The sequence below is a fragment of the Clinocottus analis genome, unplaced genomic scaffold (genome assembly GCF_023055335.1).
Source record: "Clinocottus analis isolate CAN_PGR_092001 unplaced genomic scaffold, fCliAna1.0.p SCAF_20, whole genome shotgun sequence".
In the NCBI taxonomy this organism is placed as follows: Eukaryota; Metazoa; Chordata; class Actinopteri; order Perciformes; family Cottidae; genus Clinocottus; species Clinocottus analis.
The window spans coordinates 7,567,685-7,686,309 of record NW_027175932.1 but is presented as its reverse complement, the minus strand read 5'-3'; the positions used below and the strand labels follow the sequence as shown (position 1 = coordinate 7,686,309).

The 118,625-nt window shown below is 42.0% G+C and overlaps 10 protein-coding genes and 1 pseudogene across 16 annotated transcripts in view; 4 read left to right on the top strand and 7 right to left on the bottom strand.

The window, feature by feature from the left end:
* Positions 1-27,482: 27,482 nt before the first annotated feature.
* On the top strand, positions 27,483-30,713 carry tmem229a (transmembrane protein 229A). Its single transcript, XM_068586685.1, has one exon. It carries the CDS (start codon positions 27,540-27,542, stop codon positions 28,626-28,628), a length of 1,089 nt encoding a protein of 362 aa, XP_068442786.1. The 5' UTR covers positions 27,483-27,539; the 3' UTR covers positions 28,629-30,713.
* A 1,638-nt stretch (positions 30,714-32,351) lies between these two features.
* On the bottom strand, positions 32,352-38,530 carry LOC137791657 (hyaluronidase PH-20-like). 3 transcript variants are annotated; one of them, XM_068586762.1, is made up of 10 exons: positions 38,404-38,530; positions 36,845-36,933; positions 36,154-36,295; positions 35,453-35,631; positions 34,945-35,111; positions 34,687-34,855; positions 34,375-34,593; positions 34,121-34,279; positions 33,599-33,688; positions 32,352-32,870 (listed from the first exon to the last, which is right to left on the bottom strand). In XM_068586762.1, exons 3-10 carry the CDS (start codon positions 36,281-36,283, stop codon positions 32,433-32,435), a joined length of 1,551 nt encoding a protein of 516 aa, XP_068442863.1. In that variant the 5' UTR covers positions 36,284-36,295; positions 36,845-36,933; positions 38,404-38,530; the 3' UTR covers positions 32,352-32,432. The 3 variants fall into 3 exon arrangements, with proteins under 3 accessions (XP_068442863.1, XP_068442862.1, XP_068442865.1); XM_068586761.1 differs by lacking the exons at positions 36,154-36,295; positions 36,845-36,933; positions 38,404-38,530 and having other exon boundaries at positions 35,453-36,147; XM_068586764.1 differs by lacking the exons at positions 36,154-36,295; positions 36,845-36,933; positions 38,404-38,530 and having other exon boundaries at positions 32,734-32,870; positions 33,544-33,688; positions 35,453-36,147.
* Positions 38,531-41,619: 3,089 nt separating this feature from the next.
* waslb (WASP like actin nucleation promoting factor b) lies at positions 41,620-61,833 on the top strand. 2 transcript variants are annotated; one of them, XM_068586521.1, is made up of 11 exons: positions 41,620-42,018; positions 49,278-49,412; positions 49,653-49,739; positions 50,326-50,422; positions 52,204-52,227; positions 55,554-55,737; positions 56,343-56,385; positions 57,401-57,554; positions 58,324-58,859; positions 58,943-59,048; positions 59,681-61,833. In XM_068586521.1, exons 1-11 carry the CDS (start codon positions 41,914-41,916, stop codon positions 59,740-59,742), a joined length of 1,533 nt encoding a protein of 510 aa, XP_068442622.1. In that variant the 5' UTR covers positions 41,620-41,913; the 3' UTR covers positions 59,743-61,833. The 2 variants fall into 2 exon arrangements, with proteins under 2 accessions (XP_068442622.1, XP_068442623.1); XM_068586522.1 differs by lacking the exon at positions 52,204-52,227.
* Positions 61,834-64,121: 2,288 nt separating this feature from the next.
* On the bottom strand, positions 64,122-68,512 carry lmod2b (leiomodin 2 (cardiac) b). Of its 2 annotated transcripts, XM_068586620.1 has the most exons (7): positions 68,004-68,512; positions 67,249-67,719; positions 66,740-67,000; positions 66,440-66,655; positions 65,753-65,959; positions 65,507-65,593; positions 64,122-64,393 (listed from the first exon to the last, which is right to left on the bottom strand). In XM_068586620.1, the coding sequence occupies exons 1-7, from the start codon at positions 68,277-68,279 to the stop codon at positions 64,367-64,369; spliced, it is 1,545 nt and encodes a 514-aa protein (XP_068442721.1). In that variant the 5' UTR covers positions 68,280-68,512; the 3' UTR covers positions 64,122-64,366. The 2 variants fall into 2 exon arrangements, with proteins under 2 accessions (XP_068442721.1, XP_068442720.1); XM_068586619.1 differs by having other exon boundaries at positions 65,507-65,959.
* An 805-nt stretch (positions 68,513-69,317) lies between these two features.
* asb15b (ankyrin repeat and SOCS box containing 15b) lies at positions 69,318-73,748 on the bottom strand. Its single transcript, XM_068586728.1, has 14 exons — positions 73,682-73,748; positions 73,273-73,381; positions 72,993-73,045; positions 72,698-72,829; positions 72,440-72,607; positions 72,138-72,244; positions 71,860-71,998; positions 71,573-71,744; positions 70,994-71,154; positions 70,689-70,833; positions 70,454-70,609; positions 70,187-70,289; positions 69,920-70,073; positions 69,318-69,805 (listed from the first exon to the last, which is right to left on the bottom strand). The coding sequence occupies exons 2-14, from the start codon at positions 73,377-73,379 to the stop codon at positions 69,639-69,641; spliced, it is 1,764 nt and encodes a 587-aa protein (XP_068442829.1). The 5' UTR covers positions 73,380-73,381; positions 73,682-73,748; the 3' UTR covers positions 69,318-69,638.
* A 1,109-nt stretch (positions 73,749-74,857) lies between these two features.
* Positions 74,858-80,666, top strand: LOC137791729 (uncharacterized). The gene is made up of 7 exons (XM_068586863.1): positions 74,858-74,983; positions 76,202-76,309; positions 76,435-76,491; positions 76,585-76,743; positions 76,892-77,051; positions 77,440-77,540; positions 78,361-80,666. The coding sequence occupies exons 1-7, from the start codon at positions 74,972-74,974 to the stop codon at positions 78,523-78,525; spliced, it is 762 nt and encodes a 253-aa protein (XP_068442964.1). The 5' UTR covers positions 74,858-74,971; the 3' UTR covers positions 78,526-80,666.
* A 285-nt stretch (positions 80,667-80,951) lies between these two features.
* On the top strand, positions 80,952-86,750 carry si:dkey-14d8.1 (zinc finger protein 629). 3 transcript variants are annotated; one of them, XM_068585979.1, is made up of 7 exons: positions 80,952-81,133; positions 82,037-82,245; positions 82,544-82,636; positions 82,789-82,878; positions 83,232-83,342; positions 83,797-83,920; positions 84,028-86,750. In XM_068585979.1, the coding sequence occupies exons 1-7, from the start codon at positions 81,109-81,111 to the stop codon at positions 85,716-85,718; spliced, it is 2,343 nt and encodes a 780-aa protein (XP_068442080.1). In that variant the 5' UTR covers positions 80,952-81,108; the 3' UTR covers positions 85,719-86,750. The 3 variants fall into 3 exon arrangements, with proteins under 3 accessions (XP_068442080.1, XP_068442082.1, XP_068442079.1); XM_068585981.1 differs by having other exon boundaries at positions 82,786-82,878; positions 84,031-86,750; XM_068585978.1 differs by having other exon boundaries at positions 82,786-82,878.
* A 2,111-nt stretch (positions 86,751-88,861) lies between these two features.
* Positions 88,862-93,957, bottom strand: LOC137791626 (high-affinity choline transporter 1-like). Its single transcript, XM_068586713.1, has 8 exons — positions 93,774-93,957; positions 93,434-93,547; positions 93,035-93,190; positions 92,615-92,763; positions 92,297-92,440; positions 91,726-91,879; positions 89,817-90,034; positions 88,862-89,401 (listed from the first exon to the last, which is right to left on the bottom strand). The coding sequence occupies exons 1-8, from the start codon at positions 93,955-93,957 to the stop codon at positions 88,880-88,882; spliced, it is 1,641 nt and encodes a 546-aa protein (XP_068442814.1). The 3' UTR covers positions 88,862-88,879.
* A 3,901-nt stretch (positions 93,958-97,858) lies between these two features.
* Positions 97,859-103,445, bottom strand: LOC137791617 (high-affinity choline transporter 1-like). The gene is made up of 8 exons (XM_068586702.1): positions 103,262-103,445; positions 102,922-103,035; positions 102,511-102,666; positions 101,058-101,206; positions 100,737-100,880; positions 100,196-100,349; positions 98,564-98,781; positions 97,859-98,398 (listed from the first exon to the last, which is right to left on the bottom strand). Exons 1-8 carry the CDS (start codon positions 103,443-103,445, stop codon positions 97,877-97,879), a joined length of 1,641 nt encoding a protein of 546 aa, XP_068442803.1. The 3' UTR covers positions 97,859-97,876.
* Positions 103,446-107,323: 3,878 nt separating this feature from the next.
* On the bottom strand, positions 107,324-110,717 carry LOC137791827 (high-affinity choline transporter 1-like; annotated as a pseudogene).
* A 5,693-nt stretch (positions 110,718-116,410) lies between these two features.
* Positions 116,411-118,625, bottom strand: part of LOC137791648 (high-affinity choline transporter 1-like) — a 3,431-nt gene continuing 1,216 nt past the window's right edge. Inside the window, exons 4-8 of the mRNA XM_068586750.1 lie at positions 118,465-118,613; positions 118,147-118,290; positions 117,908-118,061; positions 117,439-117,656; positions 116,411-116,970 (exon numbers count right to left, since the gene is read on the bottom strand). Coding sequence (XP_068442851.1) covers positions 116,449-116,970; positions 117,439-117,656; positions 117,908-118,061; positions 118,147-118,290; positions 118,465-118,613 — 1,187 coding nt within the window. The 3' untranslated portion in view covers positions 116,411-116,448. The remainder of the gene's footprint in view (positions 116,971-117,438; positions 117,657-117,907; positions 118,062-118,146; positions 118,291-118,464; positions 118,614-118,625) is intronic.

Here is a 118,625-nt window from a genome sequence, read left to right as displayed (position 1 = left end):
ATGAACCAAAAACTAGATGCAGGGATTGGCGAAGTACAGAGAAGTTCTCTTTCAAGCTCTCTTTTTGTTCAGTATTTATTTGTCTGACCAAGTTTAAAACCATGAATGCATTCGAGGAGCGACAGAACACGATTGGAATGTATTAAAATATCCTGTCGCATGCACAACCTTGTCAAATTCATCTAAATCTCAGATCCAGCACACAATGTTGCATTGAAATTGTATGTCAGAGTACAAGGTTATTTGGTTGTTCCGCCTACTACAGTATGCACATCAAAATATTATTTACACAAGGATTGTGGCCGTGTGTGTGCGCGCGCGCGTGTGCGTGTGTGTGTGTGTGTGTGTGTGTGTGTGTGTGTGTGTCTATAAGCCACAGGAAAAATGAGTCACTGTTGTCATGGGGAAAGCAGAGCAGTGAGACTGCAGGGATTTACTGAACCATGTAAAACACACAGTCAGAGACATGTGCGCAATGAAACGCAACTTAAACTGTGTCTATCGGTCGAATAATTAAACTACATCATGAAGTGCTACCATACCGCTGCAGCGAGGTAAATGTGCAATCTGCAGACATGAACATATGCATGAAGAAGACAATTAGGCCAAAGAAGGAGAAGGTGATCTCATGCGCAGGAATGTTCACAGACCAGTGAATAACACACTCGCTCACACACACTGAGCATCTGTGCCAGGTTGTTTAGAATAGCAGCGAGCAGATCAGAGACACAGATGCTCTCACCACAAACTAAACAAACCAAAAAAAAACACACGCAAGGGCATTTTCCCTTCTGCCTGTCTCACATGCATGAACTCATACGCACAGCATCGTACACAGTGATTTAAAAACGAGAAAGACTTCACATGCCGCGATGCAAAAACTTCCATGCAGCATGGAAGATACCTCATTAGCCGGAAGTGTCAGTCACCGAAACTGCGGAAAATACCCAGTATTTCCACTTGAGTGGTGCTTTTCCAAGAACAAAAATGTCTGAAATTGTCATTTATGCATGTGCCGAGGACATTTAATAACCATGTATCTTGTGAAAGCAAACCCAAAGTTGTGATAGTTGACAGCTGCATTATTACTGCTTAATACTGTATAATTTCAGTTGCATAGTTAGTTGCGATTGGGAGATTGATGGAGACAGACAGACAGGCATCAGAGCACTTGTGTAGTCATGTGATTAGATGGGAACATTGATTCAGAGTGGTAGATAACAGGGAGAAGAATGAGAGTGAAGATGGAGGGAAAGAAAGGGTCCATTGTCCGTCATGATGATGTGAACATAGATATCTGGAAGGAGAGGTGGATGACAAAGGAGGAGGAATGACGCAAAATCTGTTGCGATGTTAACCAGCACTGTTTTCCGATGCGTATGCTTCCTTAATTCTCTCACTGTTCAGCAGAAGTAACACACACACACACACACACACACACACACACACACACACACACACACACACACACACACACACCGTCTCAGCCCTTTTTTCTGCACATTTTCAGTGTGTTTCAACATCATAACTCTTCAGATATAGGACCCTTGGGCACGACACACTCCTCGCTTGGAGCCTATAGCATCGCAGGAAGGAGAGAGCCACACAGAGCGACGGAGAGAGAGGAAGATGTGTGATGATGGTCAAAGACAAAGCACTGCAGTACAATGCCGACATAGGCTTCCCTCCATTACACTGCGCTCATTGTACAACTCTGTGTGAAGTGTTTGTGCAAAAAGACTAACTGAGGAAAGAGAAAGGGATGGAGGGGGTCATCGTTCTGGACAGAAAGGAGAGAGTGTGTTTGTGTGCGTGTGTGTGTGTGTGTGTGTGTGTGTGTGTGTGTGTGTGTGTGTGTGTGTGTCCAGACTATTTTTCTGTTCCACAAAAGCATCTCAGTTGAGCTCATAAATCTGCTGAAGAGAAACTAAAGCAGATTGTACTAATTTAACACCGCAGTGACGTTCCCTTCAGCCCTCACACACTGAAGCTCAAACTGACACTGGAGTGTTCAGGAGCTAACAGGCGTTATGTAATTAAATTATTTGTTTTGAATGGGGCGTGAAATAAAAACATTTAATGAAACAAAATCGAAATAATGAATTGAGTGGAAGGTGTGACGGAAAACTAAGAAAAAAACACAACAAAACAACAACAACAAAAAACAATTCCACAGTTGTGCGATTTCAAAACAGCCAGAAAATATTCAATGCAACATTTTTACACAATAATGTAAGGTTATGGATCAATCTGCTGGTAAAACAATGCCAAACAGAAAGCAAATGTATAAGAAAGGAAAAACTGAAAAAACCCAGACAAAAAACTTTCCCAGCAACCATTTCTAAAGGCACATTGTGCACAGAGTGTGATGCCGGCCTCTGCAGTGCCTCCGAACACACTGGCAGATGGAGCATGAAGCCTGAAGAGAAGCAGAAACATCACATATTTCCAGCCTTAATGATCTGCGTGTTCTCCAGATTCATTCCCAACCTCATGCAACCACATGTGGCGCATGTACCACCAACCCCAATTATGAACGCTTGTCATACTGTGCAGTTTAAACTTGATTTTGTGCACGCATTAAAAAGGCAAATAGCAACACAAAACAAATGGACTGCATTGCAGTGTATGGAAAGTCTGTTTACGATAAAACAGCACAGTTGTATAATTATTCTTGTTGTACGTTGCTTTAAAAGGCCTTTCATGTGAATTCACACTGTAGCTGTTTCTAAAGGTGGCCGAAAAACAGGCGTCATTTGTCACATGGGCAGGATGGAACAATAGTTGCTGTGTGTTTGTGTGTGTGTGTGTGTGTTTGTGTTGCCTCGGTGGTGTGATGGTGTGTGGGAGTGATCCCAATGGACCAGTCGGCTCTGTGTCCCAACATCCACACAGAAGTCTGTCCGGCAAGCTCACCCACCTACAGACACGAGCATGCGCACACACACACACACACACACACACACACACACACATACACACACGCAGATACTCAGATTCCATACTGTGTGAACGCACACACACACACACACATCACAGATATTATAACTAAATTATACAAATGCACAATCTTTTCATCAAAGCTTGTAGTTCACTTTCTGTGGCACTGACAGGGAGACAGAGAGAGAGAGAGAGAGAGAGAGAGAGAGAGAGAGAGAGAGAGAGAGAGAGAGAGAGAGAGAGAGAGAGAGAGAGAGAAGACAAACAAAAACAAACAGGAAGGAAGTGAGGAAAGTTGGAGCATTCACTTTAGGCTTGGCCACCTGATAAAAGTTTCTCTTTAATGGTCTTCAGTCGTGGCATGCACTGTCCTTTGTGTGTGTGTGTGTGTGTGTGTGTGTGTGTGTGTGTGTGTGTACTGCCTCTACGTCAGTGTGAATGAATGGAGGAGGTGCGGCCAAGGTCAAAGTGGGCGTCGCCCGACACGCCACAGCGTTGCTCTCTGTCCCTCCGTGTGTCACGCCTCCCCACTCTCTCTCCGCCTTTGTGTGTCGGCCTCTCGGCCTCTCAATTTCTTGTCGTGAGCTTGTGCTGTGTTCTTTCTTTTGTTCCTGCTCTCGTTTTTCAGAAAGCTCACACCGTTTCAGTCGGGATTTTTACTCCCAGCAGGACTGCAAATGGCCAAAGTCTTTTCCAGCAGACAGCAAAGACATGCCTGCAGCATTCAAGCTCCAGCAGCATGCACACAGGCTTTGCTGCGAGGCCGTGTAGGTTGTTCTGTAGCTCCTTGTTCCATACACGGATGAATAATCATCTAAACATATATTTATAAGAGCTGGACTGAGTGTCAGTGTGTGATCCTGATCTATAAAACCGTAGGTGTTGAAGAGGAAAGTGACCCCACTGATAGAATCATTCTGCTATAGTTATATTTTATATACATCCTAACCGCCTCTGTTTTTAGTCATCATACCTAAACACTTCAGAATTAGCTTTCTTTATTATTCCACTGAGGTTGGTATTATAATTATAATTAAGAAAACATGTTGATGAAAGAAATATCAAGTGATGTTTGGGATTATTAATATGCTAAATGTACACCTCATCAAAACACTAAAATGTTGTTTGTTGGAGGAAAATGACTCATAATGAACCTGAGTCCAGTTGAAAACACAATTTATTCTTTGTAAACATGCGTAATCTCATATTTGTCGCTCTGGTTAGCATCTGGCAAACATGATATGCTTATTGATATGAAATAACTGCAGAAAGTTCAGCAGATGTTACTTCATACACATGTAACCAGATAAGTGTTGTTGCATAAAACTCTTTCTCTGTGCACAGTGATACAATTATATCGGCTAAGATATTATTTTATCATGTTAGTACTCTGCTTTAAACCTTTGTCAGACTATAATTAAATATAACACAATAATAAAATGCACAGAAAATTAAGTTTGACAGTCAAATGATTTAATAAAAAGTGACATTGTGTGATTTTTTGCACACAAAAATGAAGGCAAGCAATCAAAATGTTAGGACAGCATTCAGAATGCATATTAATTTGTACAGAACTGGTTTTGTATTTGTGTTACTGTGTACTTAATGCAGACACATGCAATTGAACAATACAGAGGCAATTATTGCAGTTTTTTAGATGTTTTCAGTTCAAGTGCCACCATCAAGCTAGAGACCAAGGGACAAACTGAGGACTTGTTTATATTTTTTATATATTAATCTTGTTCATATGCAAAAGATTGAATCCATCACTTTTCTTCTATTGATCATGTCCCGGCTTCATTCCCTGAATACAGAGCCCCACATCGAGGGCACTTAACCAAAGAGATGCTGCCACAGACAAAGGGCTCTCATTCTGAAGTTAATTACAGGGACGCTTGTCAAGACGGATGAATTCCCATACAAAGCGCCCACCGATCAGTCCGGAGGCATAACTGGTATTATTTTCCACAGAGAGGCTCCTCGAGGTACACAAAAAGTTCTTAAGACATAAAGCGCTTTTAAAAATCAATGCCCGGACCTCACCTGATTTCTGACACGCAAATAATGCAAACTAAGAGCTGCTGTTGATTTCATGATCCATCTTGTGCAAATCCAGTGAGGGTAGGAAAGAAAGCAGGAAAGAATGATGACATTTTTGAACAATAATCATCAGCTGCTGCTAGATTTAAACATCTGATACGCATCCACGTATTTTCCTGATCCTGCATCACAAGATGAAAGACGAGCGTTCCTGATGTGGGTCACGTGCTTAAGGTGTCTAAAGAGAATGGCTGTAGAGGTTCCACTGTCTGCTATGTGTCCTATTTATATCATATAGCACCTGGGGGAACCAACACAAGAGCTGACCCTCGTCTTCAATATGGGAGGGAAGGGAAAAGCATCACCTCGATGATGCCTTCTCCTCCTGGACAGGGAGACAAAAGCCTCACTGATACTAAATCTATCCCTGCCATGATGTATCCGTGTGCTTTCAGAAGGAGACCACGGGTATAGTGCACAACTTGCTCCGCTATTTGATTTCGATGACACAATCCTTGACTAAAATAACAATGCGGGGAGCCTGTGGTGTATCAGGGTTTCTCCCTATTGGAACCAAAATATGAAGCTTGGTTTGCGTTGCTTGCTCTTCGTCATGAGTGAACCCTGGCTTAAGATACGAGCGTTCATCGAAGTCATGAGTGAAACAAATTCCAAAAAGGAATGTGAGGAATTTCACGAGTTCATGAATGTTGCAAACCAAAACAAGTTGACTCACTAGAGAACCTGGAAATTAGCAGTATTGGGCTTGTTTCCCGCTTGAAAATTCCAATTTAAATACATAAATAAATGAAATTGCAAACATCACACGAATTCCTGCTAACCCCCGTCTAAATTTAGATTCCCTGCCCATTTATGCAAAAAGCTAGGCGTGTCTGTGAGTGCATATGAGAAAAATATGATTTTATTCAAATATCGTCTGTGTGCGTGGGTTTGAATAAGAGTGAGGAAGTGTAAACTAACACGACGTATTCAAACTAAAGGTCACCGGCTCTCTGTGTCTCGAGCCGCCTTCATTACACTTAAAATATGAACTGAACATGGTTCTGTAAGTGTGTGTCTGTGTGTGTGTGTGTGTGTCTGTGTGTGTGTGGTGCATGGATTTGAAGTGAGCTCTCCACCCAGGTATAATTACATGGAGATGTGCTCCATCTAACTGCATTCATGAGGAACCTGTCACATTCATATCGTTGTCATTGCCATAGTAACCAAAAGGTCTCTTTCTGAATATCATTCTTTAGAAGCTTTCACGCAGCCGAGACCAACGTCATCAGATCTGCTTAAAGACCAGCGACAGAGAACTGCACGTGTGCGCGCGTGTGTGTGTGTGTGCGTGTGCGTGTGTGTGTGTGAGCGAGTGCCTGTGCCAGTATACCTGCATGTGAGCATGTAAATTAATCCCCAGTATTCTCAGTCACAGCGATGGAGGGTGGATGGGGGGGGGGGGGGGGTGGAAAGAGAGAGGGAAAGAGAGATGAGAGGTGGCAGAAAGAGAGAAAAAGGGACAGTGTGCGCCGTGGCGGTTGCGAGGTGGAGCACGGTCGAGGCTTTGAAGCCGAGGTGTTTGTGACTGAAACAAACCAGCCATTTTCTCTCCCGCAAGTGCATAAAGTGTTCACACAGTGACAGACACACGCGCATATGATAGCGTGCCTATCTACAAGCGTATCGTCACTATCAAACACAGCATCCATGCAATCCTGTGCACAAAAACACAGTGTGGCCCTGTGAGTCGAGGACGGCACGGCGAAGGAGACACAGCGCCGGAAAAGTGAGGTGAGGGTAGAATAGAGGGCGCTGATAAAATAGTGAGAGACATTAATAAAAGGAGATAGTGAGAAGACAGTGAGGTAGATAAAGTGAGAGGATGAGGAAAAGATAGCTTTTTAGAGGAGAGGACGGGATGAGATAGTGAAAAGGGAAAAAAAAAAAGTGGAAGAGGGAAGGATTGGAGAAAAGGATGAGCTTAGAATGTGTGAGTATAACAGAGAGGAAGAGTAGGGAAGGAGATATGAGAAGTGGAAAAAGGAGAAGAGGGAATTAAAATAAGGTATGAGGGGGAAAAAAAAGCAGGTGAAAAAAGAGTAGCGCTAAAAAGCAGCTGTCAGAGAGCGCATTCAGCTCCCTGAAAAAACATAGAGCCTGTGCAGAATATTAACACTGCTCCAAGTGTGCTATTAATATAGAATACAATAGTTTTTCATTCCAAATTAAATATAGGTTGTAGATCTGTCCAGCTGTTTTTTTTTTATTTAGTTTTTTTTACATTTCTTGAAATGGCTATGGGATGCTATCGTCTACAGGAAGTCAAACTTTGATGGCGAGATACACAGCTATGTCTTCACAGTGAACATAAAGGTCTTATCTGTTGCAGCACAGGATCTACTCTCAGCCCCTCTGTGTGTCCTTGTGTCATCTTCGCAAGTACCTGCACGACTTGTGAGTGTGTGTTCAGACACGTGTTCACAAGATTCAGACATGTGGCCGAAGATGTCTTCACCTGTCAGTCTTTGACTGCAGCGTTCCTGTCGGAGGCCTGCAGTCACCTCCGCTTCCTGAAGCGACCGCATCCCCATCAGCTGTTTGCTTGCCTTCATTCACAACCAGTTCCCGCTTTATGAAAGGGTGGATCAAATGATACGTTTGTCCAACATAATTGTCTATCGATTGTGTGGCGGATTAGTGAGACATCATTGAACCACTTGGTTATTCGTCCGCTTCTTTGTTGTGACTCAGCTGTGGCCCGTGACAAGGAGGTTTTGCTTTAACCGTGATCAATGAGTACTTCGTGCCAAAGTTTACGTTCCAGGAGAGTTGAAAAGAAGACGTGTGAGACAGAGAGAGGGATGACAAACATCCAAGAGGACAAGGACTTCTCCCATACCACAACCTCTGAGTCATCACACCCCTCCTCCTACATCTGCCTTAACACTCCATCACGGAGGACACATGCACACAATAAAACACAGACGCAGAGGCGCATGTACACAAAGTGTGGCCCTAGGAACACTTACCTGCATGCACACCGCTCTACATGCAGCCATGGACACACACACATATCCATGTCAAAAGCACAACATGACGTTGTACACGTGAAGTTGTACACACACACACACACACACACACACTCGCGCACACACTTATGCACTTGCTGTAGGCCAAAGGGAGTTCACCATGGCAACAGGAGAGTGGGGCAGCAGGATGCAGGCTGTGACTGACACAGGTGTGTGAACAGATAACACATGCACGCATATGCACACACAGCAGCTAACGGGAGGTTTGAAGTCAAACTGCGGCATCAGTTCACGATGTCTGAAGCGTGGACGCACGCCTCTCCTTGTCTGTCGGTGTCTGTGTGTTGTACCAAGTGTGAAGGGCGGTGCAGATTGTGTGTCTTTCAGCGCAGAACTATGTTATATAACTGCTACACAGTCATGGGCATATGCACATACCGGATTAATGTAATTTTCAGGCTCAGTTGAGCCACACTGCGATATGCAGTAGACCGGTTCTTAGCTTACTAAATACTAATAAAGTGCTTAAGTGTGTGCGGCTGTAGAGACGACAGAGCCTGGACGACATGAACGTCCTATAGCGGTCAAGAACGTGCAGCTACGCAACATGTACGGGCTTGCATCCAAAGTCGTCCTGACCAAGTGTGATCGTGTTGTCACTCAGGGATCATCAATCTAAATGACAGAGGACCATTTCCTGGATATCAGCCAGTCCTGCATGAGATGGAGAGAACAGCAAGGATTAAAGGTGAACTCATAGAGGCGTGACATGAATATCAGTAATTAAATGGAAAGTGCTAGATTTCTCTCCCGTACTATGATTTGTAGAACTGTCCTAAACATGGAGATATATCCCGTCAGCTGCAAGTACACACCCCTGGTGACATCAAATCAAGGAAATACAATCATAGTGACCAATCCCTGGGCTTAAATGTTTTAAATGTGTCGTGAAAATTGTGTTACAGTGTAAAGAAGTCTGTGAGAATTACACTGGACATGATGCTGACTTCAGCTCTACCTTTTGGCTGACTCGCTTACTTCTTGCAGGCAGATAAGGAGGCAGTCAGGAATAATAAATCTTGTGGGAGGCATGCACTTTGAAGGAAGGCGTTTTTATCTATTTCAAGAGAAATATGTACTAAAAAGAAACCCCGGATATTTTACACCAGTATTTATGTTCTCGCCATTGTTGTAAAGTCATTCTATTATGCAGTGGGCACACCAAAAGTCCAGTCGGGACAAAAAGTCTCACTTTTTATTATGTTCTCCTATGCATTCTCCTTCCATATTAAAGCAATACGCAAATTAATTGTCTTTCCCACTGGGGACAAATAATACATTGGCTTGAATTTACCAAGACTTAGATGGGAAGACTTGTCTCCAGGGTCTCTATAATAAGGCTACCACCAGCAGCCGTTTAGTTTAGCTTAGCTTAGCACAAAATCTGGAGAAAACAAGCTAATAAGCATATTTCCCAAAAGCCAAGAGCAATGCATGAATTAATAGGAAAAGATAAAGGTGACCAAAAGGAAGGAGATACAGGTACATGGTCAGGTTTCAGTGATTACTTCCATCGAGTTAAATACATTTAAATGTTCAAGGTGCTCCAAGCGGTTTTAAGAGAGAAAAATAAATTGTTAAATGATGGCACTGCTAGAAGATGCTTCACGACAATCTCATACTTGGAGAATATATATAATATATAACATATTTACAAGTTCTGGATGCATGCACCTTGAAGCCACAAAACATATCAATGGTCAATGGAAGAGTTCCCTCTTTAAAAAAAAAAGGGCTTCAGCTGCTGTGCGTGCCTGTGTGTGTGTGTGTGTGTGTGTGTGTGTGTGTGTTGACAGGGGTCAAGTCCACATATATTGATTGAACTGGCCTTGGTCAGAGGAACGCATGTGCAAGTTAAATTGAGCGGTGTTCCACTGTAACGCCGACAGGGAGATTGGATATGATGATAGAGGGAATCCATTACAACCACATAGTGACTCGGAGACAGCCAGAGAGAATTGGGTCACTGGCTAATTGGACAGAAATACATCAGCCCGCCTTATGAGTACACATACTGGCATATACACACTGTACACACTGCTGGCTCGCTGACACATTCAGACCTGCATGAATACACATGCATTTTTAAAGGCTTACATACAGATAGCGTAATGCTAGATTAGCATATAATAGCCATTTAATCAATTGCATCCCACGGCCCAGACAAGACCACGGGGGCTTTATTTTGCATGACCAAGTCTGACACATAGACATACACTATGTACCATTAATCTCATTGATTATGATCTCATGTACAGAATGCACTTGCACCAACACACATGGCTGACATCTCTCCACACACTCAGACTTACAGCAGAGTAAGTGAAGGTAGATCATGTTTAGCGAACGCTATCAAAATTCTGAGGTAATTCAGGAGAATTGTCCACCCCAGAGTTTCTCTGTTGCAGGGCAGAAAAGAGTAGTGGGGCGTGTGGGAGAGGAGAGAGAGAAATGAATGGAGAAAGTGTGGAGATATATCAAAAGAAAGGAGGGAGACGAGGGGAGCCGAACATGAAAAAAGGCTTGGAGGAGCGAGGAAGAGGGGAAAGGGAGTTCATTATTTCGCCCGACATGACGTCAGAGTGTGTCTGAGCTTCAAAGGGGGAAAGAAAGGAACGTAAATCGTCCCCAAGACATACATTAACTGCCGTTTTACCCATTCAAGGTATTTTGCATTCTGCTGTATCATGCTACTCATTACTGAGGAAGAAGTAGGAGCAGGGTGGGGTGTGAGGGAGGAGGAGAGAAAAGACAGGAAGCGCGCACACGCACGAAGACTCACACTCGAGCCTCAATGAGGAATAGCACCGAGGTTTGAAGGGGCGATACTTTGATCAATCAGATTTCTGAGGATCGTGAGACGAGGAGGACGGTTAGCTTAAGATGCTGTGAGATGGTGATCACTGAAAAGGACTGTGTTGTGTCCTCGCCTTTATTTGTGTGTCTTATTTTCTCTTCACGACGTCGGTTCTCACCAGCGTTGTAAAGTCATTCTCTTATGCAGTGGGCACACCCTGTCTCCTCTTCTTTCTCATCCTGCGCTTCTTTTTGTCATGTCCTTCTTTTCTTTCCATTCCTTTTGTTTCCTTTTTGGATAAAAGAACATTTCAATTAAAAATCACATGAAATGTATCTTAATTCTAATAGAAGCGCTGCAATTAGTGAACTGGCTCATGGGGGCAGAAGTAAATTGCTGTTGACCAATAGCAGATAGCAGAGAGTCCAAAACTGTGGAAGCCTAGCCTAGCTTGCGTGTGAGCAGCTAGTCCGCCAGCTACAGCTTTCCCCCAACAGAGTCGCCTTTACATCGCCACATTCTTCAAACTGTTTTGCAAAGATGCACAGATTTATTTCATTTCTGGTGTGACCAGGTCTGTACTCTTTGTTTCTCCCTTTCCAAACTTCTCAATTATGCAGCTTCTTAAAAGCTCAGAGGCTGAACTCTGAGAGACGTGTTTCTCATTTACTTATGCATATGAGAGAGGGAGAGAGGGAGAGAGGGAGAGAGAGAGAGAGAGAGAGAGAGAGAGAGAGAGAGAGAGAAGAAGAAGAAAGAGGGGATAAAATATTTAACAAAGAGCAGAAAAATGAGGTGAAAGAAAGAATGCTCAGAAAGATAAGGGTCAAAGAGACAGCAGGGAAAGAAGATGAGCGATCATAATGAATAAGAGAAAAGGGCAGCGAGGAGATTTAGATTCTTTTCCCTGCATGTCTCGTACAAATTAACAGCAGGGGTTGACAGCACACCGTCGGTACCACTGGGATGGCAAAGTGTGTGAGTGTGTGTGTGTGTGTGTGTGTGTGTGTGTGTGTGTGTGTGTGTGTGTGTGTGTGTGTGTGTGTGTGTGTGTGTGTGTGTGTGTGTGTGCATGAACAAAACTAAATAATTCAAAAACAAGCTGGGTCTCACCGAGTAAACATTAAGTCAACATAAAGATGCAGCCTCACACACACACACACACACACACACACACACACACACACACACTCCTGCTCCCCCGGTGTTCAGAGACTCTCGCCTCCTCTGGGTCCCACAGACAGATGGGAGAGAAAATGTGTCACTGGGTCAAACTCAGACAGCGGCAGCCATCTTGTTACCTCTGGGCCAACTGTCACCTCTGTTAGCCTCAGAGGAAGATCTTAGTTGTTTTTTTTCTTCTGTGTATAGAGACAATTAGCTTCCGGTCAACGGATCCCATTTGTCCATTTTCCTGAGTGTTAAACGTCCATGTTAAAGTTAACTAATAGTCAAAGAGATTACACAGCCTGATAAAACATATGAGTCTTCTGTGGCTCTCCGGGAGCTTTGTCAAGTCTGAGAAATTGATGACACCACTTGAGTTACCTCAGCGTGGGCTCAGAGAACACACGGTTTAAAAGTAAAATAAATCTGGCAAGGGTGAGACGAGAGGATGAATACCACTCTGATGGCTGTGCATTAAGTAGGGAATAAAGCGAGGGGGAAGCAGGGTAAACATGTTGGAGCTGAGGTCCAGCGTTATGGGAGTGCCACTGCTGGTTCCCTGAAGTATATTTAACCACAGTGATTATTATTAGCAATGTAGCTAGAACTGTTTACCATGAAGGTTGTCCGTTCTTTCTTGATTTCAAAATGTCCAGCTGTCATATTAGAGTCTGACTATGTTGTAACATGCCAACATTTTACATAATCCGTATGTTGAGGCATGATTTGTTGAAAAAATAATTCGCCCGCAGTGATTGAGAGACACGTTCAAACAAAAGCTTTAATCCATACTTTATATTCTTCCTTTATGCATAAGTGACAAATGGTTTAGCTTGCAGACTCACTTTGATAGAGAAATATCTTGAAGTTCAGACTAATTAAAAATGGGTGATTTTGCCTTTCATTGCAATGTTCTGAGTAAATGAACACTGCAGTCTTTATGCTTACCAATCCAGAAGAACAATCTCTTCTGTGTCTGTTTAACGATTTATTTTTCATCTGTATTCCATTCCATTGATCGTTTCGAATTTATATTACTTTTTTTTTTTAAATTTCAATCATATTCCTTGTAAACTATTTTCAATTTAATCTCAGACTTTGTCAACTCCTCCTTCTAGACTGTGTGTGCGACTCCAGGAATGAATCCTCAGCCATTCTTTATCCTGCGTTCGTCGCACTCTTCTTTTTCGCCATGTTTGTTGGCTCCGGCCCGTTGGAGCAGTGGAACATGGGATGGCTGTCTAACCCCCCGTCACCTGTCGAGAGACGCTGGATGGATGCACCCCCGTGGAAATTAGCGCCAGGATTATGCAAATCCAAATTGAACTGTGAAGTTAAGAGGCTCGGCCCAGTGACCTCGTCATCGAACACAGGCAGGGGACGGGTGTACAGACAGATCAACATACAGTATTCATATGCATGCACACACTCACAGTCACACATATTAATGTGTGTGTGTGTGTGTGTGTGTGTGTGTGTGTGTGTGTGTGTGTGTGTGTGTGTGTGAGCATATGCGTGTGTGTGTGTGTGTGTGTGTTTGTGCATGCACTAGTGTGAGTCCATTTGGCCCTCCTGTCTGTGTGCATGAGCTGAATTAAAATTTGGTCATTAGTGCTGTGTCCTAAATTACCGCACACATGCACTCACAGACACGGTCACATGGATGCACAGGCCACTGGGTTCTCCAGCTGTGACTGCGAGAGTTTATTTGCACTCTCCAACAAAGAATAATTAAATGAATATACAAGAAACACATCCGTGAAACCATTTATTGAGGCAGCACATACAGTGACCTAAATGTATGTTTTCAAGCTCCACATGGAAAACTACAAAATCATAAAAAGCCTTTTTTTTTTAAATCTTGCTGCATCCAAAACTGAGTTTGCTATTCAAACCCGTGCCAAAAGTCTGCGGTGCAGTTCAGGACACATGCATTTGAGCATGTTGGCAAATAGATAACAAGCAGAGGCCCATCCCAAACTAAATATGAGCATAGTCATATGACCTCAGATGTAATTGGATCATGTTTGGCAGATCCAGGCTCAGTGAGCTGTAATACATTACTAACATTGTTAACATACAGTGAATAATCAGGCTGGTTCCAAATCAGCTCCATACCATTTCACTGTCGTGGGAAAGACTGAATAGATCGCGTGTGGAATTGTTTTACATTTGTTTAGCTTTCAGAACTACTGATTGTACAAATAGGAATTATCATGATTATATTGTACAACTACTTCAACGATTCCTCAACACATACATTAGTTTTAGTCTTACGAAGCAGGATATCACCAGAACTGATACTGCATCAAGCTCAAAATGCAAAATGTCCAAAATGGAATATGAGAGGAGGAAAGCGTAACGGAATTGAACGCGAGAGAAATGGGTTGAAGAGGAAAGCGTCCTTTATTGTTTCATCTTTTCATCCAAGATACTGTCCTTCTGACTGACCTCTGCGGCACATGATAGATCAGAAATGACAGATATTGAAATGTACACACACACACTTTATCTTATTTAAGGCTGTGTTCGCAGAGTCTGCCAGATTTTCAATGCTGGTAGAATCTAATGGCTGGCATTAGCTCAGCGTTCCCCAGACATTTCACTGTAAAAGGGCTTCAGCTGCTAAGTATGTTCTCTCTGTGTGTGTGTGTGTGTGTGTGTGTGTGTGTGTGTGTGTGTGTGTGTGTGTGTGTGTGTGTGTGTGTGTGTGTGTGTGTGCTCACAAGGCCCTAACAGACACGCAGACAGCAGTGAGTGTGGGTGGTGTGAGGGAGGAAAAAAAAGATGAGAGAAAGTTGGCAGAGATGGAGATGACAGGATAAGAAAGAGAGAATTACAGACAGATAGCAACACTGAAAAAGAACTAAAAGAGCAAAGGTAAGTCACAGAAGTGGAGAAAGAAGGCGAGAGAAGGCGAGAGAAGCCGAGATATCGTGAGAGAGATAAATCTATCCACGCTCTCCAAGTGGCAGCTTTCGCCCATTAGTCGCCATCATCAACATCGCCATAAGCCAGCCTGCTAATGTCAAGATCCATGTCTCAAGTATCTAATTAGTTTCTACTGCCGCCCTGAAGTCTATCACAGGTCTCCGTTCCAATTTAAGGAATTATTGTCAGATTTTATTTTGAAAAAGGAAAACTAATCCTTAAAGAATCCTTTATAGCAAACTGTTATATTTACTTAGTTACACAGAATATTAACCATTATGTGACACTATTGTACACCTTTCAGTGAAGTTTTTTTTTTTTTAAATGTCAATTTACTCACTATTCAGTAAACTACTACTGAGTGTCTTTTATGTTGAGTTCACCATTCATCTTAAACCTGTGCGATTGTCTCTGTTTCTTGCCCCATCCGACTCATCATTAGTTATTCCCATCTCAGCAATTGATTTGCTGAGTACAAAAATATAATAATTAGGAATGTCAGCCAAGACTTCAAAAAGAAGAACCATGTTGTGAGACAGGATTTATTTATTCTTATCGTAGACTTTCAAGAGTCTATGATATGGATTAAACTCCTGGGGTTTTGACTCTCTACATGTGTGCGCATCAGTCTTCCCTTCATCCTTTTCAGGATTTACTCATTTGATGTGACACTCACTCATATTTCTCTCCCCTTACATGCAGCTCTTTTTTCCCTCTCAACGTCCCCTCTAATTTCTTTGCCATTTCTCCTCCCCCACTACTTCCGTTTACCCTTCATTTTCCAATGACCCAGGGGATCATATCCTGTCTGTAGGGAATACTATAGTAACTTAATACAGGTCAGTGATACACAGAGAAAGACCCAGCCTCACCCTTAACCCAGTCCGTCACTGACACTGCAGTGAGCGTGGAGCTTGAGGTTTGTTTGTGTGCCTTTGTATCGTAGATATACTGCATGTGTGTGTCAGTCTGTGCAGCGACGTGTGTGTGCATGTGTATGATGCCTGCCAACCGCTCGCATTAGTCATAGACGATAGACGCTACCTTCCACAGCACGCTAAAAGGGTCGTTATGACCTTAGCACACTTCCCGACCTCGGCCACGCTTCTTTAAATGCTGACAGCTTGATGCGCGATAAAGATAATGATGATAATGATGATGATAATGAAGGCCGCCCCAGTTCTCTTACATTTGCACTTGATTAGGTCAAGAAAAAGGGGAATTTTCAAATTCATTATGTCAACAAAAACACCGTGTCCTCCACAGGGTTCAAAAAGCTTTTCGTACATGCAAGGGCACTCTTGCTGAGGAGTAATAACTGAGTGTCGGCAGTTTCCATTAAGGCATATTCCACTGAAGGTCCATCATTCAATACATGCATTTTGTATTACATGGGTTTTTTCTCTGGTATAGATGTGCCATTATGTGTTAAGAGGAATGCTGTCCACTATGCAACAAGCTGCTGAGTGATCCTAGTCGATTGGGATTAGCAAGCATCATGATGACCTTGATTGGGACTGGCCAGCATCCATACTGTGTCAATCGACCAGTCACAGCATATAGCACAAGGCAGATAAGAACAAAAACAGCACCAGAGCTGAGTCTGCGTTCAAGCCGCCCCTGGTCTTATTTCAGATTGTGTGTCTCAACATTTATTCAGGTCATTAAACTTTAGTAGTTTTGGCTATATGGAAACATTTGCTTACCCACCACAGGCCAAGAAGAAGCGAGAGGCTGACTCCCACTCTGCTATACTGGGAGTTTTCTCGGGAGGCTGGACAACGGGTCAACCAACAGAAATACAATTTCTGGGTCAAAAAGTATCACGCTGTTGCTCGGCTATATCAAGGGTATGAAATGGTTCATCAAGTTCACTTTTCTCCCACAATAATCTTATTTTTGGTGTACTGTAGCTTCCACATGCCACAATCAGATACAATTCATATGGAGAAAGGTGTGAAACTGAGTCATCCAACCACCTCAACATTGAGGAATGAGGATAATTAGTTTTTTTTAATAATGAAGGCAATGTGAATAAACACAATGTTCAAGTGTCTATGGGTCAGTTGAGATGGGTCAAACATGTTTATCCGTTGTAAGGACATTTTAAATACAGATACTTAGATACTTAGCTTTGGTATTCAAAGCTGTTATGTTGGTCAACTTCACAGGTGGGAGCTGAGCACAAGCAATTTAATCTCACTTGTTTCATGTTTAATGACGCAATTGACTTGATGGGTCTATTATCGCTCAAAGAATTGCATTTAAAATGTTGTTATTCTGTGAACTGTGTGCATAAGTCTCGGTTTCATCGACCGATTCATCGCATTGATGAACAAACTTACTTTTGGCAAACCGAGCAGCACAAGACACTGACTTGCAGGAAACAGATGCGGTCTCCTCCAGCGTCGCCTGCAGACAGTCTGTGCCGGCGCTCACGGTCTCTCTGCCCCTGCACTGCAGCTAGATGGAGTTTTAATGACACTCATGAGGAAATTGTGCTTTCTATCTGTTCCTGCAACATCTTTTTCCCTTTGGAAACATATTTATGTGTCCCTTATAGTCAGAAGTAATGGTTTAGCACAAGAGCCGGTCATGGTTGAATTGTTATTCTGCTTATTTTGAAAGAAAGTCATGCAGAAAACCATAAATAGGATACAGGCAGCATGTTTAACAGAGAAAGTTCTCAACAAAAGGAGGCTTTATATTGTGTTGTTTTGTGACTGCACCTCAAATCAAAGTCACAGATCAAAAGCACATGTGTGTCATCTCAGTAAGATAACCCGCATTGGCTTTGGTTATGATTTGAAACTCAAAACTTGCCAACATTCAAACATTGTAACATATTTTCTCAATGTGTATTTGTCCATTTGCTATTGACCTCCAATGTCAACAACTAATTAACCCCCAATTAAAAAGTCAACTCAACCCACCTCCATATGAATGTAAAACAGAGATTTGCTGAGAGAACATTTATTAGAGTGACCACCTGCATACAAAATGGATGCAAATACAACCAGAGCATGCGGCCGCTGCAAAGGTTGTTTGGGTAAAGTGAAACTGAAAAGAGAAAGACTGGAGGCAAAGAAAAACAAATGAGGAAGAGAGTTGCTGTCATAAGCACATAGAAGGCATAAGCATTAGTTCCTTGGGGATAGTAACATTTGAGATGTGTCAGGCTGATTATTTATAGATTGACAGACTCCTTCAGGCGATCACCTGTAAGGGAACGCATCAGAGTGCAGCTGGTGGGATTCACATCCATACTGACGCAATCGTTCTGAATGATCGGCCTCAGTGATTCATGTAAATGCAATTTGAAAAAGGTATTTAGTCATTTGTGAATAACGCTGATTCAATGAGCCTCTGTTGGAGGTTTGCCTACGGTCACTCATTTATTTAAATCTGGCAAAAGGTCAATTTTGATTATTTGGGAAGTCAAACGGAGGAAAAAGAACAGGACTAGTCGCATTTTTAAAAGGGTGTTTGTGAAGGAATTAATTTAGTGATTCAGTGATTTAGTGATTTAGTTTATTCACGCTAACGTTGATTGAAAAGGACACGCACGAGTCCCTTGCCTGTTTTGGCACTCGACCTCTATAAAATGTGATTAATTCATAAATAAACAATAAGTAATACATACATTATATGTTATACTGTATGCAGTCATATGACCTCTCCTTAACCTCAATGGTTTTCACGCAGAACAAATAAACATGCAACTTTCACAGTGAAATATTCAAGAAAATCCACTGGAGGTTTTGTTTGTTAACCCGTGTAGGCTCGCCACCTCGGGACCTCATTAGGGTTCAGCTTTTCTTTTGTGTTGTTTTCTTTTCCTCATTGAATTTTTCTATGGAGAACTAAATCCCATCTTGACATCCATCTTTATTTAATGGAACAACTTTATTTTGGGTTGTGGGGCATTTTGACATCTTAAAGTTGAACACAGTGTCTTATTTCCATATCCAAGCTTTTATGTTTCCCAAAGACACACATTGTGCTAATAATAGGCTTTAAGCAGCACACGCAGAGGAATCTTTCGCTTGTAGTGACACTTAATAACAAAATGGCTGTATCTTTGAAAAGGGACGGAGTGATTGTGTCAGTGGGTTGTTTATTCTGAGAATAAGATCAAATCAAACATTACATATTATCAAAATAGGTAAGCCTTAATTAAAGATAAATAAAGCATGTAATTGTTAATAAAGCATCTAATAAATGTTGAAAAAACTCACTTTCCATCTCAGAGAGAAACTAAAGTTGTATGTATTTCTGTATATGGATGTTTTTATTCCTTTTGCAGTCAGTGCTGCTCTGGCTTGAAGCGGTTTTGAAAAGCAAATATGAAAGGTTACCTGACCCAGCTTTAACTTGGTTTTATTACCGTAACCGACAATATATAAAACGCAAAATATTATGTTAATCTGAATATGTTGCAGAAAATTACATAAACACTTGAATAACTTAACCATCCATCTATTTCTTCTTCAACCCTTCATCATGTTCGGTTGTAAGGACCGGAGCGCCCAGAGAGGCTGCCAGTCTGTCAAAAAGTTAACACAGGAAACATATTTAAACTTACAAACGAGTTTCCAATTCACCTAAACTGCCACTGAGCACAGACAATGACAACATAGCCGTGAGGTCACAGGTTAGAGGTCAGATACAGCTGAGGTCTAAAGAAGCCTCCTGGTACCACAGCTAGAAGACAACATCCTACGCTCTGCTTCCACTCGATGTCTCCATCCACACATCGCGCTAACCCTTTACACATCCCACTGATAACTCTCCATCTCCTGCGGTTACTTGTTTTCTCCATATCCCTTTCAACACATCTCTGTCTTTCTCTCTCTCTCAGACAGAAACAGACAGAAAGGGGTTGTACTGCAAGGACACACAACAGACAGCTGAGGGGAATACACAGATATACATCCATATCCATATGGTCTGCACGCCCTAGCTGATGGGAGGCTGAACCAATCAGAGCATGATACATATGTGTCGGTATCCCATGGCTACAATCTCCCCGTCCCCCCCGGGGGCGAACAGAGAATGGTAAACATAATGGATGGACTGCAGAAGGCCCACAAGACACAGCCCATAGTGGCGTCTGCCTGTTTCTTATTTTCTTCCATCTCTGCAAATTATCACAGTAGGCCCGACATGAAACACACACACACACACACACACAATTACATCATGCCATCCTCTGCTACTGCTTTGGCTAGAGAGAGAGAGAGAGAGAGAGAGAGAGAGAGAGAGAGAGAGAGAGAGAGAGAGAGAGAGAGAGAGAGGGCTAAGAGGAAGGTCGAGAGGTCCACACACAAAGCAGGAGGCAGACAAAGGACAGATACCGTCTGGCAACAGGTACACAGAGAGAGTCTGAGTTAACTAACTGGGTTGAAGGAGAGGCAGAAAATAAGGACAGGGTCTGCGGGGAAGTAATTGGGATGAGCAAGGTCAAAGGAGGAACAAAAGACTTGTAATTGTCAGAGTAAGTTGACAGGAGGATAAGAAAGGGGTAGAAAGGGGTCATACAAGTGTGGAGGATTAAGATGGGGGAAATTACAACCGTCTGACTGAAGAGGAAGGAATAAGTCAAAAGGTAAAATGGGCTTTAAACAGGAAGAAGGTGAGACATTTGAAGTGGACCTGCGAAGAAAAGGAGATCACACGTTCGATATCTAGCTGGGAGAAGTATAAGGATGAGCGGTTACGTGAAAAGGTGTACAACGTTCCTTTTCCATCTGAATTAGCCTTCACAATCACAGTTTCTATCTCATATATTCTGTAGGGAAAATACTTTGCTGCAAATATCTAACCAGAGAGGCAGTGATCATAAATTATGATTTCATTATAGAGATTATAACTATACGCCTTCAAATTTTGTCCGTGTGGTTTGAAAACATCTGTGTCGTTTTTAAGACACATTTCTGCAGATGGGTCACGGCCAACGTGAACTCTGGGGACAAAACGGATGTTGCTGCTTCACAGTAAAAGCCCCCCTGTGTTTTTCCACTTGGACGCTTTTATAGTGAAGCAGCAGGAGCGCTAAACGTTCATTTGTTTCACATTAGCATTAACTTAATGTAACTCCGATACGGCTATGGGAGACTGAAAGTAAACACTTATCAGAGAATTCAAAACAATGAGGGAACACTGCTGCATGCATCTCTTGTGCTTGTAAAGGAAATGCAGCGTTACAGTCTGCCACTAGCGATACAAACTACTATAACAGAATGAAACGCATGGCTGATGACATCAATTATATAATATTTGTTAGATATTGCACACACATTTAGGATTAACACAATGAGTGTACAACACACACTGTGTTATCTGTTCCACCTAAACTCTGGCCATAATGAGCCATAAATGGTCATGAAGCAAAATACTCAATGACATTTTCATATACACAAATTCAATTTGGGGACGTTTTCCATTGGTGTGCAACGTGGCTAAATTAACATGCATCATAAAGAAAAACAATGATATGAAAATAACACAGAACAAACTTAAATTGCCGACTTTAAGAAGAGGAAGGTTGAGAAATGACAGAACTGCAGTTGAGAGAACAACGACAGATTCTGATGAAAAGAGGTAAAAGACGTTTTAGAGACAATGCGAGCCGTGGTGGGCAGTACGGGGGTTAAGAGGTGAAAGAAGGAGGACATTAAGGTTAGAGAGAGGCTGAAGACATGTGATGGGGAGGAGGAGGAGGTGGCGAGAGGGTTATTTAAGATGACAAGGTTAAAAGGGGGGTCACTAAGGTTTCTGCGGAGAGGAGTGCAGCGATGAAACGAGAGGAGGAGAGCAGGAGGATGAGATGGGTGAGTGCAGGCACAGATTAATTATAGAAGTAGATCCTCCGGGACGAACACAGGAGAATATAAGAGACAAGACAAGTTAGGAAATGAAAATATAAATGAGAGGAGAGGAAAAGGGTGAGGACAGTTGAAAAGACTCCAACAATAGCATTATCAAGTATCAGATGAATATATTATATTCAAACTGTTGCCATCAAGACTGGGAGAAGATGTGGTTCAGGAAATCTGACTGGCAGAGAGGCAGTGACTGAATACAAAAATGCAAAGCTGTGAGGGAGAGTCAAATGAATTACAATATCAGAAGGACAGCGGGAGAGACAAGGAGAGGAGAGAAGAGGAAGGCGAGGTGAGACGGGGTACGTCAGGGTGTTGTGTTGCCGTGTTGCCGGGTGAGCTCGGAGAGTCTCGGGGTTGCACAGAATTCCTAATGAAGAAGAAACCGCAAACAAGAGCCTGAACGACTCACGGGAATATTGCAACCCTCCTATTGGGATGACTGATCTTTATACTTTCTTCATCGCCCCCTCTTCCTCCTCCCATCTCTGAAGGGAGCACATGTTGACACGCATGCAGACTCTCTCAAATAAGCAACAGGCCCACTAGTATTATTTTATGCATTGGAAATGTATAAACATGGTAAATGTTGGGGAAAGAACACAGACATACAAGCATAGCATGAGCTCATTGCACACACACACACATACACACACACACATACATGCACACACTCGTACGTACGCAGTCTGACCATATGAGACAATGCAAGAGCATCGGGCCAGCGGTCCATTCAATAATGGCTCCTAGTGGAGGAAATGGGTTCTGAAATTACATTTTCAGAGGTTCTCATTTTAAGTGCATGACTGCAGATTCACATTCATTTCCTGCGAGGCTCGGTCAAGCGTCACATCAATCAAACATCACATAGCTTCGTCTTACATCCATTCACAGGCTTTATTGAGTCCAACAGGATATATCTGATGAGAAAATGTTTTTGTATGCACCTGTGAAGAGGCTGTCAAGCAGCTAATATGACCAATCTGTTTTAAACCAGACAAGAGCCGGCGTAAATGTTCAGGGGCCCGATGAATACGGTGCGCAACGTTTCAGAGCCCAAATGAACATATTCAGGTTTCAGGCCTTAATGGCACTCTCATATAAATGACACCAGCAGAAGAATAAGCTTGAATCCTCCATTGTTAACCTTTTAATCAGCACGCGGTGATGAGTAGAATTTAGTGCGACGCCACAGTACAGACACAATCACGTATCATAGCTATCCAGGCCGCGCATTTGAAGTCTGTCTCATGCATTTGCCACATTGATGCACAAATATGAGCCCTTTGCATTTATATGTGCTATCTGCAGAAGAGTATTTGTATTTTGTTTCTATGAATCAACAACATCTGAGTCAGAGGGGCCCACCCAAGCCATGAGAGAGTGTGCACACTGCCATCTAGTGTTAAAACACCTTAAAGGCTACCGTCGTCTTGGGAAATTTAGTCTATAGTTCTGGCAATTTGAACAGCTTTAAGTTGATTATATGAAGTTTAAATGGGATGATGTGCATTTTTGGTCTATTATTGAATAGACCAAATTATTGTGCTGCTACATTTTCTTCACCAGTGTCGCTCCAGAACATCAATCACTTGGCTCACAAAAATCCACCAAAATATATGAAAATTCATAAAACATAGGGTGCCTGTGGAGACACAGAGAGAACAGACCGTCTGTCATGAACTCAAAGTCCACATAATGCTTTTTTTTCTGGTGAACATGGAGACTCAAACTCACAGACAAGCAGATGTTTCACTGGGACTTACTTCAGCTCAAAGAAAGTGAGCGCAACAATTGCAAGAACTATCAAGTTAATAATTATATAACTGATCAAGTCTTTTAAAAAGCCAGGTATCGGTCTTGGTGACACTGGCACACATCTCACAGAGTTTATTGGCAACAAAGGAGAGACAATGGCATCAAGCACACGGGGAAATGAGCCAGTTTCATTGTTTGACTGCGAGTCAGTGAATATTCCAGTTTGAACGTTTCATAATAAGTAAGCCATTGTGCCACAACACGTCCGCTTGTCATCCGAATAAAAGACCGAGATAAGAAATGAGGAAATGATTAGTCTGTGATGCTACTGAGGTGACATGTCATGGGATTCTTTACAGTGCTGCAAAAACATTGTTATCATCTGAAGAACAAATGTATTCCCCCATCTAGTTCTCATTTTACTCCAACTTTCTTCTCACAAAATAATGAATGTTAATTTGTCGGTGTCTTTGTGTCCTCTGATGAATCAAAATAAAACACAGTAATACAAAGGGAATGCAATCTATAAGACAGAAGAGGTCAGTAAAGGTTGATGCCGACTGGCTTCATGGCACAGATTCAAATAAGGAAACTCATTACTTTCTGTCTGATTCCTCTTCGTCGGGTCTATTGTGTGGCATACAATACCTTTCCTTTAACTAACATACAATATTGATAACTATGTTTTTTAAATATATATTTATGTTATGTTGCAAGTAGTTATGTGGAATAAATTGCCATGAATACAACTTGTGGTAAAATGATATATGTGGCTGTGCAAAATCAGCATCTTCAGAGTTTCAAAATGTCAAAGTGTTTACCTTGTGTCAACTGCAATGGCATCCATTTTATTGCGCACACTTTACTGCACACACTTTACAACATTTAATAATCTACTCTTTGTTACACCACATCGTAAAATTACAATATTGACACACACTCAAATTATAGATTGTAAACATGAAACATACTAAAGGACTCCTCCAGAAACGCTTCTATGTTTTTAACCTCTAAAAATTGTTCAGAGTGCAGTGTTTCTAGAAATGATAACCTTTTTTTTTTGTTACAGTAATTGCCTTATGTCCAACTATAAATAGTGTACTAAATTATTGCTGGTCAAAGACTCTAATGTCTACATTTTGAGCATGAGGAATTATGGCTATTATCTGCAGCAAGTAGTGGAGGTTAAGAAAATGCGCTATGCTAATATGAGGTGAAGATGTGCATGTGTGAGAGAGGGTCATGTCTTGTCATTTGCCATATAAAATGTTGTATTTGACCCAAACTATTTAAAAATGAGTATTGCTTTCTCATCTCTGAAATCGGCTGTGCAGGCTGAGTCACGACTGAGTGGGTTCAGACTCGAGTTCAATCTGTGCTGAAGCGATTCTGATGGTTTAAAACCATGCAGAGGCACACCGTTATCTCTGTGGCCCAGAAAGGCCACTGATAGCTCTATTTCCTCTAAGTGCACATGCACACACACACACACACACACACACACACACAAATACAAATATATACATAGACAGACCACAGACGGTCACAGAAGCACACATGGCTATATTCACACATGTGGTGTCTTCTAAATGTAACCATACTGCTAAACTCTGAAAGGAAAGCAGAGACAGCTCATCTTGACCTAGTCTGGTCGGCGCCATCAAAATGGGGCAATAACAGAATTTTATCTTATTATTGTTTAGGTTCTGTCGGCTATTTTGTCTTTCCTCTCAGGGGAGCAGCCAAACATGCACGAAGGCCTTGGTGCATGAGGAGAGGAAGGAGGACGGGGGGAAGGGCAAATCTTTCAAACGTAATTGAATGTGTATAAAACTCAGTCAAACTATTTTTTCTGGGTCAGACTTCCGAACCATTTGTGGTGAAAGGGCTCTGTCCATTCCATTGATTTATTCCAAGAATCCGTTTAATAAAAGCTTAAAGACATTGAAGTGTTTCACGTCACATTTGTTTTCTCTAAAGGAGGTTGAAAAGGTTAGTTTACGTATCAACACACACAGAAACAGTTTGGGCACACACACAACCGCATCCTGCAGAGACATGCTGACACTTGCATAGCACTCACAACGCGCAAACAAATGTTGTTAGTATACTCTGTGACACCATGCCAGACCGTTCCAAGTGGTAGATAACAAACTCACGCAAATCCATACTCTCTCATACTGACACACAAACACACAACAACAACCAAGCACGAATGCATGTATTCAGCACACCGTCCTCCTTGCTAAACCAATAGGACACATCTCAAGAGGTGAATGAGCACACATGGCACACATGCCGCCTGCTCTCCTTGAGCCTCTGACGAGTTATCTTTGGTGAACATAAGCTGTATCTCTCACAGACTCAGTAGTGCCCACCAGTGGCCGTGCAGTAGTACCGCAAGCCGTTCAGCAGGATAGTCCTACTGTAATGGTGGCTGATTGAGAGCCTTATCCTCATTGAAACCATGGTATATATATATATATATATATATATATATATATATATATATATATATATATATATATATATATATATATATATATAGTTCATAATAACAATGCAGCCATAGCAGGATAACGGAGGACAGTTAATGTATTCACTTTGAACATAATTTATTCACTTTGAACATAAGATGTATGTCCATTCTATCTATCCATCTATGTCTCATATTACGTCATACAGGTATATGCACCTAATAGGTGATCAATTCACTCTGATGAAAGATGATAGATTAGTTTACTACAGGACCGGTATTGATCCATCATAATTACAGAGGAATAACCTGTAATGATCATTAATGACTCAAAATTAAACAGCGACGGCAAGTCGCCTTGGGATGGGTGTTCAATTAATAACCGTCAGAGACTAAACGTCCCGTCTCCACCTCAGCTATGCAGCTACACCGCCTCCTCCATCAGTTTCAGTCACTGACGTTGCCTTCAAGTGCTATTGGAAATGTGTAGATATTGTTCTGGTGATGCAAATGACGCGGTGCACCAAGTGCGTTTATGACTGTGATGGCCACACCTGCTGCCACACAGCAGATTGTAAAGGCTGCAATCCTCCTACACACATCTTACTTTCCTACAGTTTCAACCTGTGAGTCCGTAACCGTTTGACCTCATTGACATTAGACCAACATCAGCCACCATTCATTAGATGTGTTCAAATAGCAGTATAGTTATGTTTTCACAAGGACACACATGGGCCACAGTTGGGGAAGGTAACATACCAAAAGGTTTGGCAGGGCTCCCACAAAGGAAGGGAAGCTTGTTCATAAACAACATGAAAATAAACAATGCACAGTTCAAAATAGGCTATTTTTAATGGGGAAGCAAAGTGCTAAACTTCCGGATGCTCCCAGTGGGTTTGATGAATGCCACAGAATGTATACAGAACTTTTGTTTGTTGTTCTAAAGTTGTGTTCACAAAATGTATTAATAATAACAAAGTCCTTGAAAGCTGCAGGTCAGCTGAGACCCTCAGCTCCTTAAATCCAGATTGAAGAGTTTTCTGTTTGCTGTTGCTTTTAATTCAAGGATATCAATTTCTGCATCTCGCTGCTGCATTTTATTTCTTAAACTGCACTGCAACTTTTATTCTATTTTTCGCTTTTTGACTTTTTTTTATGTTTTAAAACGAATTTTCTTCACTGTGTATCAATCTTGCATTCTTCCGCATTATGTTTGGATGCTTTAAATGGTTGTATGTGAAGCACTTTGAATCGCCTTTGTTACGGAAATAAGCTATGCAAATAAATTCGCCTCGCCTCGTCTACTAAAAGCGCGGATTTCCGTGGAACACGTGAACGCAGCATCCACTGCACAGTTGCAGGGGATGGTTGCAGACGCAGCTTGCTTCAATGTGCTGGAACAAACGCTGTGTAGGGAGAGGGGAGCTGCATCTCTCCAGAGAGAGTGACTGATCATGGCCAGCCGGTGGCAAGACAGTGCTCGCAGCCGTCCAGGAATCCCCTCCGGCGGCCTGAACACGGCGCGAATGCCCCGCCAAGCAGACCCGGTCGGAGTGGCGGGGGACGCGGTGGAGTCGCTGCGGGAGCTGCCGCGATGGATGCGGCTTTACTTCTACGGGATGCACGGCGTGACTCTAGACGTCCTGCTCTCGTCGGTGCAGGGGTTTTTACATCACCGAGACCCCAAACTGGTGGGCTTTTCCTCCCCGTACCTTTGTGTTATGCACGCACTGACCCACTTTGCGCTGGAGAAGATTTACTCACAGAAGCGGTGTTTCCGAGGTCGGCCTGTGGTGTTTCATCTCGTTTTCTACCCGTCCGTGTACATCGGGCTGCAGATCCTCATCGGGAACATTAACACGTTGACCGAGCAGGTGAGGGTGGTATCTGGCACGCAGCTGGTAGTGCACTACATGCTGGCTCTCTATTTTGCTCAGGTGTTTCACGGAGGACTGTCACGACTGCAGTACCATCACTCCCGCCCGCACGACCACACACGCGAGCTCGTCCCGGAGGACAGAGGTCATGCTCGGGGGCCTCTTCACGGGCTGCCCGGCGTTGTGCGTTTCTTGTTCTTTGGGATGCACGGCTTTCTGGACGAGGTGCTTTTCACCTCTGTTTTCAACCTGGTGGAGAAGTCTGACCGGACCCTCAGCGGTCACACGTCCCTGTGGTCGTTCCTGATGTACGGGAGCTGCAGCTTCGTGGTGGAAAAGCTCTACCTTCACCTGCACTTCAGCAGAGGCTGGGGGACGTTGCGGCGGCTCCCCATCTACATCTGCTTCATCTACACCTGGGAGTTCTGCTGCGGTCTGGTCCTGAGGCAGTTTGGCGCCTGCTCCTGGGACTACTCCCATTATCCTCACAACTTCATGGGACTCATTACTCTGCTCTACTTGCCCGGCTGGGTCTGCCTCAGTTTGTATCAGGACGTGCTGTCTAAGGTCCTGCTGAGAATCAAATGCACCAAAGATGTAAATGACTTGAGTGAGGAGAATGGAGAGGTCAATGGGTCGATGGAGTCAAAGAACAAATCACTTTAATTTTTTTTTTTTTTTAACTTCTCGGGAAAGTCTGGTTTGCAGACTAAAGAAACAAATGGGCATTGTTTTATTCTAATTAACACATTATTCAGATCGGACTGATTTAACGGGAAAAGACATGAATATTTATATTTATAAAGAAGTGCAAGAGATCCACATTTCAAAGTATGTAAGATACTTTGACTCTTTAGACAATTTGGTCAACAATGTATATGATAGTCGTATTACTTATTGCCAGTATGCAGATGAGACATTTGTTAACTCTGCAACGCCTGATATTTATGGGTCCAGTTAGTAAAGATATTAACACTGAGGACCACGATACCCCAAACCTGTTTAAATGCAGTTAACCTACTGCCATTTTATCTCTGATGTAAAATATAGTTTTAATATGAATAATGTTCAAGTCCACATGACATTGTAAGTGTGGAAATTCTGTTTTTTAAATGATTGCAGTGGCAGACTTACCATCTATTCCATGCATTGTGGCAGGTCGATTGTGTCATTTACATAACCTTTGGCATGCTTTAACTGCTGCATGCTTAAAATATAATAACATATGTCAGGTTTATGGATTATATATATATGATGAAAGTGAAAGTCAGAGAAAGATTTCAAATCACTGGGCAGTAGTTTTTTAATGTCATATTTTTAAACAAACTCCCTATTTTAACCCATCATGTTAATATGACCCTCGACTATTGCATGACAACTTTTTGCATGACGACTATTAGAGTAGAAATGAACCCGGTAATAAATGTAGCAAGAAAACCTGTAGCTGAATGGATACGAGGAGCAGAGTGTGATTTTACTGTGAATCTTTATGAACCAAGCATTACTTTGCTGGAGTGCCTTCCTTTGCAAACAGCGTCTTGCAGACTCAAGAAACAAGGCTCGGTGTCCATGGGCCTCTCCTCTTGTTAGATTAGAAGCACAGCAGTGATTTGTCAAGGACTTTTACAAAATATGTTAACCTTTAGCACTAATGGCGGTCTCAGTCAGAGAGGTTGTGTTTGTTTCATTATCAGAATAACAGGCTCCACCAAAATGATACACATTTAATACAGCTGATCAAATTGAAAGATTTTGATATCCAACACAACAAAAACACATTCAATTTAAGCTGATCGATCAACTTAATGTGAAGTGAATATAGTACAGACATATTTAAATCCAGAAGGAATGTTTTTTTTTGTAAATATTCCCTAAATAAACTCTAGCTGTGTAAAAACAGCTTATAATAACTAACATTTGCTTTACAATGGTCTTATGCCTTATTAACAGACTTGTCCAAGTACCTTGCACTGTGACACACGACACAAGTCACTTCGCTGGTGAACATCATTTGGAGTTTGTATTACCAGCAGGTGAACCTGTTTCACTCCTACATTAGCATTTTAACATTGTGTTAGAATTAATCCTGTCATTTATGAAGCCACCCTTTAATCAAAATAGTTATTTTAATTAAAAAATATATATACATTTGCATAATTTTGTTTATAGGTTATTGTTGGAATGAGTAGTACTTTCTCAATGTTTAGATAAGCTTCATGTTTGATTTGCTTAATGCAATGCTTGAATTTATTTTTCTGCTAGATTTGGGTTGGTCGGTCTTAGGGCGATTTACTTTAGGGCAAAAGTAACATTGACGTTGTTGCACTTAATTACTTTGGTTATATTAAAATCATTCACTGTGGATTCATAAAGAAAGAAACCAGATTTACTTCTTGTCTGTGGTTGATTTGTAAAGAAATCAAATTGTATTTTATATGCAAATATTTAAAACAGTAGGTGGCAAAAAGTATAGCTCATTTATTTATCAACAAAAAGATGTGACAAAATTGACTTTGAATTCAAGTCAGAACTCATACATCTTGCACTGAACAGCCTACGTAGCCTAGAAGTACTACGCATGTGACTGAGGTGGTTTTTTGTTCTTGTTGTTTTTGGTCCAATTTGGCAGCTAAAGAGGTTCTTCAACATTTTTGCGTTGTGCTGTCTTCACCAATTAAAAAAGACTAAACTGCTTTTAGAAATTTTAATTGCAATAGCATGTATTGTACGACTTTAATTAAATCAGAAATGTTCCTGTGACATGACTGGCATTCCTTCATTTTAATGTTGGTAAATACCATTTACATTATCCAGCAAAGTTCTGAGCACCAACGTCTCGCACAGCATCGCTGCAGCAGAGCAGGCATGCAATACTGATGGAGGAAACATTTGAATTCACACTTTTTTCCCTTTGAGAGTGGCATTAAAACATGCCCTGTCATAACCTGTTTTCAGGCTGACGTAAACAACATGAGGTCATGTTTCACTTGAATCATCAGTTCCTGGTTCACACAAAAGCCATCTCTGTGGCATCTCTCGTTCCTACTTCCTTGTTGAGATGTTGTGATAAAATAAACAAATGAAACAAGACACTGAGGAACGAAGACAATTCAACAAAAAAGCCCACGCTTTAAACTTTTAACTGATGTCTGCATGTGTCCTGAACGTGTCTGCACACTGTGTTGTCAAAAGTAGCCCGTAAGAGGGTAAAACTGAGCTGCATAACCAATAATGTATCAACCCTTCCTCTTTAAACCACCTTTGAGATCACTGACACAAGCAAGCACATGAATTCTGACTCACCTCACACGCCTACAGCCCACAGGACAGTCAATACACCAATGGCCTGGTATCTGTTGACAACACCACACTGGGAATATTATATACGGACTTATTAGCATTCTCTGGCAGCCGTTTACGGCTGCTGTGTACAAGCTGAAAACATGGTTTAATGCAGATGGAAACAGGGAGTGAGTTTCCATAGTATGCCTTTTTAATTAGTTAATTTACATGAACCCTAACTTCACAAATACAACACCTGACAAATGCATTTCAATAACCTTGTTGTCATGTAGTTAGCTAGATAGGTGGACCTGTCAATTAGCTTGGAAGGCTCCACTACTCAACATTTAATTAAATGGTTAATATATGCAGTTAATGTGAAAGTTGCTACACAACTTTAGTTAACATCTCTGCTGCTTTTTACGTTATATGTTTGGGTTTCATCCCATGCTCTACAGTATTTGCAGAGGTAACTGCTAGCCAAAAACCTGGCAAGCTAAATGGCCAGTTCTCTCAGGAAATAGAGACCAAAAACTGGTTGCCAGAAACGCATCCCCAAATGAAAGACAATATTGCTCCGTGTCTGCTGGATGTGTAGGTATTGTACCTAGCGGCTACCTGCTTGCTACCAAGTTAGCTAACAGATAAACCCGCCTGTTTTGAGTTGTTCTGCCTTCTTGTGGTCGACAAGTCAACGAATGCAGCTACAAGTCCCTGTAGACAGACACGGGTGTTTTCACTTATCTGATTAGACATCTGCTCAAGGTAAAGTATCTAAGCTGGGAATTACAGTATCTTAATGAGTAACACCTGTGCTTTTCTTTCCATGACAACTACAAAGTCATAAAAAAAATGCCAGAACAACACTCCTGCAAATACCAAGTGGGATTGCTAATGTCACTCGGCTAATAGTTACTTGATGTAGCACAGTATTTGTACCTTTGGTCCAAGGCACACCTCTGGTATTTGGTAAGACGGAACATGTTTTAGGATAGCAGTCAGTGGTCATATAATGTACACATTATATCCATGAGGTGATGCTTCCTGGGTGCTTATACTATTGCATGTGAACTGTCCCACACTTGATTGCAACAGGGCTCTCAGGTCTGAACGTACAGTGGTTGGTTTAATTGGTGTTTTTCCAAGAAGAAGAACTTTAGCTTGGGAAAAAAAATTATTCATTACAAGCTAAACTTTCAAGTTCTTTTTAACATTGTCCTTAGTAATACTGTCTTGTTGTGCATCATCTAGCATGGCTTTATTCAGAGTGTGAAACTTCTGGTACAGCCCTTGTTTCAAACTAAATTCCAGGGCCTTGGCTAGCTCTCCGTGTGTCCTTGGTGAGCAGTTCAGTCCTTTGTAGCACTGACAGGTGAACCTCCTGCTCAAAGCCTTCAGGTCTGTGAGGCTAGGTCTCCCCAGGACAAGGTAGCGGTTCTGAACATGCAGGATCTTGAAATTTTCAGGGTTTAAATGGAGGTAGTGATTGGAGTTGGAGTTTTTGCGAACACAGCGGCCATTCCCTCGACACAGGAAGTTGCTGCAGAGCTGGGCGGCTAAGGTGACGTTGTTGATGTAAGGGTTGAGGGTGGAGGAGAGGTAGGATGAGAGGGCCGCACAAGACGTCTGGGAAGATAAGAGTGGAAGAAGGAACAGGAAGGACAAGGTATTTAAAAAATACATATACTATGTATATTTATATACTGTATTGTATGTTTGAAATAGAAGTCAAAAGCCCTGAAATCTGTTAATGTCTACTTAAAGGAATAGTTTGATATTTAATAAAATACTCCCTTTGGATGCCAGAACTTGGAAAAGAAGATCAATAGCACTCTCACGTCTATTCATTGTGAAGCTGAAGTAAACTATTAGCTTAGTTTTACATATGTACTGGAAACAGGGGGGAATAGCTGGCTTGTGTCTGTCCAACATGTTATAACATTAGGCTACTTTATCCTGTGCAGAAACTGCACGTAAAACAGTTTTAAACAGCAGGAAGCATGAGTGCTCAAAGACTTGCAATCCACAAAATAAAAACCTAATGCACTGAATAATACACAACAGCTGTATTATTTAACTTGAATTGACAGAGGTGTATCTTTCAGAAGATTTTAAACATCCAGTGAATGTCACTATCATCAAGTTAATCCTGTCTTCCCTGCCATCTATTAAGTAATCCTGCTACATTGTACCAACCAACACAATCCATCAGTACATGAACCACTCAGGTATTGTCAGTCAGCCAAAGAGACGAGCAGACTCCTATATCATCTAACTGAACACATTGTCTCTGGTGCACCTGTACATTGTCATGTCTTTCAGCAGTGCAGTGGAGGTCTGCCGGGTGATGTTACCTGGTCATTATAGTCGGCGCTGGCCCCCCACAGCACAGCGCCAGACACTCCCACTGCTGCACTCTCCCCAATGGTGCTGATCAAGTCTCCCTGGATACAAATGTATTCAAAATTGCCTTTGTTTAGATACGCGGAATACAAAATGCATGCATGGTCCACAGACTTTTACACCGGGTGATAGGTGAAACACTCTGAGAAGAGAGGATAATGATCATGCTCAGGGGAGGGTTACCCCCCGACCAGGATGTTGTTACACCAAGAAACCAAACTCCTCTTATAACCTCCGATTGGAAACACTTCACTGCGAGGAGGAAGAAGTAACCTAAGAGGTATCTATTCTAATTGAGTGTGGTCACTAACTAATGAGTTTCTTCAAAAATGTAATGTTTTTATAGCAGATGTAATGACGAAGTTATATGACAACCTTATGGATGTTATTCATTTCTCCCAATGCAATCTCATGCTTTAGCTCATATTGCTCTAATTGTTAAACAAAGCAGCATGTAAATGAGTCTCATTTACCTGGCTGAGGAAGCGTCTGTTCTGATCGACAAAGACAGGTCGCATGTAAGCAAACACGGGCGCAGTGCCACTCGGTCTGGATAGGGCAGATACTCTCAAAGCTTCCTGCACACGGTTTCTCACCATTAGAGCAGCCTTTGGACTGTCAGCCAGAGAGACCTGAAACAGTGCAAGGATGCAGGGGGTGAATGAAGACTTTGAAGAAATAATATGAGAGATGTACAAACAGTAAATGTTGCACGGAATTAACTAACCTGCAGATAGACAGAGGGGTAGAGGGCGGTGCTGGACTCCCACAGCCAGAGCAGCTCATCATTCTGCCTCTTCACCTCCTTGGAGCAACGGCCTGTATAGTCTGGCTTCGACCAGCCATAATTGTAGCAGTTAGGAAACAAGTAGAAGCCCCAGAGATAGTTGGGTCTCATAGCTCTGCCCATTGCCAATATGCCTGACATGAAACTCTTGGCTGCCACCTAAAATAGAAGGAAGAATAGAAGAATCCATATTTGATAGTTGCTCAGAACAAAACTATTTGTTTTCTTTGTTTTAATGCAGTCCGTTTTAACCTCGAAGTGTTGTTTGGCTTTCTCTGTGGCCTGATGCACTGACATGGATCTGTTTGTCTGCATAAGGTGTGCCAAAGATAACGTCTGGTAGATTCTCTTGGTGCCCCAGTTTCTGTCCCATAGGGGGCGCCATTCCTCCCAGTCGATAACAGCCAGACCTTGGCTGGTCCTACAGGGAAGACAGGAAGATGAAGAAGTAGGTGAAAGGTCAGCACCAAATGTGTTAAACAATAAAGGGTGCATTTTAAGTATGCTCACTTGGATGGGATGTAGTAGTCAATATCTTCTCTGGCTTTGTTCATACTGGCTTTCAGGTTACCTCTCTGAGGGATGCCGCCATTATACTGTTTCCTTCTAGCGAGGTCTACATGTGGGTAAAGACCTAGTCGGTCTGTGTAGAACAGAGACAGAAACTGGCCTGGGACCTGCCGCAGAAACATGACAAAGTGAATTTACCTACCAGCTTTATATCCAGTTAAGATATCCTGATGAACCTGAATTATTCAATTAACTGAATGTCTTACTGTGTTGCACTCATCTTAAAATAAGTCCCAGGATAAATGTTGGCGTGCATTTAAGACATGTAGCAACCAATCAAATCTAGAAAACAATTTACTAGGAATGTTCTTCCTTTTTTAATTGTACGTAAAGTCATTGAGGATGCCATTTGATTATAGCATGTGCTTTGCAAACATGTATTTGAATGTCACAGAGTTTAACTCAATACTCGCAACTCATTGAAACATTCAAATACGTGTCCCCTTACCTTAGCAGGTGTAGCCACGCCTTTAAAGGGGGAGGTGTCCAGGGAGATGTTGTACCTCTTGCACACCAAATCAGGGATGTTCCAACTAACAATGAATGGCTGGTGCTCAAACAGGGGGCCTGTGGTATCGGGGAGACGGGGAGGCGGAAGTAGCTCGGACGGACGAGTGGCTGCTGCTTCTGAAGGAGAGGGCGAGGTTTTAGGAAATGGGAAGGGTGAACATTTGGCAAGAGGAGGTGGTGATGTTTTCAAGGTTAAAGGCAGGGACAATGTGGAGAGGGATGACGTTGAAAGAGAAGAAGGAAGCTTGGGGGAAGCAGTTTGAGGTAGAGGGGAAGATGGCAAACTTTGTCGAATAGGAGTAGAGTTGGTGGGAGGAAATAGAAGTCGAGCCGCATGAAGAGGAGGTTTTTCAGACTGCATAGGAGTCATTTTGGACAAATGGCATTGTTTTTTGTGCAGAGGTGGTGCTATAGTTTTGAGGGGTGACCTCAGAAATGTGCAGGGCCGAAGTGGCACGTAAGCTGAGAGTGAAGATATGAGGACGTCTCTCCGGATTGTTTTGTCAAAGAGTGACATTGTAGACGTAGCTGACATTGGTTTTGAGGGTGTTGTAGAGGCTTGTGATGAAGACGTTGGGCTGAGGGTGGAGGTGGATGGTTTGAGGATCGCAGGAGCGGTAAAAGAAAGGGTGCTGTTACCAACAGGACGGGTAAAGGTGTTCGGTGTTGTCGGGACAGATGATGAGAGAACAGGCCAGACAGCGATGGGTAGAGCAGAGAGGATAAGCAGCAGCATGCAGCTTCTGTTTTTCTGTGTCACTGAAACCATCCTTTGCCCCGGCTGAAGAAAGAAGAATAGAAAAAAAGGGGGGGTGTGATTATTAAATAATAGTGTGAACTAATTAAAAAACAGAGCTAATCAAACTATCCTGTGCATATTACAGTCTAATAGGCGTTTAGTGTGAGTATGTGTAGCCAGTGTTGCTATAATGAAAATATAACGAAGCCAGCGAGACAAAGCTAACTCATTGGGATATATTCAGATCACACTGTTGAATATATATAAAGTATGCAAAGAAGACCTATAAGCTAATGCCCAAAAACTATTTATATTTCATCGTTCACATTTAAATTAAATGCACAGCTTAACTCTCTGAAGTCCCTTTCTCTTCATGCTGCGCAGCTCTCAGCAGTCGAGCATGATTTCACTCCCCTTGTCTTCCCAAACACAAATAACAGCATGACATTCAGGATGTAAACTGTTCTCTACATCTACCCAAGCATTTTTAAATCAAGATGAGGCCACTTGGAAAATCAGACACCACAACATACCAACTCAAAACTAGTTTAAAGACAATGTAAAATAAACACACAAAAAAAGACACAATACCTGGACATGCCTTCAGTGGGCCCGTCTCACCATACGATGTCTTGACCGGAGCACAGAGGGGGAGAGTGTCCTCAGAAAAATGACCCTGTCTGATATAGGGGAGGAGAGGAACGGTGGGCAGAGCTGTGTACAAGGATGCTCTCTGCTCTCCGTTGTTTGACTCAGAAAAAAAAAAACGCCTTGTTTTGATCACACACGTCTGACTCGGAGCAGAGGAGGAAGACACACCTGGGTGTGAGGTTATGGAGCGTGCGCTGCCCTCATAGTGGAGTGCACTGAGTGGGGCATTAGTATGACAATTAGATTGTTATTGCTCTGGTGTTGATGCTTGTGGTTGATGGTATGTGGATGGTATGAATAAATAATTACAACAATGGAGGCCGTGAAAGCAAATGGGATTAGTCAATAAGCTGACGTTCATCCCTCAATATTACAAAACTGCATGCACAGTTAATGTCAGCGTCTTTGGACTAATGACGTAATTTACAGGAGACATTTAATGTGATTGTGCGAGTGCTGTGGTTTCAACCCTTATTTGGAGTCATAGTACAGTTAAAAAAAAAGGTGGCTCATCATATCCACATCCACCTGTTTGGATGCAATACTTATTTCTGGCTGCCTTTTCTCACAATGGATTCAAGCAAATGGAATTAGTTCAACATCGTGGTAAAGGGATAATGACAATTGGGTGGCATGTTAGCCTGGTTGGAAAGAATTGCATACATGCTATCAATCAGCACATTCTCCCCCTAGGAGACAGGAAGGTTTGACACCTAGGTGGCGAGAGAGGGGTGGTGGCTTTAATAGGCGTCTAACGTCTGCCACGCACAGTGAAGTTTACAGACAGAAATAGCTAAAATGAAACTCCTAATAGCATGTTTCACCTCCGTGTTACAAGTAAATGTAAGTCTGGTATTCATACATTGGACTGTTTACCCTGTATGTGTTTATTTGTCTGGTCAGGGACATGTAATACCAAATGGTAGAAGTAATTTCTCAAGTCAGTGGCACAGTGTGAACAGAAGATGTTTTTAGGAGGGTGGTGTGTGTTTTGTAGATGATACTACAAGTTCACTTTAGTAAACAAGATTACGTCTGTCTTAGTTATAAATACATGCAATTTCAGCGACTACAAGTATGACTTTATTTATCAAGTCAATTAGTTTATTTGTATTTCTTAAAGATAAGAAATAAAATCTTCTCCACATAGGATGAATGGAGCAAACAGTATCATCATGATGAAATTTCAGCACTAGTTTTGATATTCCTTACAATTTCCTAAAATATTAAACCTTTTCTTCTTGCATGTTTAATCCAGTGGACATCAGGTACAATAGCACAAAACCTGCATGAGCCCCTCCATTAAATACTAGTTTAGATTGGATTGAATTAGATTAGATTAGAACTAACAGTTTTGGCTGTTGCTGCCCACCAAGTCTAGAAGGTTAACTCGGTAACAATGACCTAAATATTTTTTTATAAACGATTAATCAAGCATGTTGGGACAAAACCATAGTCATTATTGTACTGGCCACAACATGAAATATGCATATTCTTACCTTTATTCTTCACTCTTTCATTGGTCCTCTTCTCCCACCTCTTCCTCTCCTTGAATGGTGGGTCATTGTCACACAGTTATGAAGAAGTTTGTTTGGAAGGATGTTTTCTGTCGTAACAATGGTGGTTGCTACGACAGAAAACACATTAAAAAAATTGCAACAGATTGGGCAGAAGCTCTTCACCACATTACTCTCGTCACATGGTTGTATGATGATGTATGCAGGTATTGAGCTCAATAGCCCAGGATGGTTATTGTGTTTTGGCCTCCATGTTTTGCAAATGTAAAGCAGTAACCAGGGTGCGCTGTCCAGCAGCATCAGTGACATAATATCCAGCATAATACTGCCATCTTGTGGTTATTGTGTACAGATGGCGCGAGTCTAGCTTTGGCAATATTTCCCAAACCTGTATGACTTTCTGTGAATCAGTATGTATGAATGCAGTGTGTGTATGTATGCAAACCTGCTTCCCTAAACACACAATTGGCACACCACAATACTTGCCTGTTTGAATATATTTCTGTTAAGTTGACCCCAACATTACAGTTCCAAAAAAGAAAATCCACACTGTGGAACATGATGAGGAGATGTGAAAAGGCCAACTTTATTAAATATTCACATAGAGGCCTGTAGGGGATGTCTTCCTCCAGAATTCAAAATATAATATTCATGTTGTCCTCTTACCTCCTTCTCTCACAACCTCAGTTAGCTTTTCTTGTGGAAAGTGGGTCAAATGAATGTTTCACAAGGGTATAGCCCCTGAAGGCGTGTCTGCATCACCTCAGCAACATATACAGCTCTAACAGCTACAGACAATGCAGTATCACGTCCCCTCAAATACACATTAATATATAATAGGAAGACATGCATGCACACTGAGTCATGGTGCACAGTCAAATGCACTGAAAATACATCACTGCATGATCACATATTGGCATTGTTCAGAAATGTCAGTTAGGTATCTTTCACAAACCACAGTGCTCAGTTCAGTCATCTTGGCCTTTTGAGAATAAGTATATGCAAAGATTGGCTGTCAGTTTCACTATTCTGTGAATCTCAACGCGTCATCGGATGATGAATGAATTCACCTCCTTGCTTTTGTTTTTGCTTATTTGTTGAGACAGTGTTTCAGAAAATGTTGGTTTCTTCACCTTCCCTCACTCTCATTTCCCACTTTCTGTCCATTTTCTTTCTCGCACTCTTCTCTTTCTCATTTGTTCGCCTCAAATGCCCTTTTTTCATGTTTCTACACGAAGAACTTATGGGTTCTCATAACTACTCATTCAGGATGAGTCATTTTTGAACACATCTCTACCTTGCTAAGCCAAGGTGAGGTGGAGGAGTGCAGAGTTTCACTCTGTGTTTCTTTGCCTGTCTGTCAGGTTTTTCAAGTTTTTCAAGATTTCAGTTGACAAGCATAGAATTAGGTTGAACCAGGTGGAAGTATGTGTGAAAGAGCATGGGCATAACTCTTAACGTGGAAGAGGAAGGTGTTACTTTATCTATATGTCCCTTCCCTTCAAATATTATAATGCAGTTTATTGAAAACTCTAACCTCACTGTCAGCTTTGTTTATACAAGTAATGTACATGATTAAAGACATCCTTTTTCACTCTTAATGTGTTTTCTTTTCTTTCTTTTTTTAAAAACAATATACTGTGCTCCGGTATCAGTATCACTTCGGACTGTACAGAGATGAACGATTAACAAAATACAGACTGCGTTTTCATCATGAAAAGATGAATTTGGTTAATGTGCAGTGTCATTCACGACAGGTGTTACTGGTGCCATTTGAGGCTGTCGTCTCTGTGAGCTCAACAGGAACATTCTCTACTTCAAACTGACCCGGCAAGAGAGGAGAAATATAAAATTAGTTTCTGACAGACTTTTTTAACACACGCGTGAATGTTACAAACACTCACAAACAAACACACACACCAATAAACTCATATATGATCATGCACACATGTTCATGTAAAGAAACCGATCAGAATAAGAATCCCCTTTATTGGTTAAGTATGTGACATTTTGTCTCTGTTGCGGTGGTAATGACACAAAAATGTCTTTAAGTCTGGTACAGATAACGCTGTTGTAAAGGGTCAGACCTGGCATAAGACCTGTTTTATATGTAGGACTGTGCAATAATTTATCAAAAAAAGTAATAAAAAAATTATATAGCCTGCACAAATATGGGCAATCATAAAATGACTTCTGGGGAATATTTATCACAAGAGAAAGTATTTTCTTTGAATCACCTCTCAAAGACTGCCATCGAGCAAACAACACCCATTTAGGAGCCTGACTGAGCATGTTGCATGAGTATTACAAACACCCTTCGGCACATTAGTAAAATATGTATGAGCCATCATGTATGCTGCCCTTGTTTAAGGCTACTAACAGTAGCCTTTAAGTGTGTCTGTTTGATGGTTGAGCGCTGTTTATTATGAAGATTAAAATTGTCTCATTTGAAAAGGCTTTACTGAAAGCGGTGTTTCGTTTCGTGTTCTCAGTCAATTGACAAAAACTCAGGAGAAACACACTGAAATGTACTCGTTGAAGCATATGTTACCCTAGGGGCAATGTATAGTAACTGGAGCAGTCTTAATCATACACTTTTTTAAAGCTATTTTTAGTTTATATCTATGAAAGAAAAAAAACGGTGTAACATCCCAGAAGCATTTTAGTTCAGGGGGCAAATTATTTCATGTCCCAGGGAATGCTTATGGCCTGGGAAATACTGGGGCCCAGATGACAGCTCTGGAGCTGAACCACGACCTCTCTGACATTACGATTAAAATAGCACATTATCATAATTAGAGGAAAAATACAATTTCCATGGTTCTTTTGTTAACACTTTTTCAGTATTCAACAATTCCTCTCACACTGATTCTTGTATGCCATTATCTTCACAACTTGCACCTTATTTCTTATCTCCTCCCATTCTGCACTCGCACACATTCCTGCCATAAAACCCACGAGCGGAGAGGACCAAACCATCTCCATGGGTACGCTGAGAGTTGTAATTGTATTAGACATTATTTACTCACTTTACTTATTCACAAAACATAGCTGTTTTATGATAATTCTACAACAAAAAAGGTCTCACCATCTGCCGTGCCAGAAGGGCTTCTTGTTAATTATGTGGGACACAGCTGGGAAAGGTGTGACCCCCGTTCCCAAATAGTAGACTCCTCCTAACACTGCCATGTTGGATGGAACTGGCTCAGGGCTCTCTGGCGGCCGGACTTCCCAGGAAACTTTTTGCCGTTTTCCGTCTTCGCCCAGTCTCTGCAAGTTTTACCTTATTTTAAAGAGGAGCGGGACATTGCCCTGCATCCCCAAACGGCATACATTTGTTGGCGCCCCAATATCTCTTGGACCTCCGGCATAAACTACCGGTGTGAGGGGGGTCGGAGGAAGGCCACGGATGACCGAGGAATTGTTTATGTATCTCTGGCTCTCCCATAACGAGTTACGGTCGGTGCATACCTCATACATTGATCCCTGATAATGAGCGGACATCCGCCGCAACGGCGACCAGCAAATGTCTCGTCGCTACAACTGACACCGCAGGAAAATGAATACCTTTTCAACCACCTTGGCAGGAAATGCATTGTAAGTTGTTGTTTTTTTCTTCGCCCTCCACCAAACTGTTGTACGATAGCAGGCTAAGAAACTGAGCTAATAAAAGCTTGTCCGGTGTTTCATGTCCCTACACGGGTGATGGCGTTAGCTATGAGGTGTAACTGTGTTTTGTGGCCTGTAGTTTGATATTGTGTGAGTGTATATTTCGCAGGTAACCTGTGTAAGTCTTCCCTGGGAGTCACTTGAGACTTCTCACTGAACACGGTTTGTTTTGACAGTCGTTGACTGTTTTCAACGTCCTCGTTTTTTGGGAGGGACGCTGACATTTGGGCAAACATCAAGTTTTCATTACTGCCCGGGCCTCTTTCGCTGGTGCGCCCTTAACTTAAAGCTTGACACACCTGAAATCACCCAGGAAATTCCCAAAAACCCGCTGCCAACTAGCTTGGCTGCGCTGAGCCTAGCACTGGCACAGTACAGAGTTAGCACTAGTTGTCGGGATTTTTTTTCGTGTGGGAGGGGGTCTGTTAAATCTATCAATAATACTTTTTTGCACTGGCATTACATAACGTAGTTGGCTGAATCTTGGTTGTTTTCGGGAATTGTGTCCACCGTGAGGAATGCGACCAACTAACGTTAGCTAAACTAAAAGTCCCGCTAATGCGAGACTTGCCAGTCACAAAAATGTGTGGGGGTGAAGAAGGTGTTGGTGCTGTACCAGTGTGACTGCAGTCAAGATGAGTAGTGCACTGTCACGACTCAATATTGTGTGAGAGAGAGTCTGATATTACGTAACACGTGTAGCATCAAGCTGACTCATTTGTATGTTCTCGTGCACTGTGCCATAGCTAGCTAGCCCCCATACTCAGTCAGACATCTGCAACTGCATTCAGCAGCATTTCACAGCATAAGCTATATCACGTTTCTCTTGTAGGTTTGCTTTTTCCTCTTTTTGATCTCGCAGGACAGGCCTTCCTCTTTTTGCAATTCGTAAACCTGATCCACTAGGGTAACACACCTGGATATTATTAAAGTATATACACATTTGGGGGCATATATAAGTAATATTATCAGACTGCATCAGAACCAAGAATGTTTTAATGTTTACTCTTGCTTTCTTTTAGCCAGTGGATCATAGTCTCACATCCACATCTTGGCTGTCCTATCAAATTTAAACGGAGCATTGGGCTAAAAGATATACATAACAGGCTTAATAGTAATGCGCATGCAGTTGCTCACTCTGATGGCCACCGTTGTGGCATAAACGGTTGCCTCTGCAATGTTCAGAGGAGTATCCTGCAGCCAGCAGACATGGAACGATTTTGACCCTTTTGTCTTACTTAATGAATGTTGTGTGCATCACCACAGCCTTGGAGGAAACGTTCAAGTCTTTCACTGTAAACTTAGTAAAAGACTTGAACTCTCTCTGCAATGAGTGTTCTTTATAGGTCAGCCTATTTTCCTCAACCAGGTGTGTATGTAAGGAGACCTCACATAATAAAGAAGCAGGGTGGGAAAACCTTTCAAGTTTCCTCTTAGCTGCACAGTTTCCCCGTCAGGTTTTAACCATTTTATTATTCCCCTGACCATAGTTAAATTCTGTCATCCAGTGTTATCAGCTGGAAAGAATGTCGCACTTTCAACTGCTTTTGATGGCCTTCTGATAAGACGTGTTTTAAAGTCAAGATGACAATTGATAAGTTAAAGTTGTTTAGCTATGTATCAAGCGTTGCCTAATCAAGTTTGTTTAATAGATTATGGGTCGGTCTGAGAGATGGCCCGTTTAGCACGCAGAGGAGGCGAAAGCTATCCAAATCTGCATTACTTTGGATAGTGAAGACCTTGGCAACGCCTGGTCTCAGGTCGCTTCTCCATATTGACCATACTTTTCTTTTAATGTGTACAAAGGTGGTGTCCCTGAGCGATAGAAAAATGGCTCGTCCTCTGTGTCAACAGGACTCAACTCCTCATTCTAGTAGACCAGCCATGCGCTCGATTTTTGAGGTTTCTGTGTGTTCCGTGTTTGCTTTGGAAAAGCAACATTTCCTGTCCCATGACACGGGACGTCAGGCCTGTATGCGGTCACCTGGTGGGGATGTCCCGCCTCCCACTTTACAGCAGCTTCCGTTGGCGCGTCGCCCTCCACCTCTGTAATCTGTTTGAAAAATCCAATGACGTGTTTCCTTTGGCATTCTGGTTAGTGTGTCATTCAGCGTGTGACAGAGACGTGGAATCGGGAACATTCCTCACAGTCCTACGCTCTTGTGTCTGTACACGTCCTTGCATGCAGAGAGAGTTTGGGTATGAGAGAGAGAGAGAGACGGGAAGAGGCAGACATTGTGCGTCTAATTGGAATGCCCACCAGTGATTTAGTGGCTGACTGGCCAATCATGCCTTATGTAACGCAGCAAAATGTGAGAATCCCAACCACCTTTACTTATTATTTTTTTACTTTTTTGTGGTCTTTTTTCCAAGATGCACAGCCATTAGTAGTCGGTTTATTCCAGCTGTCATTGGCTTGTTGTATCTGAGCTAATTGTTTTGAAAGTCTCTGAGTATTCCTTGCCTGATGTGATATAAAGGGTAAATATATCACACTACACTGCTTTCAGTGTTGCCTTTTGTGTTATTGTTCTAATTGCGTAGAAATAAAATTGCCCAATACACAGTATGTATGTTGTTTTGTATTTCCATGACCACATGGTGAGGCAATTGTTCATTCAAATCGTTAGGAAATGAAGTGATTAATGTTCTTCTTTATATTGTGTTTTTGATTTTCTAGTGACGCTGTTTTGTGAGATCAGAATGAATTCGGGACTTCTCCAAAGTTTAAGTGTGGCAGCCTGCTACAGCATGATTTTGTAGCAAATATATACACAGAGCACACGTGACATTCGTGGTCACCTCGTTTGCCGTGAAAGTTCAAGGTTGCAAGACTTATTCCTGTAAATGGGTAACTACTTGGATCATATTTTAAGAATTGCAAGTATTCCAAACTGCTTTTGGTTCGTCTCAATAATGCAGCCGCACGCGTGCATAAAGAAAGACAGGTACAAACACAGTGGTCTTACTCATTGGTTTTACTCATTGGTATTCCTTCTGCTGTTTTCACCATCAGCACACTGTCTGACTGGGCAAGAGGTGGAAGGGGTCCAATTCACACTGCGTATGTGTGTGCGTGTGTGTGTTTATGTGTGCACAGACTGCCTGATCAGCAGTCCCGTCCAACAGGAAGTCCCGTGGTCAGCCTCCTCTGGTGATTTGTGCTGGAGAAGTGCAACATGACTCCTCTTTTTCTTCAATTTACCCTTTCTCTCCTTCCTTTTCTCTTTTTTTAGTCTCCCCAGACTCCTTTTATGTCATCTGCCCCTGTCCCCTCCTTTTTCATTCATCTTTCTCCTTCAGCGCTTCTTTAAGCCTATTCTTCCTTAAATTGTTGATGTGTGTTGTTAAGTGCGGTCCTGCAGACACCCATTGTAGCAGAAACTACCACAGAAGCGGTTTTGAGTACTTTAGCTGGTGTTCATATGTCTGTGTGTCTGTCGGTGGACATATCTTGTCACTAGTTGAGATCAAAATGAAGGCTGTGTTTGAACATGGGTGTGGTCCAAGCAGGGACGCTGGAAGGAGGGGGTTAGGATGTGGGCTTTTCTCCGACATTTAATAATGTGTGGTGCCTGCTAATCTACTTGAAGGCAGTGATTGCACAGAGATGGAGAAACCAAAGGTGTTTAAGAAGAGAAAGAGAGAATGTATGTGTGAGAATGAGCTAGTGTTTTTTAAATTTTTTTTATGGGTTACGATGACGCTATGGACCGAGCTCCACTTCCTGCAGCCTTTGACCTTGTCAGGAACAATCAGCGCTCCATCGGCAGATGAAACCTCAGGGCCTCAGAGCCGCGACTGTTATAGTCGCTGTGTCAAAGAAACCCAGCACCAAACACCACGAAACCGTTTTCTTATTAGTCTTATTATTATTGATCTGAATCTAAGTGATGTGTGTGGGGAAAAGCATGCTTTTCAGGGGCTAAAATGCATGGTTATAAAATCAATATCTTATATTGTGGGACACAGATTGGATGATGTGTTCTAGGTTATAATCTGATTTTCACGCCATCGCGTTACTGAAAGTGCACTTTTATTAAGTCGGGTTGCCTGTGTCATGTGCCGAGGCTACAATACCGTACTTCCTGTATGAAGACTTCCCATAGGAAAGGCTGTGGTGCATCGAGTGAGTGAGAGATCAGGTCCGGAGAGACGTGACTATCTCTATGGGAGTTCCTGCTGCTGCTGTACGAACCGTTACTGTGGCTCGGTGGAAGAGCAGAGTTTTCCTGGATTGTCGTCCCTTCACTTAGAGTACTTGCTGCTTTGGTAATACCTTTGGATGATCCAGGAACTATCAGGGTGGAGTTTAATTTAAGTTTGCTGACAGGAAACACATGAGCCTTGAGCGTGCCACAAGTTTGCGGTATTCATATTTTCTACTGAATGCAAACACATTTTTTAGTTTTTTTTTGCAAGGATCAATATTAGGACAAGGACAGGAATTTCTCTTAATTCATCTTTAAGTACAACTCTACTGTTGGTGACATTTTGAACAGTCTAAAAACGAGTAAGATGAAAGACAAAAAAGTGTGGGAGCAGAAAGATCCTCGCTGCTTTAGAAATTAAATTAGTGTCTTGCTGTCATTTCCTTTCTGCCTCCGTACATCTGATTCGTTTAGACATCACACTTATGTAGGGATGGCCCCCGAAACTCGTCTTTAAACGAGAACCAGTTCTAAATTGGGAGAATACGATCAATACAGTTCAGAGTTAACGGTTCTGCTTTCAGTACGCGGAAAATAGCAGCGTCGCTATTCTCCTCTCTCCGTCTCTGTGCTTGTCTTTGCACAAGATGCTCTTCCGTGCTTTACACACACACACACACACACACACACACACACACACACACACACACACACACACACACACACACACACACACTTAGAAGTTACGGAGCAAGATCTCCACGGGAAATGCCACACAAACCTCTCTCTCTCGCTTTCCTCTGACACACACACACATACACACCGAATGCAGCTTAGACCAGCATGAGACACAAAGTGTTACTACATTTTGCGCTAGTAGTTGCTGACAATTCTCATTGTCATAAATGCTATAAAATCCTTACAAGCAAGGGAGGTATTACCAGCAGTTTATCACAACATTTGGCCAACAAGCAGAGCGTAAATCCACTGTTGAGATTGTGGAACATCTTGTATTGTTTCTTAAGAGACTATTTGTACACAAGAATAATATAACAATATCAATTGTTTTCTTTAACTCCCACAATATCATCAAAAAGAACAGATTAACCGTATCTATAAAATCCCAACAATATCATCTCTACAGACTGAATTACAATGAGCAGCACAAGGGCTCCAATGTTGTCTTGAAGTATGCAGTCATTTCTGGAACCACTAAGTAGAAAAGGCCCCAAAGATCACCAGGCATTTCCCTTTCTTCTGTGCCATTGCTTTCATCTGTGTGGTAATGACTGTGAACCGGGACCCCTCAGTGTGAGAGAACCCCTGCAGCAACCTGTAAAACCAGTGTGAGTCTGATCTGGTCATATGATCATGGATGTGTTTTTGTGTGTGCGCGCTACAGGGATGCTCTTCTGTCTGTGTATGTGTGCGTGTAGTTTAGTCTCGGGCTTTGCTTTTCACCCCACCGCTCGCCCAGCAAGGTGTGTGTGTGTGTGTGTGTGTGTGTGTGTGTGTGTGTGTGTGTGTGTGTGTGTGTGTGTGTGTGTGTGTGTGTGTGTGTGTGTGTGTGTGTGTGTGTGTGTGTGTGTGTGTGTGTGTGTGTGTGTGTGTGTGTGATGCTTAAATATTGGTATTCTCTGTATGAGAAAAGTGTTGAGATGCCTCTTACATTACATTTTGCCATGTGTAGTCATTATTGGGGGTGTGTGTGGTGAGGCTTGATAAAGTGTGGCTTTTGAAGGGATTTAAGACTTCATTTTAGACTTGGAGCTGCTTAAATGCTTGCAATGTTCTTCAAACATGAGCAGAGTAAACCCAACTTGCGTTCATAGACAAGGGTGGCGTCAACGGTGACTCATCAATGGCATAATTCTATTTGCACGCTTGCAGCTACCTGTGTCAAACAAGATAAACGGTCTGTTAAAACAAATTTGTTTCACTTCGGTGCTTCATATTATAGGATCTAAATAATTTTTGACCCGTCTCATCGCTCTAGTCTTGCTTTCTCCCACTGCTTTCCTTCAGCTGAGTGTCTGTTTGTCAGAAGGCATTGATGAAATCTTTACTGACAACTGTGAGGGCAGAGCAACTTGACCCCCCACAGAGACGCTCAGTCTTCGTTTATATCATTATACTTTAATGCTGTCCATCACTCACTTGTATTAAAGGCAGTGGTCCTAGCCTGCAGTTTGCTTCTGGGCCTAATCCAGACATTTTATCTTCTTAAAATGTGACCTTGTTTGTCAATCCAGGCCTATGTTATGACAAATACTGAGGTGGACATCTTGCTCAGGCAGTTTAGCTGGAGGACATTTGTGAACAGCTGTTTTTAGGTGCTGCCACAAACTCTCTTTGAGATTCTGGTCGAGACAACTCAAGGATGTGACCGTTCTCGTTCTGAAACTATTTCTGCGTGAATGCGATGTTAACACCCTGTTCAAACAGTGCGACAGAACTGCACCTTGTATTGATCGCGCCTCATTGTTTGGTCTTATCCTCGCTTATCTAACAGTGGCCGCAGCTAGAAAGCACACGGCATGTTGCTACAACTCAATCTGTCTTGGGAGCAATGTTGTTAAGTGATGGTGAATCCAGTTTCTGGAAGACATGGGGTTTTGTGTAATGTTTTTTACTGAACGGATTTTTCTGATCAGACAAGCTGATGATGGACCACTTGAACATGTATGTTGATGCCATTTTACTATTTTGATTATCCAAAGATGGTGGGTGAAATGGTGAAGAACTCATGGTCGCCTCTCTGACTGATAACATCCTGTGTTTTTGAGCTTTGGTTTTGAGTAAGTGTTCCTCTGTCCTGTACTGAACACAGTGCTGTATCTCCAGCATCGCAGTTCTTGAGTTTTGCAAACATCAGCTTTACCGATTTCAAAAAGTTGATTACGGTAGTTCACAGAAACCTTGACATCCCTTTGTTCTCGTTCTTTGAAAGTAGACCATTAAAGTAGTAAAATACAACAGACATTACCGAAGAAGAAAACCAACCTCTGACATCTCTCTCTCTCTTTGTTCGTCCAGTCATTGTCTGCAGCAGTGGTCCAGGTGTTCACAGCAGACAGGAACTCCAGCTGGAACAAGAGATGCTGTGGGGTGGCCTGTCTGGTCAAAGACAACCCTCTGCGATCCTACTTCATCAGGGTCTTGGACCTCAAGGTAAGTAAATGGAAAGCCGGAAGCAGTTCTGCACATCATTGTGGTTCATCCCTGTCGACTGTGGCAGATGATGATACTTGTGGTGTACCGCTATTTGATATTTATGACATTGTATTTTTATAGCCACGCAGTAAAATGTATGGGACGTCTTTTCATTTAAGACCTGTAGCATTAAACTGCTTGTTGCACTAACTGCTTTTTAAGTCTTCATTCAACTTTGTCTGTGTCTTTTCCCCACAGGATGGTAGGATAATGTTTGAACAAGAGCTGTACAACAACTTCAACATCTACGTTCCCAAACCGTACTTCATCACATTTGCTGGAGATGTGAGTTTTCCTCGATACAGCTTTCTCTTTTTATTCATCATCCACTGTAGCTGGAGAGGGAAAAGGAGGGGAACAGTATAATTTGAGATAATCTCAGTGTTTGCCATCAGAGATTTGTCATTGAGTGTTACATTTGAGTCATCAATGAAAATATAAAGTCAATTTGAACTCGTTTCACAAGGTGTTACTCCTGTCTTCCGTATGGTAAACACCTACACTGACACATTCATAATGGGTCTCGTAGAAATTCTATTGGGGAAAAAGGACAGTATGTCTATTTGCGCCACATATCCTAAAACTAAATAGTTTGTAGAAATTCCAATTTAATGTAACATCTAAAGCGCTTCTTGTAAAAAGATGTCTTTATTTGTGGGTCAAACATCTTGGCTGGTGTGAACAGTGGCTCAGACTCCAGCAGACCATGAGGTATGTGGGACAGCTGATTGTTATGATAATGCTGGGAGTGTAGGATTTGGAGATTCTGCATGGAGATTAGGTAGTTTAGGTTGGTAGTAGGCCTTTGACGAGACAAATTTACATGTTTTGTATTGCATTTTTACAAAGTTTTTTGTGTGTGTGTTTACAGAAATGCCAAGTGGGTCTGAACTTTGCCAGTGAGGAGGAGACCAAGCGTTTCCACAACCATGTGATGGAGCTAATAGGAAGAAGACAGAGGAAATCTGGTACCGACATACTGCTGCTGTCCACTTTTCTCCAAACCTACCTACTCACCTAACTCGCTGAAAAAAATGACATGTTTAGCAAATGTACATCTTGTGTTCAAAATAATCCAGCAAACAATGTTAACACAGAGATGCAGAAGATAATTAATGGAGGTGTGTGTGTGTGTGTGTGTGTGTGTGTGTGTGTGTGTGTGTGTGTGTGTAAGCCTTAAAATGATCTAATATTAGTGTGAGCACAAGATTCATTTCTAAACGTGTCATTAAAAAAATAAAAAAGCTCAAACACGCAGAACTAGGCATACAACATAATCAAATTCAATACATGATCAAAATGAATTCTGAGGCACTAGACTGATGCTTTCATGCTCCAGTGTATTCTGGCCGGCATGTGAGCTTCATTTTGGTGAGTGACTGGTTTAAATAGATGCAAATGTTGGGCCCAGAGTGTCATGTATTGCAACTGGTTAAGGATGTTGTTGCCTAGGTCTGTGAACCTTTCCACCTTGTTCTTCTGATCTACTGCAATCTCTTTTCATTCCTTTAAACCTTTGATAACACATATCACCGTTTTCACAGTGTCATTAAGGTGCTTGTATGAAATTCTCAAAGTCAAATTACAAAAGCAAACGGATTTAATAATGGTCATCTACAAATTCAGTCTATTTGTTCACTATTCATAGATATATATTTTCAAAGTTATCTCAGTGTTGGTGCTGCTAGAACACCTTTCAGACAGTTGTTAACGGCCTTTGTCACGGAAACGGCTTGAAGTCGGGGGAGGACTCGGATCCGCTTTCAAATGTTTATGATTTCTTAAACACCACCAGATTAACTTTTAGCAAATCCTCTGGGATGCATCTCAACACTTCACACACGGGATGGAACAAATGTGCTGACTGGCCCAAGGGGGGCACTACAGTGATACGTTTCAATGATCAGCAGTGAGACGGACTTCATCCCTCATGGGTGTAACATTTTCAGTTGGCATAAAGTGACTTAAACATAGGGATTTAATTTACCATTGTATCCTTAAATATGCTGTATTACTGAACATAATACATTAATAATATTCAAATGTGTTGTTGAACAATGTTTGCTGAACATTTAAATGTTTGTTTTCATCCAGCACCAACAGTTACAGGCATTACAAAACTAAACTGTAGTTTTGTATATATATGAGTGAATGTTTGCATTCACCCAAACAGACTGCGGCTTCAATTGAAAACGCACTGCAAAGCCTCTCAGACGCAGTCTTTAAGTAATTTCTGGCACTCGGTCCTTAGCTTTCATCCTCACTTGCTTCAGATCGTCGGTCTTCCCCTTTCTTCTTCTTCTGTGGGTCATTTCCTGACCCGGATCATTATTTCATCTTTTCCCCTTCAGCCCTCTGCATAGGGCGTCTAATCTTATCTACAAGGCTTCTTCTGTTGGACCTTCAGCTGTTGGAAATCTCAAGCTGTCAGTATTTTGAAGTGTGTGTCATTTGAAGTGTGTCAATGGCATTAATGTTTTAGTATTTATATTATTTATAGTACTAAATCCTGTGTGTGTGACTGACTAACGTCTCCTTAACACGCTAACCAAACACTTTGCTTGGCAATCTTTCCAAATAACTCTCCATTTTGCGCAACACAAGCACAATCCCGCCGAGCCCCGCTCTTACAAACCAATACTATCTCTTCTCCATGTATATCTGTGCTCTGACACACTCAACACACGTTCTCACTAACACAACCCACTACATACAATTGTAACATTTGCATTTGTCTGTGTGTTCACAGAGAAGAGACGTGACCCTCCAAATGGTATGTTTTCCACTGTTTCCTGTTGAAACCGTAGCTTCAGAAATACACAGATCAGAAGATGTGTAAACCAGAGTCAGACCTGTGTCTGTTGGCAACATTTGTGTCAATGGATGGAGTGGCAACAACTCAAACATAGATAGCATTTGATAATGCATAACCTTTTTATCATCTAAATCAACAGCCGACCAAAAACTACAGTCTCACATCAGCTGTCTCTCATTTCAATACAGCATAACACTACACAAAACAGGCTGCATACACACTGAAAACACAATATTTTAAAAGCATCAATGCACAAAGAAAATGGAGAAGCTGCTCATTACTGATTGTAGATGATGGGGAAACTTATTTTTTTTAAACTTTTTTATTTTAAACAAATAAAATAAAGTACAAGTGTGCAATACTATTCCACTGTGTTTAACCTACATAATATTATGGTGCAGCGAAGTGGACTCTTGATCTGTGAACTACATGCCCTTCATGGCCCGACCCTCGCGCACCAGAGTCTGAGGTCTAAACACATTTGTTTGTGGTCGAGTTAGAGCCTGGAGGAGCCAGCTTTGGGCCAACAGACGGCATGTTTTGATCCAGCCGGCGTGTGTGCATGTGCGTGTGTTTGCTCGTGTACGTGCACAGCTGAGCAGAAGTCTCATGTGGTGAGATGGCATATGACGTGTCATACATGACGTAAACCACCATGTAACTCAGAGCTATAAGGTGAACCCGATTTTTGTTTTGGCGTTGTGATGGTACACACTGCTTTTTTTTTTTTAGTGATATTTTTGAGTTCACCTACTGGAAAGGCGTAAAGGACACACGTTCTCAAACAGGGATGTGTTCCATTTACCTGCGCCGAATTATGCCATCATGCATAAACGTTTATACCAGTTTTCTATCTTGGATTTGTCATGCATGGTTTCCATTTCTGAACAAGTGCATCTTGTGTTTGAATTGGTTCCTCTCCAAAGGAAGTCTCCATCTGTTTCACCCTCACTGCCCATTACCGCATCAGAGCTCTGCTGCTGTCTGTCATCTCAGTCAGGTTCTTGCTTTCCATCTCTTCTCCCTTTTTCTCCTGCTGTCCTTTCCAGCTTTCCCCTTCTCATCATTTTCTTCTCTTCTTCTCATTTAATCTGTCTTCACTTTCCTCTTTTCTCTCTCCCTTTCTGTCTGCCTTTCAATGCTCTGCCTTCTTCGCGTTTTCTCTCACCCTGCAGATTCATCATGTTTTAAAAACCATGGAGATTAATGTGGGATTATGTATGGGTGGGTTTTAATGGTTACGTAAAATCCAGCACTAAATCCAGAATGATTCGCTGGGATTAGATCCATGTGTGTGTTTTTGCAGGAAGAGGGAGGAGATGGTAGTGAAAGTGGGTGGAGAAATGTTCACAGGGAGCCAATCCGAGCAAGATAATCTGACGGTGCTCCCCGCTGTGATGGAAAGTCAATGGACTAGAAAATGATTGCAAAACAGATACAAAATATGCAGAGCTCAGACAGACGGATAAAGCAGGGGAAAAGAAATCTGGTGAACAATTTGCATAGAAGAAAACTGTTGCTGTGATGGAAGGAATGTAAGAGGAGCAGTAAACTTTGGCTGGCTAAGTGTTGGCGGCCTCTTCTCCCTTCTGAGGGCATTGCTGGATGTCTTTCACAGCTCAGACAGTGTGCTTGTCAACTCCACCAGATGTCGGATGAGGATATTAATTCAGTAAACATCGTCACAAGTTGGCTTATCTTCCGTGTTGGTGTTGTGGCCGCGCTTTGGAAACCTTTGGGGTCATCTTTGCTTTTAGCGAAGGTGAAACCTTTTCCCTGAGAGAACTGGAATCGATTCCGAAACCAAAGAAGAGGATTGTGCTTTTTTACCTGCTAATGAAGTCATGTTGAAGTGTCTGTCCATGTTGGGGATGAGAAACTCCTGGATGTGGTGCTTCCAGCACACAACATTTCTCTGTTGACTGAGAAAGAAAACCCTCAGATCTCTCTGGCGCTGAAGAGAGGCTATTGCTGAGCCACAAATCTGCATTTGTTTGAACCAGAATCTCCCTTGGGCTCCCCATTTGAGCTTGTTCTCTCCATATTGCTCATGCCTAGTCAGCTGCTACGATGATGTTCTGCACCACCTTCCTGTCTGCTCCCTCTGAGGACCTTAATTGTGAAGGCAATGGAGGAGCAGCAGCAGCACCACCAGTAGTAGTCGGGGGTGGAGGTTTGAGCCCAGGGAGCTGCCTCTCCTCGTTACACTGCCTGGTTCTCCCTCTGGACGAACAGTACCCAGCTCTCTCTGACCCGACTGATCCGCTCCCCATATGCCGCGAAGAGCGAGCTCACAACCTGGTTGGCAAAATGCTTCTCGGTGTCAGTATGAGCACCTGCGGAGCAAGAGACGGCGGGTGCATTTGGGACCGGGTGAGAAGGCGACGCAGCCGTTCAGTCTCGCCTTCGCCCAGCAAAACACCCGAAAGTCCCTGTAGTGAGCGCGTTAAAGGTATGTGCTACCGCTGAGGCACTGGTACTTCTCGTTGAGGATTTGACGTGTGTGTTGGAGTTACTTTTGGTGTGCGCCCATTATGATCGTTTGGAGCTTTTATTACCGAACATTTTGGCATTTTGTTTCGTCCATTTTATGTTGTTGGTTACTCATTGTTTTGTCCGCCTGTCAAGGCCGGGCCTAATTGAGATTAACATATAAATAAGGGCCTGGTTAAATAAAGGTTAAATAAAAATAAAATGCAATTACATAGCTGACAGTTTGGATGATTAATTAAAACATGTACCATCTGCAAAAGGCACACCAAACTGACAGAACACGTTTTACAGTAGATTCAAACCTTTCGGCCTGAAAGACATTGTAAGTTGTGGTAATACTATTTACTTTAGTGTCTGTCTTCACCAGTTCTGTAATTTAGTTGAAATAACCTGAAGCAATGAGATGATGCTACAAGCCCACATATTCCCTTATCGCACTCATAAACCCAAATCAAAAAGCAAGACCTCTCTGTGCCAAACGAAGTCTGTAATAGCTATTAAATAATAGCTTACATAACTGGAATACAGCTGGCCCCCGAAAAAGCTCCATGCTTGCTGTTCAAATGGACCCATGGTCAATTTCTCATGAAGTTTTAAACCAATGACGTGTCAGCATTGTCACGATTGCCAGACATGTCACTTGTAGCACTTTATTGTAAAGACGGTATATGTGGTCAGTGTCTAAAAAGCACCTGTGGAAAAAACCCACAAATATGTCTATTTCTTGATTCATAATGTTTGTGCTGTATTATTATATAAACCGTAACAGCTTCGTCTCTGTCATTTTTAAGGCCCGGCGTTGCCCATGGCCACTATCGACATCAAAAACCCGGAGATCAGCAATGTTCAACGTTTCCACAACAACTCTCAGGTCAACAACATTGTGCACTCCACCTTCCAAAAGAGGGAGAAAAAGGGCAAGGCGAAGAAGAAGAGGCTGACCAAGGCAGACATCGGCACGCCGAGCAACTTCCAGTGAGTCAGCACGGGCACTTAGTAGGGTGGGGTTCAGGTCAGGAGGTGGATGAACACCGTCAGAGGTGGCGCTCCGTGATGAACCGATGTGCTCATGATTCTCCTTCATCAAAGCCCTGACACTGCCAGACAGTGACTGTAGATGCTCATGTGGTTCCATGCAGATCAAGATACAACAGCAGATTAATCATTTGTGTCTAGGAACCTACAGTACGAAGGCTGTGTGACGGGAGGTCTATGAGGTCATTGTAGATGCCCACATAAGAACTGGTGAATCAGGGCAAGGTTTTAATCCAGGCTGTCTTTAGTAAAAATCTAATATTACAGAATGTGTAGTGTGATTGGAAATGTAGAAACATCTGTGCTGTGCTTTCAGTGGCAGCGCTCATAGTCTCTGATGGGATACTGCAGGTTACAGATGGGCCATCTGGGTAAAAAGATAAAGAAAAAATGGGTTATTGTGGATGTTGCAGCAGTCTATTTAACCTCATCTTGTATGTTTATTCTCTGTTTTTGTAGAAGTGTACTTTTACACATCTGTTATCTCCTCATTTAGTTTTACTGTTATATGATCTCACATGCTTTCTCTTTTGCTTCTCTCACAGGCACATTGGGCATGTAGGATGGGATCCAAACACAGGTTTTGATGTAAGTGCAATACAAGGATAACGCTTGTTTGTATGTGTCTCTCTGCACACGTTGGAGTATGTGACCTCTAGCTATTCTTAAAACTTGGCGGCTAGTTTATCTGTTAGTCAGTCACACATCCCTCTTCCAGACAGAAATGTTATGTCGGCTCCAAAATATTAAGCAGAGCTGCCTGCCCAAGTCATCAGGAACGTTACACAAGGAGATTTTGGAGGGAAGAGAATCAACTTGCATCTGCATAATCCATGGACTCGTGCCCAAAAAAAAGCATCATCAGTAATTATGATGGGTTGTGGATGATTAGTATGAGATCATGCAGGTCAGAAGACTTACTCTGTCGGTTAATGAAAAAGATGAAATTTAGATGATTTGGCTTCATAAGTTAATGCTTTCAAGGACTTATTTGAGAGGGTGACGTCAGTTGAATGAAGCTTGCTCACCTCTCAAATCCTCAGGCTTAAAACTGGAACACAAGTACGTGGATTCATAAATGAGCAAGGGATGTATTTCATAGCTAGTATTTTTTAATCCATAGATACTGCAGATAAAGTACCCATTTTGTAAGTGCTAACTAACCAAAAAGTAGTAAACACCATACACGTCAGCTTGAGTAAAAGACTTGAAAAGGTGGGAAATGAGTAGTAGTGTAGTTCTAACAAATGATGAGAACCGCCAGATCTGTTTCAAATTTGGGTTATTTAACTATTCTTTTCCTCTTCTTTTGTCTCCCTGAAGTGTTACTCCACACCACCAGGTGGCAGAATAATCCCTGATATTGCAGTCTCATTTTGAGCCATCTTCATATGTGAACTTGTTCCCAAAGAGTGTCACAAATGATTAAAAAAACTTCTTACATACTTAATACTTCCTAAGTCAAACTCAACTCTTACCATGTCAGTCAGTTTTAATTTAAATACAGTTTGAGCATCTCTTATTCAATGAAATCACCCTTTTCTTCTAATTTTGTACAATAAACCCAAGCCTCAGATTGACGTTCTCCTTTTTCTTTCTCCAGTTGAATAACTTGGACCCCGAGCTGAAGCATCTGTTTGATATGTGTGGCATCTCTGAAGCTCAGCTGAAGGACAAGGAGACATCGAAGGTCATCTACGACTTCATTGAGAAGAAAGGAGGCGTAGAAGCTGTCAAAAACGAGCTACGGAGACAAGGTAAGGCAGATGCACTGTTAAGAATACCTAAAAAAAAAAAACAATGATTGCAGCCATAGAAGCAAAAGGGAATTGAAGGAATAACCAGAATTTTTGCTTAGGACAAACATATTTATTGTTCAGGGAAATAAAAAAGGTAACATCCCACAATTTCTCTTGGAAAGGTCCACACTGGACCTTTTACAGGACACTGACAATGTGAACAACATTTCAAAGGGTGATTTGTTAATGTAACTATAGTGTGGTGGTTTTATCCCCAGGTCCACCCAAGTGGATTGGTAGGTTTATGTGCATGATCTGTGCATGTCAAATTAGACTGTAATAAGACTTAACGATTAAATTATAGTGTGGGCTTTTTTCTGTTGCAGTGTTTGCTCTTTTAAACTTGTTTGTATTTGGAGTTGTTTTTTTTTAAATCATTTTTTTAAAACACAGATTTAAGAGTGAAATCCATAGGAGAAGGCTTCCCCTAGTGGTTTGATTGTATAACTGCATGTTGCATTGACACCAGCAAGAATTGGAAAACAGATTCTTGACAGATGTGCCGTGAAATAGATTTTTGACGGCTATGCCGAATTTTGACAGATGTGCTGTGACGTCCTTTGTGAGCATCCAGACACTGACACCGTCTGTCCTCTCATGAAATCGTTTTTCAAGTGTGAAAAATACATGAAATCTGGATGTTTGTCAAGGCTGCAGTGTGAACTGTAACGAATCTGCAGTGATGATCACAACTTTGCTCCTTTTGAACTTCTTTTTTTCTCTCCAGCTCCTCCGCCCCCTCCATCCAGAGGCGGCCCTCCTCCCCCACCGCCACACCATGGCTCTGCCCCGCCTCCCCCTCCCCCAGCCAGGGGGCGAGGTGCCCCGCCGCCTCCTCCCCCCTCAAGAGCTCCCATCTCTGCGCCCCCTCCTCCCCCTCCATCCCGACCGGGCATGTCCGCTCCGCCACCGCCTCCACCGCCCAGCCGAGTCTCTCTCCCGCCTCCCCCTCCACCAGCCCATGCCTCAATTTCTGTGGCGCCTCCCCCGCCACCTCCTCCTTCATCCTCAACTCCATTCAGTGGCGGCGCACCGCCTCCTCCCCCTCCGCCTCCGCCACCACCTGGCCCTCCGCCCCCCGCCCCTATGCTGCCCACGGAGGCCAATGGGGGAGATTCAACCGGCAAATCGCTGGCACTGCTGAGTCAGATCAGAGAAGGCGCCCAGCTGAAGAAGGTGGATCAGAAAGAGAGGCCGGTGTCCACCAGCACCGGCAGAGACGCACTTCTGGACCAAATCCGACAAGGAACTAAACTCAAAGTGGTCCGTAAACACTCATCACGCCTCTCAATCCAACTTGAATTCATCTTAATCCCGTGCTTTAACTCGTGTCGTCTTCTTTACAGAGGGAAGACAATACAGACTCCACTTCCCCCCCGGCTCTCTCGGCAGGCATCGTGGGGGCTCTGATGGAGGTGATGCAGAAACGGAGCAAGGCCATTCACTCTTCAGGTACACAGAAACATCCACAATATACTTTAAACTACCGTCTACTGTGTCTTCCTGTCATGCACAGTCGAAGTCCTCTGGACTGTTTACACACTCTTATTAGTGCATCATTTATGCCAATGTGTTATTCCAAAGCGGTTTATATTCAGATCTGTTTGTTTCTTGATCACTTTGAGTGGATCTTTGCCACTTGAGGTTTTCTCTCCAAAGTGCTTTGAGAAGTATACCCAGCCTCTTGAACTTGACAAAAAAAAAATGAGCAGCTGCGTCACACCGGTCGCAGGCACTCAGACGATGCATCATCGACTGCATGTCAGATGACACACTGTCGCCAGAATATAGATTAGACTTTCACCACTTCCTCGTCGGTCTTTAACAACCTTTATAGTTCCTTTTTTTTCTATTTTGAGTCATCAGTCTTCTCTCGATTCAAGAAAAGTGAAGGTTTACTGTTAAACAGACAGAATATATATATATATATATATATATATATATATATATATATCTATCTATCTCTCTATCCCTTTTGATAATGGGATAATTTGCTCGGTGAATTTTAATATTTCATAGCCAAAAGAACATCCTTTGAGCTGTTTTTGGTATTCTTCGTGTAAACGTCTCTTTCTCCTCTACAGATGATGACGATGATGAGGACGAAGATGAGGACTTTGAGGATGATGATGAATGGGAGGACTAGCGATAATTATTTTTTTTCCCTCCTCTCCAACCTGTGGTTGATTATGACACTAAAATAACTCTTGTCTTTCTAAAAAGAAATCTTTAATTTCAAAATTCTAAATGTAAATGTTCCATCAATTTGCTGTATATTTTTGTTGCCTTTATGCTTTTTTTTTTTTTTAATTAATCTGTGCAATACCTCATTTAATCTGTAAATGTTTGTCATTCTCATATCTTAGGCTGTTTCTTTATCTCCGTCATGTCCGTCTGTCTGCTCTGCCGCCTCCATCTCGTCTCTTGATAGCATTATGTCTCATTTTAACTGTTAAAACCTTTTCCATCTCTTTGCATCTCTTTCTCCTCCTCCCACATTCCCATATCGCCTCCATCTGTTCCTCAGCCATCTTTCATATCTGCTGCCTCCCATCACTCATGTGACCTCTGTCACTCTCCCATGTTCCCATCCCACAGATTACACGTGCAATTTTACATCAAGTTGTCTCTCGAACCTTAGAGTTGAATGTTATTTGTTTTTTTCATTTGGTCAGTGATTTGAAGGGAGGGCTTAGTCGCCGCAAATCCTTCATCAATCGTGTATTCATTGTTTGTCAGGAGGAAAAAAAATTGAACTATTTTCATACCCTATTGCGCTCTAGTTTATTTTTACTTAATCAAATGACCCTAGTTTAGCACTCATATTTTCTTAAAACTAAGAGAAAAAGGAAAATGCTCTTTTTTGGAATATTTAGCTTCATTTGCTGTTGACTGTAAATTTGCTCCAGAGTTTGAGTCTTGTTATATTTTTGCACAGATTGAAAGAGGAGACTCGCTGCATGAATACAGAACATATTTTCAGGTCTGTATCCTAATGGAACATACATATGCTTTAAGTAACGAGGCACTTGGACATTAAGCATTTTAACCGTTAACCCACCACACTACATACAGTACACACAAAGGAGGTAGCCCACAGTTTTATGGCTGGCTATCTATTGTGAATTTTACTTTATTTTTCTTTGGTCACTGTCTCGCTTCAGATTCAGTTGAAATTGTGCTCTCTTTTTTTTTTCTTCTTTTAATCTTTTTTTACAATAGCAAGCAAGGTATTGATGAATGTCTGTTTATTGGATTCAGGTCATCCATCATGTTAATCTTAAGTAATAAAGACATTTTAGTTCTACACACCTGATGCTTACGAGTCCAGATGCTAAGTTACTGTACAGAAACAGCGGGGATGAAGTCGTATTTTTCCTGTTGTAGACACTAAGTGCTGACAGAGTTTAGGGAGAAACACTACATTCATGGCATCATTCAAATGAGTATCTACATGTTCTTGACTAACGAAATAATGAGGTGTAATATAGGAATAGTTCAAACGACTCGGTAGTCAATTACTAAGACCAAATTGTCAGATGTCTTTTTATTGAAAGGTGTCTTTTTCACACAGGACAAAACTTCAAAAGCCAAATTGTTCCATCAATTTCAAAAAGGATTTTAAAATCTGCTTCTTTTTGACACAAAGACAACTGCAATGGTGTGACTTGTCCTGGTGTGGTTCAACCCATCCGATCTGACTCCAAGGCAACAGTTGCCGAAGGGGGAGACTCTGTACTTTGCTCGCTCGCTAACCAACGAGCACCTACTGCGGTGACAATTTGAGGAAAAATGTGAAAATGCTTGTCCTTAAATCTTAGAATTAAAGGGCCTTTATCCTCAGTGCATCAAACATAAAGCTCGGCCTTTCAGGTCCGGGTGGCATATCGGAGCGCTTATACAGAAACGTCTCACCCTCCAGTGTAAGAAATATCCAGAAAAAATAATGCCATGTCAAAATGAGTTGTTTTTTTTGTTTGTTTCACTGCTTGCCAGTTTGCAGAAGAGGGATGTTGGTACCCTCTCTTTAAATTCTGTCTCTTAGAGACAAATTGCCACTTGTTTGATGTAGAAACTGACCTCTTGTCAAATGTCAAGATACTTTTTGGGGAAACCTTGCCATGTTGATGTTAGCTTCTGTAGGTGACTCGGCAAATATGGACGCCAAGCTTTCTCAATGAGGCTTGGCAAATCATGAACTCTTGCATTGTACACTCCAATAAAAGGTTGATATTTACACATTTTGGTTGTTGGGCTTCTTGTACTTTCACAGCTTGTTTTTAATTGATTTTTCTTCTCCAAAGATTTTGTTTACAGTTTTGAAGTTTTAATTTTTAAATTTGCAGATTTTACTTTTTAAAGGAAAAAGAAAACTAATCCTAATAATGAATGTGCACAAACTTTGTTGCACTTGTGTAAGAGAGCACAATAATGTCTGTCGGGTTTTTGATTTCTGTGAGTGTGAGTGTGAGTGTGTGTGAGTGTGAGAGAGAGTTGTGATGCATACAGGCCTCATCACCTGCAATAGACAGCTAGACAGGAAGTTGGACAGCTTTGGGAACAGCTGAGCAGAGGATTATCACACCCTTTACTACCTTTTCACCCGCTGAGCCAAGTAGAAAGGGAACTAGGTGAGTTAGGACAAAGCACAAGTTCAGCTAGTAATCTAAAGTTCACACGGTGCACTTTGTTTAAAGTAGCCGACCTGATCCTGGAGTTTGTGTTTCTCTGTGGGGAATATGTGCAGATTCCTGGTAAGAAGGGCGCAACTCAAAATTGCCCTTTCAACAATACTTTTAAAAGCCACTGCAACAATTGACCCTGTTATTTAGTGTTACCACAATAATGACCAGAACTCTATGCCTCCACCCTTTTATTTTTAGAGGATAGTCCACAGCTGACACCGCACCCCGTATCAGGTCTCTGGGCTGCAGAGCTTATGAGAGGGATTAGAGCAGGTATGACACTTTCCACTTGTGGCCATGCAGCTCGCTTCCATAGAGATCCCACCATCACAAACAGTACACGCATGCGCATAAACAAAGACATTAATAGAAGCGATGGAGCTCTATTTTTCTTTCGGCTGTCCATTCTTCCTCTCACTGTTAACGTGTTGGCTGGCGAAACTTGTTAAGCGTATTTGTACTTCTAATACTCCATCGCCTGTAATGCAAAATTGTTCTGGTTTTAAATGGCTTTTCCACATAGATAACATAGATGTTTGCGTACATTTTACAAATGATTGTTGCTGTTACAATTCGGCCAGATGTCCTCGAGCTAAATTATTTGGTGAAATTGCCCTGCACTTCAAATTGGCACAGTGGAATAGTTTGTGAATTGTCACTAATGCATGCATCCATCAGGGAGGAATACAAAGGTCAAAGGGCGTGAGGGCTATCTATGACTGAGAGGCTATCAGATCGTCTGTGGGTCAGTGTGAAGGGAATACATGTCAACTTGTGTACTTAACAGTTTGTGGTTTAACGAGCATTAAAAGCAGGAAGTCCCTCCGTTTTATGGAAGAATCCCCTCTTGACATTTTGACAGATATGACAAAGTGCTGTGCTTGAGTAGAGGAAGCTTTATTCTCGGACACTTAGTCGAATGAATGCCTTGTGCATACTGAGCTGCTTTACTTGGCGAGGCACTGCATATGAAGCATAACTCAGCTGTGTCTTGTTTTCTTCTGAATGCTCTTTGATCAAGCAATATACCATCTCATATCCTCGACCATTTTCCTACACATACCACAGTTTTTTAGACTTGTACAACTTTCTTTTTTTTTGTTGCACAATGATGAGATTAATGGAGTGGGAAGTCACTCTGGAAATTATGTAATTAGTAGTTTTCTCATGGTTGCCACCCTGACCGTTGATCGTCTTGCTGTCACTACCACCCCTCTCCCCTTCCCTCGTTCATATGCTGTTGTGGTTTAACTGTCTGATCCTCATCTCCCCCACCCAGGCTCTCTCCCTCCCTTCCTATAATGTCAATGTGTCTCTTTTAACGCATCCTCATCTCTTAATTGGCTATATCCTTTTCATATTTAGGTTTTGTCTATGTAATGAAATTACAAGATTGCCCATGAGCAGCTTATTTGATGTTGTGGTTTTTGTTCAAAGTTGATGTCTTCGCTGTGATTGCAGTGGGACTAGTAGTGGGTGTCTATTCCTTCCCGTCACTTGTCATGCATTGTGAATTGTTCAAAGGAAGTGCGGCAAAGCCCCGCTCTAATGCGTGCTGACTGGCGTGGGTGTGTTGTGAGTGGGAGGATGCATCAGTGGCGCTTGACCAGTAATATGACTCACGGATGAAAAGCACTGCTTCATATAAACAGCCTGACCCTTTTCTTTTGAAATGGAACTCATCCAGAAAACAAAGGAAAAGAAAACAGTCCACATACACAGTGAAGTATTGTAAACAGCAAATGGCTATATTTAGAAATGAACACATGATTCAACCAACAAGTGATCATATTTACAATTTACAAGAAAACAGTGAATTAGAAAACGTATCAGTAAACAGTTCAGTCAACTAATTGCAAAATTAATATACACATGTAATTTCCAATTATGCTTCAATACTTTAAAAAAAACTTAAAAAGCTATTACTGCTGTGAACATTTCCAGTAAATTTCCAGAATTCAGTTTTTGGCTGCTCAGCAATCCCAACATGTTTTCATCGTGTGCTTTCATCACTCGAGCGTCATCGTTACGCAGAATCTCCAACTTCCCTGGCAATGAGTGGACCTCTTTTCACCTTCACTTTTATTATCGTAGATGATGCGGGATTTCCACCTGTAAAATGACAAGGCTGCGTCAGTTTTAAATACAGACAATGGGAAAGGCATGAATGCTTTTTCAGGGATGTGATGGTGACGGCAAAGATAGGAATGAGAGGAATGGACATAAGTTGGTGGTCAAGTTATGAGCTCTGAACCATGGCTACAAGAATGTAGCCTTCAAGCCACATTGCCCACGAAATGGCCTTGTTTCATTACAAGGGGTGAAGCTCCTTTATAGTTGCACATTTTTCTGGTTGTAGGCAGCGAACTGCCTCGCTCGACTGCTTTTGTTGGCTGTCAATGAATGTAGCCAGCTATCTGTTAACTTCACATGAAAACCAGAAATATGCCCAAATGCCAACGATTTTATTAGCTATATGTTAATGTGTGTGAGCAATAGATGAATGTTGTCACCTTTGGACGGAGCCAGGCCAGCTGTTTTCCCTGTTTCCTATCTTGTGCGCCGTGGTAACGATGTGTCATATCTGTCGTTATCAAAAACTCCACTGGATAGTTTCTATAAATACTTTCACTAAGTGGCAGGAATTTCACAGCTAGGAGACCCCGCCATCTGAGGGCAGCGCTGATTTTCCACTCTAACAATGTTACAAGCTGTGCTGAAGCTTCAGCCAAGGTAATACTTCACCCTCTTCAAGATAAAAAAAAAGCACAAAAAAACCTGTTCTGATGTATTAATTTCCTTTGCAGTGAAAGTAACATACTGCTTAAAGAGAATTATGAAATAACGCCAGAACGCGCTCTTTGTCTAATTTTCTTTTCTTTAAAATCCTGTGTTTGTCTTCTTTTTATCATCTTATCATCATCTTCAGAATAAGGACACATGACAGGCTTGGGTGACATTAGTATTGGCTGTATGTTGGCTTTTCCGTCTCTCTCTGGCAGTAAAATCTTTGTGATGATAGCAGAGTGCTGGCTGGTGGTAAGCAGCCATTTGACAGAACATACCATGACTCAGACACCACTGACTCTGTGACATCCTCGTCTAAATTAAACCTCCCTCTTGTTCCCTCGGCCTGTAGAGGCACTTCATTCAATTTAGGGGATGATTTTGACTGTCAGATAACAAACATCTGTGTTGTTTTTTCCCCCAAATCCTTGAACTTACCCTTTTCAGGCAGCGGTTGTTACTGCTGCGGATAGACTCCATCAGCTGGTCGTGTGCTGACCTCACTGGTGTGGACGGCCTGCTGCCCTCCTCCCCTCTCCTCTCCACCGACATGGGCCTCAGCGCGTTCTTGAGCTCCCTCAGGATGCTACTCGTCTCTTCTTTCCCCGTCTCCTTCCCCTTCTTGCCCTTTTTACCTTTTGTCTTCCTCACCTTCTTGCTGCCTGCCTCGTGCGCCTTGATGACCTCCGCAATCATCCTGGTGGGCTTCTTCTTCTCCCGCTGCGGGGGAGGCGGGGGAGGGGGAGGCGGGGGAGGAGGAGGCGGTGGAGGGGGAGGGGGAGGTGGAGCAGGTGGCGTCTGTTTTTTAGCCAGGTCACTTCTGGGGAGTTTGGGTGAGGACCAAGGAGAGGCCCTGGGTGAGCTGTAAGGTGATGAACGAGGAGTTCCTTTCTAGAGACCGAGAGCAAAGTGGATGATTACAAATGTGTTGAAAGCTATTAAAGGTTAATGTGCTCACAGGTTGTCGATGTGAACACAACAAACTCAAAGTACTTCCATTGAAGTTCAAAGTGTGCAGCGTTAGTTGAAAGTATAATCATTTTAAAGACGTGTTATAAAAGTGTAATTTGAAGCATTATAGACAGGAAAGCAGCAGAAACATGGATGTCTAAACCATGAATGCATTTGAAATGTCATAGGCAAACATAAAAGGTAGTTAAATCGGCTGATTTTGTCAAAGTTGCATGTCATTAGCATATAGCTTGTTAGCCGAAGCGCTTGCCACTGTTTGTAACAGAGATGGGCACTTTGAAAACAGTAATGGAGAACAAAAGAGAAGCAGAATGCAATCGTCGGCCTGTGGGCTGGACCAACCTAAACCTAAAATACTGTTTTATTAGACACGTCTCATAGTGGAGCGATGTTGCGTACCAGTGCAGTGGTTCTGGGGTTAGTGGCTCCCTCTGGCGCCCCCTGTTGGCCCTGCTGCAGCTGCCTCTGCTCTTGTAACCGTTTCTGCCTCTGACGGTCCTGGTTCCTGGTGAGGATCCCCGTCATGCTCATCCGGGGGCCAGGCAGGTTGAACTGGTAGCCCAACTTGATCAAGGTGTGGTTTTCCCTCAGCACCTTCACCATCTCCATCTCTACCTGAGGGGAGGGAGGCAGACACTGTTGAACATACCGAGAGACCAGAAGAACTGCGTGGTGAGAAAGTGAGAAACGAGAACTCACCTGTGCCCCACACATGTGTCTCTGATTGTGGAACCGAAGCTCAGTCAGAGTGTTGTTTCCAGGAAGCGCTTGAACCATCGCCATCACCCCCTTTCCACTCACATAGTTGGACTCTATATTCAGACTGATGATGGAAGAGTTTTCCCTCAGCATCTTGGCAATGGCCAGCGCCACGGGGTCGTCAGCTCGGGTGTTCGCGACGCTAAAGACCCGTACGTATGTGTTGGACCTCAGTGCTTCAGCAAATCGAATGAGGGTTTCCTAAAAAGTAGATTAGTTAGTAATAATGTTCCCCCCCCCCCAAAAAATATATATAACTATATATAACCCAAAGATATTCTGGCATCCAATCAAAAGTTACTCAACAGTGAAGAGCCGGATGCTAGCAAGCGGGAAGTTATTGCATGTCTACGACTGACTTAAACCAAACCACACTTCAAAATGTTTTTTTTAAAGCAGAGGAGCCAGGGTGTCAAGAAACCTTTGATAGCATGTGGCTGCATTTGTACCTGTGAGATATCTTCAATGTTGTTCAGATTAACCTCATTAAGCTCAGGGTCGTTGTTAAGAGCTTGTTGGAGAGCTTCATCAACAACAGTTGGGTTCCTCATTGTATTTGGGTCGGCAGGTGGAGGGGGAGGAGTCAGTCTCATAGGCTCCGCCCTCTGCGGCTTGAGTAGCATTGGGGTGTCGACCTGTGTCTGTGCCCCAGAATCCTTTAAGGGCTCAGGTTTTAATTTATTATCTTGTTCCTCATCATCATCATCCTCTGCCTCATCTTCCTCTTCCTCTGTTACAGCTTCCTCCTCATCCTCACTCTCTTCTTCCTCTTCTTCCTCTTCTTCGTCCTCGTCGTCTTCTTCCTCTTCTTCCTTCTCCTTTAGCGCTTCATGCTCTCTCCGTTCTTTCTCATTTTTTACATCTTTTTCATCCTCTGATCCACTGTTTTCTTCCGTCACACACTCCTCTTGTTCTTCATCCTATATTTTGATCAAATTATTCAGTGTTTGAAATGCAACGCTGCAATTATGAGTATTTGTATTCTTAAAAGCTATATTGTAAAGCTAGCAGATAGTTTTAAGGCAACTTTGGCAGAAGGAGTAATTTATAATAATTTTCCTTTTAGTGCTTCATGTGACTTCTTAATTTTAACTTTTTCAGTAATCTGTTTTAAATTCCATCGGATAAAAGATCATACAAGCTGGCTTCACCGCTGGCACATTGTACAAACACCGAACAAATCTAATTAAATCTAATTACTGACCGGTTTGGGGCTCCCTCCACAAATCTCGTCCTCCATCAGTCTGCGTGTCTCATTTTCCCAATACTTCATCAGGGAATCTCTGCTGAAGGTGCCCGTTGGGGTCTTGTCCGTCTGGTCCCTCTGTCGGAGTCCTATGGGCACGTTGGCGTCAGGATCGATATCCACCAGCTCCTTTTCCAACTCAGCCAGCTCTTCGGGGGTGAGGGAAGCCAAAAGCTCGTCCTCGTCAACATCTTCGTATTTACTCAACTCCCTGCGGTACCCAAAACAGCTCATGGTCAAAGTGAGATTAGGTCGGTATGAAGTTAAACTGCCACAGAAAGACCAGTTCTAGAGTTCCATGCAGCCCGGACCCCAAATTGAAGTCGTGGTCAGGGTACAGAGGTTCAAACAAAAGTCTAGGTCCACTAGATGAGTTTGCTGGAGATCCACGGACAAAAGAGGTCCAGTCGAGTTGGTCCTTGACGGTTGAAGCTTTTTGGATGTACCCACTCCAGTCTGAACCGGCTCTATCCTGGCCGGCAGTGTTGCTGTGAGTGTGTTGTGTGTGTCTGTGTCCTTTCCGCTCTAATCTCGCCAGCTGCTGTTTTGGCCTTAAGAGAGGGATCACAGGGGAACGTACCAAAGTGTGGGCCCCATGATGCAGCGTCTTTTTTGGGAGGCATTGCCATGAGAGACAGAGACACAAAAAGCAAGTGAGCTCAGAGACTATGGCCTGTCAACGTAGCAGTCTGTCACTGCGGCCTGAGCGTCTTTTGTTCAGCCAAAAAAGACCAATGGAGCAGAACAGAACTAAGGAACTAAACTGAGATAATGCATCTTTAAAACTCTCGATCTGTATGTTCATGTTGGCACGTCCTCTGTTGTCACTTGATGGTGTGATATAATGTTAAAACTGTAATGGCATGGCAAAGCCTCAGTGAACATTTTTAGATTGCAAACTTGTTGCAAAACCTGTCTGTATCGCTCAAGATGTACACACTCCCACATGCAAAGACTAGCTCCTCATCAACATTAGTACTCCAAATCATTTGGTTCAACTTTGGTTCAGAGAACATGTTGAAACCACTTGCATTACGATGACATTGTTCAGGGCTTTTAACGACTGATAGTTCTGCCTGTGCTATCTTGCTGTTGAGGGACAAGTTGTGGTCACGCTGAGCCAGGCCCAACTCAACGGCTGTGTTGACACACAAAGAGAACAAAACAATATCGCTGCTTTGGTGATTTCATCTGTCAGTAACCGTCATTAAACATTAATACTCCACAATTACTTCAGTTTCTTTAAATATGTTATTGTTTATTACAGCCAAAAAACACTTCTAATGAATAAAAAAAAGAGTTATATACTATATATGTATACACAATATGAACACTCACAGACAGCACAAAGTGAGAATAATGTTGTCCGCCTACACAGGTGTAATGAACCCGCCTGATTGGCCCTCGTCTCAGGACTGCTCTTGATTGACATTTCTCTCACTGTTCTAATTAGTGAGAAGTGGAAACACCTGCATGAGTGTACGGTACATTAAAGACAACTAAACCAAACGCAAATAGAAAGAGAGCAGTAAGGTATATTATTTTTAATGAGCGACTAGTGTTTTAATTACAGAGGGATAAAGACAATGTGTTTCACGTTGAGGAGAGGTCATACAGGTCGTACTGTCTGTAGGTCAGGTAGTTCTTCAGTCTTGGAGGACAAGAGACGGCAGCCATGGCTTCAGGGTCATTCAGCATCCTGATGCTCATGTGATCTCTGATTACCAGTCGACACAACTGCTGCAGAGGTCGTGGCTTGCCTGGGAACGCAAACAAACATATAGCCTCGAGTTACTTAACACATTCTTGAAAAAAAAATCCCCATGGCTTACACCGTGTAACTTTTTTTTTAAACACAGAATTCGAAGTTTTACTTAGTATGTCAGAAATCTCATCCCACTCGGGCGTCTTCTCCAGGACTCGTTTGAGGATGGGACAGATGTTGACGTGGCTGACGTACTCCAGGAGCATCCTGACAACACCGCCGATCAGATGCGTAAGCCACGACACCGACACAAACTCGCAGAACTGAGAGGGAGAAAAAAAGTGTTATTTATTGTAGATGTTGAGCCATTGGTCACTTAATGAGCTGACTGTATTACTCTTTATTACCACAGATGTGTATTTATTATTGCTCTTACTGAGAGGATGTCAGGTTGACTGTAAATCTGGTAGGCTTGATTATGGAGGTCAATCCAGGTACTTTCCTTTTCTTCCCCATGACCGTGGAAACAATGGAAGCACCTACCACAGACAGTGTTAAATGGATAACAATGTTATACACAATCTCTCAATTGTTTCACTGCTTGAATGTGCTTTACGGAAATTCCTCGTCAAAAAATGCAACCTTAAAACTTTCCAGAGATCAAATATCGGAGATCATTTCATTTTGCGATTGGTTGACTTACCAGTACGCTTGATAGCCGCTGTTGAGGAGCAGTCGCAGCATGACTGGGTCCCTCAAGCTGTACTGCAGAGCAGTGGGGAACATTGTGTTGGTGATCAATCTGAAGTAACAATTCACCTCCGCTCCGTAGGACAGCAACAGCTGGACCAGTTCATGCCTGGAAACGGCCAAACAACTGTATGTGAGCTCTAACGAATGAGAAACACAAGCGTATATGCATTGTACACAACACACACCTCTCGGCGCGGATAGCGACCAGGATGCATTGCAGTGGGTCCAGGTCAGTGCTCGCTCCAGCTGCCAGCAACATCTCAGCACAGGTCACATCCCCGTTGGAAACAGCAAAGTACAGAGGAGTCTTTCTGAGGTCCCTGTAGGTGTCTGTACCGAGATTTACATTCGATCAGGGTCGTTTTAAAAGAACAATAAAGTATTGATGTTCCACCTGAAAGGCCAGTGATCGTTTGAAATGATTTAAAGATTCATTTTCTTTTTGAGCAAGTATGTGTGAGAGACAGTTCAGCATCCAGCTTTTCCCCACCAGAGATGTGTGTGCCCAGCAAGGCGTTGACATCATATCCTTTCTGGAGAAGCAGCTCCAGACACTCGACCTTACCCCCGTCAGCTGCTGAGTGGACGGGGTTCTGGCCTGAGAGACGGATTGCTCTCTTTGTAGTGATGGGGATGAGAGTCCTCAGAACACTGGAGAAGGGAGAGGGGGAGGAGGAAGAGGAGGAGGAGGAGGATTAACAGGGAGAAAGTGAGTGACAGAAACCGAGAAAAACAAATGCTAAAAGAAGAAAACAGGACATCGAGAAAAATGTTCATTAGATTGCAGTTTGAGACACAGTGTTGTTCAGTGACAGAACTGCAAAACAGCAATACACAGAGGGCTCTTTGTGGAGACGACGACAGTGACAACACTGCAGAGCTGTGAGGTGCAGAGAGTAACATGTTACAGTCCAGTTTGATCAGGCTGCAAAGTAGGAGGAAAAGAATGTTAATTTAACTCCAGTAATGTACTGGATTATAGTTTTTTAAACTGTGATATCCTCAAGCGTCAGGCAGGACAATAAGGTCATGTCCAGGACTGCAGGATGCTCTTTTGCATTGAGCTTACAGGATGTGTCCCAAGTATGCAGCTCTGTGGATGGGCAGCTGGCAGGCGTAGCTCGCCACGTTGGGGTTGGCTCCGTGCTGCAGGAGCAGCTCGACACAGTCCAGGTTTCCAGATCCAGATGCATCATACAGAACTGTGTCTCCATTGCTGGCCTGGGCGTTCACGTCACCACCTAGTGGAGCCCAGGGACAAATACAGCGAGGTCAGGAGAAACCGTTACGTGGTGGTGCTCTCCATACACGCACGACAGATGTGAAGCAGTACAGAATACTGCTGAGGTGTTTTACCTTGCTGTATCAGTACATCCAAAGCTTCAGTGTTGCCATATTCAGCTGCGATCCCCAGAGGAGTCACCCCGTGCTCGCCTCTGGTTGTTACTTTGCCTCCGTGTTGAAGCAGCAGCATCAGAATAGCCGGACAGCCCACCTGGCGCAAGAGATTGGAGGGAAAGGACATGCAGAAGTTAGGACGGATGGTGTGAGAGGAAGGGAGGAGGAAATGTGAACTTCGTCCTGCATGTTGAGTTCTTATTCCATCATGTTCGTATCAATGCAGCACGGTTCACCTTTGCAGCCTCGTAGGTGGCCGTCCACTTTGTCAAACACACCTGCTCCACAAGGGCCCCACGCGTTACGAGCGTTACAACCATGTCGTACGATCTCTGTCTCACTGCTACGACATGTAGACAAAACAAGGTAATGCGTTCGCTATTTGATTTGAAGGTCAGACAGACAAAGGGACCTACAATGTTAAAGGATGTACACCAACCGAGGACATAGAACTTTTATCGTCAATTTCTAATAACCCTATATAGGCACATGCTGTTAATAAGAGACGAGTGAGCGACCGTGTGAGTTTGCGTGTTACCGATCAACAGAGGAGACTCATTTCTGCTGTTGGTGTTGTGTGGTGACGCTCCGTGCTTCAGCAGCATCCTGACGTTTTCCACCTGGCCGGCCTCTGCTGCCAGAGTCAGAGCTGTGTCCCCGCCCTCCGTCTGCTCCTCCAGGGTCACGTCCGTGGACGCCAACACAGCTACGGAAACACCAAGAACGTGACGTTAAAGTTGAAAACAAGCACCCTCCCAAAGTGCAGATGCTGATGGTCTTTGGTTAAGCCTCTCACTCTGCAGCACCACATGCAGGATCTCTGGCTGCGGCTGCGCAGCTGCTGCGTGGAGAGGCAGCCGGCCTCTGCTGTCTCTCTCTCTGAAGGCAGACACGCAACCTGACAGCTCCTGCAGCGCGTACACATCACCTGGAGAGACACAACCATGATCCACACACAGCTCCAGGGGAAACATTTGTAATATTCATGGAGTGAATACAGTGAGTTCATGCACAAAGACGTGACACACAATAAACAAACGTTTGTATTTATTGTTGAGTTTAGTATGTTTTCAATTACTTGTATGAAGTACCTTTGTGAATGGCTGCCATTATCGTCATAAAGTTGTCACTGTTTGGTTCCTTCCTATTCAACCAAAGGAGAATATTGAGTCCAATAAAAGGAGTTGATGACCTTTAAATTATTGAATTACGAATTTCCTGTGACTTTAGAATCAACAAATCTTTTGTTAAAATGTGTTTCTTGACCTATCCATGAATTAGTAAAGAGTAAAGATTAAAGAAGTACTTTTGGTAGCCCCATCCATAACCCTTTTTATAATAGCATTTTGGACATTCTTGAGTCCCTCATACCCGTTTGTTTTTATGAAACATGGCAGCTTGTGGGCCTCTTGAACGCTCTCTCGAATGGCAAACCTAATAAGTTCTTCATTTATGCCTTCCTGCTCAAAGTCATCCATTTCTGTATCAAGGGGAAAAAGTCAGAATTATTGTCTTAAATTTCTTTTTTTTTTTAAAAACAGCAGTTCTGTGCAAAATTTAACAGCATGCCGGTAACTTAGAACATGTCACGGTCACATCTGCCTCTACTTTATGCTTTGTTCACGCCTGCAGGCGTGCAACTAGTTTGTCAGCAAAGGGCACCGTGTCACCCTCTGCTCAAAATGGAGTCGTACGCGAATACCTAAGTATGAATCTCTTACAGCTGAGGTAACGCCACAAAAGTATGTTGAGTTTGGTTAGTCGTAGCAATCTGTCTCACCTGACGATCTGAAAGTGCGCCTTAGAGCACCCTACCTCCCAGTCCGTGTGTTTTGGTTTTGTGGGACTCTTAAACTGTCTGGGTTATATTTAGATGGGACCTGCTCCAGATAACATGAGTCAGCTCAGAGTGTCCGTTGCGTTTTCTAACTCGAGTGTACAAAGTTCTCCTTTCCCTGATCGACATTCAAACAAGGTCTCTTTGCGCATGTGAACACTACGCTTTACTCACAGAGCATTGCATGTAAAATACATAGTGTTGTTCTTGTTCTCACAGTTGTTTACAGTTATCTCAAACTTGAATAATCATTTGTAACACATTACGTTTTCCTGAATCTTCTCCTTTGTTACTGGTATTTATTAAATAACGGGATGTGAGAAAGGACGTATCCTTTTAATTAACCAGTATGTTGTGAGAATTTTATGCAGCTGAACTTTCTGCACATTCACTCACTCACTCACTCACTCACTCACTCACTCACTCACTCACTCACTCAAGCAATTCAACAACAGCAAAATTGTATTTGAGGGAATAAGCCAATGTCAATATAAATGTAATACAAACTTTTTTTAAAGCACTGCTACCTGTTTGTTGTTTATCACATTCATATATTACTGTATATAGCCATTGTTTTTATTATACTTTTATTATTTTATAGTTTTATTAGTCTATTTGTATTGTTATGCAGCTTTCACCGAGTCAAATTTATTGTATGTGCAACGTACTTGGCCGATAAATGATACTGATTATTGAATATCTTATAATAATACATTTAAAAGGTGCTGAAATAATAAAGCACAGATCTCTGAAAATCTGCTTTTCTCAGATTGGGGCCCCAAATAATTGTCCAACATTAACAAAACTAATTTTTATCAGTGTATTTATTTTTACCAATTGAAATTTTCCCTTTCTAAACAACAGCTTTGGGAACAACCTTGACATATTCTAAGCGAAATATTCCCTCAAGAGAACAAGCGCCTACTTTCTCCTGACGAACAAATTGATACGTGGGAGTTTGTGGAAAAAGTCTCAGACAGCGTCAGTGTGTGACACAGTGACTCAGCCTGTAGGCGGCCTCTCCACCGCATCAACGACTTCACCAATCTGTCTGGAGTGGAAGCAGACTGCCAGCCCATCCTCAAGTTTCACTACACGCTCGCCCATCACACACACACGCGCACACACACACACATACACACACACACACACACACACAATGAGCTCTCTCTCTGAACCGAAAACACTTCTTTTCACGCACCGGATTTGAGCAACCACGGATACTTGCTCCATATGAGGAAAAAAGTAAGTACTAGAATATCATTTCTTTCTTTCAGTTACGCTAATTGTGTGTTGTAAAATTGTAGAGACTAATATACTGATGCAGCTGTATTCTAAAGCTCGATGGCCACTTTCCCACTTCCCACATCGTGCTTGTTAAATCGCTGAATTATTATTTGTGTTGAGAGTGGGGACATCAGAAAGAATTACAAAGGATCTCACTGTGTCTCCGCTCTAATTTTTAATGCTAAACTGAAGTGGTGCCTATTTGATTTCTGAAAACTGTCATTCACTTTTCAGTATGGGAATAAAAGTCCTGAAGAATACCTCATAGGAGGTGTTTTAATGTGTCTACAGTGTCTGTGGTGTTGCACCCTTTAAAAAAAGAGCAAATTTAATGAGAGGACACATGGACACAATTAGCTTTTACTCAGTATATTGGATCGTAGAGAATAGCACGTGTGCTCCCAGAAGCCATCTGCATATTAACTCCATCCTGCTGCCAGAAAATATTTTACGAGAATGAGAATTCCTTTGAAGAAAACCACATTCCTGCTCGTCGCTCTGGCAACTTTGAAGTCTAATTCATCAGATTTGATCTCATTGCATGTTTTTGCATTTTAGTGAAGTGGCAAAAAAACTCCACAGCTGTCACATACATGTTATTTTGTATTTATGTGCATTTGATCCTCTATTGTAATGTGGTTTTATTATATTTTGGATTCGGGATGCAATTAACAATTATGTTCAATTCATCTGCTGATAATTTACTTGAGTAATTGTTAAAAAAAACAAAAAGAAACAGCAACGCTTCACAATTTAGTATCAGCAAATGTTTTGCTGATCAAAACCAGTAATAGATTCTCAAGAAGTTTGATTAATCGACAAATTAAGTCAATGTACCTGTGTTCATGTTACCAAAGTAAATTACTAGATTCATTCACATCCTCTGTGAAATAGATAATGCTCAGTTTTAAATATATATAATATTTAGCATTTCAATTCAGCGTGCACAATGCATGTGCACACAGACATAAGAAGCCCAAAAGAAGGGACTATGATTGATTTACAGTCAATTTGCTTCACAAAAATTGCTCATGGATGATTTTTATTTAACGTTATGCATGTTTAAGAATAACATTCAACAAAGAAAAGTATCCTCAGACAAATTGGATATACTACTTAAAACACAACACTTAAGTGTACCTTGCATAAATCTACTGTCGCATGTTTTCCTTTTAGATCTTGAAAGCACCTTGTCTCCTCTTGGGTCTGTTCACAAGTTTGAATCTCTGCTCTGGAAAATTTGGGACGCCGATAACTGATGATGTGAGCAAGCTGTCGTCATTGGTGAGATTACTGAATTGCTGCAGGACTCATACTCATCAAATTAATGTAATGTAATGTAAGAAATGTTCCCATCGAGACTTTGACATTGCCTCAAAAATATGTTTCTGTCTTGATCTCCATCATAGAAGCAGAATATCCCCTCTGATTATGAGATTCCTGTTAGTTACATTCCCAAAGAAGTGGTATGTATGAAGATGTGGAAGCGTAAATCATGTGAAACAGATGATATAACTTTGAGCACAGGATGCTAATTTAATTGGGACCTACATCTTCAGGCTGGCACGTGCTGGGTGGTGTTGAATATCTACCCCTTGGAGCAAAGTCTTCGGAAGCTGGCCAGCACGTTTGGTGCCATCTCTTCCAACAGAGAAAACATAATCGTCTTCATTGCAATGCTGAAGAGCTTGCGCTTCACCTTCGACCATGAGGAACTGGTAAGCAATTCTGATGGATCGTGCAAATAGGCACCGCAGCTCAGTTTCGGGGAGGAGTGTGTAACATTCTGGTCCTTCAGGGACTTGTTCTGCGCATGCAACTGCACATTTGAGTTATTTCAGAACTGCTTGTTGTCTGATTCCCCAGGAAACAGCGATGCAAGTCTTCCAGTGTCACTATCGGGAGGGGAGCTTAATATCTGGTCTTTACTTTGACTACATCAAAGACGTCTTACATGCCGCCTCTCAAGGAACATCCGGCTTCTCATGCAAGCCGCCACCGTGCCTTAATCCAAAACAAACACCAGGTGCAATCATTCATTCACGTTTTAATTTTTTATGACTAAAGCAGCTTAGTGGCCTATTAGTGGGCAGATATTGATCGGAGGGGTCGGGGACACACAGCTGGGGATAGGAACCAGATATGTAACCTTGAACATGAGGTCTATTTCAGATCATTTAAGGAATTATAGCATCATTAAAAGCAAGTCTCATCCAACTACTTGGGAAAGCCTGCTTCGTGAGTTCATATGCCAATTGACATCTCAAAAGGGAAGAAACGTATTTGTGAGTGATTGAACTGTTAGATTCCTCTTTATTTGTTCAAGACATAAACAAAAGAATTGACGTAACCACTATCAGATTTCTACAGTGTAACAGTAGTCTGATTTTTCCAATAATATGTCTGTCTTCCAGGGGGTCGGGAGGAGGGTCGGCCGTCCAGCTGGTTCAAGAGAACTCCCGTGCTTCTGGTTCTCATCACCTTCACAGCTTGTGTTGTTATCGTAGTGTATCTGGTAAGTAAGTGAACCAACTCTAACTGAAATGCCTACTTTTGATAGAGATATAGAGAGGTTTTTTTCTTGTAACGTGAAAAACTTTCAACTAGCACCATCATTGGGTCAAAACCTTAAATTGTCCAATACTTTGCTTCGTGGTATTTAGTGCTTTCATTCTTTTACACTGGACTAAGATAGAGCTGCTAGCGGGTCTGCAGACAGTTTTCCTGCAACAGTAAAAGCTGCTTTTGTGTTTCTTCATTGAGTAAATTGTAACACAGTCGTCACACTATTCAGGCTGATAATTGCATGTATGCATAAAAGGGCAATATTGTCATAAAGCATGAATAGATTATATACCGCAAAGAGCAAATATTGCAATTCATAAGACGTGCCATTTTCAGCATGGCCTCCTGGCTCTTTTGGAATAAAAAATTCAGCTGGGAGCTATTTCACAATAAGTTATTCAGCGAGGATGATATCTTTGGTATATATTATAGTTTGTGTTTCGCTCAAAGAGCCCTTATCTAAAAATGTCCGTCCTTGGGTAGTACATTTCCCATTAAGTACACTCTCTTGGGCATTTTGGTTTTTGTGGCTCAGCCCAATAAAGCCTAAATGATAATGAGCCTTCAATTTTGTGAGCACTTCCAGGAAGTCCGTTCTTGTCAAATTAACAAGTGCTCATCAAATATTCAGCAGTACTTTGAGGCTGTTTTTACCGAATGTAATGATTTCCGGTTCGCAAATGTATTATTTGTCATTTGTTTATCACAGAAAATCGGATTTGAAAAACACTGTTCAGGTTGTGAGTGTGATTTTCATTTTTCATTTTCAGGTCAAGTCTGGGAGGCTTTTACCCGTGTGCAACACTGAAAATAGCCGAATGGCTCCTTCTGACATGATCCCAACTGTGTCTGTCTCCATCCCACTTCAGACACTCACCCACGCTGCTGACACTCAGCCAGTGGGGGAGGCAATCCCTGAACATGAGAGCGGATGAAGCATGATTAATAGAAGAGGGAAATCTGGACCGCAGTATAACAACTCACTCTGCAGGTTATTGTGTTAGCGGCAGGAGCCTGCTGGATAACCCAGTGTGGTCTGACAGTCTTCCTCTGCTTTCAGTCATCTGAGTGCATGGACCCGGGCTACGAGAGAAAAGTCACCTGCTGTGAAGGCAGTTTGGCCAGGCACTTTTAGCACTTATCATCCAAAGAGGGGTTTTTTGGAACCAGAGGAAGAACTCACTACACAATGGCTGGTTATGTCCCAAAATGACTGGTGAAGTACATTAATTGTCTCGTCTTGGCCCGTGTTTAGCAGCATTTGGCTCGCCTTCTCTGAGCAGACCAATTTTTTTTAAATTTTTTTTTTGTATTGCTGCCACTCTGAACCATTGCCAACTCTCTAGTTTTGAGATGTGATCAAATGTACTGCTGGAGCCTCACATGCAAATGAATTCACACTGTTTGGAAGATTTCATTCTGAGATGGGACTCATGTCATCAATTTGTTGGCTGTGTCCCGATGGTTACAGAGACCTTTGTCCTGTCCCTGATGTAGAGTCAAGAGTCAACACACTGTTTCTAACCTGCTCCATGTGTTCTGGCCTCTACCGGAACACATTAGGGTTATATGCAAACAAGTACATTCCTATCAATACTGCTTTTTATTTAATTTTTATGCATCAGAGGTAACTGCGTGATTAAAGAAGCTGCGTGTGATCTACTGCCGCTTGTCTTGTACTTGTTGGCATTATTCTGATCTGTCACAAATTGCCATCCTTCTAGCCACAAACAACACGCCAAGCATTTCAACAAGCGTCCCACTTTGTGTTTCAAAGATCTGACCAGATGGCAGATAGCCACCAACAGAGGCACTTTGAATCCCGTCATTGTATCTCAAAGCTGTTGCCCAGTGATCTATGCTGCTCGGCCACAGTGTGTGTTTTTAATGCCTTTTTTTACTGAGTCAATCATGTTCAGTCATGAGACCATGACTCCCCGAGTGAGAGCGCTCTTGTACTGTATGTGTCAGAGAGGAGTGCGAGGGATGGGTCGACTGGACGAGGGAAAGTGAGGGAGATAGGGATAGATGGACGGATGGACGGATGAGCTCAGCGAGAAGCATAAGGAGGGCTTGTTCTTGCCACAAAAGAAGTGGCCGTAGGCTGGAGGAAATGCCAGTTACAAACACGACTGATGTCGACAGATCCCTATGAATCAACAGGCTGAGAATCTTTCCCGACCGCAGGCAATGTAGCCTCTTCTTCAGAGGATGGTTAGTATTTCAATAACAGGTTTCTGTATTTGAATTATGTGAGTTCCAAACACATTAATGAAAAATGGGAAGATATACCTTTGTTAAATTGTTTTCATGTTTTAGATCAGGTCTACAAATATGTCTTATTTTCTTTCTGATGACTAATTTGAACGTGTGTATTTTGTGAAAATGTGCATTTGTATTGTATTTGATGAATCTAAGTTATGTTGTTACAAGTTACACCAATTATAGAATATTAACTTTTTCTACAATTACAAAGTTGTAAAAAAAAATAAAAAAATAGAACAATTTAAGTCACCAATGGCAGGGGGTGGACAAAATACTAAATATAAACATACTAAATAATAAACATTCTGTAAAAGTAACTGAATCGACATTGCAAAGCTTGCTACAGTTGGAGTAAATTACAATGTTGATATGGTCAATGTCCTTTTCTATGAAATGTTTACATTATTTAGACTACCCCATTCAAATCGTCCATGAGCAAAATAATGTCAGTAATATGTGTATGTTTTATAACTATTTGTCATCAATGTAAACAATGTACGGTATATACATCATATTATTGTTGTCAGCAAAACAGTGGAACGTCAAATCTGAATGTGTCTTTGACATAATTTAAATTAAAAGAATACAACAACAATGCACAATACTTAAAATATAAGAACTTGAAGTTCAGTTAACAAAAAGGGGCTTTATAAAAGGCCTCCGTTCTTTGTTTTTGAAGTAACATATTTGGGCATCTACACATCTCAGAAAAAAGAAAACATTCATGTATTCGATGTCAAGTCATATACTCAGTTCACAGTGATCTTTGATGTTATTTCAACGATGATGATCAAGGACCAAGATGCATTTTTTTCATTGCCATGTTTATTGATTGCACAAATGACAATAGCATCAATAAAATGTTTTGGTGATAGTATAAGGTCTTAATTTTTGTAAAAATCTAATTTAGCCATGTAAAAGGAATGATACACTAAACACCTCAACAAGGCGGACATATCATTCATTATATGTCTCTTACATTATGAACGAAGTCATAACAACCATAATTTAGATTCTGTGATTTCAAGACTGTGCTTTTATTTTATACACGCATATCCGCCGGAAACACTCAAGCTTTTGTTTTGGAAAGCCGCTACCCAGCGGCCGCCATTATTCTTCCTGGCTTGACTGTCGGGAGAAAGACGGTTATTTACTTTAAAACGTTATATTGTGGTGTAAACTGCAACATTGTCCGCCTGTTTGTGCAGTCGCCTGGTTAACTCGCGAATTAGCTCCCGCACCTTGGGCACAAAATGGAGAAACGATCCGACACCGCGGGTAAGTTGCTAAGCTAACGTTAGCACGACAACGTTAGCTGCTGTCGCGAACCGCGGTCACAAAATGAGCAGAAACGACAGACATGTTGCCGTAAAGCGACTGCTCGTTTTTATTAACAAGTCAACGCGCGTGTTTTAAAGTGATCGGTTATTTTTTTTGACGATGCTTGGTGGTTAGATAGCCGAATGATTTGGCGGGGGGCAGTCCAGGCGGCTTGCTTTTCAAATTAAACCGTCCTCCCCACCGGATGTCCCGACCGACCGCTCCGTCGCTTTAAATGTAGACTGTGCGGAAACTCGAGCAGCAGACAACCCGCACCATCTAGCTAGCTAGCGGCTGGAAGTTTGAATCTAACTCTGCTTGCTACGCTACACTTTGGCGCTCATTCTCCCCACGACGTCGCGTGCACACGCAAGCGTGCACACTTTTCAACCCGTCCGCACAGCTTGTCTGCAGTGATCAAAGCGTGTTTTAGCACTGCAGCGCCCCCTACAGCAGCTCGAGGCTCCACCTGCAGAGCGTGCTCTGTTGGTGGTTTGTATTAAACGCTCATTATGCAAACATTATGGTTATCAGTGGTAGAGGGGGAGAGTTACATTCCTGCCAAAGGTCAGCTGAGTTAGTGGCATGAAAAACAAACCATATAAACAATGAGCTCAAAGTAGAAATGAGGTCAATGGAGTACTTGAATACAAAACATGTGTACAGTATACAATCCGATGCACCCTCTTGCACATGCCATTTAGTAATAGGCAGAGATTACAAAAACGTTTGAATATCTATTAGTTTTGGTTAAAGGGAGCTAGAAAGTGAGATGTGAAACACTGGATGTTTCCAGACCTGTTGACAAACTCAAAGACATGCTGCACAAAACTTCCTAAGTTGTTGGTGTGTTCCACACAGGTGTTGGAGGTTCCCTTCCCCTGTCCTCCCTCCGCTTGATGGCGTCCCCTCTGCAGCTGACGTACTCGTACATATGGCAGGTCATACGGCAGAGAAACGTGAAGCAGTACGGTAAAGTGGAGGAGTTTGTGACCATGGTGACGCAGACGGTTCCTGAGCTCATAAGCTTCAAGCAGACGGCCCAGCTCATTCTGGGGTTGAGAGCAAGGGTGAGATTATTTAACATCTAATGTGTGACATTAATCAAACAGCAGACTATTTTTGTGTTGACTGCACATACCTCCATCACACTAAGCCTGGGATGCAGTGTGCTCTCCACCATTCAATTCCTCTTACAAACCACACACACTGTGTCTAAAGTTATAGATGCCATTCATCTTTGAATGAAGTTGTCAACATCATTAACTTTGCAGAAAAATCCCATCTTCTCATCTTCATTTGAAGTTTGCTTTGTTTGATTCCTCATGGTTTTTTGGGGGGGACTATAACCTGTATTTTCTGCTGTAGATCATTTTAGATTTGCTTCACAAAGACGGACCACCGGATTCAAGAGCTATTCAAACTCTCATAAATAAGTTGAAGGTCTCTTCATCCTTGGGGGTAAGTAGGAGAACTTTTTTTAACTGAGAAACATACAGTTGTACCACTTTTTTTGTACACAGCTTGCATTTCCTTCTATTCAACACTAGACTCTGGAAACCTAATGTGTTAATTAGATATGAACTGTAACAGTATTTCCTGTATTACAGAAGGATGCAGAAGTGGAGAAATCTCAAACAACCTTCATGGTGCTTGTCCAGAATCTGCTTAAAAACCCAGCTGAAAAGAAGCGCTTCTTCCAGGTATCTGCATGTGTTATTTTCATTATTACTTTCTGTTTATTAGTTGGAATGCTGCAAGCATTCCAACTAATAAACAGAAAGTAATAATGAAAATGCTGGAATGAAAGTTGGAACGCTACAAGCATTCCAACTTTTGTTCTTCAAATCTTTTCAAATGATCTGCACTTATTTTAATGTTCCACATCTGTCTTAATGTGGTTGTCATTACACAGAGCCATTTTCTGTTTGAAATACACGCTTTCAGCTTATCAGAATGTAAAACACAGCATGTATATCTCATTTCAACAAAGTGTTTCACCCAGTTTCAGTCACAGTAACGTTAAACCCGTACACATTTCTCTCCCTCCCTTCAGGAAGTGTTCCCTGTTCAGTACGGCACAAAGTTTGACACAGCGCTGCAGGCTCTGACTGCAGGTCTGGTGTGCAAGCTGGAGCAAGTTCTTCCTGTTCCCAATCTCTCCCAGGTATGCAAAAAAGACATAAAAACATGATCAAACCTAAGAGATACAAATATTTGTTTAAGTCATTCATTAGGTTCGTTCGAGAAGAGCCAGTTATGCTCAGAATCGATCGCTGCGCAATGCATGTCGGTTAGATTTGTGTCCGACTTGATCCTGACTTGTTCTGACGCCACGTGGTCAATAATAATCTCCCGAGAGCGAGGCACCCGCAGATTTTAGAGACAGGCACCGCAGTAGCTCTCCACTGACTGCGTGGCCCTGTGCATATGGAAAACGCCTGGCTATTGCCACATCAACAAGCTTATTGGCTCTTAGATTTGACAGCAAACACCACGTGTTGTATAAAATTTGTATTTTATGTGTAGTTGTAATATTTAACGCTAGATTGTTGACTATTAGTCTCATTTTTAAATCTGAAAACAGCCTAATGTTTCCATTTCCTGCCTCTCTACCTCAGCTTGGTGCCATGATCTCAGCAGAGCCGTCTGTCCTCGAGGCATGTGGAGGTTTCATCCCCGACACTGGGGACCTAAAGACTCTCCTCTTGCACCAGCAGGCCAAGGGACTCATTGGTGTTAAAGGTATACTTAAGGTTGTTCGTATGAACACAGGAAGAAAAATGAAAACATTAAATATTTAATTGAATACATTGCATATGAGTTTAACGAAGCAATATCCATTTGTGCAGCAGCCATCTCGTCCTCGGTGGGAAACTGTGTGCTCTCTTCACTCGCCTTCCGGCCCAAACCGGTAGAACCACCGCCGCTGCCACCACCACCACCACCACCAGAATCACCAAAGCGATTAGAGGTGACGGAAACCAACACGGCCTCCCACAGTGACACTGAAGAACTGGGAATGATATCCGATCACTCTGACAGCCCAGCAGACCCAGCTACTGGACCACAGGGGAAAGCGCAACACGTTAATAAGTCAGCTGATGACAGTGCTGAGAAGGAAAAGAGTGGCACACCAGCAGCTCAGGGGGAGAATTTGGTGCAAGAGAAAAGTTGCACACCAGAACAGCCTGCCACAACTCCACAAAGCAGAGGGGAAGCTGCAGAGCCCGAAGCAGCAGATAAAGCAGAATCACAGCGGCCTCCCTTGAAACCGATCCCTTTCCGTGTAGTTCAAATGCCTGTCAAACTCGGTTCCAGCTTACAGAATGCAGGAACAAAAGACGGCCAAAAGCCTCACACCCAGCGAGTCACATTGCATCAGTGGGTGTCACAGATCGCCACTAACTCGCTCTCGCTCCCAGCCCTGCCGCCGCTTCCTCCGGCCAGGTTCAGCTCCGGGGACGACATGAAGCCGAGCATTAGAAGAAAAAAGCAGATCAGGCCTCCGGCCGACCGATTCACCTGCAGTGTGTGCGATAAGAGCTTCCCTTATCAGTCCAAACTAATGGACCACGAGCGCATTCACACCGGAGAGAAGCCTTTCGCGTGCCCGGCATGCAACAAGAGCTTCAGAACGCAGGCGTTCCTCAACAACCACCTGAAGACGCACAGCACGGCGCGTCCATACGCGTGTGGCCAGTGCGGCAAGTGTTTTAACAAGTTGCAAAGCCTGACAAAGCACATGCTGGCCCACAGTGGCCAAAAGCCCTTCTACTGCAACATCTGCAACAAGGGCTTCACGCAGTCCACTTATTTCAAAAGGCATATGGAGTGCCACACGAGCCAGATGACGTTCCCCTGCAAGCACTGCAACAAAAGCTTTCCGACGGCTTTCAAGCTATCGAACCACGAGCGTTGGCACACCCGCGATCGCCCGCACATGTGCGAGCGCTGCGGCAAGAGGTTCCTCGTCCCCAGCCTGTTGAAGAGACACATGGGCTACCACATCGGCGACCGTCAATATCTCTGCTCCCAGTGCGGGAAGACCTTCGTCTATTTGTCGGACCTGAAGAGGCACCAGCAGGACCACGTGCCCAAAGCCAAGATCCCGTGTCCCGTTTGCCAAAAGAAGTTCTCCAGCAAGTACTGCCTGAGGGTTCACTTGAGGATCCACACCAGAGAGAGGCCCTACCGGTGCTCCATCTGCGAGAAGACCTTCACGCAGGTCGGGAATCTCAAGGTTCACATCAGGTTACACACCAACGAGCGCCCGTTCAGCTGTGACGTGTGCGGGAAGACCTACAAGTTGGCGTCCCATCTGAACGTCCACAAAAGGACTCACACGTGCAAGAAGCCCTGGACGTGTGAGACGTGCGGGAAGGGATTCTCCGTGCCCGGCCTGCTGAAGAAGCACGAGCAGCTGCACCTGCGGGACGCGAACCCCGAATTCGCCGGCAAACGGAGACACAGGGGTAAGCACAAGAAGCACTCTCTCAAGAGGAAGTATGACGAGGAAGACGAGGGCAGCGATGATTATTAATCAAAGAAACACAGGGTGTGTTGAATAAGGATGCTTTCGGGGCCGATGCTGATCACTGCTATAATCAAGATGAACTACTTCAGATAGCGACTGCATAAATGACCCTCTGGACCGTGTCATTCTCAAAGTTTTCAAGTTATTCCAAGGTGTGTTAGCTTGTGGTGAAGATCAGGTCACCACGATGGTCTTGGTCGTGGAAACACATTTCGAATGACGTTTGATTAATTTTCTGATCAGCATTTTTTAAGACAACCCATTTAAGTTTTAATTTGACTTGTGACGGGTGGCCGGCTCCAGTCATTGTCCGGCCAGCTGGAGCTTCTCAAGTAATCACTGCTGTTCTTCATAAAATAATGTGATGTGACTAAATAAAGAAGGAAATGAAGTTACCCTAAGCTGTCACATTTTGAGAGAGATATGATAATGTACTAATTAGTTTTGGAGTTGTTGCTTATTGGTGACCACTGTAATCACAAAAAAACTATGATAGTTTCAAAGAAATGTTATTTTCTAAACATCGTGCTACATGAATGCCAACATTTAAAAAAAAAAAGTGCATCATGTTAATAATATTTCGATGCATGTGACTTTAGATCATTTGTATAATGTAACCACATGTTGTAGTGTCTCTAGGAAACATTGTATCTTTGTTACCATGTCCTCGTGGGGAACTTTAGAGATTCTGAACTACCTTTTAATATTCACTTTTTTTAATGTAACTGTAAACCTTCCACTCTGCTTTTGTTTAAGAGTGAAAATAGGCTGATTAGTGTTTATTAGGATTTCACTGCTTTACAGCCGTAGATGCCGTGTTATTGCTGTAACTGTGTTGAACTAACACAAGAGAATATGATCATTTTTATTTAGCTTGGACACAGTAAATGTTATGCAAAACGTGTGATGAGGTTGTGCTGTGGATCTTATCTTCCCCGTTACTCCAACTATTGTGAGCTGCCATGTATTCAAGCCATTGAGCAATATACCCGTTTTTGATGTTTTGCAGAAAAAAAATAAATTACAGCACATAACAAAGGACTGTTGTCTTTCTGGATTATCTTGTGAAAGAAGTTATTTTATGCTATGCAAGCTGAGACGTTATCGTGTGTGCTTTTTAATCATTTTTGTAATAAATTTCATTTCAAATTAAAGTTGAAATGCATTGCCTAATTACTTCTTCTCTGCTGGGATGACGTGATGAATTATGATCTATTAATTTAACAGATAATAGAAAGAGGTCCAAGCATTGTTGACACTTTGGACAAGCAAAGCAGGGAGAAAATAAAAATATAACAAAGTGACATGCGAACAAGAGAATCATAAACTGTCAACATCAAGGTGGAAGCAACAGCTGTATTGTTTAAATCCCAGAAGATGTACTGAAGCAGCAGGACATAAAAAATAAAAATAAAAAATAGAGCCCCTCATGGATGTGGACACTGGTGGTGGTGGTGAGTCAAAACTAAAACTAGTAAAACTAAAACTATTTATGCAATTTCAAACAATTTACAGCAGGTGTTGCTCAAGACACATCAGCTGATATCGTGCAGCCTTGAGCAGTCAGTGCAGGAAAAGGTTCCCTGTCATGTTTAGAAGAGCGTTTGACCGGCGTCGGCTCCCAGCTCATGTCATCGGGCCATTAGAAACAGCAGCAGTCGGAGTCAATATCAGATTTTGAAAATATATAATCTGTATTTTGACCACATAAATCATGAATAGTTCATGGTTTTGCCGATTTTGACCTTTCAGGTTATCTCAATTATATTATCTCTGAGTTAACGAAAAGCCATGCATCAAAACCTCAGTATCTTAAATGTAACCCTCAATTCAATTTTATTTATATATTTATAAATAATAAACGTGATGATGTTAGCCATACTATTGAGATAATTGTAATGAAAATATTTACAACATTGAGATTACAAATGGGATTAGACAAAGAACAGCACCTAAAACAAAAATGTGAGACAATACTATGTTACTGAGCACTCTCAGTATAACAATACCAATATTTTTGAAAAACATTTTTAAAAGTCACACAATTTGTTATAATAGTAAGTATGACAGGTATCACCAGTCAAGTAGCAGCTTGGCAAATGGCAAATTGGCCGAACTACTGTACCGCCCCCTAGTGTTTTGTATATATATATATATATATATAAAGAAATTGCCACTGTCCGCCACTGCATCTGAGGCAAGATCCCATTTCGTTTTTATGCTTCGTCTCCCTCCAACCCTGAACCACACACAAGGGGGAAAATCAGCATTGGACAAAGACAATAGAAACATGGTAACAAGAGCTAAAGTAACAAGTACTTGTTTGTAGCTAAGTAGATCATATGGCAGATCATTAGTGATATGCACCATCATTACGGGTGTTCAGTGTTAATGAACTCCGTTGAGACTTCGAAGGTGCAGAAGAGGCAAGGACACCGCTCAAACAAATCTTTCGGAAAAATATGCAGAAAAACATTCTGGGCTGAAGGCAATCAGAAAAGGCATGTTCAGACGCAGTTATAAGTTGCAGCTCGTGCTTTGATACAAGAAGTGTCAAATAACTGGTTGTCAATCTGGCTTCAATAGTAACACTTGCAGTTTGGCCAAACAGTCTGTTGTTTAAGATTGTACACTAAATTGCTAGTTTTTGAAATAGTAGCTTGCATAGTTATTTGTAAATCATGTCCCAAATTGAGTTACTGTATGTTTATGGCATTATCTTATTTTCAATAAAGTAGGTAAAACAAACATGAGCCTTGTTGATATGTAGGACCAACTAGCCTACATATAAGATCGGAATGTTTTGTGTTGGATTCAGACATTTTGACAGAAGTTATTGCTCTCCAATTGCATCATGGGAATTGTAGGATCCAGTATTTTAGTCAAACTATGACCTTAAAGAATAAGAAATCCCAATTTGTGAACAAACTTACCAACTTTTTTTTATGCCTGTGAAACACATTAAATCACTGAAAGTCTCCTATTAAAAATGTCTGCTTTTGTTTTGTATTGAAAATATGCAATGTGAAAGGAAAATAACACACAAATAAATGCACACCACCAAATAATGTATTTATTCAGTTTATATTCATTTATCAGTGCTTATTAAGAGATTTTAAACACAACTCCCTCTTAGGTAGGAGCTCCCACATGCAGAAAGAAAGTGTTCAAGTCGAGAGGATAAGTGAGGTTGTTCTTTCATTCTCCTTCTCCTCCACATCCGTTGGACCTGGTGCCATGTTAGTCATGTGTGTGTCTGTTTCAGCGTCACTTATTCTTTTCAACAAGCCCTTCTCGGACAACCACGAAGCAAAGCATGAAACGCCCAAAATAGTCGCCATGCTGATGAGCATGATTGCAGTGCAAAAAGGGAACAAGCGGTATCGGTGACCGTCCACCATCTTGTCCCACGGCAGCGGCAGGATGTCAGGAAGGCGTAATAGTGGTTCTCCCACCAGAGCTCTGAGCAGCAGTGCCAACACAAAGCCAGCACAGGCACCGTAGTGGTTCACCCTCCGGGATAAGTAGAAGATGCTTATCACCTGAGGAGCCATCATTGAATAATAGACGTCTGCACTGATGATCCAGAACAGATGAATAGACTGAGCGGTGATAGCTAGACCTGCTCCTATTATTCCACACAGGAGGACTGACCCTTTCACCGCAGCAAGAATCATTTTTTCTGATGCCTGAAATAGAGGAAATTATTTTATGAGTCATCAAGTTATCTAATTTTATGAAACCAAAACATGGATCAGACTATTGTGTTTTTTTAAAAGGTATAGTCAATTTACAAAAAGAAAAAAAAACACTTTAAAAACGCATCAGATCTCAATGTGAAAACAAATGTTGGATATCTATGCTGATATGGATAGTTTAATGGGAATGAAAGGATGCCACATCTTTTGATGGAAAAGTTTCAGCCTAAAGAAGGCTTGATTTTATGTGTCAGGCTAGTCCATTTTGCCAAAATTAAATTTCGGCAACTCAAAATGCTTCTAAATATCTTGTGTGAAACCTCATGTGCTTGTATGCATGATTGATAAAGCCATTTAGCAACAAAAGAAATGCCACAATATGAGTCATGGTATTGTAAGATGTTACCCTTTTATAGATGAGGTTCTTGAAGATATTTCGGCCCAGTAGGGACGCGGCAGACAGAAGTGCAGAGTCAACCGATGACATCACAGAAGCAGCGAGCGCTCCCATACCAAACAGTGAGACGTAAAAAGGGCAAAGATGCTGAAGGGCGATTGGCAAGATCATCCCGGCTTTGTCCTGTTCGTACGGGCTGGGAGAACCGAAGCTGGTCTCGTTCCAATCTGACAAGACAACAAACACATCTAAATGCAACAGACATATTAAACAGTTACATCTATTTGAGTGGGATTTGGTGAGAGATATTTGATGGTGTAGAACCTATTATATACATCAGGGGTGTCAAACTCATTGCCAGTGGCGGGCCGTGCATTTTCGACCTAGGCCTTTCGTGTCGTCTGATATAGTCTATAAAAATATGCGCATTGACGGGATGCGGCATCATTAACGGACATGGCATGGAGTCCACATCAACAAGAACCAGTCACATTTAGTTATAACAAAATATGACAAAACAATCCAACAAAACTGCGACACTAAAATATCGCACGCTGAAGAGAACGAGCCACGATCAGAAGATCAGACAATAGTAACTACTGTAAAAGTCGCCAGCACGCTTACCAAAGGAAGCACGATGGAAACCAGCCTGATGGCAAGGAAACCCTGCCTGGCCCAACACCTTCACTCGCTATCTGCGCCAGCGCTAGCCTGTCCGACCGGGGAACCAAGTGTGGTGGCACCGTGGCGGGGTGAGAGGCACTGCGGCATGAGTAGCAACTGCTGCCACTGGCTGCACTATTTGAGCTTTTAGTAAACACTGAAAATTCAGCACAAAAATAAGAGTTGTCAGCGTTTGCAGCAGCAGCAGCTAGCTCCCGGGTAGCGGGACCAGCCCCGGCTCGACGCGTGCAGCAGCAACAGCGCTGTGGCTCATTTATGATGTAAAAACAAAACAGTAACACAAACAGCACTTCACTCACCACAAGCTGTTCACTTAAAGACAAGAGGCCATCCTTCTTTGTTAAATAGTTCAATGACACGGTTGTACAGTTCATCTTTATGCTTCAGTTCTGCTTGCCGCTTGGTTGCTTTCTGTTGACAGAAGCCACGCTGGTCCACTGACCAAACACAGCGCATGTTATTGCTGACGCCACTTCGCAGGCGCTGGCACGTCAAAGAATACGCCGAGCATGTCAAATCAAAGATCTGATTGGATGCAGTCCGTAACAATCACAACAACGTCCCCGTAAACTTTAATCTGCAAAGGCCAACTTGAAGCGCTCTGCTGCCATAAAGACAACTGAAATCTGATTGGGCAAAAGCTGCGCTGCAGGCTGGAAGCAGAGTGACAGAGGAAGACAGGACCTGTGAGAAGATAAGCTACTAGGGAAAAAATAATTGTACGTGACAAAGTAGAAAATAAATATAACCTTGTGATTCTGTTAGGCCAGCAGACAAGGCCCACCACTGGTACATGCATATGTATAAATGTTGAAATAAAAGTAAGCAAATGTCTTTGTTATTACAACATGAATCCATATAATGTAGGGTTAAGAGACCCACATTACTCTATTAAAAAAAAAAAAATGAAAAAACAAACGTTACTGCTTTAACTTTGTTCAAAGCTTTTTTTGTCAGAGTTGAGGACATAACGGGTGTGACAGGTGTGTGCTGAGGCACAACTTTCCCTTTTATTCATGTGCTATGAAGCACACCTTGGACAAGTTCTAATTTTTTAATTGGCCCACAGGCCTCGGGTTTGACACCTTTGATATACATGGTTCTTTGTGGATTACGTTTCACATTACTGCACAAATCCAACATAGATTCATTAATCATCACAGTGACTATAACACAAAATACATTATTATTTAAAGACAGCAAAAACAATAAGAAGATAGTTGAATCTAGATACTGGTAGATGCAGCGACTGCCCCAATGACGAGTGACGGGATGGCAAGAATTGAGCCAAATACTGCTCCAGCATAGCAGGTGATTTTGGCTTGCGCATCAGTGGCTGTAGACAGGACTCTCTGGTAGAAAGCCTGGTAGCAGATCCCTCCAACAGCCTTAAGGAATACAAACCAAGTAATTGTTGAGGAAACATCACATGGCAGGTTTGTAAGTGCTTTACTTAGAAAAATGGACACTTCAGGGTATGTGCCTTCTGTCATCACAGTGTAATGTTTCTTGTTGATCTGGCATATTTATAAAAGACACAATTTAAGTGGAGCCTTTTCAAGATATGTACTTTGGGGCTGTAAAAGGTGTCCATTACCAATATCCCTCCAATGGCCTTAAGGAACACAAACCAAGTAATTGTTGAGGAAAACATCACATGGCAGGCATGGTCCATTACAAAGTGCTTAACAAAAGTACGGACAATGTTTGTCCATGTAGCATTTCAGGCTATGTGGCTTATGTCATCACAGCACAGTGTTTTTTGTTGATCTTACATATTTACTAAAGACACGAGTGTCCATTACCAATAGCAATAGGTCATCTACCCAGCGACCTGCTTCTTCTGGCTCTATTATGCCAATCCATGGCTCTTGGTAAAGTTTGGTCACTGCAGCAACAGTGATGTTGGCAGAGGAAGGGTTTGCCAGTATGAAAGGCACGCAGAGCCACTGAAGTGAGGAAATTACAATAGGATAACAAGGACAGTGTATTAGCATTGAACTCAAAGCACATGCTGCATTCTACCAAAACATGCTCATAACGATGCTAATGGGCTGATGTTTAGCAGCTGTTAAATCATGTGACAAATGGTTTGAGTTTCCTTAAAAATGTAGTGTTTGTACCAAGCCAACAAACATCAAGCCAAGCTGGATGACATCAGTGTATGCCACAGAGTACAGTCCTCCCATTAGCGTGTAAAGGACTGCCACAGCAGCAGAGATGCACACAGCTATGGAGGAGGAGATATCCATGATGACGCTGATCGTCCCTCCTGTAACCACAAACAGAGGGAGGTACCCACAACTTTACCAAAACTCAAAAACTCAGAAGCTTGCTTGAATTAAATACCACACTAACTCTAAACTTCACTGTGTTTTCCTTTAATGCATCTCATTTGCATCATACACATATTTAAATGTCTCTCTACTTGTACCAAAGCACAATTTTCACTGTATAATTGTGGTGTAAAAACGTATATAGTTCAGGTTTAACTTGCTGATTCTGCAAGGACATTGTTCATGAAGTTGTTGTTTGAGACTTACCCAGTGCACCAAGTACGCATGCTATCCACAAGATATCGCCAATGAGACTGGGAATGAAAAGAACTGCAGCTACAGCGTTGCCATATTTCTCCTGAAATGGGTCCATGAGGGTGACATAATTCTTCGACCGAATAGGTTTGACAAAGAAGAGTGCACCTGAAGTCACACAAACAAAAATATCGGAGTTCAGTCTGACATATTAATCACCAGTAAAATGTCCTCATCTTTAATGGTTATGTAATAATGTTTGTTTGTTTTTATGACTATGTGTAGTAGTGTTTAATGATGATATATTTAGAAACCTAGGAATTCAAATATTAGCTCTTATTAAAACAATCTCTGTATGAGATTCACTGTGTATCACCGCAACAGTAAGCTGTTGTAATTGACTTCACTCACCTATACTTAAGTGCATGATGAAGGAAAGGGGTCCAATTGCCCACGCCAACCCCTTTGTTGGATTATAGATCATTTCAGCATTACCCAAAATATAGCCTCCTCCCACCCAAGTGGCTGTAAAACAACAGGACACATACAGGTAACACAAGGAGAATTAATGAATCTAGGTCCACCACTTATACATTGATGGAATCAAATAGATTAAAATGAAACATTTAAAACATTTGCTTTAAGTTCCCTGATTTCAAAATAAATGTCCCTGAATTGTTTGCTATAACAAACACATACGGCCCCATTCAGTGACGATGTTGATCTATGGTGTTATTATCATTAACTTTACCTGTCATAGTACAGATGCTGACCCAGATGTTTAGGTCCCGCCCACCAACCATTAAAACTTCACTGCGTTTCCCAGTGCATTTCTTCTCCTCACGCTTGGACTTCCTGGATGCCCAGATGCCCGTAGCCAGAATCAGTATGTAAAACACTCCTATGGACAGCAGTCCCAGCCAATTCACCGCCATCCTCCAAGTCTGTTGAGGAAAGGACACCGACATTGTTATCCTTTTTCAGAGAATGCTGTACATTGAGCGTGCATTGTTCACAGCTGGAGACAGTCTTATGATTTAATGTAAATTTCACTTTGCAGCAAGTTTAGCAGAATTTGCACAACACAATTTTTATAGCTGCACTGCACAACTGCATCTCAAAGTCATGACTAAGCAACAACAGGGGTAATAACAAATATTTTATTCTATCAACAGATGCAGGTTTCTGCGACCAATTTATCAATTTTTCTATTTGGAGAAATGTGGAAGCTCCAGTTTTATTAGTGGTTCAGTTGGAACACATTGTTCTGGATTTGTTTTAATTATTTAACTTGAAGAAATGAAAGTCCTCAATTTGAACACCTTCGAATCACAATGTTATTTTTTCACAGATTTATTTGAGCAGGGGGGGAAAAAAATATGACTAATCTGATTTACAAGTGAACTCTTTTCAATTAGAATAAGCCTTTGTCTTTTTGTCACCTGATTTCATGATCAAGTCGCAGTTTCACTGTATCGACTGTGTGCACTTAGCATGGCCTAATCTTTGAGACAAGTATATGCTACTGGCAGGATCAACCAATACAGTCCGAAGTCCCAACATGAATAAATTTAGCTAAAACTCCATACAACACTCAACTGAGTCAAGAAAATACACTTTCCAACAATTGTGTATAGTTTACCTAAAAACAGTGTAATGGTATGAAGATAACTGAACAAATCATGTACTCACACACTGTAGACTTCTGTACAAATGTGGAGAATGGAACAAATGCCTTCAGGACGAGACGGAAGAGTTCAGGGCGTGACTGAGTATCATAGGCAGTCTCTTTTTAAATTGCACATAAAAATCCGAGATCCATGGTGGTTTTGCAGAGCCAAGAGGTGAACGCAGGTAGCAAGGTGTGATGGGGTGAGCGGCGGTGGCTGGGCTGAAGTGCAGGCATGGGACTCCTGGACACAATAAGCAGAGATTAGTTTTAAAGTCAAGGCTAATCACAAATGTGCTATGTCGTTAAAAAGGACTCAGCACAGCCGAGATACACGCTATCACGAAACTGACGACGAGTGAGAAGGAAGTCTCACCTGGATGGGTCTGATAAACAGGATTGCAGGCAGGTGTTGGAGATCTGCCCAGGTGTAGATTACACACACACAGACACACACTTTCCAGTACATTAGGGACCTGCTTTTCTTGTTGCTTGTTCATCAAGGGGAGAGCATATGGCTTACCTTCGAATTCACTTCAACTGCCTTAACCTGCACGTGTTGATCAACCCAGCTAACTCCCTTTTCGGGTCGTTAACCATTGACTTTCTCAGACATTGCATCAGTAAGGACGAGGCGGTCCTCCTTCCATCAAAGGTGGAGGCAGTGACCAAGTTTCAACGCCTGCTCACAGAGTGCTCTGCAGGAGTTTTTGGGCATACTTTGAGGTACGTTATGTATACAGCAAATGAGGTAATAAGTTAGCATTAAAAGCAATATTTGTTTGAGGTATATGACATGCTGTTTCTTTTGTTTCTTTGCTTGTTTTTGGGTTTGTTACCTTGTTTTCTTTACCATTGCAACAGTGAATGGATCAATGAATGACAGTCTGGAATATGAAAGTCATATTTATAATTGATTATCAATGTTTCATGCATAATAGGACTCCTATGTTCCCAACAAACAATTAAGGCGTGGATACAACTGTAACGTAAATAAAAGATTGGTTCAGAAATTGGTCTCAGTTGGAATATCTATGAAAACTAAAATCTTTATCTCCATTTATAATCACCTACCTGTTAAAGAACAAACATTATTTTTAGTTAATATGTTAAAAAAAAAAAGTACGTAAAAATGTTGTTCAGTTTGTGGAAAATACAGTTTGAACAACCGCCTGTAAAACTTGTTGTTTTTTTTCTTTCTGAGAAGCGGGGGAATTTGATCAAGGCAGTTTTTCCTGTATTTATTTGTGGTATGTGTCCTTTTTGTCCTGCAAAAAAAGGAATGGCCTTTTTCTCCCTAACTTGCTGGCCGTATAGAGTCTGGGGCCCTATTTCTCGTACGTTGTTCAACAAAGTCGCGCAAATGTCCTTTTTATCCACCTTAAATTAGCGAGATGATTGACGTCAGGCTAACCTGGTTTCTTAACAGCGCTCAGACGCTCTCGTTCATTTGAACCAGACGTCAGCCATCAGGATAATTGCGTGTACGCGCTCCTCTTCAAAAGGGGGAGAAGTCGATCACAGATTTCATGATCTTCAAACGCAACAATGGCAAATAAACTCAGAGAAAGGGTGTATCTTTTTTTTTCCATGGAGGAGCAGAAGATAATCATGACTACATATGATTAATGTAAGCTCATAATGATGGCAAAGTCTAATTGTGTGTTCACAATAAAGGCGTAGTGAATATTCGCAACACTTCTTGTTGTGAACGCCGCCTCGGCTGGTCGGGCTGGAGTCACTGAAGCATCGCAAAATATATCAGACGAGGAAATGTCTTGGTGTTGGGAAAATGTATTGGCTAATTGGAAGTGCCTCATCACCCAAAGCAATTATATGTATTTAAATGTGCCTGCTGGCAGTATTATACAAATCAATATATACTGATGAGGCTATATGTACTGTATGCATGTGTATATCAATGAACTATAGGTGTATATTCATATAGGTGTAGATTACCATATAACTAGGAGTTTGAATATGTGTATGGGCAGATCAGTATGTATTATTGATAATCAGAAATTCAATCAAGCAGTGATAATAAATTGTGATTCTGTTTCACAAGTGCACCTGGATCGTGTTCTACAATGATATGCATGGTGTACTAATAAACTGTCCTATAGTTATGAGTGCTTACACAGCCATAAGTTTACGCCATGCAGCGGCTTTCATGATGTTCTACCCATTGCGGTCTCATTATGTGAGACGACCAGCGCTTGGCTGCGCCGTGTGGCGTTCAATGTACAGCTCCAGAAGGTCTTGTGTAACGGATGGAGTGCCTCTCAGAAACTACATGAAGCGTGTTGCATCTTTGTTTTATTATTAGTCTTTCCACCTCTTGGTCATCTCGAAGCATCCTACTGGAAATATCGCGTCCATCTTCGGTGACAGGTTTACCTTTACGCATTTGGATTGACATGGTTGTTGCCATGGACCCGGGCGCTGTTGCTCAGGTTGTGTCCAGGGCGAGAGGGATCGGCGACAATCTTTCTTGCTCGCGTCAGAGTCCTGGAAGCGACGGCAGATTGCAGCCAATCACCAAGCTTCGGTCGTCTTCGGTCACGTGACAATTGTCATTCGCTATACAAGCACGTATGAGTCGACATGCGACGGTTCAGTAGATTGACACAAGCTCGGGAGCTGTGGTATGGCTTGCCCATTGCTACAGTTTTTGCCTGTTCAGGGAGATCAGTATTGTTTTTCCTTTTTGCTACTGTAGGCAAGAAATGCTTTGTGTTCTAGCTAGCATTGGGGTTATCGTTTGTTGTTTTGGCCTTTGAGACCAGGATGCTTTTTGCTTCCATATTGGTTGATTTGCTATTTTTTTTTTTTTTTTAAACTAAAAGCTGCCATTAAATTATATGTATTGCCGCTTACATATCTCACCTGCCTTATTGTTTCCCTTCCTTGTTCAACCTTGGCTAAGGCTAATTTCCCTAAAAATGTATGTTGCGCCTGTGTACCCCTAGACAGGCCGTAACAGGTCTATTAAAAATGTTTACTTTTGTGTTGAAAATATGCAATGTCAGGTCATATAGGTGCAACGCCATGCAAAAGAAGATAAAACACACAAAGAAATGACTACAAATCCAAATATGTATTTATATTAATATGCCTTCAGTCTGTGAAAGGATTTTAAACGACTCCCTCTCAGGTAGGAGCTCCCACATGCAGAAAGAAAGTGTTCAAGTCGAGAGGATAAGTGAGGTTGTTCTTTCATTCTCCTTCTCCTCCACATCCGTTGGACCTGGTGCTGTGTAAGTCATGTGTGTGTCTGTTTCAGCGTCACTTATTCTTTTCAACAAGCCCTTCTCAGACAACCACGAAGCAAAGCATGAAACTCCTAAAATAGTCGCCATGCTGATGAGCATGATTGCAGTGCGAAAAGGGAACAAGCGGTATCGGTGACCGTCCACCATCTTGTCCCACGGCAGCGGCAGGATGTCAGGAAGGCCCATCAGTGGTTCTCCCACCAGAGCTCTGAGCAGGATTGCCAACACAAAGCCAGCACAGGCACCGTAGTGGTTCACCCTCCGGGATAAGTAGAAGATGCTAATCACCTGAGGAGCCATCATTGAATAATAGACATCTGCACTGATGATCCAGAACAGTAAAATAGACTGAGAGGACAAGGCCAGACCTGCTCCTATTATTCCACACAGGAGGACTGACCCTTTCACTGCAGCAAGAATCATTTTTTCTGATGCCTGAAATAGAGGAAATTTTATGAGTCAAGATATTTCTTTTGATAAAACTAAAACATGAATCACACTATTGGTTTTCTAGGAATCGTCAATTTAAATGTATAGGAGGCAGCATTATATGTGAAAAAGAAATGCCACTATATGAGTCATGGTATTGTAAGATGTTACCCTTTTGTAGATGAGGTTCTTGAAGATATTTCGGCTCATTAGAGATGCGGCTGACAGAAGTGCAGAGTCAACCGATGACATCACAGAAGCAGCAAGCGCTCCCATACCAAACAGTGAGACGTAAAAAGGGCAAAGATGCTGAAGGGCGATTGGCAAGATCATCCCGGCTTTGTCCTGTTCGTACGGGCTGGGAGAACCAAAGCTGGTCTCGTTCCAATCTGACAAGGCAACAAACACATCTAAATGCAACAGACATATTAAACAGTTACATGAGTGGAATTTGCTGAGAGATGTTTGATGGTGTAGAAGACATTACTGCCTATTAAAAACATTAGGGGCGTCTGACGCATTTTCACCCTGGGCCACATCAGCATTAGGGTTGCCCTCAAGGGGCCGGTTGTAACTAACACTGCATTAATCTCTCTAATATATTGTTAAATAACTGTCTATGCATTTAATTTGTGTATAAAATTGTACATGCATTTATATAAATGTAAAAATATAAACTAATTTCTGCAATTAATAGCATTATGCGTCAAATTCAATAATGAAGTAAAAACTAGTATATTGCACATTTATTTTTAAAGTAATGTTATCAGAACATCATAACAGGCACTCTGGAGCAACAGCAAGTTAAACAAGTGCACTGAACATCTTGTGATGCGAGGACACTTCTCTTTGAGAGAAGAGTAAAGATCCAGAAGTGATACTCATTTAAAAGTGCTCTACCGTAGTGGATCAGACCGCGGGGTCAGGAGCTTTGCGCATGCGCAATTAACTTTCAATCTGGTCGTGAAGCCTGCCGGTAGACTGACCGTCTGTTGCAGCACTCGCTGCTTGTTGGAAAAGGAAGCTACATAGTACGTGCTTTCACGTCAGGCTCAATTTGTAGCCTGTCGGTGAGGTTACATAAATCGCTTTCAAAGTAAATGCAGTGTTGCCGTAATTCATTCATAGCTGCATCTTATTTATGTATTTTTCATGTTTGATTGACCTCACATGGGCCGAACTGGGAGAACCGTCAGACGCCCAGGTCTGAACTATACCGCCTGGGAGAGATTTGAGGCGATGAGCCAATGCAAAAAAAACAACCATGCAGTTATCAAATAGTTAACGCCTTTAGAGGATTGCCAGATTAATTCTGCGTGAACACGTTAATCTGCCCAGCCCTAGTTATTACATTAACTTTGTTCAAATTTGTTTTTGTCACAAGGACATAACTGGTCCAACAAAAGATTGTGAGCTGCACAATGAAGCTAGCTTTCACAGCAGCATCCTTTTGGGCTGTAGCTTTTGTGAATATATTCTTCTGCGATTGCATGCAGCCTTTTAATTCTTGGAGAATTTAAGTTTTACTTCGAGGCTAAATTTAGTGTTTGGTGTCAAAATGCCGACGTGAATTGTATTCTTTTATTACGAATGACGCATCATAACACACAAAGACGTAACGATTTCCCTCCAATGCCGGGTTCGGCCCGCAGGCCTAGAGTTTGATATACATGGTTATTTTTGGCGATTATGTTTCACATTACTGCACTATTAATATAGCAGACTCATCACAGCTATTATAACAATAATACATTATAAAATCAAGATGGCAAAAACAATAATAAGATAGTTGAATCTAGATACTGGTAGATGCAGCGACTGCCCCAATGACGATTGACGGGATGGCAAGAATAGGCAATAGTGCTGCTCCAGCATAGCAGGTGATTTTGGCTTGCGCTTCTGTGGCTGTAGACAGGACTCTCTGGTAGAAAGTCTGGTAGCAGATTCCTCCAACGGCCTTAAGAAATACAAACAAGTTATTGGAGAGGAAACATCCTATGACAGGTATGATCCATTACAAAGTGCTTAACAAAAGTATAGACTATGTTTGTCCATGTAACACTTCATGCTATGTGACTTATGGCTGTAGACAGGACTCTCTGGTAGAAAGCCTGGTAGCAGATCCCTCCAACGGCCTTAAGGAATACAAACCAAGTAATTGTTGAGGAAACATCACATGGCAGGTTTGTAAGTGCTTAACTTAGAAAAACGGACACTTCAGGGTATATGCCTTCTGTCATCACAGTGTAATGTTTCTTGTCGATGTTGCATATTTATAAAAGACACAATTTAAGTGGAGCCTTTTCAAGATATGTACTTTGGGGCTGTAAAAGGTGTCCATTACCAATAGCAATAGGTCATCTACCCAGCGACCTGCTTCTTCTGGCTCTATCCTGCCAATCCATGGCTCTTGGTAAAGTTTGGTCACTGCAGCAACAGTGATGTTGGCAGAGGAAGGGTTTGTCAGTATGAAAGGCACACAGAGCCACTGAAATGAGGAAATTACAATAGGATAACAAGGACAGTGTATTAGCATTGAACACAAAGCACATGCTGCTTTCTACCAAAACATGCTCACAACAACGATGCTAAGGGGCTGATGTTTAGCAGCTATTGAATCATGTGTCAAATGGTTTGAGTCTTCTGTAAAATATAGTGTTTGTACCAAGCCAACAAATATCAAGCCAAGCTGGATGACATCAGTGTATGCCACAGAGTACAGTCCTCCCATTAGCGTGTAAAGGACTGCCACAGCAGCAGAGATCCACACAGCTATGGAGGAGGAGATATCCATGACCACGCTGATCGTCCCTCCTGTAACCACAAACAGAGTGAGGTACCCATAACTTTACCAAAACTCAAACTCAGAAGCTTGCTTGAATTAAATACCATACTCAAAACATGACCATTTTTCACTGTATAAATATGGTGTAAAAACTTATATAGAGCGTATTCACCCACGTGATCACAAGCTTTGGCGGCCATGTTGGGGTTCATGCACGGCATTGTTTTGCTGTGTTTTATGTCGCACTTCTTAAGAAATGATCATTATATAATGAAGGAGACACAATTTCTGTTCAAAACGGTGAGCCTTGTGATTATTGTACTGTGCCTTATTGTTGGATGTGGGACTAATGATTTAAAATATGGGTTTATTAGCTCAACAAGACAGGCTATTACTTCAACTTGTCCAGCTTCTCAAATAATGCATCTAACTTACTTCGGCTTCACTCGGCGTATGAGCGTTAGGACTGTTCTCATGTGTTTCTGTTGATACATCGGGTTGTGGACACGTTTCCATTGACACACACTCGTCAATAATCTCCTTAAGATTTTTCGCCGTGCGAAAATTAATGTCTTACACTTAAGCAAAGGGAACTGTGGCTGGAAACTTGGGAGAAAGCCATGAACATGGCAACTCCGTCGGGCGATGTCTGCCTTTACTTTGTGATTTATTTCAAGGTAAAATAAAACACTGGCGACATGGGAACAGCGCTCAGCACGGCCAGACAAACAGTCACTGCTGGTACCGAATGAGAGCTGGAAGCGGCTTCGTCCAGACACTCGTCCTGGAGCCGGAGACAGCTGTGTGACTATGGAGAATAGTATGAGCCCAGACACGGGGCGCTTAATGTTCCGACATTTGTTTTATTTGTGGTATTTACACAAGCATAACGCAGAAATAGTTGTTAATGTCTCATGGTCGATAGCGGAAATGAAAACTGTTTTACAGGAACGTGACCGGGCTATGTGATGATAGTAACGGGACTCAAGCCACGCCGAGGCTTTCCGCCGCAACTTGTTGCAAAAAAACAGTTAACCACATAACGTGTCGAGCGAGTAAAATCAGGGAAACAAGTGTTACACTTTTGGTGTGAATACGGCATAAGCCTGCAGACTTTTGTAAGCCTTGAAACTTTCCTGTGTGTAAAAATTTGTCTCCAGTACGCAAAATCCATAGCAAAATCCATTGCCTCCCACTAGCAGCAGGCTAACTAGATGGACCCCGAGATGGCGCGATTCGAGATGATGACGTCACGTGAATACGCTCTATAGTCCAGATTTAACTTGCTGATAACGCAAGGACATCGTTCATGAAGTTGTTGTTTCAGACTTACCCAGTGCAGCAAGTATGCATGCTATCCACATGATATCACCGATAAGACTGGGAATGAAAAGAACTGCAGCTACAGCGTTGCCATATTTCTCCTGAAATGGGTCCATGAGGGTGACATAATTCTTTGACCGAATGGGTTTGACAAAGAAGAGTGCACCTGAAGTCACACAAACAAAAACATTAGTGTTCAGTTTTTGGTCTGACAGATTAATCACCAGTAAAAATGTCCTCATCTTTAATGGTTATGTAATAATGTCAGTTTGTTTTCAGGAGTATGTGTAGTTCGGGGAGAAAAAGGATGGTATTTTGGTCAGCCTAGTGATACAAAGATCAGCTCTTATTAAAACAATCTCTGTATGAGATTCACTGTGTATCACCACAACAGTAAGCCGTTGTAATTGACCTCACTCACCTATGATGAAGTTAAGGGCGTAGGCAAGGGGTCCAGTGGCCCATACCAACCCCTTTGTTGGACTATAGACTATTTCAGAAATACCCAAAATATAGGCGCCTCCCACCCAAGTGGCTGTAAAACAACAGGACACATACAGGTAACACAAGGAGAATTAATGAATCAAGGTCCACCACTTATAAATTGATGGAATTAAATAGATTAAAATGAATTTAAAACATTTGCTTTAAGTTCCCTGATTTCAAAATAAATGTCCCTGAATTGTTTGCTATAACAAACACATACAGCCCCATTCAGTGACGATGTTAATCTATAGTGTTATCATCATCATCAGTTTTACCTGTCATAGTACAGATGCTGACCCAGATGTTTAGGTCCCGCCCACCAACCATTGCAACTTCACTGCGTTTCCCAGTGCACTTCTTCTCCTCACGCTTGGACTTCCTGGATGCCCAGATGCCCATGGCCAGAATCAGTATGTAAAACACTCCTATGGACAGCAGTCCCAGCCAATTTACCGCCATCCTCCAAGTCTGTTGGGGAAAGGACATCAACATTATTTATAAAACTTTTTTAGAGAATGCCGTACACTGAGCGTGCATTGTTCACAGCTGTAGACGGTCTTAAGATTTAATGTAAATTTTAATCTGCAGCGAGTTTAGCAAAATGTGCTAAAAAACACACCTTTTAAAGTAGTTATATGGCCATACTGTTCACACCACACTAACTTACTAGTTTTTTATTGACCGTCTTGAAGTCATGACTCGGTCTGCTTTTTGTTGTTAAACAATACAGTCCCAACACAAATACAGCTATAACACTCAACTGACAGGCAAGAAAATAAGATTTCCAAAAATTGTGTCTCGCATGAGTAAAAACATTATGAAGATAATAATATAGACAATTATATACTCACAGATTGTAGACTTCTGAAGAAATGTAATGACTAGAACAAATATCTTCAGTTCTAGAGGCAAAAGGGTGTGACTGAGTGTCAGGATTAATTCCAGTTTAACGAGCTAAAGAAGCACAGTCCTACTCATTTATTTTTTATTTCTGCTGCTTGGCTTTATTGATGTACTATTAGTCTGAACTTCTTCCATTAAATATAACAATATTTCTCCTAAAACATTGCATTCAAAGTTAATGAAAGTACATGACATTTTTACTCTCAAGGTAAAACTAAAATCTAAATAATATTTTCTCCCAAAATAATTATAAATCCTTTAAAAAGACAGGATTGGATATTTTCTCAAAAGCAGAAGAACGGTTATGATCGTCATTATTATTGCTCAACATGTTTGTCTCCCTCTTGTTTGCATGTAAAGAACCCTTCACCACGGCAACTGTTGACAGACGATCAGCCCTGATCACAATTCATAGTTAATAAAAATAAATGATGAAAATACTTGACATTCTTAATCTCTCAAGGTAAAACCAAAATTTAAATAAATATTTTCTCCCAAAATAACTATAAAAATGACAATTTGTATCTACCTGTATTGCCTTTTAGAAAATGTTGAGACGGTAGACGTTTGAGTGGAGATCTTCACGGCACACTGTCACATCAGGGAGGAGGAGAATTGGTTACTTTCTCGGAAAGTAATAAAAAGGTTGTCATTTGCATAATAATTGCTCAACAGGTAACTGAAACCTGAAAATTGTGTTACCTTTTCGTTTGCTATTTCCCCCCCTCCAACTTGAAGTTCGGTATTTTTGGTTTAAAAATAACAATTGACTCACTGCCACTTTCAAAGATACTTGACTTGCATAATAGTTATCCAGGGGCTTCTCTGGTTGATCCATTTAAATAACTAGGATGTTAGTGGATATTTGTGGAATAATATTTTTACTAATTAGTTATCATGAGCCATGGAAACAGCTTTTCTTTTTTTGATATAAGGGCCGAAAACTGAATATTTGATGCAACTCTGTCAGTGTAATTGTTTGATGATTTTTAGACTCGGCTCACAGCTGAAAACACCTATAGGTTTTAAATTGAGTTAGACAGTTGAAAAAAAAAACACATTTTAAAAGTAAAATAGTAATTAAGGGAAGAATCAAACTTTTGTAAATTCTTCGATAGTCTGTAGCGTCACAGGTTGCCTCTCGGGCAGGCGAGAGTGGGGCAGTGCAAGAGAGAGATGGAAATGGGCACATCAGAAGGTAGAAATAAACGTTAAAGTTTATTTCTCCGTCTTACCAGCAAGGTAATTTCCATGAATAAAAATCCTCAAATCACACTGTCACAACAGGGAGGACGATTGGTTAGTAGAAGAAAGGTTGTCATTTGCATTATTATAACTCAACAGGTAAATGAAACATGAAAGGTTTGTCTACCTCTTGTTGACGAGTGGAAGTTGTTTGTGTTCTCTGTTTAAAATTACACTTGCCTCACTGCCACTGACAAGGTTACAAGGTCCTCCTCTTCATAATCCTGATCTTCAGGTATTGGTTTACATTCTGCTCGTTCCCCTCTGTCCTTTCTCCAGCTTCTTAGCCCCGCCTCAATGAGGTGCATTGAGCCCCTGCAGCTGGGTGAGTGATGAGGCAGTCTGGAGTGGGAGATGTAGGCCCAATCCCAATCTCCACCCTAAACCCTCAAGCCCTGAACCCTCAGGGATTGTGAGGGCTTGAGCTGGCGTGAATATAAATGGGACAGCACTTTACTGCCACATCATGTGACTACATTAAAACATACTGTGTACAATTATGTATTTTTTAAATTCTTTTTATTGACTGGTTTGAACGTCTTCCTCACAAGATCAAAAGTCATTTTTTATTCTTTTTTTACTTGTTTTTCTCAAAATGAAATGTTTGAATGTACAAAGATATCTATATTTTCTGCTTGCATTCCTCTAATTTATGTGTTTTTATGTTCCATAATGTCGTAAAGGTATTTTACCTGGCCAAATGCCCACGTGCCTCTTTGTTTACCTTCTTTTAAGGTCTCCATTCTTCCATTGGGAACTGCGAGTTAAACCTCACGTTGCAATGCATTGTGGGTAATTCCCTTAGGCAAAGTCAGCATCTAATGTTGACTTACGGAAAGGGTTCATAAAGGGCTCAAAATGTCTGACACAGAGCCCTCAGGCACTCCACGATGTAACACTGGGACACCCCTAAACCCTCAAAGACTTTGCGGGAGCGCGCCTCAAAGTCCGTGAGTCCGTAAGGGTAGAGATTAGGATTGGGCAGTAGTGTCAAGTCTGTCGACCATTTTGTGGTGTGTGCGCTGGACCTGAGTGGGGATGTAGCACTCCTCCACTACCTGGCCCCTTGTGATGCCGCAAATCATCAAATGAAAAGTTTGTGACACAGCAGCCAAGGTTCACTCCATTAAGCTAAAACTAAGCACATTCATTGACGATGTTAATCTATGATGTTATTAATATCATCATTAGTTTGACCTGACATAGTCCAGATGCTGACCTAGATGTTTAAGTTTCGACCCCCAACCATTGCAACTTCACTGCGTTCCCCAGTGCACTGCTCCTCCTCACCTTACAAAGGTGACGGATGCAGCTAGCTAACAGTGAGGAGGAGAATTGGTTAGTTTCTCAGGAAGTAGAAGAAAGATTGCTATTTGCATTATTATAACTCAACAGGTAACTGATACCTGAAAGGTTTGTCTTCCTCTTGTTTGCCACTTCCCACCTCTGGGGTAAAGTTGGGTTTAAAATTACAATTGACTCACTGCCACTTACAAAGACACTTGACATACATGATACAGTCATCCAAGTGCTTTTTTTGTCTCTGGTTGATCCATTTCAACCGTTTGTTACAATGACTGTTTGTTACTCGGTTAATTTGGTGTTTGTCGAATTCAAGGGCAGCCCCGTCTGGTTTAGAAAAGCTCTCCAGTTGATAGATGAATATTTCTATCTTATCTGTAGCCTAATTAGCCCTGCTAAAAAATACCAGCACAGGTCATGGTTTGTTTTACCTACTTTTATAGAAGATATGATAATGGTTTAAATATACAGTAACTCCATTAATGCATGAAAGACCAGAGTAGTCAATATTTATTTAGAACTATGCAATTGATACTATTCTAAAAAGCATGGCAATTCAGTGAACATTAAGGGTTTGTGTTAGCCACAGACATTTTGACAGAAGTTGTTGCTCTCCAGTTGCATTATGGGAATTGTAGGATTAAATCAAATGTAAAGCTAATTTATTGGAAGTCTCCTATCGAAAATGTTTACTGTTGTGTTGAAAAGATGCAATGTCAGGGCATATAGGTGCAATACTGTGCCTTGATTCAAAGGAAAATAAGACACACAAAGAAATGAACAACACAACCAAGTAATATTTATTTATTTGGTTTATATTCATTTTTTGGTGCCTGAGGCAATGAAGGGATTTTAAACATCACTCCCCTCAGGTAGTAAGAAAGTGTTCAAGTCGAGAGGATAAGTGAGGTTGTTCTTTCATTCTCCTTCTCCTCCACATCCGTTGGACCTGGTGCCGTGTAAGTCATGTGTGTGTCTGTTTCAGCGTCACTTATTCTTTTCAACAAGCCCTTCTCAGACAACCACGAAGCAAAGCATGAAACTCCTAAAATAGTCGCCATGCTGATGAGCATGATTGCAGTGCGAAAAGGGAACAAGCGGTATCGGTGACCGTCCACCATCTTGTCCCACGGCAGCGGCAGGATGTCAGGAAGGCCCATCAGTGGTTCTCCCACCAGAGCTCTGAGCAGCAGTGCCAACACAAAGCCAGCACAGGCACCGTAGTGGTTCACCCTCCTGGATAAGTAGAAGACGCTAATCACCTGAGGAGCCATCATCGAATATAAGACGTCTGCACCGACCAACCAGAACAGATAAATAGACTGAGTGGTCATGGCCAGGCCAGCTCCTATTATTCCACACAGGATGACTGACCCTTTCACTGCAGCAAGAATCATTTGTTCTGATGCCTGAAATAGAGGAAATTATTTTATGAGTCAAGATATTTCTTTTGATGAAACTAAAACATGGATCAGACTATTGGTTTTCTAGATATCCTCAATTTAAGTGTATAGGAGGCAGCATTATATGTGAAATGCTTCCCCTCTCATGTGATTTCTAAAATATTGCTTCAATTAACCCTCTCAGCATCAGCAGCACCAATTTCCCCTGTTTCCAAATAAATAAACAGCAAACGTGCAGTGCTCAGCACAGAATAGAATTTTGAAAAAAGCTATCTGGCAACAAAATAAATGCCACAATATGAGTCATGGTAATGTAAGATGTTACCCTTTTGTAGATGAGGTTCTTGAAGATATTTCGGCCCAGTAGGGACGCGGCAGACAGAAGCACAGAGTCAACCGATGACATCACAGAAGCAGCGAGCGCTCCCATACCAAACAGTGAGACGTAAAAAGGGCAAAGATGCTGAAGGGCGATTGGCAAGATCATCCCGGCTTTGTCCTGTTCGTACGGGCTGGGAGAACCGAAGCTGGTCTCGTTCCAATCTGACAAGACAACAAACACATCTAAATGCAACAGACATATTAAACAGTTACATGAGTGGAATTTGGTGAGAGATGTTTGATGGTGTAGAAGACATTACTGCCTATTGCACATAGTTCTTTTTGTGGAGGATGTTTCACATTACTGCACAATTCTAACATAGCAGACTCATGACTCATCACAGCTACTATAACCCTAAAGACATAATTTCAATAGCAAAAACAATAATAAGATAGTTGAATCTAGATACTGGTAGATGCAGCGACTGCCCCAATGACGAGTGACGGGATGCCAAGAATTGGGCATATTGCTGCTCCAGCATAGCAGGTGATTTTGGCTTGCGCATCAGTGGCTGTAGACAGGACTCTCTGGTAGAAAGCCTGGTAGCAGATCCCTCCAACAGCCTTAAGGAATACAAACAAGTTATTGTTGAGGAAACATCACATGGCAGGTATGTTCCATTACAAAGTGCTTAACAAAAGTACAGACAATGTTTGTCCACGTAACACTTCAGGCTATGTGGCTTATGTCATCACAGCACAGTGTTTCTTGTTGATCTTGCATATTTACTAAAGACACAAGTGTCCATTACCAATAGCAATAGGTCATCTATCCAGCGACCTGCTTCTTCCGGCTCTAGCCTGCCAATCCATGGCTCTTGGTAAAGTTTGGTCACTGCAGCAACAGTGATGTTGGCAGAGGAAGGGTTTGCCAGTATGAAAGGCACGCAGAGCCACTGAAGTGAGGAAATTACAATAGGATAACAAGGACAGTGTATTAGCATTGAACTCAAAGCACATGCTGCTTTCTACCAAAACATGCTCACAACAACGATGCTAAGGGGCTGATGTTTAGCAGCTATTGAATCATGTGTCAAATGCTTTGCGTTTCCTTAAAAATGTAGTGTTTGTACCAAGCCAACAAACATCAAGCCAAGCTGGATGACATCAGTGTATGCCACAGAGTACAGTCCTCCCATTAGCGTGTAAAGGACTGCCACAGCAGCAGAGATCCACACAGCCATCGAGGAAGAGATATCCATGACCACGCTGATCGTCCCTCCTGTAACCACAAACTGAGTGAGGTACCTACAACTTTACCAAAACTCAAACTCTTTTAAGGTAAAATGTCTATTTGTGCAGAAACACATTTTCACTGTATAATTGTTTTTTAAAGACATCTGTAGTCCAGATTAAACTTGCTGATTCTGCAAGGACATCATTTATTAAGTTGTTGTTTGAGACTTACCTAGTCCACCAAGTACGCATGCTATCCACATGATATCACCGATGAGACTGGGAATGAAAAGAACTGCAGCTACAGCGTTGCCATATTTCTCCTGAAATGGGTCCATGAGGGTGACATAATTCTTTTACCGAATAGGTTTAACAAAGAAGAGTGCACCTGAAGTCACACAAACAAAAACATCAGAGTTCAGTTTTTGGTCTGACAGATTAATCACCAGTAAAAATGTCCTCATCTTTAATAGTTATGTAATAATGTAAGTCTGGTGATACAAAGATTAGCTCTTATTAAAACAATCTCTGTATGAGATTCACTGTGTATCACCACAACAGTAAGCCTTTTTAATTAACCTCACTTACCTATGATGAAGTTAATGGCGTAGGCAAGGGGCGCAATGGCCCATAACAACCCCTTAGGGTCCTTCCACCCAAGTGGCTGTAAAAACAAGGAGAATTAATGGAAATACATAGATTAAAAGTAAACATTTGAAACATTTGCTTTCAGTTCTCTGATTTCAAAATAAATGCCCCTAAATTGTTTGCTTTTACAAACACATAAGGCCCCATTCAGTAAATGGTAAACGGACCTGTACTTGTATAGCACTTTTTCTAGTCTTCTGACCTCTCAAAGCGCTTTAACACTACATGACATCATTCACCCATTCACACACGAATGGGACGGGTTACCATGCAAGGTGCCACATCAGTATCATCAACCATACATACTCCGTAGGCACACCTTCTGGAGCAATTTTTAAGGTTAAGTGTCTTGCTCAAGGACACATAGACATGGGCTAGCGGCGTCAGGGATCGAACCACCGATTCTCTGATTGAAAGACAATCTTGCTCACTATTGAGCCACAGTCGCCCAGTGACAATGTTAATCTGTGATGTTATCATTAGCTTTACCTGTCATAGTACAGATGCTGACCCAGATGTTTAGGTCCCGCCCACCAACCATTAAAACTTCACTGCGTTTCCCAGTGCATTTCTTCTCCTCACGCTTGGACTTCCTGGATGCCCAGATGCCCGTAGCCAGAATCAGTATGTAAAACACTCCTATGGACAGCAGTCCCAGCCAATTTACCGCCATCCTCCGAGTCTGTTGGGGAAAGGACACCGACATTGTTTATATCAATTTTCGGAGAATGCTGTACATTGAGCGTGCATTGCTCACAGCTGTATACGGTCTTATCACAATAACAGCAATGCATTTCATTTATATAGTATTTTTCTCGCTACTCAAAGTCACTTAACATACAATTTTAAATATCCTAAAAGCTAAGCAGTATATTAAATAGAATAAAACAAATAACAATAAATAAAAACAGTAAGAACACAGTGATACATTAAAAGCAGTTCTCAAGAGGTGAGTTTTGATTTGATATTTGAATGTGGGGAGGTCAGAGCAGTCACAGATAAATTTGGGGAGCGAGTTCCAGAGGGAGGAGGCAGCTACAGAAAAGGCTCTGTCACCTTTTATGATTTGATGTAAATTTTATTTTGCAGCAAGTTTGGCAATATTCGCACAACACAACTTTTAAAGTAGTCACACGGCCACACTGTTTACACCACACTAACCTATTGCCCTGTTATCGGCAGTCATGAATAGGTATGAAGAGGTAATGGGGATACAGTCCCAATACAAATGAAGCTATAACTCCATACAACACTGTCAACTGACAGGCAAGAAAATAAGATTTCCAACAATTCTGTATAGCATAACTAAAAAGATTATGAAGAAAGATTAAAAAAAATTAGAACCAAACATGTACTCACACGAGTAGACTTCTGACTTGTTAAACAACACAGTCCCAACACAAATACAACTACAACTCCATAAAACATTCACCTGACATGCAAGAAAAAAAGATTTCCAAAAATTATGTTTAAAATACTTGCTAAAGAAGCACAGTCCCCAATTTTTTTTTTTTTAAATTTATTTATGCAGCTTGGCTTTATTGATGTACCGTTAGTCTAAATTTCTTCCAAATATCACACCTAAAATATGAAATTCAAAGTTCATGAAAAGAAATAATGAAAATACATGACATTCTTACTCTCTCAAGGTAAAACGAAAGGTAAATTAATATTTTATCAAAAAAATAATTATAAAAATGACAATTTGTATCTACCTGTATTGCCTTTAGAAAATGTTGAGACGGTAGACGTTTGAGTGGAGATCTTCACAGCACACTGTCACATCAGGGAGGAGGAGAATTGGTTAGTTTCTCTGGAAGTAATACAAAAGTTGTCATTTGCATGATTATAACTCAACAGGTGGTTCATGGCAGCAAATAAAGATTAGCTATTCATAAAACAATCTCTGTACGGGATGGGTTTCACCGAAAGCTGAAAAGTTGGTCTCCTTCTTGTTTGCCACTTCCCACCTCTGAGTGGAAGATCTTTAGCAAAACTCGCAGAACAGTGGCGTCGAGGGTACACCACAGACAAGACTGCAGCTGAAGGGAATTTTAAGTTATTAAAGCTCTAAGCCATTAGACATATACATCTTGGGGGATTATTACGTCAATTGACCTTCCAGTCTCATGTGAAATCACCTGCTTCTGAGTATGGCTAAGGCCAGAGAGAAGGTGATGGACTTCAGGAGGAAGACGACGACTCTACAACCGTTGAGAGTTCTGCGAGAGGACGTGGACATGATGGAGTACAATCACAACAATATGTGAAATGCAATGTTGACCTACTGGATTAATCGGTAACACTTTAAAGAAAGAAAAAGAAATTCTTCTCTGCATTAAGGAGCAGTGGGCTGCCTTGAGAGGCGCCCAGGGAGCAGCTAGGGGTTAAGTGTCTCGCTCAGGGACACGTCGACATGTGAACTACGGAGGGACTGGGGATCGAACCGGGTACCTTGCCCCACAAATGCTCCCTTTATAATAACTACACGCTATTTAGGATTAGTGAAGTATGAATAAAGACTTAATTAATCATTAATAAATCATTGTTCTAACAATAACACTCATTAGTATGCAATTCAGAAATGCAGGTATGAATGTTTTATTCTTGATTAATCAGCTTACTGTTATGCGTTTCATGATTGGGAATTCAGACTTTATAATTTATGAATTACCTTTTGTAAATTAAGTAATCTTTATTACAAACCAATTATTAAGGAGTTCTAGATAATGCACTCATGATTAACATGTGTTTTATAAACGTGTTTTAATATGGCAATTCATGATTAATTCAGGTAGTTAGTACTCATTCCATGAACAGTGTGGATTTTGTCCTGGTTGTGTAACAGCTCTTTACCCTCGCAAGACTACTGAAGGGCTCCTGGGAGTTTGCCCAACCAGTGAAGATGTGCTTTGTGGACTTAGAAAAAAATCCCTCAGAGGTTTTTGTGGGAGGTGCAGCGGGAGTATGGGTTGCCAGACCCGTTCTTACGGGCCATCCGATCTCTGTACGCCTGCAGTAGGAGCTTTGTTTGTCTGCTTGGTAAACGGACCTGAACTTGTATGGCGCTGTTCGAGTCTTCCGACCACTCAAAAACGCTCTAACGCTCTATGACATCGTTCACCCATTGAGGGGAGGAGCCACATCAGTATCATCAACCATACATATTCTGTAAGCGCAGCTACGGGAGCAATTTTTGGGTTAAGTGTCTTGCTCAAGGACACGTCGACATGGGCGAGCGGCGCTGGGGGTCGAACCGCCATTTCTCTGATTGAAAGACGATACTCCTCACCACTGAGCCACCATCGCCCTTAATAAGTCAAACACATTACTGGTGGGTGGAGGCCTCCGCCTGGACTGCCCTTTATTATCGGTCCTGTTTATGATTTTCAACCACATGATATCTAGGCGCAGCCAGGGGGGTGGAGAACATCATGTTCTGGGGTCTCAGGGTCGCCTCTCTGCGGTTCGCTGATGATGTGGTCCTGTTTTCCTCCTCAGACCGTAAACTTCACGTGTGAGAGTGAGCACATGCAAATCTAAAGGCCATGGTGCTCTGCCTGGTGGACTGCTCACTCCGCGTGGGAACAGAGTGCCGACCACAAGCGAAGGAGTTTCCCGACCAACTCCAGATGCCTGAAGAGACCAAGGCAGTCCATCCTTTGTTATCTAGAAAGAGATGTTGTATTTGATATAAATGTATGTTGGTACACTGGTGTTCATGTATGTTCACAAGGAATATTACATGAAGGGACTTAGGACACAGGGAGGGATTCAGGTGGGAAGCACAAGCTTGGACAGGATCTGTATCGGGGGCCACAACATGGCGGTCCAGAGGAATAAAGAGTTACAATTGAGAGCAGTTTGTTCTCACAGCTTATGTGGATTTAAAAACACGAACATTTTCAAACTGATTAAGTCAATATGAGCACGTGACCCGCAGGGTTCGAATGGTTAAGTCAATACAGGAACCGTAAGCGAGGCCTCCCACTTCGGTTTGTTTGTCTTCAGGGCGGTACACATCAAACACTGCTCTCAAATAGTTTTACCGCTTTGAAAGAATAGTGGATTTTGAAACTTCATACTGTAGTTGAGTGAACTACAGTATAGAACTACAAGGTTACAGAAACAAAAACAAGTAAAGCAGCCCTATAGCTACAACAAACAGACTTTTGAAACAAGTAAAGTATCCAGAAAAAAGTGAGTTTACACCATCTTTGTAAAAACACGACAGAGTGACAGCAGATCTTCAGCTGTGATCTGCTGTGTGTATATTCACAGTGTTGGAGGATTACCAGCCTTCCTCACCAGGCAGTTGGCTGATGTGTGACTATCAATCAATCAATCAATAAACACACTGTGTAGGAAGTGAGCGGTTTAACAACATATATGGTTTATTTACTTGCACCAAAAAAAGGCAAACCCTATCGTTGTTACCAAACCCAACCTGGCATCTCGAGAGAGAGAGAGAGAGCTCAGACCCAAGGGCCTCTTAAGTGAGTGGCACAGGTGTCCCCACTCTCCTGACGACCCACTCTGCCCCGCCCACCTGCAGACCTGCAGGGACAACGGGCATTTATTTTTTGGGGGGGAGGGGGATTTAATATCATTTAACCATCTTTTACACACACTGTAGTTGTAGTTAGCAAAATCATGTAGAGCCAATTAAACAAAACAGTATAAAATGAAGGAAACACATTTCAAGAGACTTATCATTGTATTAATGTATGTCTAAATGTTTGGCCATTTATAAAAAAACGTCTCTACTCTGATACATTGTCATAATAACAGTGATTCTGATAAGGGCACCAAAGGCACTTTATAGTGATATTGACCCATCAGATACATTAAACCACAGCTTCAACATGTATCAACAACCAGTATTGTTGATGTCCCTGACACCGCTCTATTAACATTGTTGCCATCATCCTCACTGCAATGTGTTTACCCCTCACTGCCGCTGACCCCAGCCTCTTACAGTGTCACTTCCATGCTGACACACGAGGCAGTCAACAGAAAATTGCTCGCCACTCGTTTGACCCTCCGACCCCACCAGAAGGAAACCCCCCTCCAGACTGGATCTTATAGAGCCAGCTACTCTGACTCAGACAGCCAGCCCACGATGAGCTGTTGACTTCTATATGACTGTATGGCATTGTTGTGGGTGCTTAGTCATTCAAGTCATATGCTGTAATGACTTGACCCCGTTTGAAAAAGAGGCCCATCATGAATGGAGCTGAATGAATAGAAGAACATATAGGATAATGTCTTGTTGGAAATATGAGAAGCATGAATGACATGGAAAACAAATGACTATGTTAGATTTGCTTGTTATGTTGTATAATTACATGTAACTGAGTTGTAGATATTGGCTATTTTTGACTTGTTGAAAAGAACTATCAATGTGCCGACAAACCCTAAAATGGCTGCAATGCCGTAATTGCTTGCAGTTACGTTTCAATAAAAGGACATTTTTATTGATCTGGTTGCACTCGTTAACAAATCGTTCTAAGTACACAACACTATAAGGTAGCCAGGGTAATGTATGGACACGAGGGTGAACTGGAGGTTTTTCTATTCTTCATATTTTTACATTTAATTGCATTCATGAAACTCGTATTTTACCATTGTACTGAATTGTTGAATTTTCTCTTTAACAGGTCACGTGTTCTATAACCAAGGGATATTAATCGCCCACACTGTGAAGGCCAGTCCGTGAAAATATTGTCAGTCACGACACCGGTCCGTGGCGTAAAAAAAGTTGCCTTATAATACAGCCATTTGTCAAGTCAGCTCATGAGAGTGTGCAATTCATGTCATCATTGCAACAAACACTCTATACACTACTGTTTGGAGAGTCACAGCAAATTCATACGTTTCCCCACATATAGTCATATGAATCACAACCAGCATGCATTTAAACACAGCAGCAGGCCTATGTGTGACCTATCCCATTCCTCTTTCCTTGTTTGAGAGCTCTCGAGGAGTATCGGAGGACCATTTTGATCCAACTGCTCCCTCTACGGTTCAGCTGTACGCCATGTCCTTTATTCATCAAATGCTGAGCCTTCATCCCTCGTCCTCATTATGTGGCAAATCTGTGCAATTTAGTGCACATACAATCTTAAGGGTTTGTGTTAGCCACAGACATTTTGACAAAAGTTGTTGGTCTCTCGTTGCATCACGGGAAATATGGGATTAAATCAAATGTAAAGCTAAATCACTGGAAGTCTCCTATTAAAAATGTCTACTTTTGGAAAATAAGACACACAAAGAAATGAATTACACGAAAAAATAATATTTATTGATTTGGTTTATATTCATTTTTTGGTACTTGAGTCAATAAAGGGATTTTAAAACCACTCCCTCTCAGGTAGGAGCTCCCACATGCAGAAAGAAAGTGTTCAAGTCGAGAGGATAAGTGAGGTTGTTCTTTCATTCTCCTTCTCCTCCACATCCGTTTGACCTGGTGCTGTGTAAGTCATGTGTGTGTCTGTTTCAGCGTCACTTATTCTTTTCAACAAGCCCTTCTCAGACAACCACGAAGTAAAGCATGAAACTCCTAAAATAGTCGCCATGCTGATGAGCATGATTGCAGTGCGAAAAGGGAACAAGCGGTATCGGTGACCGTCCACCATCTTGTCCCACGGCAGCGGCAGGATGTCAGGAAGGCCCATCAGTGGTTCTCCCACCAGAGCTCTGAGCAACAGTGCCAACACAAAGCCAGCACAGGCACCGTAGTGGTTCACCCTCCTGGATAAGTAGAAGACGCTTATCACCTGAGGAGCCATCATCGAATATAAGACATCTGCACTGATGATCCAGAACAGGTAAATAGACTTTGACGTCAAGGCCAGACCTGCTCCTATTATTCCACACAGGAGGACTGACCCTTTCACTGCAGCAAGAATCATTTGTTCTGATGCCTGAAATAGAGGAAATCATTTTATGAGTCAAGACATTTCTTTCGATGAAACTAATACATGGATCGTACAATTGGTTTTCAAGGTATATTACTCTGAATTCCCGCGTTAATAAGCCCAATTACGTAATCAATTCAAGTTGATAACATTTTATAACAAATGTTAGTTGATTTGCTAACAACCCTAAACTTTTGCACAACGAGCCTAAATATACCCATCCATTGTGTTTCTCCCTGGAAATTGTCTCCCTGATGAAGCTCACATTGCAAATGACAACAACAAAAAAGACCTATACCCTCAAAGAGCTAATATCATAGCTGTAACGACTTTCTAGGCCTAAACAATTCATTTGGTATTAGAATAGTTACATGTATTGTTTTCTAATCAAACATTTATTCAGGTTTTTTTTGTTTTTTTTTAAAGCAACAAAAGAAATGCCACAATATGAGTCATGGTAATGTAAGATGTTACCCTTTTGTAGATGAGGTTCTTGAAGATATTTCGGCCCAGTAGGGACGCGGCAGACAGAAGCACAGAGTCAACCGATGACATCACAGAAGCAGCGAGCGCTCCCATACCAAACAGTGAGACGTAAAAAGGGCAAAGATGCTGAAGGGCGATTGGCAAGATCATCCCGGCTTTGTCCTGTTCGTACGGGCTGGGAGAACCGAAGCTGGTCTCGTTCCAATCTGACAAGGCAACAAACACATCTAAATGCAACAGACATATTAAACAGTTACATGAGTGGGATTTGGTGAGAGATGTTTGATGGTATAGAAGACATTACTGCCTATTGCACATAGTTCTTTTTGTGGAGGATGTTTCACATTACTGCACAATTCTAACATAGCAGACTCATGACTCATCATAGCTACTATAACACTAAAGATATTATGATTTCAATAGCAAAAACAACATTAATATAGTTAAATCTAGATACTGGTAGATGCAGCGACTGCCCCAATGACGAGTGACGGGATGGCAATAATAGGCAATAGTACTGCTCCAGCATAGCAGGTGATTTTGGCTTGCGCATCAGTGGCTGTAGACAGGACTCTCTGGTAGAAAGCCTGGTAGCAGATCCCTCCAATGGCCTTAAGGAATACAAACCAAGTAATTGTTGAGGAAACATCACATGGCAGGCATGGTCCATTTACTAAAGACACAAGTGTCCATTACCAATAGCAATAGGTCATCTATCCAGCGACCTGCTTCTTCCGGCTCTAGCCTGCCAATCCATGGCTCTTGGTAAAGTTTGGTCACTGCAGCAACAGTGATGTTGGCAGAGGAAGGGTTTGCCAGTATGAAAGGCACGCAGAGCCACTGAAGTGAGGAAATTACAATAGGATAACAAGGACAGTATATTAGTCCTGCACTAGCTGTACAGCATTGAGCTCAAAGCACATGCTGCAGTCTACCGAAACATGCTCACAACAACAAAGCTGTTAAATCATGTGTCAAATGGTTTGAGTTTCCTTTAAAATGTAGTGTTTGTACCAAGCCAACAAATATCAAGCCAAGCTGGATGACATCAGTGTATGCCACAGAGTACAGTCCTCCCATTAGCGTGTAAAGGACTGCCACAGCAGCAGAGATGCACACAGCCATCGAGGAAGAGATATCCATGACCACGCTGATCGTCCCTCCTGTAACCACAA

Coding starts and splice junctions, on each gene's coding strand:
- tmem229a (XM_068586685.1), top strand. CDS start 27,540: ATGGCCAGCCGGTGGCAAGACAGTGCTCGCAGCCGTCCAGGAATCCCC.
- LOC137791657 (XM_068586761.1), bottom strand. CDS start 36,049: ATGTCAGCTACGTCTACAATGTCACTCTTTGACAAAACAATCCGGAGA. Junction 34,856..34,944: donor GACTACTACATCCCATCCAA/GTGAGCATACTT, acceptor TCTTCCCTGTAG/GACCAGCCAAGGTCTGGCTG. Junction 34,280..34,374: donor ACCCCTCTGTCTATCTGCAG/GTTAGTTAATTC, acceptor GCACTGTTTCAG/GTCTCTCTGGCTGACAGTCC.
- waslb (XM_068586521.1), top strand. CDS start 41,914: ATGAGCGGACATCCGCCGCAACGGCGACCAGCAAATGTCTCGTCGCTA. Junction 56,386..57,400: donor ATCCAAACACAGGTTTTGAT/GTAAGTGCAATA, acceptor TTCTTTCTCCAG/TTGAATAACTTGGACCCCGA. Junction 59,049..59,680: donor CAAGGCCATTCACTCTTCAG/GTACACAGAAAC, acceptor TCTCCTCTACAG/ATGATGACGATGATGAGGAC.
- lmod2b (XM_068586619.1), bottom strand. CDS start 68,279: ATGAGCTGTTTTGGGTACCGCAGGGAGTTGAGTAAATACGAAGATGTT. Junction 67,001..67,248: donor ACATTGAAGATATCTCACAG/GTACAAATGCAG, acceptor TCTACTTTTTAG/GAAACCCTCATTCGATTTGC. Junction 66,656..66,739: donor GACACATGTGTGGGGCACAG/GTGAGTTCTCGT, acceptor CCCTCCCCTCAG/GTAGAGATGGAGATGGTGAA.
- asb15b (XM_068586728.1), bottom strand. CDS start 73,379: ATGGATGACTTTGAGCAGGAAGGCATAAATGAAGAACTTATTAGGTTT. Junction 71,745..71,859: donor GGATGTACTGATACAGCAAG/GTAAAACACCTC, acceptor GGGCTCCACTAG/GTGGTGACGTGAACGCCCAG. Junction 70,290..70,453: donor AGCGGCTATCAAGCGTACTG/GTAAGTCAACCA, acceptor TGTCTGTGGTAG/GTGCTTCCATTGTTTCCACG.
- LOC137791729 (XM_068586863.1), top strand. Junction 76,310..76,434: donor TGAGCAAGCTGTCGTCATTG/GTGAGATTACTG, acceptor TCTCCATCATAG/AAGCAGAATATCCCCTCTGA. Junction 77,052..77,439: donor TAATCCAAAACAAACACCAG/GTGCAATCATTC, acceptor TCTGTCTTCCAG/GGGGTCGGGAGGAGGGTCGG.
- si:dkey-14d8.1 (XM_068585978.1), top strand. CDS start 81,109: ATGGAGAAACGATCCGACACCGCGG. Junction 82,879..83,231: donor AAAAGAAGCGCTTCTTCCAG/GTATCTGCATGT, acceptor CCCTCCCTTCAG/GAAGTGTTCCCTGTTCAGTA. Junction 83,343..83,796: donor CTGTTCCCAATCTCTCCCAG/GTATGCAAAAAA, acceptor TCTCTACCTCAG/CTTGGTGCCATGATCTCAGC.
- LOC137791626 (XM_068586713.1), bottom strand. CDS start 93,957: ATGGCGGTGAATTGGCTGGGACTGCTGTCCATAGGAGTGTTTTACATA. Junction 91,880..92,296: donor TAGATGACCTATTGCTATTG/GTAATGGACACT, acceptor GTATTCCTTAAG/GCTGTTGGAGGGATCTGCTA. Junction 90,035..91,725: donor GGCAGTCGCTGCATCTACCA/GTATCTAGATTC, acceptor TTGTCTTGTCAG/ATTGGAACGAGACCAGCTTC.
- LOC137791617 (XM_068586702.1), bottom strand. CDS start 103,445: ATGGCGGTAAATTGGCTGGGACTGCTGTCCATAGGAGTGTTTTACATA. Junction 100,350..100,736: donor TAGATGACCTATTGCTATTG/GTAATGGACACC, acceptor GTATTTCTTAAG/GCCGTTGGAGGAATCTGCTA. Junction 98,399..98,563: donor AGAACCTCATCTACAAAAGG/GTAACATCTTAC, acceptor CCTCTATTTCAG/GCATCAGAAAAAATGATTCT.